The sequence below is a fragment of the Gadus chalcogrammus genome, chromosome 14 (assembly GCF_026213295.1).
Source record: "Gadus chalcogrammus isolate NIFS_2021 chromosome 14, NIFS_Gcha_1.0, whole genome shotgun sequence".
NCBI classification, from domain to species: domain Eukaryota; kingdom Metazoa; phylum Chordata; class Actinopteri; order Gadiformes; family Gadidae; genus Gadus; species Gadus chalcogrammus.
Window position 1 is genome coordinate 10,450,088 of NC_079425.1, and position 103,072 is coordinate 10,553,159.

The 103,072-nt window shown below is 41.8% G+C and overlaps 6 protein-coding genes and 1 long non-coding RNA gene across 8 annotated transcripts in view; 2 read left to right on the plus strand and 5 right to left on the minus strand.

Moving 5' to 3' along the window:
* lmo1 (LIM domain only 1) overlaps positions 1-4,664 on the plus strand; it is a 21,386-nt gene extending 16,722 nt beyond the window's left edge. The window contains exons 3-4 of the mRNA XM_056607836.1: positions 2,193-2,318; positions 3,837-4,664. Of these exons, the coding sequence (XP_056463811.1) occupies positions 2,193-2,318; positions 3,837-3,942 (232 nt within the window). The 3' untranslated portion in view covers positions 3,943-4,664. The remainder of the gene's footprint in view (positions 1-2,192; positions 2,319-3,836) is intronic.
* Positions 4,665-17,764: 13,100 nt separating this feature from the next.
* Positions 17,765-25,356, minus strand: LOC130403471 (uncharacterized). Its single transcript, XR_008904102.1, has 4 exons — positions 25,225-25,356; positions 24,180-24,319; positions 22,512-22,610; positions 17,765-17,847 (listed from the first exon to the last, which is right to left on the minus strand). It is a non-coding gene; the product is annotated as an uncharacterized LOC130403471 (long non-coding RNA).
* Positions 25,357-25,598: 242 nt separating this feature from the next.
* ric3a (RIC3 acetylcholine receptor chaperone a) lies at positions 25,599-31,682 on the plus strand. Its single transcript, XM_056608074.1, has 6 exons — positions 25,599-25,719; positions 26,511-26,722; positions 26,868-26,952; positions 27,850-27,946; positions 28,506-28,660; positions 30,820-31,682. Exons 1-6 carry the CDS (start codon positions 25,599-25,601, stop codon positions 31,680-31,682), a joined length of 1,533 nt encoding a protein of 510 aa, XP_056464049.1.
* Positions 31,683-32,926: 1,244 nt separating this feature from the next.
* tub (TUB bipartite transcription factor) lies at positions 32,927-65,051 on the minus strand. 2 transcript variants are annotated; one of them, XM_056607514.1, is made up of 13 exons: positions 51,454-51,491; positions 48,178-48,229; positions 47,720-47,882; positions 46,491-46,634; positions 44,898-45,035; positions 44,157-44,278; positions 42,507-42,698; positions 41,928-42,040; positions 38,844-38,958; positions 36,515-36,613; positions 36,016-36,187; positions 35,210-35,335; positions 32,927-33,551 (listed from the first exon to the last, which is right to left on the minus strand). In XM_056607514.1, the coding sequence occupies exons 1-13, from the start codon at positions 51,489-51,491 to the stop codon at positions 33,478-33,480; spliced, it is 1,548 nt and encodes a 515-aa protein (XP_056463489.1). In that variant the 3' UTR covers positions 32,927-33,477. The 2 variants fall into 2 exon arrangements, with proteins under 2 accessions (XP_056463489.1, XP_056463490.1); XM_056607515.1 differs by lacking the exons at positions 32,927-33,551; positions 51,454-51,491 and adding an exon at positions 64,968-65,051 and having other exon boundaries at positions 34,380-35,335.
* Positions 65,052-67,450: 2,399 nt separating this feature from the next.
* rras2 (RAS related 2) lies at positions 67,451-84,622 on the minus strand. Its single transcript, XM_056607516.1, has 6 exons — positions 84,233-84,622; positions 70,669-70,756; positions 70,275-70,377; positions 68,736-68,844; positions 68,035-68,153; positions 67,451-67,874 (listed from the first exon to the last, which is right to left on the minus strand). The coding sequence occupies exons 1-6, from the start codon at positions 84,332-84,334 to the stop codon at positions 67,787-67,789; spliced, it is 609 nt and encodes a 202-aa protein (XP_056463491.1). The 5' UTR covers positions 84,335-84,622; the 3' UTR covers positions 67,451-67,786.
* A 760-nt stretch (positions 84,623-85,382) lies between these two features.
* On the minus strand, positions 85,383-95,352 carry copb1 (COPI coat complex subunit beta 1). The gene is made up of 22 exons (XM_056607927.1): positions 95,195-95,352; positions 94,358-94,508; positions 93,992-94,221; positions 93,464-93,633; positions 93,072-93,186; positions 92,880-92,972; positions 92,643-92,780; positions 92,385-92,504; positions 92,003-92,110; positions 91,257-91,403; positions 90,824-90,969; positions 90,222-90,318; positions 89,954-90,114; positions 89,719-89,839; positions 89,034-89,261; positions 88,634-88,813; positions 87,959-88,103; positions 87,699-87,818; positions 87,403-87,548; positions 87,157-87,246; positions 86,587-86,742; positions 85,383-86,465 (listed from the first exon to the last, which is right to left on the minus strand). The coding sequence occupies exons 2-22, from the start codon at positions 94,446-94,448 to the stop codon at positions 86,406-86,408; spliced, it is 2,862 nt and encodes a 953-aa protein (XP_056463902.1). The 5' UTR covers positions 94,449-94,508; positions 95,195-95,352; the 3' UTR covers positions 85,383-86,405.
* Positions 95,353-96,902: 1,550 nt separating this feature from the next.
* Positions 96,903-98,972, minus strand: polr2l (RNA polymerase II, I and III subunit L). Its single transcript, XM_056607859.1, has 3 exons — positions 98,824-98,972; positions 97,302-97,405; positions 96,903-97,212 (listed from the first exon to the last, which is right to left on the minus strand). Exons 2-3 carry the CDS (start codon positions 97,394-97,396, stop codon positions 97,104-97,106), a joined length of 204 nt encoding a protein of 67 aa, XP_056463834.1. The 5' UTR covers positions 97,397-97,405; positions 98,824-98,972; the 3' UTR covers positions 96,903-97,103.
* Positions 98,973-103,072: the final 4,100 nt, after the last annotated feature.

The window sequence follows — 103,072 nt, forward strand, 5'->3', positions numbered from 1 at the left end:
TGGCATAATGTCTGCATAATATGTAGGCTAGTTATGTTTGATAAAAACAATAAATTAAGTAATTAATGAGAATACTTTCTTTTTTGATGTATAAAAGGTAATGGCAGGTCTTTCGACTCTCTGCACCAATGTAAATCGCCACACAGAGCCTGTAAAAGAAAAGGTCAGGCTCTTACCAAACAGCATTTGTCATATTTAATTGCAGAGGATAGACTTGGCTTACATACCTCTAAGGACCAAACTGCTGGAGGTGGTTGCAAGCCCCTTAAACTTAGGGTGGGGATCCTTCAACTGTGCTCCCTTGGGGAACCTCATGAGGTGTTTATCTCAGCATCCAAACATGCCTCTAATAGAATGTCCACTAACTGAACACATGCAAGTTACACAAAGAGCAGTGTCCACTGTGAAGAGGGTAATTGCCAAGAAAGGTTACAATAAGTAAGAGCTGTTAACGATGTCTGCGGTCAGGATCCCTGCACGTCAGCCTCAGTAATTGGGCATGGCTGTCAAGGTTCTTTCATAGCCCTGGTTCTCCCTGAGAGACCTCAGTGCATGACCCCTCGCGAAGGTCGAGCCCAGGTCGAGAGCAACAGCAGTTCAACCCATTAAGCTTTGTTAATTTTATAGCTTTTTTAGGTTGATATGCTTAGTGGTAGAAAGCAATGTATCATGTGGACATATTTTTCTTTCAAGTACCTAATGAGACATAATGAGTTGTTGTACATGGTTGTTAGTGGTGCATGTAAACACTACGGTTGGAATCTCAATATGCGTTTACCATAGACGGTTCGGAATGAGGTATGAAAAAACATTATAATACAATAGTCAAAGAAAATACAACATCTGGCATTTAGTAATGATCTCACAAAAATATAAAATATGTATAAGCATGACAATAGTTTTTTATTTTTACGACTTTAGATGTTCAAGGAATAGGCATCTTTAAATTAGAGACAAGATTATAATTTAAAATAAATCCATTGTTCCATGGCTTCACATTTAGAGAAAGAACAGAAAGTTCTCTTTTACAAAGTTGGGCTCTGTGGGTGGCAGATGTCCTATTACTCACTTAACTCACCAGTGAGGCTGATCTTTCTCTTACACACCTTCTGAATTGGACTATTTCTCGTAGCAACAAACAGCTGTGCTCTCCAGGCCTATATATTGCAGTCTCCGATTTCCCCATTCCTCAGGGGCAGCAGGCCCTAATTAGATGCAGGGTCTGCTGTAGAGACTCTCTCTCTAACAAGGTGAAAGCAACTGGAGGGGACTTGCAATAATGAAGCACAATATCAACTTGGTGGCCCCTCTCTCAGAGTTGTACAACTTTAGCGCAACGTGTTTAACATACTGTTGGAATGCCAGTCTACCGTGGCCTTATCCCCTCTCGCGCAACTGAAAAGGACCTCCCCCTTCCCTTCCCAGAATACATCAACTATCTGCGATTCAGAATCTCCAAATTAAACCCAGAAGCAGGTGCTTGGAAAATGAAAATGTAAATGCGACGGGCCAAGTGTTTGGGCTGTCGCTGGCTGGCGAGAATGCGGTGGGCACGTGTCTCCTCGCTCTGCTTTTGACCTCCAACCCTTCTCTCCTATCTAATAAGCTTAAACAAGCAGCGGCAAAAGCTTGGTTTTCAAAGCCTCTTCCGTGCTCTGCCAAACATTTAGATACCGCTCCAAGGTAACATCTCCCTCCACTATCTCAGCACCAAGCCCCCCCACCAACGATTCAGAGAATCATGAATGAGCACATGAGAGAGAAGGGAGCTTTTTATAACATTTGACTACGGTGTAGCATTGAGCATGGCGTAAATAACCTGGTGTGCTTTGCCTGTATGCAGTCTTACTAGGTACTTCAGATTGAACGAAGAGAAACTTGCAAGTTTTCAATCATTTTGCCTCAGACCTGTTTTTTTGGCCTTTTTGCATCCACTGTCAGAAAATCTTTGAGAACGAGATTAAAACCTGGTGATCAATTTAATTAGATCATTAGCCAAGAATTAGCATTTATATTTTCAATCCTAATTAAGAAAAGACATTACACAATAGAAAGTGTGTGCCAAGAAATATTAGTGTATACCATTAAACATCTAAAGACTGCCCCAATTTGTTATTTGTTATTTTGTGCAGCTTTGTATTTTGCATCAGCATATTAAGGTTAATCTTTGTGTCTGTGTTTCTGTATCTCAGGCTCTTTGGAACGACAGGGAACTGTGCCGCCTGCAGTAAACTGATCCCAGCCTTTGAAATGGTGATGAGAGCAAGAGATAATGTTTACCATTTGGACTGTTTTGCCTGTCAGCTTTGTAACCAGAGGTAAGGACCGAGATCAAATTGGTTCTTGACAATTAGCTTTTTTCATGTCTTGGTTGAGTTTTAAGAGTTTGGGAGTAACTTTAATACAGATTGACTAGTCAGTGAATATAAAGGCTGTAAAAAATAGAACATTTTATCAAGCTGAACACATACTATAGCTCAAAACAAAGACTTTCACCTTCAATAAACTGGATTATTAATATTGTCATACCTTTTTATTTGTACTTTTTGTTTGGTATTAACATGTACACTTTGATAACAAATGCATCAGCGGTCAACATTTATTTATACAAATTCAATTTGACTGGTTGGCTGATACAGCACACCTTACGCTACATTTATAACAATGCTCTTGTATTTATTTCATTATATTCTATCAAGACCTCTCACTGGCCCTTTTGTCTGGGTTTTTGTTTCGGGGCCATGAATTGTGCAACAGCTAGACTAGTCCAAGGCAAGGTCAAAGTGGATATTTTAATGGCCGTCTGGTGTTACCAGACACCACAGAAATAAGCTACCTCACAGACTTGGACTTACATGGATTTGTAAATGTATTTCCTTAGAGATTGTAATTATTAATGAATTATGAAGGCCATAACACATGATATGCCATACTTTAATCTACTGTTAATAATAGAACGAGCCTGCCAGCAGAAGTTTCTTTTCACGGTTGAAAGATGCGGTTGACCCTATTCCTGCACTCAGCACAAGCTCATTAACCTTAAAGAGACCAAATTCACTTAACACGACAGGCACCTGCTCTGAAGGAACACTGGCCCGAGTCTCTGGAAGACAAGCAGCCAGCTCTAACAAGGCACCGCCTTGCCACGACTGTGACTCTACTGCCAGCCCAGACACATTACAAGAGCCAAGCCATGCTCAACTTTGCTCTAATCTCGTCTACCCTTGAGTCTCATCATTGAGACGCCGTAACGGCAGCAAACAAAGAGGAAGATCGCAGTGGGGAAGAACATGGCTACAGTCATTTTACCCTACTGTGCACGTTCCCTCTTCTCCAATTCTATTTTGGACTTAAGAGTGAAAGAATTCTCGACAATAGGCACCAAAAACTGGTGTCTAAACTCAAGCCTGTGGCGGGGTATCCTTGGAAACCGCTGTGGTAATGGTGCTTTTCTTGCCAGGCCTGAGAAGGTTGTCCCTTCTCTTACTGGGCACCAAACCCTCTGTCTGTTAAGTTTGAAAATGAAAACGTTTGAATCTACCTTAATTTGAAGCACAGCCTTCAAAGCCTGGTGGCCACCAGACAAGTCTTTGAATCCCAAACAAGAAACAATGCTGTTGTTCATTGGGTATAACGGAAAAGTTGCAAGCCAAATGTTTTCAATCAAGGCAAGGAGCGCAGTAATGGAAATCAACGGCTGCTTATTCTACAACTGCCAGAGCAGAACCGAGTCATTATCAGTTTATCAGCACACGCTCTCTCTCTAATGACACCCAACGGTGGTGAAATTTGTCCTCTAACGTTTGTCTTTCTCTTTCCACCTCTTCTGCCAACAGGTTTTGTGTGGGGGACAAGTTTTTCCTAAAAAACAACATGATTTTGTGTCAAATGGACTATGAGGAGGGGCAGCTGAACGGGAGCTTCGAGACACCGGTCCAATAGTCGCACCCGACGGCGGCAGCAGTTGGCCCCCACACGTACACACGAGATGTTCTGCTGCACTTGGACAGAGACAAGCGTCTGCTTGCCTGCAATACTTTTTAAAACACCTTTATCAGCCCCTAAAGACTCTATTGTAAATGTTCTTCTCCCCCTACCCCAACACTGAGCAGTTACAAGTTTTGATGTACAGTTGTGCCTGCTTAGCTGAGCACTGTATTGCTTGTATGTTTTTTTTGTGAAATTTGTTTAGGAATTATTTTATTTTTATTATCCTTTTGGAAATGGTTATTTGGAGGGTATGTACAGTCTGTTTTCTCTGTATATATAAACTGGAACAATTATTTTATGAAATGTAATGCAATTTTATTACTAGTGTCAATTAAAAATTCTTAAATGTTCATAGTGAGTTTTTCTCTTATACTAAAAAACCAAAGTTGTTGGAGATGGTTGGCCCATGTGTTGAAGTGTAATCATAGCTCTAAAAGCCACAAAGTTGTAAAAAGCCTTGCAATGGGAACAACAAATATATTTGAAGTCCTTTTTTGAAAAAAGAAACATCATGAAACAAACAACATTTTATTACATTTTGCAGGGTTCTGATGGAACTATAAATGCTGTTGAAAATGACCTAAATAAGATTTTATTTGGAATAAAAGAATGCTTCTCCAAACCGTGTGGTGTTGCGCGTGCAGGTGTCCTGAAAGCCAGTGGGTCGAGTGGAGCCGCTCTGTGATTAATGCTTCACTAATTGGCACCTGATCACAACGGTGGATTGGCCTGGAAATGTGTAATGTACTGTTCTTTATGCATGGTCATTAAGCCTGGGCTCATTTAATCTCATCGGCCTTCATGTGTGAAGCTGCAGCTTACAATAGTGGCCAGATGACATTGTCGGGTCACAGTTCACACTAGTGTTTTTAATTCAGTATGCATGAGAGCAAATCAATTAGTAAATGACCCTCCCCACCCCCCCCAACCTCCGCCCCCACCAGAGTTTGAAACCCTGTTACATCAGGTTTCATCAAACCTTGTTTTTCAAGTATATAATGATATCCCTCTGTGTATATCTATAGAGCTCTCTCGTTTCCTGGAAACCTTCATTAGTTGTGCTTGAATAAAGACATAATCAGGAGAAGCAGGCTTTTTTTTTTCTACCACATTCTTCAAACTTCTATAAAACTTAATTATGGAGTTACGTTTGGGGCAAGAGCCCCAAATAAGGGCGGCGCGCACATCCATAAAGCGAGGCGAGGAAGGGAGAGCTATAGTCACAGTTTACACAGGTGCATGGAGCAGGCTGATTACGCCGGGCCTCGTGCGGTCGTAAACGTGTCAAGGGTAAAGGAGGGCCTCGAGTAATTGCAGAATCACCCTTAACCAATATGCTTCTCACCTCGGCCTTCATGGCTGTTGCACAGACAGCTGCTGTGGCGCTGCCTCGGAAAGGTCACGCGACTCCTATGCACCGCGTCCTCCTTTCGTTTTCTGCTTCTTTCCGGAAAAGGAGGCCAACAGCGTTTGTTTTTGTCCAAAATGTGACACTCTGCGGGCCGCTTTCCACCGGCAGGAAACAGAACCGCAACATAATCTCCTCACAAATAAATCAAGTGTGCAAAGATCATTAATTAGAAATTCATTAAAAATTCAGACTCACCGGCAGGTGCGCAAATAAAGGATTAGGTAGACATCAATTATAGCACATAAGAGCACCATTTAATTGCAGTTCCTAGATTGATTTACAGAGGGAGACAATCAGGCCCCATGCAATATGGCTGATTGCTCATTTTCTGGAAAAATAATGAGGAAAAGACCTCGCCAGGCAAGGCTGTGTCCCCAGCTGCAGACTCATACACACCCACACACACATACACATACACACATAAACACACAGATGTGTGTGGGTTTCAGGACGCGCACTCACACATGGCTATTTAGTGCTACTAATCTTAATATTAATATTAGCACTGTTAGTAGAATTACTGACGGCGCAAAGATGTACAAGATCCACAAAGTAAACACATATACGTACATGTGCACACACTCACACACACACACACACACACACACACACACACACACACACACACACACACACACACACACACACACACACACACACACACACACACACACACACACACACACACACACACACACCATAAACACAAACATAAACACGCATAAGGCATCAAAATACACATTGCACACTTCGCATTTCCATCTGCCAGTGTTTTCTAGGAAAAGTTCTTAAGTACCAAATGTGGCGTTATGACTCAAGTTTGTGAATCCTCCTGCCTCCACTGTGTTCCTGATTATTGCATTATGGCATCTGCTTAATTAGCTTGGCTTGTGTCGTATGTTGCTCACGAGGGGGTGGTAAAAAGTGTCCTTCCCTCGTGCTCATTATCTGCCTGGATTCATGTGATGTACAATCTCTCATGACAGACATTCATATTGTCACCGAGACAGCTGTCAGAGGAGCACTAGGGAAACCTAGGAGGAAGTCAATTGAATGGAAGTAATGGTAACATTTTGAAAACAGAGGCGTCAGAGCTTTTGTTTCCTCTTTTTGTATTGTTTCTCAATATTTAGAATTTCATCCGGGTTTTGAGTGTTGAATTGTACACTGGCTTGTGAAAGGTAAAAACAACACATGTATGAACCTCGAACAGAGTAGCTACAGCTGCTGTGACTGTGGCGTTTGGGCTGCATGCAAGATCTGGCGTTTCCGTTTTAGACTGGGTACGTGACGAGTGAAGGTGTTTCAGAAATGTCAAAGAAACCAGACGGGGAAGCCTGGGATGGATGTGATGAGCTTTGAAAACGGAATGGCTATTGGCCACGTTTTTTTGCTGCTTTTTTGTTGATAATGCTCTCGTTCTCACCACATATCAAAGTAATAATATATCTTTTTATTGCTTAAACGACTTATATTTAGGTCACACGCCACATATGTTTATGCTGACTTAATGCAATAGCGTGGAATACTTTTCCCTATTCATTTAGTAATAAGGTATATGTGAAGACTAGCATTGCACAGAGATGCCCATGGCTAAGGTTATGCATGTTATACCTCCAAACAGCCATCGCCAAGAAACGCATATAAAACTGAAATAAATGGCTACAGATGCATGAGCTCGCCCTGAAAGAGGTTTGCCTACTCTGTGATCTCATTCTTAAATGAAACCAATTTGCCTAGAAATTGGTTCTAAGGCCTAATGCCGAGCTCTGTACATCAGCCCTGCCACACACACACATTCACAAGCACCCACACACACACACATGCAGACGCAACACACACAAACTGCACACACACACACACACACACACACACACACACACACACACACACACACACACAACTGCACACACACACACACACACACACACACACACACACACACACACACACACACACACACACACACACACACACACACACACACACACACACACACAGCCCTGCTTGTCAACACACAAAAATGCTTGTGCACACATAAACACAATCAGACACACACACGCGCACATGCACATGGGTGAGCTCTGACAAACACTTTCACAGTCCTACAGCTTCCATCCCCTTCGCTCACTGCAAATCATGTTTGACTTTGAAGTGCTAATTTTGGAAGTTTAGCCAATTTTTATTTGCTGCTTTGAAATGTATCCCCTAAGCTTCTGCAGCAACCATGCAGTATACAGACCTTTACAATGACGGATAAGTGACCAAAATGAGAAGCGCCTGGTGTTCTCCTCCACATTATATAACTGTGAATAATCCCACATAGCAGTTTTGCTTTTGCCATCATGGACTCAATTTAAATTCAAAAAATGTTGTGCAGACTGCAGACTTTCTACTCATTCCTTAATCGCCCCCTGCATTCGGAGCTTGTTTCGAGACAGCTAAAATATTAAGCCCAGTCAAATAGGGAATCATACACATAGCTCTGCATCGTTTTCTTATGAGTTTACATAACTGGTCACTCTGTATTGAGGGAGAACTGGAAAGGTACAGATCGCATTTACAAACCTCAAGAAATCATGGGAGAAGGGATCAATTGGATCAATCATCGATCATTCATTCCTTCAGAGCACCTGTGCTGTATAGGTAATGCATTACAAAAAACACTGCAAGTAATTGAGACGTAGGCCTCTCTTTCATCTTTCTCAGGCTTTTTAGAAACATCCATTAATTACATTTTGTTTACAAAAAAAACACAAATTAAAACACACACACACACAGACACACACACACAAACACACACACACACACACACACACACATACATATACAGCTCAGTCCTAGCACTATTCCCTGAATTCAATGATGAATGTATCTGTGATTTATTTCTCAAAATGTTTACTGTGCTTGCATTGTGTTCATTGTAGCTGTCTGAATGGAAGATCAACATTGGCTTTGATAACATCTACGGTTTTCTGCTATGATGAAGAAGTGTCGAGGCAGACATAACACATCACATGGGTTGGCATGAAGTGCTTCCGGCCCGGTGTGCATATCATGATTGTGTAACTTCCCTGTCTTGCAATGCTCCCAACGATGCACATATGTGATATGAGAGTTGCTCCATAATGGGCCTAGAATGGATTAAATACATTACTATACGTCATCTCTCTCTCTCTCTCTCTCTCTCTCTCTCTCTCTCTCTCTCTCTCTCTCTCTCTCTCTCTCTCTCTCTCTCTCTCTCTCTCTCTCTCTCTCTCTCTCTCTCTCTCTCTCTCTCTCTCTCTCTCTCTCTCTCTCTCTCTCTCTCTCTCTCTCTCTCTCTCTCTCTCTCTATAGAGAGAGTATACAGTTTCCTAATATCATTATCAAGTCATTCAAGCTGAGATTCTCTCCTTAACTTTGCATGGCAATGCAATGTTTATTGAAGTGCATTTGTAAGCACTGCTAGAAAGTGACAGCAAATTAGGGCCAGTTGTCATTTGGTCAATACGCAGATGACTACAGTTTTTTGGTCCACAGTGATGGACAACAGGATCTAAAACCGTCTAATAACGATAAAATATCAGCGAGGGATGTATGTTCTACACATCTAGCAAATAATATCCAATGTAAAAAGTAGATTAATATGCATCTTAAAGTCAGCTAATAAACTAATTATTGGAAAGACTTGTAGGGTCGTGGTCTGAATCCCCCACCCCCCTCCCCCCCTCCTCATTCAGTTTTCTTGTAATAGCTAATTAAATGGCAATTCGTTAATAGAGTCAAGGGCCAACATTAAAAGCAAATGCTCAGAGTTCCTTTTGTCAAGGTTTCGAAACCTAGACTGCAACTAAGACCCCAAATCAGGGGTAGGTATTCTTCTAGCTATTCTTCATTACAAGATACCTAAGAAATGAAAAATACATTAATCTTATCTTTCAAGGACTACAAAGTCAGGCTGACACTGACAGTCAGGCTATACATCATTACATCAGTGCTTTATGGTTCAAAGTTTAGGACATTATGTCCACAAGGCGTTGTACAAAGCTAGTCATATTCGTATTCTGCAATTATACTGGTGGCACCTAGTAACAATGAAATCCAAATGAGATCTGCGTAGCCCTGACACACTTTGTGCTAGCAGGTACAGGAGGCCCCATATATGATTAATTAATTGCGGCAGCCTGCCATCTGTGTTTTAACTGATTAAATAGCTCACGAGTGGGATGCACCTTTTGATGTGAACCTTTTGGGAACTGGCTCCGTCTTTGTGTTTCTACCTTGATTAAGCACAATAACCCCCCCCCACACACACACACACACACACACACACACACACACACACACACACACACACACACACACACACACACACACACACACACACACACACACACACACACACACACACACACACACACCGCCCACCCTCCTCGCACCAGCCTCCTATTTCAAAGTCTCTTTAATTTGGGTGGAAAGGACACAAAGGCATGCGGGTTACTCTAAAATTCAGCCCGTCTCCAATGTAGTCTGTCTCTATGCTCCTCTTTACTATTGTTTTCCTCTTTTAGAAACTGGATGTTTCACACCGGGTTGCACCCGGTGAGCAAGCATCGGGGCTTTCAGATAAAAATTGATTCCAGTAAATTCTCACCTGAGATCCATCACGGTGAAGGGCTTTAAAAGGTCACACATGTAATAAGTTCCTATGGTCTCACTCGCTCCAATAATAGGCCTTTAGTCTGCCATGGAAGACTGGTATATAGAAATAATTGAGTAATCTGTGGACCATTCAATTCAATAGTGGGACTGGGTGACAGTGCATGGGGGTTGTTGGGGGAGAGGGTCTTTGTGCTGGTGGGAAAACGCTTTGTCCCCTCTAGCCATGCACCTCCATCTCTGCGACCAACCACTGGATCACTGACATTTAAGGAGCTCTTCCCGGCATAACTTCTACCCGGGGAGGATGTTTTGCATTTCAACTTGCACAGAGCAGAATTTGGAATGAATTTCCATTCCAATCAGGTTGTTACTCAAGGAGCCACCACTAACGGGCCTAATGTGAACTCGAAGTGAGCGGCCCACTTGAAAATACCGTCCAAGCACCATTAAAACTTGTTTTAATGATATAGAAAGCATGAGAGGAGAACACGAGAGTAAATGTAATATAATTTGACCGGTAAGGGAATTGAGGTTTGTTTATTTTACGTGCACAATAGATACTGTATTCAACCATTACTATTGCAATTAAGATACAGTACACACTTGCTAGACTAAATTATCCAATAATTCTCTGCAGACCTAATTAAATCCCCCCAAAAGACGACTCTCAATCACAGAGGACAATAAGCCATTGATAACAATACCCATATGTTTCCTATGCTCTAATATTGACTGGAATTCAACAAACAAAAACCCAACTTCTCCAAAGGGGGACAAACAAGCCCCTTACAGAAAGGCGTATGTATAAACAATGCGTCATCCCCCGTTCTCTCCTGTGTCTAAACAGCATGATGTCCAAACACCGGAATTTCGAGAATATGGATAAAGTCTACTAATTTTAATTTGACCCACTATAAACATTTCATGATTATTACAATGTGACTCAGAGCCATGTTATGGTTTAAAGTAAATCAAATGTAATGAGTGTTCTACAAATAACCGTAATACAGGAGGGTTATTCTGCAGTCATATTTTGGCATATGTTCGGTGGTATGAAGCTCTGTGTTGAAAGACCTTGCCTATTGTACACACTGGCAGCGCGTTCCTGTACAGCTTACATGTCCAAACGCCCTCTGCACATCATTTTGTTCTCGGCAAAACCAACCTCCGCTCAAAGAAGGCTCCTTCTACAGACAAAACATGATGGACTTAGACATACGACTTAAACCAGAACAGATGGCCTTAAAAGTAAAACACAGTAATTCAATCTGGATAATGGGAAGCAAACCACAAACTGCTCCATTCTCCAACTTAGAAACTCAGATGAATTGCTTTTCTTGGCTTTGATGCTCAACTCCTCTATCATAGTGTGTTTCTGTGTTCCCCATGCATATTATAAGACATTTAAAAGGGAAATAGTGTATATTTACCAGTCAGCGCTCACCATGCAGAGAGAGGCCATTAAGGCCCCGACAGAAGGGAAATGTGTTGTAATTGATTGTTACAAAAGATTACCCTTCTCAAGAAGCATCAAGCTATTGCAAAATTGCATTAGACGTCTAAAAGCACTGCGCTAAATAAGAACATTTCAGCATCACATATTCGCAGTGACATGCCATTCACAAACCAATTACCGCACTTTGTTGCTTTGTCCCACAGCCCAAGATACTCTCCATTGTTCAGTCTATGTGACTGCCATTGACTCAATCAAAAACATTGCTGTTGAACATGTCAATACGTCAAATACTAAAGGGGTCATCGTTTTGAGACAATATTCTTTACAGATAAATTACCCCTCCAAAAGACAATTCAAAGAATGGGTTTAAATGTTATTCCTGTTGGTCCTGGATATGATACAGGGGGATAGAGTGCACACAGTACAGTAGGGGTGTTCCAGGGATACCGTTTTGGATCAAATAGCAAAACAAAATCAACATTATTTCAAAAGAATTCTGGGTAGAAAGTATTTTTTCTGCAGTTTCAGCCCAGCAAAGGCCAAACACTGTGTACGGCCAAACAATGTGTATATTGTGTGTGTGTGTGTGTGTGTGTGTGTGTGTGTGTGTGTGTGTGTGTGTGTGTGTGTGTGTGTGTGTGTGTGTGTGTGTGTGTGTGTGTGTGTGTGTGTGTGTGTGTGTGTGTGTGTGTGTGTGTGTGTCTGGAACTGATTTCATTTCATTTTCTTTGTGTATGTTTAGGAAAGGATCTCCTGTTACAGAAAGACTGTATTTCCTCATGAGGTTTCTCTAATTGCCCACTAGATGATCTGAATATAGAATCCAACTTCACAAATAGAAATGCTCTCTATTCCACAACCAAATCACCGCTAGCTGGAAGGGCTCGGACACAGAAGTTGATTAAGGGAAAGTAATGTATGTGGATGGAGGTGGATGGAGTTGGAGGGGCCCTAAACCGAGAATTCTCAAATGGCAGAAAATTGGCTTCCAAATAGAAGCAATATAGTCTGGACATTTCTATTCAGCCTTTGGAAGAAATATATTAACCTTCTGGGCAACATGTTGAAACTTCCCACCCTTACCGTTGACAGGTTTTATGAGCTTAACGCACTTTGTGATGTATAGCATAATAATCCTATCTATGACTGCAGGGCCTTGCTCTTAATATCAACTGCCTATTGGATCAGGCAAAATTATTATAATGAGTCCAAATTTCCATACAACAGCAATATGTTTATTACAATGCACAAGTTATTATTGGCGAACTAACCATAAGTACCTGCTTCTTTTGTTTGGCTAAAATTGCATTTCAGTCCCAAACAGAATTAGTCAAACACAGAGACAGCTAAATGCAATAATAATGACATCAGAGTTATTGAAAAGGTTATCACAATGCACCCGCTGCTTTCTAATCACTACCTTTGCACGCACGCACGCACGCACACACACACACACACACACACATGCTCACATACACACAGACACACACACACACACACACACACACACACACACACACAAACGCACACACACACACATGCATGCATGCATGCACGCACTTCCTCAGATCACTCTCATTTCCTGCTCTTAGTTGGCTGAATGTTATACCGTGACAACAAGCTTACATGCTAGAATGTGAAAAAGATTGGAACAAAATAAATGACGATATTACACCTTAAAATTCATTAGAAACACAATTATGTCATGATAATCCTGACACAAACGTAGCTTCTCTTTGTCATCTTACACAGGTGGATAATACCGATCTGGCCCAAAATGGCGTCATAAACAACCAAACCAAAGCCAAGACAATTACACAGGTCCTCAGGGGATGTATCATAACCGACCGTTCCTCCAACAACATGCTAAAAGATTTTGTCAACTTTCAACCCCCGCATCCTGAAGATGAAAAAACCCTATTCAACGCTTTCTTTTAAAGCCCGTGATATATCCAGTGATCCCTCTGAAGGTGACCACCTCCCTCTCAGATCCCTGCTCCCCAGTTCTCCACTGAAGACGGCTTCAGTGTGTCCTCCTCATCAGCTGATTATGCTATCTAGCGAGCCCAGCTGTCACCGTCCATTCAAACCATTGTTCAGACTCCGGCGTCACACGGCTCTTCTTTTCATCCACCAACAACCTCCGTAATTGCCGTTTAGTAATCAACACCTGAACGTTTTTTTGCTGTTTTTACGCCCAGATGTAGTGAGATAACGCTCATTTTAAGAGTAGTCACCGTGGTCTGTCTGCATGAGTCGTGTTTGATGCAAGCCTGAGATGAGTCCGGATGACAAACGTCTATACGCACGGCACCCTTTCAGTGTTGCCGTTTACAGGGAGGGAAGAAAACAGATGCCAAAATGTTTTTTGGTTGCCAAGACACGAACAGGAGGCTGGCAGCTACAAAGATTCAATTATAAAAAAGTGCAGAAAATAATTAGAAAAATAATAGCACTTGAAAAAAACGGCCCCTCCAGAAATTGCGTATAACAATAAATCTGTTAATTAGCTCATTAATATTCAATTGGGGTCAGTGGACTTAATGGAACCTTTTTCATGGGCCAAGGAAATGTTTAACACTCAGTTTTCCCCCTGCCTGTTCTTATTATCGACCATGCGCAGGCGAGCCTTATCAGCCCTCCAGATGGCGAGGAACAATGCAGCAGCATTATCGTGCCACAGCAGCGTGTGAGCCTTGTAGCCGGTGTGTGTGCCTGGGACAGTGAAGTATAGATACCGAGCATTTAGTGTAATTGATATGTGGTGTATATCGTATTGTTTAGGCCTGTTTGTTTGCTCCACTGGTATTCAAGGCGAAAGGAGAGGCGAAGATTGATTTTCACCGCAGCCTTTCCTGCTCTCGCCACAGGTCACAGATAACTTGTCAAGGCAGGGCTGTTGTTGTTGGGGTTTTTTTTGCGGAAGGTGGGGGGGTTGGGGGGAGGGGGGGGGGTGCAAAATGCATCAAGGCTAAACTCTCTCAGGCATTCTGGAGGATAGGGCAGTTTCATCTCTGCAAACATGAGCCCTATGTCTGTCATTACCTTGCGCTGTGAGAGGGATGTTTTATTCAACAAGTGCACAGGGATGGTGGGATGTCCGAGGAGCAAAGCCTTCTGCATGTCTCCCCCCGTAAGCCCCCCCCCCCTACGCCCCCCACCACCCGCTCAAAGTGATCCCAGATAATGCATTTTATTGTCGATGTTAGGAAGGTTTTTTTTTGGGGTTGAAAAATGGAACCCATCAAAAACGGCGATTCTACGATCTGATGTCTACTGCCGAGTTTATCTTGTACAACAACTTGTGCAGCTTATGCTTATGATAAATTTCAAATGTTTACTTGACTTCTTTTATATTTAAAGCACAAGTGACAGATTCTAAAAGGAAATAAATGTTGACATGCAGTCATGCACCTTATTTTCACTTGCTTCTGTTGCACCCCTAAATAGAGGGATATGTTACCAATATGTGCTGAGGAGGGCCGGTAACACCTCAGACAGTATCACATGATTTGAATCCATTTCACCATGTGACATGAACCTGTTATCAGGGAGCAATTTAATACAGAATCACTTGGACTAGGGTCTGGGTCAAAGACTTTGGTGAAGACAAATTTAATTAGCGGTCGGAGTGAGATAAATGCCAAATTGTCACTATGGTGACATTTGAAACCTAACCCTGATGTATACATAGCCTTTGATGGGATCTATTTATCTATGTAATCACGAGAACAACAAGACACATGCCGGCAAGGATTTAACAGTTGAGCGACTTGCAGAGCAAGGTAAATACAGCAATCAAAACAATCTTCATTCGCTTACAATCACATATTAAATTAATGTCACTCAGGAATATTCTCTGTAATAATATTTTTCATTTTCCCCAGACAATATTATTAACAATTAACATGCTTCAATTCAGGAGATGAACCATGACATCGTCATTTTCCATTTACATGTAGCTAAAGGTTGCCCTCGGAAGGCTAGCATTTCTGTCTTGGCTATGGCAAAAAGTTCTGTCGATCTTTCTGCATCTTTTGTCATTCGGTGTAGGGAATGTATCTTGAATGGCTTATTTTAAAGGGGTAGGAGCTAAAATTGACTGGCACTTGGTGGAACGGACTGTGCAGAAAGAGAATACAATTTTCATAATGTCAATTGTATATATGTTTAAAAAACGTGTATAATCCCATGAAAATTACAATCATTGTGTTTTTGTTACCTTAGAAGGAGCCCGTTATATCTACGTAGGCCCGGGTCCTCCTCAACAGAGCCCGTCATTTTGCACTGCCATGTTTCTACAGTAGCTCGGAACGGACAAAACGGCTCTAGATAGTTTTTGTCTCTTCTTGTCATGAATTGTGTATGTCTTCTGAGATTTTATCTGCTATTATTGTTTGCATTTTAGTTTATAGACTGCATTCTCAAGGTAATGGGGGGATCTTTTCAAATAGTTAGAGATTGGGTGGACAATCTACTCATGTAATGTCCATGCCACACCTTGACGATTTGGAAAACCTAAGCCGTCGAAGAATTCTGTGCATGCTCAAAGTTTTTTGACTAATGCAACGTCTGGGAGCTTGTGGTTGATAAGCTCTGTATACGCGGGCCATAAGTTATGGGTGAATTAGGCTATCATGCTCGCAGGTTACTTGTAGGTTACTTATAAGTTGCATACGTCAAGATACGTAAAGTCCAAGAGGATGTTGTTGTTGTGGATGAGATCGCACATGAGCTGCTCGTCAGCGACATCCAGGCAAAACGGCGTCTTCTGGGCCCTCTTCTTCTTGGCAAGGGTTACTAGAGAGGAGATACTCCTCGGCTACTGAGGCCACTGACAATGCAAGGGATGCATGGGAGTCGTCGGAGCAACCACGGGAAAGAGAAGGCGAGAGCGAGGGCACTTGGTCAGGGGCAGGGGCAACGGCTGCATCTTCTCCAGGGGGTAAATGGTGAATGTGAGGGTATGGGCGTAGGTGAGCTTCCACGTCCACGCCTATGGCCACGGTTAACAGGGTCGTTCGGAGTTTACTTGACCATGTTGACAGCGCAAGGTCTACTGCGGTAATGATTTGAACCAGCTTTTATACACCATTAGTGAAACGGGGCCAGACTCTATGCATACTATCGTTAGACTATCGTTGGGCTTAAGTCGCGCACGCTGGCAACATGCTCAGCGATTTTCATTACTTTATTAAATGGTGTATCATATCACGATATTTAAATAATCACAATTCATATCACATCGGAACTCTGAATACTCTATCTCTGTCCCTACAGTACAGTCTGGATTTATGAATTGCAAAAAAAAAAAAAAAAAAAAAAAAGCGCACCTGGAAAGCACTGCTGCCCTGCAAGCAGTCCAGGATGTACTCATGTACCACTGGTGAACAGCAAGGTTTACTACATTTCGCAACTAATTATCAAAGAAGCAAAGGAGGCCTGACTGGTGGTTGCACAGTGTGACTTATTGAACACCTTTGTTTGAACTGCACACTTTTTGGTCTACTAAAACAGTTGCAAAATGGAGGTGAACTTTACATTTGTTTATCTTTCAAAATCGCAATAGTTTCAATTAATAAATGCAGAAAAAGATACAGCGAGGGATTGAGGTACTACATAATATAACTTCACGTCGTCTACTGAATAAAAAAGAAAGGAGTGGTATGTGCTGAGTGAGCTCTGACTGGCCACATGCCGAGAGGTGATCCCAAACCATGCGCTTTCAAACTGGCAGCTTGAGAAGCCAGGTGTCATGGATAATTCCTGGTCAGGTGTCTCAATCCCTCTCTACCTCTCTACCCCCCCCCTTTCTCTTCCCTCCGGGCTAAGCTTCCCCTCGGCCTGACAGCAGAGCCTCCATCGTCATAGTGATGACCGCACCCAAACCCCTGCTCAGGCACGAGGACTGAAGGGAAGCCACTACACCTAGGCTCCAAACAGAATGGGTGAGGGAAGAGAAAGAGAGAGAGAGAGAGAGAGAGAGAGAGAGAGAGAGAGAGAGAGAGAGAGAGAGAGAGAGAGAGAGAGAGAGAGAGAGAGAGAGAGAGAGAGAGAGAGAGAGAGAGAGAGAGGGGAGGTGGGGGGGACACTCCCTGCTGAGTGCAATTGGGATTTGGGAAAGTTAAACACTTCTCAAGCGCAAAGAAAATTCCAGCCTGGGCAGCAGAGAGGGGATTCTCTCCACAGGCCTCCGCGCTCACCTGATCAGCAGGTCAGCCTCATCACCGTCCTCCACCTCCACCTCCACCTCCACCTCGGCTGGCCTCATCCCGAGGAATGGCTCATCTCACTCGTTCACTTGAAATGCTGCTGCTGTCAACTGTTTTGGCGGCCGTCCTTGACACTGAAATGGTGCAGAAGAGTTCATATTTTGAGAAAGGAAATGCCACACATGGAGGGAAAGATAGGTAAAACGAGAGTGTATCTACAATATATATGTGCTTTATATTCATTTTAATATATTCACACCACTTCATTGTTAGATACTTGCGCCTGATTGGTCGATAGCGTTTGCATGGTGTGCATCAATAACGGGATAGCTTTGCCTTTCAACAGTTCCGAATCGATTCGGTAAGAAGCCAACATTAAATACAACTCAAATACAACTATCGACCACATGTTTCCTTGACAACGAATACAAAAACAACATACTCAAAGCGCCGCAGAAGACTATTTTTATTCAGGCTGATTAAGTCGATAGTAAACCACTGTGACATTATAGATAAAGTAAAATAATTTCTTATCATTGTTTTGAGGTTTTCCAAAATATACTGTATGCACCGTTACAGCAACTATGTACTATAGACTATTAACATGCTTCATCCATCGGTATAACAATATTTAGTACATCAATAGTACATGCTGTACTATATTCACTTATTCAAACTTCCATTTTGTTTTATTTACGTTGCATTGCATTGTGTGTCATGACCTGCATCGTTCATCATGTCACCCTTTGTGATGAGATGTTTTACTGCCAGACCTGCAGACCTTCTACAGTATCATATCTATTTACACCACAAGGGCCCGGTGTCGCCTGAATAATCATCCATTCATTGGTTTGTAGCCCAATACAATAACAACAGTTCTGCTAGCGTAGGCCTATGTCCAGTGTTGACCACCAACGGTCAACAGAAGCACAGTGAGAGAGAAACTATTTTTATGCCAAATCCATTGGGCACCAACGGATGGTCACAGAACTAACATAGTGATTTTGGAGATCTACATGAAAGGTTAGACGGGCCAACTCCAAGTTCACCAGGTGGAAGAGCTTTCCATTCCATTTTCCCCACATCAGCCAGGTCGATGTTGAGGGAGGTTGACTCTTTAAATACAGCTCAGACACTTCTTCCTCTCCTCTTGTTGTCCTAGTTGAATAAAACGTTGCTTTCCTGCCACCAATATCTCCCAGCTCTAGCTGTAGCGATGGACCAGAAGATGGGTTAGAACCCAACTGTGGCTGATCTTATCAGCCACAGTTTGCATAAGACCTGTGGGTCTTATGCAAACCCAATTGCCACAACAAAATGAGCTGTGTTTGCAAGAACAAGACAAGCACATTTAGTTCAAACAATGCAGCATGGCTTCCAAGCGCCTGCTAGCCACTCCCCAACCCCCCTGCAACCCCCGAGCCCCTTGGGGTCAACAGACCTTCCTTCATGTTCAAAGATAATCAGTTAATCCAAAAATGTGCAAGAGCATGAGGCGACAGGAGAGGGACGAGCGAGGCCAAACATACGAGGGAACAGCGAGGGATGGCTGGCTGTATTTGTTCATTGGCTTTCATATTAATCCGTTTGGAACGCTGTATTTTTCTGCTATTTTTCCGGGGACGTGTAAATGTTTTAGAGACGTTAAACAGGAGATGACATTTTCAATGGATAGCATGTAGAAGTATTAATTGTAAGGGCCATTATTTGGTGTCCATGAGGCTGAATCAGCTTAGCCACTCCATTCCGCCATTTGCATACAAAATGCTTTATTTTGGCAATCAATGAAAGTGCTCCACTGTATGTGTGGCTTATCACATGCTTGCAGGAAATGGATTCCTTAGCCATCTCGTTAAATTCTGTTGATGCAGAACAATTTGAAACATGGCACAGGCTGCAATGACATTTAAGGAGGCCTTGGCTTAATTATATTTTGCAAACATTTGGGGCTGTTTGTCTTCAGGGATAGAGTGGCTCCACTATAAAGTTAACTTGTTAATAATTCAGAGAGCATGTCTTTTTGCTGAGCACCAATCATTATCTCCTATTAGTGTTAGTTAAGGGCATTAAAGGTGGCTGAAACACACAGGGGGGACATGCAGGTGTGTGTGTGTGTGTGTGTGCGTGTGCGTGCGTGCGTGCGTGCGTGTGTGTGTGCGTGTGTGTGTGTGTGTGCTGAAATGGTAAAGATTTGCTTGGCCGAGTATAATAAACTCTCTTCTGAACAGAGTTGGTCAAACCATCTTTCAAATGAACGTAAATAATCGATAGGAGAGCAGGCGCACAAACATATGAAGGGATTACAATGGCAGCCTACTATGTGTGGAACCAACCCAGTCTCCCCCAATCCATCCAAACACAAAGACATGACACTTTCAAACAGTGTGCCATATGCAAGGAACTTTATTTCTCTAGACTGCAACGGTTTGAGTCCATGAACATTATTTTTGTTTGCACACAAAACATGGACACAATTTTAACACATGGTGGCATGGTAGTGGTCCAATCTACATATTTAGTTTTATTTTGATTGAATTTGGACTTTCTTCTTCTAATTCTATTTCTAAAATGTGACACTTTATGTGTTAATGGACGAAAACATTATATTAATGTAACCATTGAATTCTATCGTGTTAACGTTTATAACCAAATATGTTGAACTTGTGTACAACAAACACAACAGAATTATTCATAGTGTGGGTTTTTTGGTTGCATAGCTCTAAAGATAGCAGGAAATTCAAATGTGATCCCATGGTGATTTGTTAGCAGTGTATTATTCAGAGCCTTGTGAGGACTGTTCCAGCCATGCTAATAAATAAATGTGTGGTCTGACAACCAGAGCAGTAAAAGACACTCAAGGTCTGGCCTATATTGTAAAGCATGCTTAGACTCCATTAATCCACCTCATTCACTTTTCACAACTGTCTTTGTTCTATGAATATAAAAACCCGGGAAATTGTAACCGTGTGTGTCCTTCACGACACTCATGCATCACCCATCAATATCGAATAAAATAAAAAATTATCCATCTCAAAAATATATGAGTGCTTTGATTTAATATACTGTCATCACAATAAGCCCTTACCCTAACACTCGACATGCAATTTGGAAGTAAATTGAATGATTTAGACAGCGGCAGACAGAGGTGGTTGGGAAAAGAACCCAGGTCTTATTGTGAAATGGGTTTGCTGCTGTTGTGTAAGGTGACATTCTGCAACAAATCACTTGCATGAACAGAGAGAGAGAGGGGGAAAAAAAACAATCTATTTTGCTAAAAAGTAATTTTCTTCAGAGAATGTGCGTTGATTTCCATGTGCGTGAATCTATTCCTCAGTCAACATTGGAATGCATGAACATTTCAGCAAAGTAAATGTTTTATTTCTCTCTGCGTATAATAAGAAATCTTACATTGATATTTATATTGCACCCCAAGAAAAACACAGGCACGCTATTATGAGCACCGAGGCTTTGCCTCCCAGGGCGCTAGGCGCTACCTTCGCAGCCGCGCGGCACAGAGAACTTCTGCAGGGGCAGACTGTTGTATTTTAATTGTGTCTAATGAAGAATAATTAACTAATTAAAGGCTTGATAAGCGAGAGGCACAGTAAACAAATAGAGGACATGGGCTGCTAACAATTTGCTTGTCTGTGCACAGGATGGGCGGTGGGGCTCTCACACATATAGCTCTGCAGTAGGCAGGAGAAGTGCACCGGGGCAACGGCCCGAAAAGAAGTAGGCCAACTGTTCTCTCTGTTTTTGTTCACTTCAACCGCTTTTCCATATGCTTGTGAATATGCATGTGGTCAGATTCAAAATGAAATACTTCCCAGCTGGATTTTGGGAAAAGAGAGTGCACTGTGATATGTTCACCACAGACATTAGCAGGTCCTATTTTTTGAGTAATTGCACAGCTTGAAATGTACTGAGGGGTTTTCATGAAAGCGATTAAAGTCTTATTTTAACAATGTTACAATTATGGGGGGAATATGGAAATACATTTGAGTCGGGTCACAGTTGAATTGACTGGAATAATAGAAAGTGGAGAGAACAGAGGAAAAAGGAGAAGGAAGACATTGTTGGGTCTAAATTATTTCCCGAACAGCAATGTGTTTGGGGAAGGAATCTCTATAAATGAAATCTCCCCCACTCACAATGTCTAATATACTGCAGCATGTCAAATGGCGTGTCACTTTGAAGTCCTGCATTGTGCCAAAATTTCCCTAACAGCCAGTTGTTAGGGAACAGTGCTATCAGCTTTACACATACAGCAAGTATAATCTCTTTTGGCATCATATGCTGGTTGGCACTGATAATCTATAATCCATTCTTCCAGAGATGGTACACAAACACATATTTGTTTCCTAGGATTAAAAGCTTATGAAGGGTGTATGGCATCGGCAATAAGTTATCATTGTGCCAGCTATTACAAACTACTGTGGATATAGAGATTTATAGCCCAACCCAAAAGGCTAATGCCAACCACAGGTGTTTATAACGTCCTGGGCACTACAATTTTAAATCGGATCACAGTTTAAAATATTATCAAATTCTAGTTTTTTTTTATCACATTTTTATCATTTAGCTAACTGTGACGGCTATCCCATTTACAGCACATCAGTAATTATAAAACACAGTTGACACCAGCCACACTCCATTAAGAATACACACATATTTGTATCATTCATCAACTTGGTTGATTTATAAAACAACATATTCAGGGACCTTCTCTCAGTTTAATATAGCATTGATTTTCATGTGTTAATGATACGCTTGTTAGTTATTTTTCTTAAATGTTCACCTCTGCTTACAGCACCGGATTCCTGGTTCACCTGCCAAAGGGGAAGGGCATCTATAGGCACCACTCCAACACCTGAAGAGGGATTGGGGTACACCAAATCTGAGGAAAGGGAGGGAGTTTTAACCAGGTGTAGCCTTCGCAGCTAGGTATTCTGTCGTTTGCAGTCCTCCCGTTTATGTTTGTGTTGGTATAAAGATCCTGTTTCTAGGTTTCAGTCTCAACACTTTTTCATAGTAAGGCCTATTTTGTTCATCTTAAATTCCAGCTGGATGGGCCAAAGTATTGTTTCACTTTTGTAGCCAAGACTTTGTAGGTTTACCATCCGTTTTGGGAAATAAATCCTTATTTACCTGGGTTCTTGTACCTAACTAGCCTGGGGACCAGAAAAACCTGCGAGCTCATGTATTATTTGCTCTGGCATATGCTTCTGCCCCCCCCTTTCGTTCACACAGTAATCCAGCAGATCTGGTCTGGTTCGGACCAATCACAACTGGTTATCTAATATGGGGCATGTATGATAGGATGACCTTACAGGAGAGTGCACTATGGAGCTCTGTTGAGGTCTTTCATAAAAAAGAAAGAGATGGCTGCCGCTTATGTGTCACACTTTTAGCCGCCCTGATTCGTTGTCGCTGTAACCAATGTGTCCAGGGGCTTTTTGGTCTGTGTCCATTGAAAACACCCCTTGGAAATCGAAAATGAACTGAGGCTCCAGACTAATATGCATTCGTGAAATGGTCTGGCTATGTTAGGCTAGGAACTAACAGCTTGGTTCCCTCACTAACATAAATCAATCTAATCAAGGGGATCAAGTTTAAAAAGTAATTTGCATGCTATTAAATAATGTATGACATGCAATATAAAGCATGGCATGAAACAACATGTATCAAAGGTGTATTTGCTAAATACTACACCTCATTAAAGGGAAATGTCACTTAAAATAGGGAGCTAAAGCATTGCAACAGATCACTATATCTGATCAATCTGTTTTCATGGTTGGCCAACAGAACCTTGCAAATATCTTAGTAGGGACAGGTCGATAAAAAAAAGTATAGATGTTATATCGATGTTTTGGTAAAATGACTATGTATAAGCTACTGATAAATGATGTACCATGATGTATGAACATTCCCATTTTCTGTGTGTACATTTTATTGAAGACATCTTTAATCTACATCTGAACCTTGAATTAAGTGTTCACCCGCACACACTTCCTCGACAAGGTTCATGGCGAAAATAATACATTTTTCAAATGGTGTTCAAAACATTTCCGACCAAGGATTGTGTTCAGCATAATACACAACCAGGGTCAAAGCCCTTTGTAAAGAGGTCTTCAGGAAAAGTGAACATGGATTGAAGTTGGGAAACTAACATTTAACATTCTTTGTGGACATGGTGTCTATCTTGGCCAGGTCTCTCTAGTAAAAGAGACTTTAATCTCAATGAGACTAACCTGGTTAAATAAAGGATACATATATATATATATGGTTGCCTTGCTATCAATCATATAATTGCTCATTCAAATGTAGCAATGAAAAAACGATTTTGTTTAAACTTTAAAATAATAACGTTGACAGTGGTTTCTGTATTGGTTTTGAAAAACGACTTCACCAATGAAATAGTGATATGTGGAGCATAAATGTTCATCAGGTTGCCTCCCCAACTCACCAGTTTTCTTGGAGTAGGCCAATCAGCAGGCAGGGGGGCAGAAGCCTCCTTTAGGACTTCCTGTTATGAGCTTTGATTTGTGCCTACAGATAGTCACAACACAGCATCCATCTCTGAAAGCCACCGACCTCTCATATACCCTGTGTAGAAAGGAAAATGTTGCAATGCCATTTTTTAAAAGAAAAACAACATAATTGACTATGCAGTATGCAGATTGAGGTATGAAGGTATTTGCCACAGAACCATATCCGAGTTATCTTTGCAACTCATACTGTTATAATTGAAAATTATAAATTATAATATATCATTTAATAATAGTCCTACTTCATTTTGTACAATAGTAACAAAGAAGTAGAAAATGTGTTCTTTCATAATAATTGTTAATTGGTTTTGAAATAGGAAACACAAGATTCTGGAATAGAATGGATTGTAAACATCATTCTGCTTTCGAACTAGAGGATCGTTTTGGTATTGAAACTATGAAAACATTCACTGTTTGAAAAAACCTTTAGTTTCAAGAGTTCATTCATCAACAAGCCAATTTCATTAGCTAATGTACAAAATGTATACAAATGTCAAATTATCGTTGCCTACTTATTTCACAAACTGAAAAGGAAGCAACTACTACATTAAGGCGAACATGGCAACATTTATTTATTAATATAGGTATTAGTCTGTGGGATTTTAAAAATGTCATTTCATCAGTTAGTCTTAATCCAAAAGCAGGATAAACAAAGAGTTATCATACAATAATCTTGCCCCAACCTGTTATTTTCCAACTATAAACTACTGCATCATATTGTACATGCTCCAAATTACACATTATTAGGTTTCATACCAACTGTGCCACAAGGAGGCACTACAACGTTGTTTCACAGATATGTTTCCCGGAGTTGCTCAGTTTTGGCCAAATTGAAATCATGGACCTATTAAAGAAGATTGAAATATAGAAGGGTCCAAGCATTTTGCTTTATGGAATTGAATCTGCCTCTTAAAGATACATTGATACAAAAAGAAGAGCTATTTCTTTGCCTCAAATTCTTACCTTGACTTCATCTCAACTGACCAAATAGATAAACGGAATGTCGCTATAGTTTGTGGAAAGTTATCTTAATCTTTATTTGTTCCATTCATTCTAAAAGTAAGCCTATAGGCCTACGAACGTTCTGTATGCCGCATGTGGCCATGTTTTTTGTTTCCTTTCTAACAAATCGCAGAGCAGTGGCGAAAACAGGTGTAACCGAGCTGTAGGTCTAGTCTGCACTGCCCCCTGTCGGCCGTCCACAGTAAACGCATCTAGAGTGCGCTCACTTCGGTTCGTCAGACCGTCAATTCGTCGAATCAGAGCGGCTGGTAACTTCGCCCATCTCCGGATGTTCGTTTTATATTTCATGAAAAAAACACTAGGATAAAAGAAATATGTCGATCACAACTTGCCAGAAGGTGACGCTGATATCGTGTTCCGTGCTGTGCGTTTCTCTTTTCCTCCCTAAAATATTTTTATCCAGAGGGAAAAGTGAAATAGGGCAGCCGATCGAGGGTAAGACAGGGCTTATCAGATCATCTTCCATCCATCATCATTATAATGCGCCATCACTCTTGCTTTCGCTGCTGTTGCTGCTGTTGTTGTTGATGTCGCCAGATGTTACACAGTAAGCCAGCCAACCTTTTCATGAAACGACCATGGTATGAAATGTATTTGTCGGTTTACAATGACAAATACATTTAAATAAAATGGTAGTTTCATTTAGAAAACCAGGTTACAACTTGCCGATCAATTGTATGACTTTTTATTGACTGCAGACACACAACTGTAAAGCACACCTGATTAATAATTCAATTCAATGATCATGCAATATTAAAATCATATGTTAGTTGAATACTATTTACTAATCAGGATAAAAGTAGACAGGGTCTGTTTTTGTAATACAGACAAAAATAATTCCTGATACTACTATGCCTAACTGCTACAACTGGGCCTAATGCTAATAGGCTAACAGAGATCTGAGTACACTTGATATAGGCTATGAGTCAACTTGATATGTATCCTGAGTAAACTTGATGGTCTATTGAACCTTGTTTTTAAAGCTGTAATGAATGCCTCAGTCATTCAAAAGGATCCAAAGCGTAGACTACAGTTTATTCATTCATGTATTTGCCAGAGTAAGGCTAGTCCCAACTTATACAATGGAGCTTTGACGTATGGGCGGATGAGAATTATTCTTGCTCATTAATTTAATACAAAACAAACGAATCAATCCATATCATCAGCTGGGTGTAGGAGAAAAAAAAAGTGATGTTGTCATGACAACATCCTCTCCTGCCCCCTAGTGGGGCCTGGGTTCTATCCTCCTACGATCCGCCGTCTCTCAGCACCAGAGGATCCTGAGCAGTGGGGGGAGAGGCCCATTAAGATCCAGAGCGCTGAAGCCCTGGCCAAAGTGACGGGCAAGGGCAGAGCCAAGAAACAAAACCTGTTTGGTCAAGTCATCCCCATATATGGATTCGGAATTCTACTTTACATACTTTACATCATATATAAGGTGATTTAGTGTTATTTTTCTTTTCTTTTGTATTAAGGATAATAATAATATTTATATATATATATATATATATATATATATTCTTTCCTAATTGACATTTGAAAAAAAAAAATTCTGATGTTTCTTTCTTTCTTTCTGTTTGCAGTTGACATGTAAACCTAAAGGGAAGAAAGTGAAATTGGAATACACTTGTTCCACATTTAAGCGTGATAATTTGGGGAGCAAGCTGGGTAAGTACATAAATTTGAAGAAGATGTGGAACACACAACAAACACACTTGTGTTTTAGGGCTTTTTGATAACAGTTTTACGTAACTTTTTTTTCAGATTGAAGGTGTTCGAGGTAAGATTGTAGAGTATTAAAAAAAGGGCAAGATTTAGTAACTACCAGCGAAGTTTTCCCTCCCTCCCTACGTTTATCCTTCATCGAGAAGGCGTTTCATTCATAGAAAGGAGGGCGCGGTCAACGCAGAACAGATATCCTCACAAGGCATTTCCCTCACTAATCGCTGACGGATGACTTTGCCATTTCTAACAAATTACACTCGTACAAAACATCTTATCCAAACCCGTTTGGATAAGATGACACCCGTGACACGTTTTGATTCAATCACTGTTGAGCCAAGATGTCACATTAAATGAATGTGGCGACGAGCTCTGATGTCGCAGTCGTTATAATGAGGCATAATTGTATTCTTCAGAGATTGTGATTTCAGTCAACCTTTTTTTTCCCACTTGTTTCGGATAACACTTGGTGTCTCTGGGATATTGAATGAGACGCCTATCAGATCTGGAGGACTTTCTTAACACTTTCATAATAATTGGTTTGATGAGTAAAGCTTGCATATTAGGGTGTGTGATTATAGTCACTGGAGACTTGAGGCGGGGGAAAATAATTTTTCATTCCTCCTTATATACATAAGAGCCTGCAAGAGGGGGTGAAAGAGAGAGAGAGAGAGAGAGAGAGAGAGAGAGAGAGAGAGAGAGAGAGAGAGAGAGAGAGAGAGAGAGAGAGAGAGAGAGAGAGAGCGAGAGCGAGAGCGAGAGCGAGAGAGAGAGAGAGATATGTGCTTGAGTAAGTGAGTAAGTGAGTAATATCACAGTTATTTTCCTCCTTATGTCTCTTAGCAAATGAATATGAGCTGATCAGGCTGCAGGAACAACTGTTGGAGACTGAGAGGGAGATGGAGGAGATTGTCTCTGGGAAGCGATCTGCTTCTGGCAAGTAAGTCATTTTATTTAATCGTCTTATTTTAGGCCACACTGACCAATGCTGCCATTGCATACTGCCATTAAGAATGCAATATGTCAGTTTTCATGAGGATTTGGATTTAGTAAGCAAATATATATATAAAATATATATAAATATATAATATATTTTTTTATTTTACTCTGATCACTGATGCAATGATGAGCAACTAATTTAATGATTATTTTCATTTATTTGGGCTGCTTGATTTAATTAGTTTGGGTTGTAGAAATTTCTTCAGTTTAGAGTTCTGCATTCCCATATATATTGTGATGTATGTGACGAGATTGAAGAGTGATCGGTGTTCACTCCGGTCACTTCTGCTGAAGGCCTGCAGGGACGAGCAGTTCTTTGGGTTCCAGTTCGGCTATTGAAAGATTGATTGAGAAATATATTTCTCATTGAACTCAATAAACATATTTGAGTATATTTCCTTGACTGGTTTCATACTTATTTGAAATCACCCATAAAGACAACATGCGAGAAGACATTTACAGCACAATGTGCATGGCTGTTTCCTGCTTAGAAGCAAGAGCTGGAGAAAGAAGAGCAAGAGGTCAGTGTCCAAGAAGGAGGAGAAGCTTCTGAAGCAGCTGAAACACATCACCCAGGTGATCCAGGAGGGCCGGCTGGAGATCGGCTCCCCGGAGATGGAGGCGGAGGAGGTGCCCTACACGGCCGACTGGGAAGGTCAACACACTGACTACCTCACTCACAGTAGTCCCTGTTCCTAAGAAAAGTCTTTAGCAGATACCACCTTGCTCCCCCTCCATCCCACAGTCAGAGACGAATTGCACTGATCGAAACGCCATCGATCGTAATCTGTCGATGTACGCTCCAAATCGACCGGCGATCTAGCCATGAACCTGTCGATGATCACAACAGTAAATGACGTGACTAAAAGCAAAAAGCCGATAGACCTTTTGTCACAGAGGTGCAGTCGTAGGACAGACACAGGTGTGGCTCGTCTCAGTAATTATGGGTCTGTTACTTTTATGTACCAGGGCAAGAGTAGTAGACTTCTATCTTCACTTGCTGAGTCTATTAGCCGTGCCCTGGTACAAAGAAGCACAGAAATATAGAAATCGATTGGTGTATTGACTGCTTTGACCCGTTTCTGCAATACGTCAATGCCTCCGCCATATTGGAGAGGCCAACGCATAAACTAATACAAGTAAACAGGGGAGCCATTTTTATTGAAGGGTGCATGATCTACGTGGAGCAAAATGAATCAATCAATAGTCTATCAAAGATATGGATTAATATTGAATTAAAACGACTCAATGAAATCGGTTGAAAAATACGAACGTTATTGTGCTCAATCCACAACAGCAGCTGCTCCCCGGTTAACTTGTATTAGTTTCTGTGTTGGACTCCAATATGCCGGAGACTTTGACGAAATAACGGATCAAATCAGTCAATACAGCGCCTATATTTCTATGCTTTTACGTACCACGGCACGGTTAATTGAATCGGCGAGGATAGGTCTACTACTCGTGCCCTTAACGGTATAGTGCTTTCTACGTATACAGAAAGAACAAGTCTTTGAATGCAAAAAATGTCATTAAGCAATTAAAAGTATAGAGCATAGGTAGTTTAAAGAGCTTCCCTAAGAGAATCCACTGAAAGGCAGACAACCGTCTGTTAGGGTTCGATAGCTGCTGGACCCAAGAGCAGAACACAGAGACAGGATCAGAGTTGGAGTAATGACAAGGTTTATTTGGAGCAGACCAGGGGTGAGGCAGGGGTCAGGTTGGAGAGTGGGGAGCTTCAGGCTGGAGGGAGTGAAGCAGGCAGGCTGGAGGCGTTGATCCACCAAACTATAGGCAAAAGCAAACCGCTTAGATACGAGATTTCAATAGGAGAATAACGACTAGTAACTGTTAGAAAATACTGGCGCCATGTACAAATAACTACCACTGAAGTAGGATCTGGCGATGACTGCAGGGAAACCAGGTGTATTTGAAGGGGAGTTGATGTGGGCAGGCACAGCCCAGAGACAGACATACTGGTCTCTGGGCTGGTCTCTGGAAACATATCTGATGGTGTCATAGCTGTGGCTATGACACCATCAACATTCGCTACAGCGGGGACTACAGGGATAATGGCATAATTTGAAAGAGTGCAAGAGTTTTCCCGAGAAAAGCAGACACATTGCTGTTATAACCAGACACAACACACATTTGTACACAAATGTGATCTAAATCATGATCGGATTAATGATCGGCAGATCACACCACAAACAAATCAGTGATGGTATTGGCTCCATTTAATACTGATCAGTATTCTTGCACAGCCAGACGATAAGAACTTTGCTCATTGAGTCTGGAAGTTCTGCCAAACTTACTTTGCAGCCGGATCCTGGATCCTGTATTTCACAAGTCAACACTATGAACCAATGGCTCCCATTTTCATTCATCATTGAATGTACAGCGTTTAAATAAAACAAATTCTGAAGCAGCGTAAATATTAATGATATAAATTAAGCCACTGTAGAAATGTCCAAAACGGCACTGGCCGGTTTCGTCATCATCTAGATCTCTCGGCTGGGTTTGCTGAGGGCTGAGGAAGGTTGTTCGGAGCCTAGCCCCCACGTGAGCCCTGTATGAACCATGTGTGAACACAAGTCGTTATGGGGTCCCTAACCAGGCTTCATACGGAGCACAGGGATCCATAAGGAGCAACGCTGCCCTCCTCAGACGTGTTTCAAGTCAAAATCTATAGCCAGCTTGTGAGATTCAGGCCGGTTTCGGGAGGCTACCTGATCGGTGCCTCCAGATATCTCGGCCAGCGTCGTCGGGTTCACCTGTTGTAATTGTGCGGTTGTGTGGTTTTGTGCTCCATGCTAGGCTACGACGCGGAGACCTACCCAGATCACCCCGAGGGGGCCCGCAAGGACAGCGGCTGCGCCACGGTCATCCTGAAGGTGCCTGAGTTCCCCTTGCCGACCGCCGAGGCTCTGGCCGAGAGGATGGAGCCGGAAGAGGAGGAGATTTTGGACAGGAAGCTTCACATCGTCCGCGAGGAGGAGGAGGACGAGGAGGAGGAGGAAGAGGATGAGGAGGAGAATGACGAGGAGGAGGAGGAAGAGGAGGAAGAGGAGGAGGTAGACTTAGAAATAGAGGAGGAGGAAGATAAGGAAGACGAACAGGAGGAGGATGAGGTGGAGGAAGCAGAGAAAAGGCTTCTGCTCAGCTCTCCTATCCTCCTGCACACTGGAGAAGAAGAGGAGGAGAGGCTTGGCATGGAAGTGAGCGAGGAGATACGAAGGCGAGAGCCGGGTGCAAAGCACATCAGCTTCAGTGACCAACGAGACGTCTTCCGCTACCCCAGAGAGGACCCCAACGGCAAGGAGAAGGAGAAGGAGACCGTAGCAGCGGAGGAGATGGAAGACAACGAGGAGGAGGAGTCGGAGGAAGAGGACGAGGAAGAGGACGAGGAGGCGGACGAGGAGGAGGAGGGTGAAGGACATGACCCTGCAGAAGAAGAGACCGACGAGGAGGACCCTGTGATGGAGGCGGAGAGCTTGTTGTTCAGCCTGGAGGAGTCCGTAGACCCGGAGGCGGAGGCGGAGGAGCAGAGCGGGGACTACCTGTTGATGCTGGAGGATCCTCTGGGGGGCGCCGAGCGGCTGTTCCCGCCAGACCCGGCCCAGGGGCCTGGGATCGCAGGACTCACTGGCTTGAGGAGCAGGACCAGGAGACCCACATGAACCAGCTTTATTTACACCTCTATCATATGGCCCCCTCCCTGCCCTAGCTTGGTTTAACTTTATTTCATAGTGTCATATGTTTTTCTTCACCTCTTCACCTTATCTAAATAAAGGACTCCTTTGGAATCTTTCTTAATGTGATTTGTTTACATTTTTGTAGGAATACGATTGGCCCTAAACAGTAAAAGGCATGGAAAGGCAAGGTCAACAGAATACAGTGTGTATGTTTTCTGAAAGATTAACATATAAGTTGGCATGAGCTGAATACCTAATAAACACTCAATAAATATATCAACAGAGAACTCGATGACCGTTCCAGACTAAATAATAATAACTTTATTTATATTTTATAACTTAATAACTTGTATTTATCTAGCACCATTCATACAGACTTTGCACCTCAAAGTGCTTTCACAGTTCAGCACAACCGTATCACATTAACGTAGGACAACTTGAAAGAAAAAAATGATCAAGAATAAGTTCAAAGAGTAGGAAGGAAATTGAATAGTAATTGAATGCCAGATTAAAAATATATTTTCAGAAATGTCTACTGAGTCCAACTTTCCAATACCTTTTGAAAGGACATACCACAATTTTGTGATTTTTGTGAATTTTGTGAAAACTTGACTTGCTATCTTATCTTTGGCTCCATCTATTGGATGGATGGAATACAATAGTTCCCATAAGATGTTGAGTCAAACGGATATTGGCCACACCATGACAATAGGACAGAACCTCAATTGTAACTTAATGGCAGTGACCATTTTAAAGATGATGAATCTTAAACGTTTAAAATGTACCTATGGCTCTGTCTATAGTAGAAAGAATGAGATGTATTGCTTAGACTAAAGGTGTTACTTGCAACAAACAAAACCGCTGAAAGTATCTGTTTGTACGGGAGGACGAAGGTAAATTATATATGATATTATTAATTTAACACAAAGAATGATTATTTCACAGTCCCTCCACAAAGCAAAGATACTTCTTACACCAACTTAAGCTTCTGTATGTTTTACCTCTTGTAAAATGAAATGAAGATGTTAAAAACTTAAAGCTAAGCATAAGCTTGTGTAAAGTTGCTGTTTAGATACATTTCAGTGGAACATGAGGGGATAGCTCAAATGTAAAGAGAGAGTAGATCCTGCTTTGTATTTGTCTACAAATCATGTGCTCTGCTCCTAAATGACGTAATGAGCACATTATATCAATAAATGCAAAGAATAGTCAAATCAATGTATGTTTATTTTGTGATAACTGGATGTATACAAACACTGTATCTTTTACACATTTTACACATTTTACAACAAAATCACTAGAAACACTTATGTAGTGAAGGAACATCTGGTTCCTGGAAATATGTATGAAAAGCAGTCTTTTGCAGGAGTATCAATAATTTGCTTGGAACATTTTAAAATATGACACATTAATTACAAGAATAACACATCTGATTCAGAGCTCTTTAAAACCCACGGTAACACTTGAGAACATCCGGTGATTGTTTCTCTGCTCTTTTACCTTCATTCAGCAAATGATTATATTTAATGATAATAAAATACAAAATACTGTCTTATATCTGTGAAATTATTTGATCCAACCCATAAAAAGTAAAAGGAGGTTTGTTCAATTAGCTCATATGAAAATCAGTAATCCTTTGCCACATAATCTAGACATGCTCACAATCAGCTCTATGCTTTGCTCATGATGGGCCGAGTATAAAATCAATGTGAGACGGAACATGTGGTTAGTATACTAGTCTATATTGACGTTGCAAACATGTATTGGTATAACTGTACTGCTACAACATGGAACTACTTTGTGGGGCAGTAGTCAAACCTTCATCCAAGAGCCTTTTGTGGGCCAGGCTTGAATCTTATCAGAAAAAGAACGCAAAGGTCATTAAAATAAAACTGCAGAGTATAAAGAGTGTTGAGGCTTTTATAATGCAATCTGTAATTCCTAGCTGGCAGGATATTTATCAAAATGAATTCCAATGATCAGAGGTGTTTTTTTTGTTCCTATCTTCCTTTTGTTTGCTATCCAAGCCCATACTCAACCTGTTAGTATTGTGCATTAGAAGATTTAATTCACTGATTTAACACCTAACAAGAGTGCTTTATTTATTTTTTTTAAGTCCGGCTACACGGCCATTTGCTCACTTAAAGCTCAGCTCATTAGTCGTCGAAGGCACAATAATGTTTGCACAGCTATATCTCATCTGCCATAGACTTTAAGGTAAAGTGCACCTTTCATTCAACACAGTACATTCTAAGACAGCAATCGGGGGACACAGTATTTTACACAAGTTCTGTGGAACAGTGCAAGGGGTGAGTGATGGAGAGGGAAGTGACGGAGAGGGAAGTGAGAGAGATGGGAGTGAGGGAGAGGGGCTGGGTTCATCATCCTTCAGGGAACCAACATGTATTGAAGCAAAAAGGAGACAAACTTCCTAGTTCAAATGGTACACAACATTAACATGGTGGAATGAATTTGACTTGCTTATCTTTGTGAAAGACAACATTTGCTTACTTTTCAACCGGGAAACTTGGAAGCCAAATGTTTTGATGCAAGGATTTTAGTTAATATCTGTCCTCATTCAACTTGCTGTTGCTAATCATCCACTAATCATTTAATCCATACATCCCATTCATTTATAAATCAAGAGTTCTTCAATAAAATCTTTGTATGATATAAGAATATGACAACCCTGATCACTTATACAAAATATATTGTATGTCTTTTCTAAAACAAATCTGTGTTTTTAATTGTTAATCTAATTAATAGTATTCTTATTTCTTATGACCAAGTAAGTAAGACTTCATAAGTGAATCTTACCTATAGAAGTGTTTGTCATGGATTTTGATCAATTTCAGCAAAGGCATTTTTCCTTTTACTGAAAATGATTTTGCTCTATTCATGTACCAAAAGTACTTTAGTGCGGAGTCGTATTCGTTTTTACAGATCCACCAAACTATCTATTGAGGTGAAAAGAAGACGGACATAAATAAAACTTGTACTGAACATAAATACTAAATATCTGACGTGCATGTTATTTTTTTACAAGTTATTTGTAACTCAAGGACTGTATGAGCAATATTCATGCTTGAGGAACTGTTTGAACCTTTCTCCTTTTTTCGACAGCAGCAGCCTACCTAACGATTAGATACATCCCTTTAATTCCATGAAACTGAAGAGAAGGGGAGCGGTTAGTGCTATAATTCACATTGTATGTTACACATAGAGCGAAAGGAAACAAGAAAAAAAATCACAAAGATGTGGTTAGAAAAGACATTGATAGTGGATTACTCGTTGTGCTTGTTCCGTTTTACCTACCAAAATCCTTTCAGACGCTGAGCCACAAACGGCACTCTTATATATATGCCATAATTCGTTGTTTTTTTTCAGCGCACATCTCAGACCAACCACTAGGGGGCAGAAACTGCAGAACGAGCGAGAGCATGATGGGCTCGCTCTTGATAATCTTCAAGTCCTTCAGGAGTAGGAAGCTGGATGTGGATGCTGCTACTCACAGGCCAACTTGCTGTCGAAGCTGGAGAGAGCAATGGCAAAGGCTTGCAGGGCACACATCGGGTAGTTATAGTCCATGGTGAAGATATCCTCTGCTACACGGCCAAACTGCATCACGATGTAGTCAGCTGTGAGAGAAAATAACATCATTACAAATAACTGGACATCCTTTTATAGCAACAAAGTACAAACGGAGATGTGTTCTGCGTTAACTTCAGGAAAACTACAAATTATTCATGAGAACAAGTGACATAACAGCAAAGATAAAGTGGTATACACTGCAGACTGTATATTGTACCAATAAACCCAATTACTTTTCTGTGTTATAGGCTACAGTATAAATAATTTATGCATAATAACAACTATAATAATAAGGGTTATTTTAAATCACAATAATTAGTTGCAGATATGTAGCGTTTTTACAGACACCCAAGCTGCCCATGTGTGTGTGTGTGTGTGTGTGTGTGTGTGTGTGTGTGTGTGTGTGTGTGTGCGTGTGTGTGTGTGTGTGTGTGTGTGTGTGTGTGTGTGTGTATGTGTGTGTGTGTGTGTGTGTGTGTGTGTGTGTGTGTGTGTGTGTATGTGTGAGAGAGGGGGGGGGGGGGGGGGGTTGACACCCACTCCAGTGTGAGAGATGAACGGCAGCCAGTATTTTCCAGACACTAACACATACTGGCTAACAAAATGTCCAATTAAGCCCATTCCTCCTGTCTGTGTGGGATGAGTCCCAGATATCATCATTTGGTTACTTCTGGCATATGGAGAATAAATAAAACGTTATCGTGCATATAAATAATCTGTAACTCACGGTCGTTGTCGTGGATGATCTGGAAATTCTTGACGGACGCCTGCGTGACTCTCCCGTGGAAGTTGAGCACGTAGGACTGGGTGTCGTCGTTCCACACAGGAGTCTTGTTGTGCAGCTCGATCACGCTCTCCGTGCTTTTGTTCTGCCAGCGGGCCAGCAAGGACTCATGGTCCTATGGAACCAGAACCCAGAGGCTTTAACAGGGGGAACCCAACCCCCTGCCCCTCCCCGTCCGGCCCCACCCGGCCACCACCGGGCCACCGCCTGGCCCCCCCTGAACCCACCTGACCCCACTTTTAAAATAATAATAAAAATACATTATTATCAAAACTAATTGTATTTATTCTTTTTTACAGTCATTAAAAACAAATAACTCCATGCTTCAATGTATTTACACACACACGCACTCGCTGTCATATACACCAAAAAAAACATAGTGTATATATTTATATTGTGTACAGTATATAGTATACATGAGGGATACATTGATACAACGTACGTTTCGTGGACGAATTGAGACCCTCTCATGATCCATGTTCATTCCAGGAATGATGACACTCATCTTGCGTGGTCCTTTGAATCCTAGGACATTGGTTTCCTATTTTTGGAAGAAATATGAATGAAATATTCAATGACTGAATGAGGTATGACTTATAAGATATAAATGCTGTTGAAATATATCAAAGACCACTGCAATAGGAAATTCAGAAGTTGATGTCACACCTTGTTGTAAAATTATGGCAAACGCACCATGTTTAGAGGTTGCGGCCTCGGTTGGTCTGTTGGTCAATAGTATGTTTCTGCAATAGAGGGGGCTGTAGTTTCAGGATCATATTTCTAGGACTGCACATTTAGGACCACACCTCTAGTACACTCATTTTTTTTAAGGATTGAAATACTTTCTGTCCAAGTAAAGTTTTTAAATGGCTTATTTTTTAAAGGTTTATTTTACCCATATACTACAGAAACTGCAGGGTCGTCCTCCCTAACAGGAACAAACTTCTCCTATAGGTTCTGTCACACAAGAGGGCTTGTACATTGCAAAGTTACATTGCAATGACCGCTGCCATTTTGGGAGAAGAGGAGCATCCGGTATTAGCATTTATGTTTTTTTGGTCATGGTTTAGTAATTAATTGTGAAATGATTTGTCATTATGAGGAGACATTGTTGTGTATGAAACTGCCACTGCATTTTCATGCGACACGTGGCAAAACAAAGACTTCATTAACCTAGGTACCAGTATAATTACTTTGATGTATGGTACTACAGCTCTCATGGGTGCTCTAATATTGCCACCAAAAGATTATGCATTCTGATGTACAATCCCTAGGAGCAACCTTCTTTTTATACCTGTTGTCATTTGTTATTAGCCATTTCAATGTTTCTGACGGTAGCACAATATATCACTGGTACCACCCCAGAGCCTGAGAATGGAGACTCTGACCTTAAGTTCACTCCTGCATGCGCTAATAATGAATCTTATTGAGAGGTTCGGATTAAGAATCGTCAAGGTGGCAAGGGGATTGATATCACCAATAGCCCACTAATGGGAATAGATGGGGAGAGTTTGCAGAGTTCCAAACCACAAATCCTCTCAAGATTGGGTATTTTGGTTGATATTAATATATTTTTGACCTTTTCCGGACAAGATATTTGGCTGGCGTGAAGTGGATACATCTCTCAGTTATATGTTGAGCTTTTATTAAAAATTAAGAAATTCTGTTCTGTCCATTATTTCTATACATTTATTATATTAACTATATTTACGATACATACTTATACTATATTTACTATATTTATTATATTTAATACAAAAATATATCTCTTCCTGCTTGGCAGACCATAATATAATGTTGACATAGTCAACCCATATTTGGCCGATGAGTTGACACCCTATTGGCAGTCTACAAATCTCAAGTCTGATAGGAGACAAACTGAAATCTGGGTGAACGGGACGTTTCATTCTCTTTCACTGTGAGCGTGTAATTGGAGAACACAATAGAACACAATTATGGCCAGGAGTGGTCAAATGTAAAAAGAAAAGGTGCCTGTAAAGATTTAAAATCAACACAAGGCAGGTTGGCCACTATAGAAGTACACTAATTATAATCACTCAATTTAATTTTCTTTTTGAGAATATCTCCATAACAGAATAGCAAACAAGGCGTGACCCTTGTAGTTGTTGGCTTCCGGCCAAGGCTCTGTGCCGTCTTCCTCCGGTAGTTCTGCTGTAACATGGTGGGAGTGCTGAATCCCAGATAACGCTAGTGCTGATGTGGGATGTTTGAGTGTCACAGGAGAGACACTAACTATGATGTCTTGGTAAGGACAAATGACCCAATGATCGACTGTCCCTTATGTGAGGACAGAAGTTTGCCAGAAAGTCATCTAGTTTCAGGCCCATCATCATGGAAGATGTTTAAAAACAAGACACTATGGGAGTGCGTCTCTCTGACACAATTTAAGTCCATGGTGAAAGATGGCACTGAACGCTTCAGTGTGTAAAATAATGTTTTCTCATGTGATGTTGATTGTTGTTTACTGTATGCTTTATCTATTTTATTGTATTCTGCTGCTGTCTTGGCCAGGTCACCCTTGTAAAATAAGTGCTAAACCTGCATGTGCATGCGTAGGTTTTTCCATTAGCAGCCTCAATTGGCCTGAATTGAAGCTAAAGTATGGGTACATTATATTCAGGTGAAGCTTCACGTAAATTATTCCGATTAGTTCTTTAATGGAGTGAAGAAAAGTTGCGCAGTGCAGGTTTAAATAACAATAACACGAACAAGGTTGAATAAAAAAATACTAATGTTTGAACCCGACTCACATAGCAGATGGCAGCCAGCTCCTGCCGCAGGTTGGTGGCTTCCAAGCTTGTTGTGCTCTTGCCAGGGTTCAGACCGCTGTCGTAAACAGTGAACTTGGTCCCCATGAGGTTGGACCTGGCCAGGAGGAAACAAGAACGACGACAAAGAGAAAATCACACAGAGTAACAGCAACAGCAGCAGCACTTATGTGTTTGAGAGCAACAGAGGCAGATAGAACGAGAGGGAGAATATAAAGAGACAGAGGGGAAGAGAGGGAGGGAAAGAAAGAGTGAGAGGGAGGGAGAAAAAGAGAGAGTGAGTGGGAGAGATGGGTAGAGGGAGAGTGACAGAGAGAGGGAGAGTAAAATATGTGGGGAAATACATTGGGAAGATGAGGAAGAGAGGGGGGGGATACAGAGAGGGAATGTATGACTATTAGATAGAGGCTCCTAGTTCCAACAGACAGTGTGAAGTGACATTCTAAGTCGCCAGAACATTAGGCTCACGGCTCATTTAGCTAATTTATCCCAATAATATGTTTATTATTGCAGCATGATTTTTCTTAGCGTTTAACTAGATTGCAGTCTACCCTTACCATTTATTCTGAGGACCTTTAAACCAGTATTGCCAAAATATTACTGTTGAATATCAGTTGTGATTTTACCTTGTCAAACTAGCCCACTAGTTGCAAGCTATTCATGAAAAAGTCCCCCTCCAATGTGCAATCAAGGAGAACCAATGTGGAGTGTTTCTATGACATCAGCAAGCGTTATTTATGCACCGCCATAAGACTCCCCAGGCACAGTCCTGTTGTGCTCTGTTTGTGTTTGTCTGTGTTCATCCCCCAGTTTGATGCCCTTCCCCCTCCTTCCTGCAACTCTAGCAATCAGGCAATTGAGTGCACCTGTGCCCGGCAGAGTGAGATGTATAGAAGCTGGAAGCAGACAGTATTACAGGGCCAGGGGGCCATCCTGCAGTCAGCGTGCTGCGTGGGTGGAACCTAGTGAATGAAGTGCTGTGTTTTGTGATATTTCTTTGGACTGGTAGAATGAGCTACTTTGGTTAGATGGTGTTTGGTTGTAGTTTTGTCTACAACCAAACCAGGTGTCGTTTCGTTGTGTTCTTTCCCCATTTGGGAAAGTGATTCTTTGTTATCTTAATTCATTGAATTATCCTTTTGCCTCTAACCTCTTTGTCCCACAGAACTATATTCTTTGTTTCTCCTCTTATCCCCCTGGATACTAATTGGGTTCGTAATACTCAATAAAGTCGCATTCGACATAATCACTCATTTTATCTCACAACTTTTCTCAGTTCTTCAGTTATAAACGAGTTTCAAATCAATGAGACTTTGTTTGCGTACCATCTCAACCAGACTTTAAACTGTTGGCTTTATGTGCAGTGTAATGGTAGAGGCTGTATGTTAATAGCCTGAGATTCTACTTCGTTTCACTTCGTAATCTAGTCTGACGTTTCTTCTGTCTGAGCTGCTGGCGGGCGGGGGTTGCTTCCACTTAAACCAATCACTAAGCGTATACCGATTCCAAAGTAACGTGAGCTGATATTTCTTTTAAAAATAGCTCTTGAAGTCCCGCCTACAAGATGCTGATTGGCTTGATAATAATTACAGCTGAATATCACTCAAGAGACTGACACCAGACTGTGGATTACAGAGTATTTGTTCAAAGTGGGCAGGGTTTGAGGGGATGAAACCAGGCCAGTATGTTAATGAGGCAGTTCAGCACGTCGCTTGCGTTGTGGATGGCAGGGAGCCATGTTCGGTTCATGCCTCCAAGGGCTTGGAACAAGATACTAAAGCAGACATGATAACATTGTATGATTAATTTAATATCTACAAGCGTGAAGCCCTCCTGATGTAGACTAGAAAGGACACAAAGCCATGTACATACGAAACTCTATTTTCCAGTATTCAGATTATAATTATTAGATTGCCATTCATTAAATGACCCATCATATTTATTTTACCTTTAATTAACCAGAGAAGAAGGAAAAAAAGTAATTGAGACTAGAAATAATTTTTTCGTGAGTGCTCTGGCCAAGGCAGGCAGGAGCAAGACATAGAGTATTCATCAACCTTCGATTTAAATTAAAAGTAAATAATTATCACTCATCCATTTATTTTTGAAACCACGTTTTTAACTAGACATGCATATGGTCTAAAACACAGAGACTAAAACATACATACACATGCACGCACGCGCACACTGATGTGTAGGTACACACAAACATGTTTACAGTTTATATACATGCATACATGGTGTGTGTGTGCCTTGATGCGTAGACAGACTAACTGTGTCCCAGCATGGTGTGTTCATGACCTTATTGAACTCCTCATTCCCCCCATGGCTGCAAATGAAATCTAGCTGAAAACATGTTCTCCCTCAGGCTCCTGGACATTCAGGCATAAGCATTAAACCAATTACTGTCTCCAGGGGCGGCCCCAGCACATTTGGCGCTCTAGGCGAGGGGTAGGGTGTATGAAGCGATTGTTGACGGGGGGGGGGGTGAAGCGAATTGTTGACGGGGGGGGGGGGGGGGGGTAGCGATTGTTGACGGGGGGGGGGGGGGTGGGGGGGGGGGGGGGGGGGGGGGGAGCGCGTGTTCTTACGTGGCTAATAAATGATTTTTTTTTTTTTCGCGCATTTATGATTTTGCGCCCCCCCTCTAAATGGCGCTCTAGGCGGCCGCCTGACCCGCCTGTAGGGAGGGCCGCGCCTGACTGTCTCTCCAGAGAGACACAACAGTCAACAAAACCAAATTGATACTCAGTATTTTTCTGGGGTCGCATGAAATTGATACTTATGTAACAGCGTTTTGTTCCCAGTGTATGAGTAAAGGATCTGCTTCTGACTAAGATAACAAGATGTGGGAACCTGATGTTCCCATATCTGAAGGTTTTAACGTTATACATTTGGCTCATTTGTTTTCCGTTTGTACCGTATATACATGATACATGGGGTAACTTAACCCGATGTCTGAAGCAACCTTCAAGCAGCACAGATCCTATAGATTGCCATCAGAAAATGAACCCAGTTCTGTGGATTACTGTCGATGGGAAATAAAAACAAGGGCAGAGGCCTCACCTCAGCTTGCCGATGAAGCTTTCTCCCCCTCGAGACAGATCCGTGGGGTCGATGGAAATTAGGTAATTAGATGTTTTACTCTTTTTTCTCTTCCTGCCGGCTAACAGGAACACCTAGAGCAAGCCCATCCAAGAGACAGATTAGTGTGCAATTATAGAATTCTCTCCAACAGCAGTACCCCAAAAAATACTATGTAACTGTATTAACACGTGATAGATGAATGAACTGAACAATGGTTGAATGATCAACTGATTAATTGATTAATTGATCATTCATCGATCCATTGATTCATCGATCAATCCATCCATTGATCAATTGATTCATCGATTCATTGATCAATCCATCATTGATCAATTGATTAATCGATTCATTGATCAATCCATCATTGATCAATTGATTCATCGATTCATTGATCAATCCATCATTGATCAATTGATTAATCGATTCATTGATCAATTGATTCATCGATTCATTGATCAATTGATTCATCGATTCATTGATGAACCCATCCATTGATTAATTAATTAATCTAATCATTGATTGGCTGGAGAGTGGATTCATGGATTGCCGGTCTCTCACCCTCTTGCCGTCCTCCCTCTCTAGGTGGAGGTAGTAGGTGGGGTACATGCCTCTGTCCATCCCCTTCTTATCCCTGGTGATGCGGCACTTCACTCTCACACCCTGGGGGGCCGGGCGCAGGGAGAACTCCTCGAGGTCATCCACGTCCACGCAGGGTTCACCGGCCGGGGGGGTGGAAACGGACGCTGCCTCCTGCAGGACAAGTCAAACCAATTTCCTGAGTACAGCCCTTCAATTCCAGCCAGGCCTCCGTCTTAACCCTGAAGCCCAAGCACACAGGCGGGACAGACGCAAAATATGAAGCCGGCCAAGAAATACAACCCTGCTACATTCACGCTATGTGTACTTGGCTCCGTTATGACGATATATAACAATATACCGTATCCTTTTTAGGTCAAGTTACAAATTTGAAGTGTAATTTGCGCTCTATGTGATTTAGGCTGAAAGAGACAAGGTGTAAGATTTGTGCATCCATAAATCACTTTTAATTCCGAATCCATGAAAAGGTTTTAATTTAATTAGAAAAATTACAACTTTCCAGGCTCTCTCAGTTGTGCCGAAAAGCCTGTGGGCAGATTAGTAATCTGGGAGGTTTTGTCAGGAAAAAAGAAGGAAGTGCGGAAAATGTCTGTTCTTTCTTAACTTTTTAATCAATTAAATAATTTAACAAACGTTTATTCATGACTTGTCTAGGGTTAGGATTAGGGGTTAGGCTCACACTCCAGTACTCTGTATGCACAAGCTTGAGAAGCCTGATACTTCACCTACCAGTCAGAGGGGTCAGTATTGAAAAGGAATTTCAGATTCTTACAAATAGTACCTCTTAGCCCTCTAAAGGGTTACAGGTCCCCTAATTATCAGGGAAGCCACTTTGAGAGGGAACACCAAGACGGATCCCTACTTCCAGGTCGGTTAGAACCCCATCAGGTTCCCTAATGAGCCAATACAAGCCTAAATAGCCCAAAAATGTTCAGGTAAGATTAAGTTGTTTCGAAACTAAATAAAGAATAAGTTCAAAGTCCATCATGAATGGGAGCTAAGTTGTCTAGAACAGGAGAAAGCCTACATGTCACAGGCAGGACAGACAGACGGAGCCTGGCGTTACATATCAACTGAGAGCTCTGACACCACAAAGAGACTATCTTTATAAAGACAGCAAGGTAAAGAGTCTGATCCACTGGGGTGTGAAGAATAACAAGATTTATTTTAGGACATTTTCCCACAATAAGGGCAAGGTGTAGTTATGAACTTGAGGTTTAAGGGAAAAAAGGAGTAGAAAAAAAGTAAAATGGAATACAATATTTGCCTGTTCTTTATATATTTCCCCTAAAAAGACATGGTGACTGTAGCTAGGACTGGGTAAAGAACATTGCTTGTTCAAAAGCAAGAACAAACTGTCAATTTGCCTCCATTATGAAACACAAAGACAAAAACAAGATGGACGTCATTATAATCCAAAGACATAACTGGTCTACTGAGTGCATACTACAACTATAGCAACAGGACGGAAATTTCGTTAAATTGTGCTTGAGGCTACAGAGGAAATACAAACAATTACTTGTCAAAATACACAATGGAAATAGTCAAGGCTCCTGCAAAGCCATTATGTTGCTGCCATATTGCTAAATGCATTGATTGTGTTTTGTATACCTTGCAGGATTTCTTGCTGGTGGCAGAGCCAGGCCGTGTGTTGCTGTTGAGCTGGGACGAACTGGAGCTCACTTCGTCATCATCATCGTCTTCCTCGTCGAAATTCATGCTACTCGAAATACCTTAAAAGAAATACGTCAATAATTAACTCCAGCTCTTTTAGAATTTGTATTTTTGGGTAATTTGACACCAATGTCAAAAATAAACATAGAAATGTCCTATTCTCAAAGGTTCTTTAGATTCAAAAGACTGCAATATTTAAGACAATTATGAATGGAAATAATTTTTTTATTTCCAGATTTTTGTTATTGCGTCCATGCTGGAGAACATAAGATTCAGGGTGCAAATGTATATTGACTTCTGATATTACATATCTAGTATGCTTTTCATATCTAGTATGTTGTTTCACAGTCTTAAAAAGCTCCATATCTAGAAAACTGCATAATCTATTCACACCTTTATTTTCACCTTGAATACAATACTCCTGATAGTCTTCCGAATCCAATCTATTGCCTTTGCTGTTACAGATTCAGAGTGAGAAATATGTTACAATAATGCAATTTGTGTGTGTGTGTGTGTGTGTGTGTGTGTGTGTGTGTGTGTGTGTGTGTGTGTGTGTGTGTGTGTGTGTGTGTGTGTGTGTGTGTGTGTGTGTGTGTGTGTGTGTGTGTGTGTGTGTGTGTGTGTGAGTGTGTTAGTGTGTGTGTGTGTGTGTGTGTTTCTCTTCATACAGGTCAATACCTTTCTTCAGCATAGTGACCCGCAGGTCCTGCTTGCTTTGGGAGTGTGTGCAGCTCATGGCACACTCCCCTTCTCCCTCCTCATTGGACGAGTGGCCCACAGTAAGGATCTGCACCTGACCATCGTCATCACTTCCTGCTGATCCCACAAACAGACACACACATGTACTCAATCAGACTCGAGGAAAAGTTGTATAGGGTTAGGTTACCAAAAAAACACACACAAAAAGGAAGGTTCACTTGCATAACTTAGATGGTTGATGCCACCAGGTGTGAGTGTGAGTGTCATTTGTTACTGGTTGCATAATATCCCCCCTTTATGGAACAACAGCAACAAAATGCAGTGAAGGGAAACATGAAATGGTCCAAGTTGTTCTCAACAATTGGTAAGATGAAGGGAAAATGTAGATGTTGTTTCCAGCATTTTGCAAAGAAAGTGTGCTTGGGTAAGTGTTCGTTTTTCTGTCTCCCTTGTCTTATGGAGGTACACAGAAAAAATCCCAAGAAGAACATAGATTGGGACAACCAAGAGAAAAACATTGAAAGAATATGTTAGTATCAACCGTTGGTGTTTATCTATAATTTGGTTATCTATAGTTACACTCGATACGATAGAACCAAACAAGCATACGATAGAACAGTGAAGCTGCGTGTGAGCACCATGCCCGCGTGAGAGCGACGATCAGTAAGTGAGGTGCCACTGGCCTAATTAGTTTTCATCCTCAACGGAAATCTTCCCATCAAATCCTTCTTTTTAATCTGGAACAAAGTCACATTTCTACAGATGAGAGCAGACAGAAAGAGTTGGGGCGAAAAAGCATGCTCGGTTTTGCAACTTGACAAGTGCAATCAAAGCAATTAGGATAGAACATTAATTCCATTAATACGAGGAGAGTCTATAGCTGGGGCTCAGTTTTTTCCTCTTCTGGTCTTCTGATTGCACTCCTGACTTCGAATGTCTATTTTGGGAGAAGAGAGTGGGTCTCACTTGGCGTCAAACTTGGCAGGGTGAGAAATCTCTGTCATCTTCACACATCACCATAAGTAGCGGTGTCAGTCTGACAAGGAAAGTGTCAGAATGTATAGAGTATAGAAGGCGGTATCTTCATATGCTATATCAATATATAAGAATAGGACTTATCGCTTGTATTCAATGCAAGGAGGCTTGGAAAGGCAAACACTTGTGGCTGAAGGGAGATGTCTGTTCTCTGATACACGGGCGATTGCAGTGATTCAAAGCTGGGTGATTTCTATGTTCATAGAACAGGGCCAATGAGGCAGGTTTGCAAAACACACAATTTGTCCTCGAAAATAAATAGAAAAGCTTCTGCTCAGTATTTATCATTCTTGGAAAAAAATATATAATTTTATATATATATATAACATATATATATATATGTATAAAATCTAATCCTGACCCCTTCTCCCCTCTGTGCCTCTGCATAGATTTCTCTCTGTGCCTCTTTTAGATTTCTTTGCTCCTCGTCCCTCTGGATTGTGCTGCTGTCCCCTCACATCTGTGATTCCATTATGTTAACAGACATTATGTTCGCCCGGCGCCGCTGGGCTAGGCCTGTCCTCACTGGAGGCTGACCTTTGTGTTTGCCCTTCCTCTCCTTCTTGGTGCTGCCGGTCTGTGGTGTGGAGCCCGCCGACCCCCGTCCCTTCTTAGCCGAGCGGGGCGGTGGTGGGAGCTGGGGGTCCGCGATCGCCTTCTCCTCCTGATCGGCTTCTTGTACTACACACGCACACACACACACACACACACAATGGAGAGCGGTAATCATTGGGTTATAAGGTCCATTATCAGAATGGATGAATACAATCAGTCCTTTCGAAAAGAGAGGTTGATTAGGTTTTATAAGAGGCTTTGAACTTCTGCCTTTAAGGTCAATGGTTACATTGAGACTTTTCTCTCTCTGCGCATATCCTGTGATACTGACATTCATGCTGCTTACATGCTATTCAGAAGGCACATTAAGGCCTGCGGTTACTCTTCATTTGGGACTTTTACTGCAGAGCACACATGCATTTGTTTAGATGGGTGATAGAAAATGCAAACTAGGTGGAGTTCAACTACACGTTGAAGATTTGCCCCCGTACTATACAGATACAGAATCCTGACCAGTTTGACGGCACATCCAAATTGTTGAGTATTTTTGATACATTAACCTTAGGAAAATTAGGAGATATGCATATAAAGGTTCAGCAATTATTAGATCAGACATGTGCATGGAGAGAACTACATTCAGTAAGACCTCCTGGCTATCTATAAGGTTCTCAGAGAGGAATAGTGATTGATTCAGTGTTTTTGTTATGGACTTTATCAGAGTAAAGGAAGATATTATTCCGTGGTGCTTTGAGGATAATGTATTTGTATCATCAAGGGAAACATTTGATTGATAGTTCTACCTCACTGTTGTTTTTTATCTTGGATCGTGGCGCATTCATTAGGAAACAAAGGCTGAGGCATCGCATAATTTAAAAATAATGCACACCCTTGGAACGTAATTGACCAATCAGGATCAAGTATTCAACAATGCTGTGCTATAAATAGACCAAACATGGTGGGTCATAACATAAGAACTTTGTTATGGGATTTGTTGGTTGGAATGAAAAAAGATTGTGATAGCACACAAGAGTCCGTTGAGATCTTTCTTTTCACCGAGGTTAGGGGCTCAATGTTGAGATAATAAAGATGTAACCATGATGGTTTTCTTATGTGTATGTGGTTACTACAGTCACATTGGTGGTTATTTGTTTACTCAAAGATACAAGTAGCTGAAGGCGAGGTAAAGGTTGGGATGTGTATGGTGGGCCTACCATGGTAGACGGTGCTGTTGTTGCTGGTGAGGAAGGACTCCACCAGCGGGGCCTGCTCTTCGCTCTGCTTGGTCCTGCGTGCGCGGGATCGGGCGTCCACATTGGATTGCACCATCAGAGGTTCCTGCCTTTTCTTCTTCTGCTTCTGCTCCAGAAGAGCTCGCTGCACGGCCACATAAAACACATTTTTCTAAACATGATTCTTGAATGATGAAACAAACACCCACAACAAATATAAGCAAACGCTACCACAGCAAATATTTTATCTGAACTATTTTGATCATTCGATCAATATAACAATATTTCCAGAGCACTGTTTAAGTGTTCTGGTGAAAGATTATTTATGTTTATAGATAAATAGATGGACATGGAGTTGGGTCATTAACTGTCACATATTAATATTGATAATATTATTATAATATTATTATTTGAATGAAAATAAACCCTCTAGGACCCACCTGTCTGTCCAGTTTTTGCTGTCGGAGGTTACTCCCTTCATCATCTAGAGTGCTGGAAACAAAAAGGAGACATTAAATATGGCTTTCCTACACTATGACTTATAGCTTATTGGTTTGAAATGCATGTTGTCATTTTGGGCTTGTCTTTCATATTATTTGAAAGAAATGGAAGGATTTTACAGTTGCACTTGTGTTTTTTTATGCAACTACTTTATGCAACAAGGCCCGATGACTTTCTGACTATTAAAATAATCAAATCCAAACAAAGGAAATGTTAAAGGTGTAGTGTGTAGGAGTTAGTAGCATCTAGTGGTGAGGTTGTAGATAGCACCAAACTGTATAGCCCCCTTGTCCCTAGCAACCATGTAGGAGAAGCTAAGCTGACGCAGGTACCATTAATTACTTCCAAAATGAGGTCATCCTGTAGGATAGCATTGGGTAGTCAAGGTTCCATATATTAGGTTCCTTGAGGGATTTTCATCTGGTCTGGTTATTATGTCTGTAAAACGATTGGTCATACCTTACAAGTAAGATGGCGATAATTAAGCTTCATTGTTCTGCATTGTGGTACAGCTTTTTGCTAACATTAGCGATTTGTTCCCTTCTGGAAAATAGTAGAAACATGGCGGTGCATCATGCCGTGCTGCTGGGAAGAGGACCCGCTCCCTATGTAGATATAAAGGGCTCATTCTAAGGTAACGAAAACACGATTATTATTTTTATGGGAATATATTCTTATCAAAAGATACTTATGAATATTATGTTCTATTTCTGCCACGTCTGTTCCGCTAGATGCCACACAATTCTACACAAGCCACCTTTAAGATAAGATAATGATCGTTGGTCAATAAAGCCACTTATGTTTTTTAGAGTTTTTAAACAGCGGTTGGGTAATCACTGATTGCTGCTGCAGCTAGTATGGTCTGGCACCACTGAGACCTTCCACCAACTCCTTATGAAAGGCCAATTAGAACACTTGTGGTGGAGGAAAAGCTGAAGGATGAACAAGTAATAGAAAGAAGTAGGTCTCCTTTTACTAATGAACCGACGTAATAGTAATTGTGACACAAGGTGTCTTCATTATCTCCAAAAAGCAGTGCAGTAAATAGGTAGCGCTATGTCATCAGGAAAACCTTACCTCATCAATGCATGACATTTAGCCTCGTTTAAATAGGATTTAACATTAAATTAACAATTGACCATCACAACGCGGCAATATTTCTACATTCCAAGTTTGATGCGAAATGCAGAAGGTACTTTTACAGAAATTGTCCTAATTCTTATCTCAAAACCGTCATCCGATCATCTATTTATAAAGCCTAGGTCCTTGAGAAAAAAATAACACATTTAGCATGAATATCACATTTTCGTCCAAGGGAGCATGTAATGCCTGCAACCAACTGTGTATTACCCGTCACACCTCAATAATTATTACGGACAACCCAACCCAACCAAAATTCCGGATGATGGAAATCTGTTAACCTAACTGTTAACTGTTAACTTAACTCAAGCGCCAAATCACATGCAGGAAAATGGATATAATGACATGAAATGCACACTAAAACCCCCACTCTCTGCCACATAGAGATAAACAAAGCACTCGTCTGCAATCAGTTATGAAGAGCATGGCAAGGGATGGAGCAGACACATGAGCACACCAAATATATCCCTGTGGAGGTCAACTACCTCATTACCTTGAAGAGACTCTTGTGACTGTTGCTGCACCGTCATTATGAAAAGGTTCATACGTGGTTACGTAATCCCCAACTGATAACCTCATTACATATGTTCAATAACCTTTAATGTGTTGTTGACTTTTGAACTTCAAACAACATTTCCCACCAGATTAATATAAAAAATAATGATAACAATAGAATAATAATGATAGAAAATGCTAAAATAGACTGGATGGATTAAACTCTAATTTGGAGAAAGTATCACGACACTATTGGATGAATCAAAGGTTATTGAGCTATATCGGCAAAGTGCTGGCCTTTGTAATGTCCAAGAGCACTATTCATAATTGATGAAACTAGTCCAGGAATAACATCATAAATTATTATAACAAGTGAATAGGAGCACAGTGAACAAAATAGGTAGCTATAGGGAACCACCACTGTAGACGATGTTCGTGCAGCTATAATTTCACAGGTCATTAAAATGTCTAATGACCTAACACGATATGTAGTCTCATGCAATTCGTTCAACCACTCACAGTCAGTTCTGTGTCATTAATGTATAGAATGCAGGAGCAAACGGCAACAATGGGAGCATTGAAACCATGGCAATATAATTCCATTTTCGAGATAAATAAATAAATCCTGCAAGTGTAAAACAAACATGGCAAATGAGACACACAGTCTCTGTTCCTCAACCACAAACACCATTTTGCAATCACAAGTAAGATTAGTTTTACCCCCTCAGCCCCGTATACATTTCAAAAAAGAGGTTTTCAGATATACTGACAGAACTCTAATTCATGTGCAGTTTACCAAATATTTAAGCTTTACAATTGAGAGCTGAAGGAGGATGTGTCTGCTACACCTGTGCCAATTCATCAGGGCCAAGTCAGTCACTCAAGTGATTATGACCTCTGCCACTCTACTCATTCCTTCTCTTTCCTCACAGTCTTTTCAGTGTTCATCATTTGATAGATTGAATCGCACCCTCAAAAACCTCCATTAGAACACACACACACACACGCACGCACGCACGCACGCACGCACGCACGCACGCACGCACGCACGCACGCACGCACGCACGCACGCACCGCACGCACGCACACACACACACACACACACACACACACACACACACACACACACACACACACACACACACACAGTGTGTGTGTGTGATATGCACATGCATGCACACTAACAACTACCAGAATATACTTGCATGCACACACACACAGACACACAGACACACAAACACCCACACACACACACACACACGCTTGCATGCACAGTAAGTAACAACTACCATGATACATGCATATACACACACACATACACACACAAACAGACACACACACGCTTGCATGCACAGTAAGTAACAACTACCAGAATACATGCATATACAGACACACACCCACAGACCCACAGACACACACACACACACACACACACACACACACACACACACACACACACACACACACACACACACACACACACACACACACACACACACACACACACTTACTAACACAAAGCGCATGCAAGCCCCTCGTAACTGAATGTTTCCGGGGGGCTCCCCAGGACAGAGCTGTACCTGTAGGGAATCCAGTCAGAGGAGTGTTTGGAGCTCATCCCGAGTTTCTCGCGCCTACTGCTAGCGCCTTCTCGCTGCAAGGCAAATGGCCTGCGATGGCAACAGCACGAGTGGCTGTAGGTTTGCTTGGCTGTCGGTGATCAGAGCGAGATAGCCATCATAGCCTGTTCATCCTCTGCTGCCCACAGCCCCTCTCCATGCTCCCCCAAGCCCCAGCCTCGCTGAGCCTCCCCGAGAATGTCCTCCGAAGGGCTTGGAGGTAGAACAGGCCAGCCCGGGCCACCAGCACCTTGCTCTGGAAGCTGGGGATGACGAACGACAGACGCTCTCCTCAGACCCGCACGGTGCAACAACACAAAAAAACACCACACTGCCTGCCTTTCGCTTGCTGCCTGCCTCTCTCTCTCTCTCTCTCTCTCTCTCTCTCTCTCTCTCTCTCTCTCTCTCTCTCTCTCTCTCTCTCTCTCTCTCTCTCTCTCTCTCTCTCTCTCACTCCTGCGTCCCCTGCCTCTGTTTCTCACACCAGTGGTGGCTTCTTCCGCTCCACTTCTGTGCCGTTCTCCCCGGGCGTTCGCTCCATACGCTGTGTATCCGAATCTCCCTCCCGCGTCTCTCACCGTCTTTCTCTCTCCTCCTCTCCCTCTGCCTTCCCTTCTCCTTTAAATCGTCCCCTCCCCCTTCCCCTCTCAGACTGCCTCTGCCTGCCCGCTCCCCACGTACATCTTGCACGGCGGCAGCCTCCTCGATGTGAGGGCTGGAGAAGGGCATCGGAAACAGGTAAAGGAGAAAACCTTTTTTGTCGCTCTCCTCCTTTTTCCCGGGAAACAATACGGCCGACGAAGCGCTTGTCCGCCTCAACGATGCACACATACGTGCATAATGAAAACCACAATGGCAGGCACACACACTTAGGCTTAAACAAACACAAACGCATACATTAATCTCTCTCCTCTTCACTCCCTCTCTCATTTACAGGGGCTATAATTGTATTTAATCATTGGGTGTGCAAAGGCCAATTAGCATAAAATTGTGTGCAAGGAAGTGTTCGTCTGCACACACAGTCCTTAATTTAACACTCTCCACCAGACAAAAGGAACACTGTGATGGTGCCACAGCTCCAACCCTGTCAGACTCATCTGCTCTAAGCCCCCCCCCCCACACACACACACCTCCCTCATCATCCCTCGGACAGACACCCCCCCCCCCCCCACACACACAAACACACATACACAAACACACACCAACACAAACACAGGCACACACACACACACACACTGCCCCCACATTAACAGGCAGGGCTCACTATCGTATCAGGTCTACTGGGGGACTTTTCTTGAAATAAGTAATTTTCATTCCCTATCCTACACGTATTCTCCCCATGCCCAGTCCCGAATCCATTTCATATATCAAAGTGCAGATACTTTTTTTTTTCAATTCGTCATAATATGATATTCCATATGCAAGTTGGATACATTGAAATGCAGTCTGGACATCAGGAAATGCACTCAACGACGAAAATAACTGCAGGCCTCAGTTCATACATTTATCTCAGACACTGAATTGTGCTGACAGTTGAAGGGTAAAATCACACACTCGTCAGAGACTAATGTTTCATAGCATGCCTCACTCAATATTTTCTAGCCTCTGTGCTAAGCATGTCTTACATTGGATTTTAAAATGTAGGCCAAAAGGTGGTATGGTCGAGTACATAAAGTAATATTATGTCAGCTTTCATATCCAACCCCACTTCTGCCGGTTTAGATGTAATGCAGTATTTAAATAAAGAGGAGAATCTCATTTTAGGGTTTGTAACCATTGTTTGGGTTTGGGATTGTATAGGTTCGGGAGCGTGATATGAACTTGGTTTGATACGAGAACGAGGCTGGAGAACATGCTGTTTCACCACGAGAGAAGGTGTAAGCACAGCACGGCCCTTCATATTTGATGCGTAAGCCCTTTGATGTTCACCCTTGGTAATGAGAGAGTTGGTGGGGGGGGGGGGGGGGGGGTTAAAGACTTCTATATCAGACACCTTTCTATCACAAGAGCACATGAACCTGATCATCTTGAACCGCCACCACTCCTAAGTAAATACACTCTCTTCTCATGTATGTATTTGGCCATTAAGTAGCAAATGGCACGCCCCCCTCTAAACAGAATTAGTAGCATCAGTTTCAAGGTTTGCCATTTGATGTTGGCAGTTTCACGACAACAAATAAGGTCACTAAGAAAAATGAACAGCAACAAGTCACTGTAACAAATCTAAATCAGCGTTGTTGTTGTTTTTTTACACAATAGTTACACAATAGTTACACAACCTATTGTATAGGGAAGGTAGATTATATAAGTGTTTTGGCATTCAAGTTGAGAAGGCCAGCAACAGAAGTCCAGGAAGTTGTCCTACTTCATGTGCTTTGCTTCATTCACTTCCATACAGTGTATGTTTTATTGCACATCGCTCCAACCATACTGGGACATACTGGGTATGTCCCAGTATGTATTCGTTCAAAAGTTCGGCTGATTTTTTTTTATCCTGTCTTTCCATGACACCCTACACGACCTACCACCACATCCTGGCCCCTCCAGGTGAAAATGTCTGAAAGCCATCCCCTATCATGGATGGCATTGAGGTTCAAAAGCTACACTGTTCGCAGGGATCCCACTGGCTATGGGCAGCCCATTGCCGACCTGGAGCCGTTGCATGTCTGAGGGAACCTTGTGGTGATCAGAGTTGAGGCAACCAAACAAACGTCCTCCTTTTGTCCGGAGCTGGCCACGCCATGGAGGGATCAGCCTGACCAGATCCCTGGTGGCTGGCTGGTGTCTAGGCTTGTGGTGGTCCTTCTAGGACATCACTTAGTATGTTTACATGATGCAAACCATCACATGAACAACCAGGATACCGGCGTATTTTGAGCACAATGAGCTCAACATTGCTAAAAGGCGTCAGGGCACTACTTTTGTGTGAACAAGCAGGTCACTCGCCTAATTGATATTGTACAGACCGCAAAACACATAGACACGTCTAAACAGGTGAAGTGACATGCTGGTTATGAGATATGTATCCAGGTTTGACATTGTTCCTCCCGCTTAGCATAGCTCTATACTATTTTGTCTACACTTACCAACACTAATTATTGCATGAATTCATATAGGGAGGACAAGCCTGTGGTCTGTCATTGCGTAAAGGTGGGTTTAATTATAAGGAGCTTTGCTTATTGTTTTAGAATGTACAAAGAAAAAAAGAAACCGGCTTGAGAAACACAAGAAAAATGCATATAGGGAGAGACAATTTTTGGACTTTGGCAATATTAAGTGGAAATGGTGTGTTACAGACAGCTAAATTAAAAAAGTACACATCAGCTCTGTCATTTGTAAAAATACAGTCTGAATCTCCTTTGCAAACAGCTTTTCTTACTTGAGCTCAGGACGTTAATATGAGCATTAAAGCCCTATGCAGGATTTTGAAGGTTTTCTCTGCGTATGGTTAGAAAAATCATGATGGGGTTTGGGCAATTATTATTCGGCTACGTCACTCAAACGTTGACCCGTTAATTAAAACGTCTAAGCCTGTAACTGGTGGTGAGAGGCTTAAATCCAGAAATGCTGGGTTCTTTTTTGCAGGTTGCTGTTCGGAAGCGGATCAAACACTGGCATCTTTATTGAAAGGCAGTAGTAAATCACAGCTTGCCAAGAAGTGAGAGGGAGGGGTGTGCTGGAGAGGCCATGAGTCAGAGAGAGAGCTAGAGAGAGAGCGAGAGGGAGAGAGAGAGAAAGAGAGAGAGAGAGAGTGAGAGAGAGAGAGAGAGAGAGAGAGAGAGAGAGAGAGAGAGAGAGAGAGAGAGAGAGGAGAGAGAGAGAGAGAGAGAGAGAGAGAGAGAGAGAGAGAGCTAGAGAGAGAGAGAGAGATATAGAGAGAGAGAGAGAGAGAGAGAGAGAGAGAGAGAGAGAGAGAGAGAGAGAGAGAGAGAGAGAGAGAGAGAGAGAGCGAGCTAGAGAGAGAGAGAGAGATATAGAGAGAGAGCGAGAGAGAGAGAGAGAGAGAGAGAGAGAGAGAGAGAGAGAGAGAGAGAGAGATGATGGTTGGATGGTTGGTCGGATAATTCAATGAAGGTGACAGCAAAGAATAAAATCCACTGTCGGAAAAACCATGCTTCCATGACACGTGTGTAGTGTATGTTATACCTGTGCATGTGTGCTTGTTTGTGTGTGTGTGTGTGTGTGTGTGTGTGTGTGTGTGTGTGTGTGTGTGTGTGGTGTGTGTGTGTGTGTGTGTGTGTGTGTGTGTGTGTGTGTGTGTGTGTGTGTGTGTGTGTGTGTGCTTGTGTGTGTTGACACAGTAGAGCTTGTATCAACGCAAGTCCCTGTATCTCATCTCCCAGTGCCAAACTGGGGGGGACATGCATAAAACATGATTTGGATTAGGAAATGTCAGCCAGGAAGAAACAGTGTCCCAGTGTCCCATTGGGCCGGGCAGATGGACTGCTTCAACACACTGAAGTCCCATTCGCCCTCTGCAGTCCATCTCTACAAACAGCACTCCACCGACCAAACACACACAACCCAGCCTCATCCCCAAAACCTCCTGTCCATGCACAAATTTTAGGGTAGGAATACACAATTCATTTTTTGGCACGGATACACTGTATATATACTATCCAGCATTCAATAATTATTATATTGTTCTTAATGTCCCCAATAAACCAAATGTCTACCATATGCCCACAGGGATGCTCTGATGGTATGAGCGTTAGCTGCGGCTGATGTAGGCTGGCTATGTGACCAAATAATGCAGAGGAAAAAAAGATTGTAATGCAAAGGTGAGGAGAGAGGGGTGAGGTGCGTGATCGCATCGATTCAAATGTATCATAGGGCAGCAGAGCACTGCAGCGTATATATCGATTATAGAGATGAATGATGCCAGGCTTACATACTTTGATAATGGATAGTCAAAATAATGATCATATAGATATTGTTTTGATATGGAAAACAGAATAAAACCTCACTGTGTATCCATAGTCTCAATGAAGAAATGAATATTGCAAAAAAAACATTTAGCACTTAAAGAAAACAACGATATAAACTGTTGTGACAGAATGGAAATATCCTTTAAGTATTTTGCATTTTCTGCTAGAGTAGCCTAGATTATCCCTACAAAAACAGACGTTTCAGCCATGTTTATGGACACTTCACATCAACCCTTCAAACCAATGCATGCTGTTCTGTTTCCAAATTACTTTATTCTTAAGGGATAATTGCACTGAGGATGAACAGAATATTGCTCATATAGCTCAGTCTTTTCACCCTGACAAAACAGACGAGTGCGAGGGCTTGAGTGTGCGCCTGCAGGCTCACTCAGCGTCTCCGTGAGTAGGCCCATTCCTCCTGCGTACGTCACTCTGCTATACTCTTGATGGACGCCCTGCTCTGCTTTTCCTGCTGTGACCATGGCAACAGTGGAAACCAATTAGCATTTGAAGCACACACGAGTACCGGCTCTATCCCAATCATGCACACATTCTCACAAACACAACCAACAAAACTCAATGCTTCCTAAAATATTAAGCTGTTTAAACAAATCAAATCGTCTATCGGAGTATCTGTCGTAGCACAAATATCAGTGACTGTGACTCCATGTTTAATCCAGTAGGGGGACACATACAATTTTGGGAGGAATAAAGTGAGGTTGAGGCTTGTACACTTGGGGGTGCTGTTGCACAACCTTCTGATGAGATGATTTAGTTAACATTTCAAGAGAGAATATTCAATACATTAAAGATGGATGTGTGTTGTAACTTAAATGTATCTCTGCCAAAGCTATTCATATTCCGGAGATGCTTTCATCCAAAGCAATTTGGGGGCACAGGTGGGGGCTGGGGAGTGAGGGAATATATTGGAACCCAGAACCTTTTAGCTCGACATCAGAGACCAAACAGACAATCATGGTCCTTTATTAACGCAAGCAATGCCTTAGTATAACCAAAGTATAGAGAAGGCATAATCCTCATAAAGTAGAGATAAATTGTGTTGATTGTAACCAGGACCAAAATAGAAAAAATAAAAATAAATGATTAATTCCTAATTTTACAAAAGAGAAACTGCTGTTGTATGATGTAATTTTACAATAACACATTATAGGTTAAGCTTTAGTCGGCTGAGTCACAGTACACTGTGTGCACAGCTGTATTGTTGTGACCATGTGTCTATGTGTCTGTCTCATTAAGCCTGGGTTAGATTTTATGTGTGGGACTCCTCAGTGAGGCATTACTTCCTTTTTAGGAAAAGAGGTGTAATCAAGAGAAGTTCCTGGAACATTTGCATCTAAAGATACATTATAACGTCACTTTGTCCAGTGATTTAGGCCGCTCAATTTTTATATATATATATATAATTAACAATTAACAATTAATAATAGCAGACGACCAGGATCAAGCTTAAAATTATAGTTATTTTCATGGAATGCGATACATGCAGCAAGATAGCGGAGACTGAGAGCTAAATGACAAGAGCAACAGCAACAGCAATAGTTTTGTAATGGAATAAACCAGAGACCTCAGTCTGAAATTAAAATAAAGCCCAAGCATATGAGAAATTCACAAAAAATGAAGACTAAAATCGCCATGAAATAATCCACAACAAGAAAATATCAAAACCCCTTGGCCCTCTTCTGAGAGGTTAGATGAAGACAGAACGAAGGACAGCAAAAATGACAATAACAAGACCAATTGAAACCAATTGGTCAATTGATTTCTCTTCAAAAAGATCATATCTAGAATTTAGCTCCACATTATGCTCCCAGTTTTCCAAATGTTCCAACTACCTCAACAGACATATTCTCATATCTCATATCTTCTACTCTCTTCTAACTTCTTGTTCCAGATATTTGAGCCCATCAAAAGAATGTAGTTGATCCTGTAGGTTTCAACATCACACAAATGCCAGCCAAATAGCATGGCATGCCACCTGCCTAGCATTGTGCAACCTAAGCAGCGCCGGCCTGGTCAGTCCTTAGACTGTATGGTGCTGGTATAGGTATTGGAAGGCCAGTGGGACGTGCTCGTCCCTCTGGCCTATGGAGTATCCTAAATGCCCCGGGACGGAGACAGGGAGGAGAGCGCCATCTTTTGAGAGGTTAGACCAAGGTCCACCCTCCCTGTGGTCACTTAAGATCAGACGGCACTCATCACAAGAGTAGGGGTGCTAACTTCGGTGTCCTGGCTCTAGTACCAACATGTACACGATCATCAGTCATCACCTCTCTAATTGGACGGTTTCACTCCTCACCTCTCCACGGTGACAGCCAGTGTGTGGTGAGGGATCCGGCTCAAACAGGCTGCCATGCTACAAAGTGGTAGTGGAGGTGGTGTCACAGCCCCCCACGGACCACAAAGCAATCAGATCTTTCAGTTGTACATTGTATAACTTCCTATACCTTCCTTCATTATGCGATGGGTTTATTAGCGTATGCGTGTCCGTTGATGTAGAATACACCATCCATATTCGAAAGACATGCAAGATACTTACAGGGTCAGTGATGATACTGTATTTGACTATGTCATCGTGCCAGTTTGTGATACCGTAGTAGTAGCTAGACAAACGGCAGCATGAGAGAGAGAGAGAGAGAGAGAGAGAGAGAGAGAGAGAGAGAGAGAGAGAGAGAGAGAGAGAGAGAGAGAGAGAGAGAGAGAGAGAGAGAGAGAGAGAGAGAGAGAGAGAGAGAGGGTCAACCAACACAGTGTTTGACACAAATTAATGCTAAGGTGAGTACAGAGAAAAAGGCTTTCTAAATAACAAGAAGCTGCAAAGAGGAGCGATGGGTTTTATATGAAGACACAAGGCCGTTGGTGGTCAATCTAGAGGTGTAAGCTTGTTATTCGGCAGAAGCCAATCCCATGCCAGTACTAATAGTACTAAAACTAATTAATATATCTATTAACTCATGTTGAACGCAATATTATATAATCAATGTGTCTGTATTGCTATGACTACTACTAGTACTACCATTATGATTACTATAATTACTGATGCACTGAGGATGGTTCTACACGCTAAACCGTCAGTAATTATAGTCATAGATTATGTTTGGACATAGAATAAATAATTAATTTTGTGGTTCACACTTCCACACGGTACAGACATAATAAAACATTTTTGTTTTTTTTGAGAAACGTGTTCAAAAGTGCATTTCAGTTTGCACACAGTACACGTTCTATATGTTGCATGAATCAAGGTCTCCATCCAAGTCCCTGTCCAGAGTGCTAGCGCTGCACTATTTTTACTATATATATACCGCGCTGGTGCACCTGCTGCACACCAGGACTACACATCCTTGCTTTGATGTGGACAACAAGGAACTAACAACAAACCCCCGGTAATAAGACACCCCAATGCATCAAAGGCAAAGAAACCCATAGAAAATCCACAAACCGCAAAGACTTACTGCTTTGTACTCATGCAACTAATTATCATTCTCTGAGCTGACCCACCATGTTTGCATAGCTACTGCTGTACCATGTACCTGCTCACTGTCAACTGATTACCAGTGAAAGAGGCACTGGTGAGTGAAGTGACCAGTGAAGGTTATATTAGTATTTGAAAGCAGGAGTTTCATTTCCAAGGCGATAATTGGTAGGCGCTATTTGGCAAGAAAGTCCACTTTTTGGTTTCATTTTGATTCGATTTTGCGCTATACTGGGCATCTTGCACATATTGCACACAGTCCGATAGACTGCCATATATATCCCAGTATATTGATGTTTTTTTAAACTGCAACACTATTGGAGACATCCCATCTTCTCTCATCACCGCTTTCTGATTCATAGTATAGTACATCTGTTTTCATACCTACTGCTCATAGTATTGTACATCAGGAGGACTCATAAATTCTGAGAGGAGGTTATCTGCAGGGGGGGGGGGGGGAGGGGGGGCTGGAGAAACCAAATTTAGATCACACCAAGCCAAAAGATTTCACTCGATTCAGTTTGATTGAATGAGTCTTTGAATTATGAATTGGATAACACCTGTTGTCCTGTACCTTGGCCACAATAACACCAGCCTCCCAGCTCTGTGTAAGAGAAATTATCTTAAAAAACTGCCCAAAAAACTGTTCCGATACTTAATATGGTTGTGCGTAGGCACATGGGAGAGTAAGCTAGCATTCACTTGCATAATGTAAAACCGATGGTCAAAAACACTGCAATGTTTTCTATTGAGGCCAACAGTCTGCCAACAGCCTGTCGTTTGCAGGAGACACTAAATCAGGACAGCAGAGCTGTTGGACGAGCTGTTGCAAATGTGTTTTACAGCAGCGACAACAAGTAGCAACAATAAATACTCCAGTTGGTTACTAGATATGTTTAGCAGTTTAAGATAAAGATGCAATCAAAGTCTGAACTGCACCTTTTATTTTTAAGAACAGCATATGTAAAAAATATGTAATAATTAGCCATTAAGAAGGCATACATCACGGGGGTTTGAATAATTGGTTTTCTTTTACAATCAGGGAGGATGCTTTGGGACATGTCACCCTGACATTCCCTGGACAAGAATGTCACTTCAATGATGTCCTCTGTCTATCCTCATGTGTCAGCCTGAGGGAGAAAGAGTAGGTCCTCTGGGCTGCCGAAGCCATTCTACCAGCAGACACTGTGCCATCCTCTGCTCTCCAGCTCCACCAAAGTGCTGGCCTGGCCACATCCATAGTTCAGGTTGCATCTTACGCAATCCGGCTTGCAGAGAGAATGAAACAAATTTGCTACACGTTTTGCTGCACGTGATGACAACCTATAGGGAATAAAATAGCCTGGTCAGTTTATCAGCAGATATAAATAACCTCAATACACAGATGGATCACAGTAATTTGCCATATTTTTTATTCTACGTCTATTTGTTTTGTTATGAAATGATTGGGCGTTTAATATCCTAATGACAGAGGTGAGGTTCTAATGTTAGTAAGTGATTCTGCAGGCCAGATGAACCAATTACCATGTACTATGCCCGACAAAGAGGCCTACTTATTCAGCCCTAACGCCAAGAGCTAGCATATATTGACTTCAAGCATGAATTATATATGAATTCCAAATAGGAATAAAAATACGAATGCTAGCCAGTCTCTTTTAACCTGGGAAGAGTATTCAATGCAGCTATAAGGCTCCATACGGCCCCTCTAAACACACCTGAAGACTTGGCTCATTTGGGAATACCATAACACTCACTTCCTACACATACACATAATTAGTTCCGCTGTAGCACGTTTAACCGGCATAAAAAAACAACAACTTGTTTTCGCGTCTGATTCCTTTCCTGGTTCTTTTTATACAATCCTATTTATTAGTAAGTATTTTCTCAACATAGATTGCAAGTCTTGACAGATTGTTCGACCTATACAATGATACATAGTGGTCGACTATAAAATAAAAAAGCAATCAGGGATGATGGGAATCTATTTGGCCATACCCCATAATCTTCTACTGTGTAGTGCACACACACTGGGTTCTCACACTCCTCTCCAGCTGCTGTGTCGTGTGGACAGTGATCACTCTCCCCTGAGCCTCCACAGAACTGTTTGGAGGAGTTATTAGAGGGAGGCTTCCTCCTGACTACACCAAAAGAGCAGCTGTAATGCACCTGCTGTCAGCCAATGGGAACCAGAGACCTCGGCCACATACCAAACTGCACATTAATTACTGTGACGCATTGGAAACAATACACTTCAGACCATTGATTGAGGCTCACACCACAAGACCACAGTTAAAACTTTTCTCTTATCATACTTTGCTTATTTTTCTCTATTCATCGGTGTGAACAAATCTCTGATGAAGGGGAGAGGGGATGCGAGGAGATATCAAATTGGCCCCGACTGAATGAGTCTCGTCAAATGCCAAGAATACTGAATAGAAGATCAAGTTCAGCGTGGTGGTGTCTTTGTTCCTAAATCCCTATATTCCATATCCCTTTAATTCTGCCTTTAAGACATGCTTTCCAAGCTGTGAGTAATAACTCGTCTTGACGCCACTCTCTAGAATGCTGTGTGAGTGAGTGGGTGCCAGGGTTGTTAAATTAACATGGTGTGTGTGTGTGTGTGTGTGTGTGTGCGTGTGTGTGTGTGTGTGTGTGTGTGTGTGTGTGTGTGTGTGTGTGTGTGTGTGTGTGTGTGTGTGTGTGTGTGTGTGTGTGTGTGTGGGGGGGGGGGGGGGGGGGGGGTGTGTGTGTGTGTGTGTGTGTGTGTGTGTGTGTGTGTGTGTGTGTGTGTGTGTGTGTGGTTGTGTGTGTGTGTGTGTGTGTGTGTGTGTGTGTGTGTGTGTGTGTGTGTGTGTGTTTGTGTGCATAGAGATCCAATCTCCTGTGTGTATGCGTTTTTGTGTGTGTGTGTTTGTGTGTGTGTGTGTGTGTGTTTGTCCAAGTGTATCAGTGTATTCATGCGAGTATGTGTGTGTGTGTGTGTGTGTGTGTGTGTGTGTGTGTGTGTGTGTGTGTGTGTGTGTGTGTGTGTGTGTGTGTGTGTGTGTGTGTGTGTGTGTGTGTGTGTGTGTGTGTGTGTGTGTGTGTTTGTGTGTTTGTTTGAATGTGTGTGTGGGGTACATAGAGATCCAATTGCTTTTGTCAGTGTGTGTGTGTATGTTTGTGTGTGAAGAGAAGATGAGCTAATAATGTGTGTTATGCAGGGCAGATTGTCCACCACACCAGCATTACAATATCCCTAATACAGATTTTGTCTGTTATAAGAAAGAATAGCCTTGATTGACAGCGAGGTCAGTCGGTGAAAGGTCCAAACACACTTGTATTTTTCCTGCTGTGATTTGGACATCATCTGTCTCCTTATTATTATAAGGAGATATCAAATCTTAATTTGAATAAGATTATAAATAAACACACAGATTGGCAATACTCAAGTTGTAGTCCAACTTTATAGTTGTGCATAGGATGAACGTCCCCCTAGGTCTTACTAGTAATAATTGCAACATGTTCTTGCATTGACTGACATAGTTGTCCAATACCAAATTCTAAAGGAGGTTTATCCACTATTATTACGTTTTAATTATGGTTTTCCCTGTGGTTCTTAATAAGTTTTTTGAACACTTATATAATACAATTTTACATTAGATGTGTTCTTAGTTTTTTTACGTATGAGAATAACATTCTCACATTATGTGGTAACTTTGATACTATAGATTGAAATGTTTATCTTTGTCATTTTTTAATTATGAAATAAGGGTGTTATTTCTCTACTGATGTCTGTGATCTCCACAGATAAAAAAATCATGGTGGATCTACAGGTACTGTGTGTGTGTGTGTGTGTGTGTGTGTGTGTGTGTGTGTGTGTGTGTGTGTGTGTGTGTGTGTGTGTGTGTGTGTGTGTGTGTGTGTGTGTGTGTGTGTGTGTGTGTGTGTGTGTGTGTGTGTGTGTGTGCGTGCCTGCGTCTCTGTCTGTCTGTCTGTCTGTCTGTCTGTCTGTCTGTCTGTCTGTCTGTCTGTCTGTCTGTCTGTCTGTCTGTCTGTCTGTCTGTCTGTCGGTCGGTCTGTCTGTCTGTCTGTCTCTATCTCTTGTTCATGATGGTGTTTTTTTTATACAGAAGAAAGGGAGAAAAGTAAACTCTGATTCTGACAGACCACATTATATGCATTATATGCTTAATATTTCATATTTGCTGTCACGTTTGATTTCCCAGGGACTTGTTGTGATTAAAATATAAAGGGTTTATAGTTGACAACATGTCCCATTTTTTACAATTATAAAATTGTCTATGATTTTGCTGCCTCTGATTTCATTTAGCTTAGCCTGCCCAAGCATTTCTGTTAATTGTTCTCAATGGGTGTCTCAACCTCATTTTCTAATTTGAATAAATAGATGGACAATCTGGATGAGCTATGTGGCTATGCAATATATATGTAACATTATTTAGAGGTTTGCACGAGTAACAATGTCATGTCACATTTTATTATAAAACAAACTTCCCTCATTTAAAGGACCTTGCACATTATGGTTAGTATTGAATTGCAGCTTTAAGATGGCTAGCATCTCTGCATAGTAGTAGTAGCCAACCTCTGCGCTGAGTGCCGATATTAGTATTTGGTACTGACATATATAAGACATACAGTTTTTGAATGCAAATGTGTATTCATCGGTCTTTGCAAAGTACTGAATAAACCTGCATTCATGCCAAAACACTGCTTATCTGAACACTCCTCTAGAAGGACAATATTTAAATGAACAACGGCTTCGGGATCTTACTTCATTCCAGCGTTGTGGGCAGCCAGAGCAAACCTAACACTTCGTGGTATTCATGCAGAAAAATGTGAATATCAAACACTATTATGCGTTCATAACAATACACATTTGGCCGACCTAATTAGTCAAGCTGACGATCTCCAATACATTTGACAACTATTGCGCAGTTGACTAAGAATCGTGTCTGATTTGATGATGAGAAATAAAACGTTAGGTCTAAATTGGTGACACTTTATAGACACGTTGAACTGCCTAAACAATACATCAGAAAAAAAATCGTATTTACCTGTCATAACTCCATCTACTGTAAGACATGCTCCTGTTGCTGCAGACTGCATCCATGACTCGAGTGGAATTTGATGTTTCACTGACAGCTGAGATAAATGTTTACAATGGGAACCGCAGTAGTTAAACTAAAACTGATATTTCCACGACGGTTGCAAAAGCAACAATAAGACATTTATTTATTGAATGAGTCGGAATGTTTGGAGCGAGATGCTGTATCTTGGGTGATACCACTATAGAAAATAGGGAGGGGGACCCGAGTCGACAGGGACAAACAAACAGTTTCATCGTGATTTATACCGAAGAAACTCGCATCATCGTATTATCTGTCTTGGCAGTTTGATGATTTCTATTTTTACAATTGACAATGCTAACATTGGCAAGCCATATCGTTACTGGTACACAAGTTGGCATGTCACATTTTGTAAAATAATTAATGAAGTAGCCTAACCCCCAATCGAGGGGAAATGCCAAAAACCAAAAAAAAACGAAGTTTTTGGGCTATATTCCTCATATTTTTATTGAAATATACAAGTCACCATAACACAACCTAGAGAACAGACAGATCACCCTGACCAATTTATAATAGATTTACGATGAGGTTTCCCACTTACCCCATGGATCCAATTTACTGTATGATTTCTTAGGATTTTATTTTGACTAATCACTAGTAATATTTAATATTTTAGTTGGGCAGATAATTTTCTCACAGTTGGAACAATAACTGTAGCCTACAATTCAACCAATCCTTTATCAAATCAACCATTGGCCATTGATACGCCTTATAATACTGGCTCAACCACATCAACACATTATTGGAAAAGAAAACGAAAATGTGTTTCATGTGAAAATATCTTGTTTTAGTCCAATGCGATAAGGGGTTTCAGCAAAAAACATCGGACAGCAAAGATATCAGAGACATTTGGATCTGGTAGCCAATCTTTTTACACTATTTCAATAGAAACGTAACAGGACAACGCCTAACAAGGCTATTTGAAAGGGCCCGGACGTGCACTGCACAGTATTTTGAAACAAAACACATTAGCTCTATCACAGGTTTTATTATAGCACCAAAAGCTAAACAGGTGGTAAAGGACAGAGACGAAAACACTGTTATATATAATGTACACTACATCTGCATACCCTCGGGGTTGATAATTGTTCTAAACGTCAGTGATACGACTGCGTTTATGTATAGACGTCAAGATCACCCCCCCACCCCCCGACATAAAAAACAACAACTAAAACATTACTGATCAGATGTTGGTTAAGAATAGAACTGAAGTGAATAAGGGCCCACATTCATCACCAGCTAAAAACAATCAAAATAATTAAATATTATTCTTTATACACATCTCGTAAGCATATAAACATATAAAAATACCTGTTAGCTAGTTTGATAAGAAAATAATGTATAAAAGTAGAGTAAAAACATTGAGTCAATTCCATTACTTCCATGATAATTTTCTGGTTTTGTTTTATGTTACAAGATAATAATACAAGAACAATCTTAATTGATAAGCCTTGGAGGTTAGAGAGATGTGGAAGGGAGAGGCAAAACTATATTTTTGAAGACCTTGTGTATATGACTAGCCAACTAGAGCCAGGGCTTTGGCATTTACAAAGAAATCGTGTTGGTGGTACGCATCTTATCATTGACCAGGGGTATATTTTTAAGAACCTATAACATTTACATCATGTATTCAGTATGATGTATCTGCTACTTGATGTATTCTTAAACACACACAATCCATTCCAGATAATATCTTTGAGGGTTAATATACAACAGGAATGATTTGAGACGGCTGTGAACTTTTATAGATTTTTTTATGGGCCATTGGAGAGGTTAAACAAAGAGATCAATTTGGAGGTGAAAATATAGTTCCTCATAAATAAACAATATGCTACAAACTATTTTTTTGTCCTCTCCTCTGCTTGTCTGAAGATGACGGAGGACAAGTAGATCAGTGTTACTCTGTGACGATAAGGCTCACAACAGCTTCTTTTTTGCAATAAGAAGAGGTGCATGTATTGGATGTGTATTTAACATTTTACAAGAAAAATGCCAATAAAGTAGAAATGCCATGTATCGTGATTGAGATGAAAGCAGATTCCACTTACAGTGCAAGATAGCCATTGAAAATGCCAAATAGTTACATCATTGTAACTTCAAGGTCTATTGAGACAGATTAATTATACCTACATATATATTTATATCGTTTTTTCTGTGCATTTAAAACCAATTTCATCCTCACACGCTGTACTGAGGTGATTTAATAAGTCATTAGAAATACACTTTTAAAAATCACAACTATTGTCAGATATGTACAGTAGCAGAATTAACACATGAGTAAAAATGGATATGGCACAACATACTCAAATCTTAAGATAATCTCTTTTGCCTGATAAGACACTATATATATATATACATATATATATATATATATATATATATATATATATATATATATATACACATACATATGAATATACAATCTCAGGCAGTACAATGACACAACAAGGCGAGAGCAGTCCTTTAGATTACAAAACATTAATTTGTTACGTGATTAGGAAGGCAATGTTTAGTGTTGGGACTCTCTTATTGTGACGTGAGGGGGTTGCTCAGGAAGGTAGCGTGGTGTTTCAATTTGGCATTGTCAGTTTGTGTACGGTCAGGCAGGGGAAGCAGTTTTCTGCTAAAAGCGCGGCTGGCGAAGTCGTCTGAAGTCATGCTGAAGTCCTCCTGGGAGGATGTGTTGTCAGGCAGAGGGCGTGGCCATTTCAAACAGGCTGCAGGGGTAATATAATGATAAGGCCTACTCAGACAATCACACAATGGCAGCCACTCTTGTCTTTTTCTTTCCTCGTGGGTTCCGGCGAAGGTGGACATTCCTGCTCCTGGAATTTCCTGGGAGGTGTGATGGAATAAAAAAGAAAAATCACTCCACAGAAATCAGGACTCAGTCTTTTGAGCCATTGTAATTGAGTTGAATTGTAAAATCGAAAAACAAATGGGATGCTCATAAGAGGCACCACGTGACATTAAGATAGGACTCTTGGAAACCCACCTGATGACTCTAACCAGCTCGTGAAAAGCCTGGTCTACATTCATTCGTACTTTAGCTGAGGCCTCCATGTATGTGACCTTTAGTTGTCTGGCTAACTGTTGTCCCTCCTCCTGGGTAACCTGGGAACGGGCATTGCAATACTAAAGCATTAGTATCTCTGCATGCTGGCAACACTGAGAAATACATTCATTAAGAAAGATCTAGATTAGACATTTTCTGTAGGGTTTGAATTAAGCATGCCTCCGTTTAAGCCACAAATCATATAAGCTGCGTAACTATAAAATATTCATTAGCATTATAAAATCTAAGACAAATACAACAATATTCACAATAAAAGCAATTTGCTTCAATTATCCTTACACACCTGCAATACATTTCTCGCCACCGGATGGCACTATGGACCCACCCAAGACCGCAAGCTACAGCTGCAAAGCTATAAAGGCTGCCCATGAGCTTTCTTTATCATCTACTTTCTTGATCATCTTCATTCTTCTTTTCATCACAGCCTTCAATCTCAACACCATTCTGGGGCATTATGTTTTCACAAAACTCTTTTCACTTAAAGGCTTTCCCTATGTTTCAATTTGTACTTCTTAGATATAAGTACTTCTTAGATATAATTACTTGTCTACAACATCTGTCCATTTCCCTCGAAATAAGTGGTTTTATGATCAAACCACTGAGGGGGGATTGTGACTTACTTGTCTCTGTGGATCAAGATCTGCTTTGTTTCCTACAAGGATCATGGGGAACTCATCCCGGTCTTTCACTCGAAGAATTTGTCTTTGGAATTTGTAGATTTCTTCAAAGCTGTAAAAATAATAATAATAGTGTTCACATTTAATGCCAAGTCACACAGTTGGGGCCAACCTTATTGTGTGACGACATTTGAACAAGCGTCTGACACTCTTTGAGGGTTTAAAATGTGTGTGTGTGTGTGTGTGTGTGTGTGTGTGTGTGTGTGTGTGTGTGTGTGTGTGTGTGTGTGTGTGTGTGTGTGTGTGTGTGTGTGTGTGTGTGTGTGTGTGTGTGGTTGAATGCGTATGTAAGTGTGCGCGTGTATGTATGTGTGTGGTAGAATGTGTATGTAAGTGTGTGTGTGTGTGTGTTTGGTGAACATCAAGACCTCCAAGGAATGCAGTCTCCTCCCAACCTGAATCCCTTTTGTCATTCAGCCCTGCGTCCCCCCCCCCCAGCCTCCATCACCCCCCCCTTCCAGCCTCTGTTACTAAGCAGATGAGGTCAGCACTGCACTGAATGAACTGAGCTGAACTGCAGAGAGAGGACCTAAACGGGAGGAACTCCTGTTCTCACAAAGAGAAACACACACTGCTAGAACAGTGCAGTCGCAGTGTGTTCAGAAGCTATGTCGATTCTTTGGTGTACGCAGAGTGCGCTCAGTATTTGGCTCAAGCTACGACGTCGAAGTACAACTTGTATCTGTTTGAGCTTAAACAGCATGCATTATAGCTGATCCGTCCCGCCCACCACAAACGAGAGAGTGCGAATAGTAAATCCTGAAAGACGCAAGTAATATAAATGGAGGAAGGGAACACTGTTTACAACATAAACACAAGAGGGGGCACTAGAGTGGGGGCAGGGCTCTGCAGCTTGCTGCATGCTTGGCAGAGCCACAATGAACAGAGAAAATAGGTGGAATGGAAATGCCTGACTATGCCATGCAGGCAAAATACCACACACGTTACATCAAACCAGTATCCACTGTGTGAGATGTGATGTGATGCATTGAAATACGGGAACAATGGTGCGACATTCGTCATCCTATTTAAACGGATCATCCAATTAGTTTTGATGGATGCCCAATATCATCTTTTTGTGAATCAATTTGAAAAAAGAAAACGGATCAAGGAGTAACGAGAAAGGGAGCTATTCTTAAACTTTCAAGACAAGGGACTGGAGAGAGGAAGTGTTGAGAACAAAAGAGAACGACAGCAGAACCGCAGCGTATGGCTGCCGGAAGTATCACAGAAACGAGTTGAGTTTTATTATGACGACCAGGGAGTTCAACTAGCAACACAGTGTTTGGTAGGGAGAAACCTGCGTCCTTACGCAGAAACAGCATGTGTTGTGTTATTGACAGTGCATGAGTGCATGTGTGCGCGTGTGCGTGCGTGTGTGTGTGTGTGTGTGTGTGTGTGTGTGTGTGTGTGTGTGTGTGTGTGTGTGTGTGTGTGTGTGTGTGTGTGTGTGTGGTGTTTATGTGAGTTGGTGTCACTCACCTTCCTCTGTCGGTGACGGAGAAGACCAGCAGGAAGCCCTCCCCTGTCCTCATGTATTGTTCTCGCATGGCTCCAAACTCTTCTTGGCCTGCAGTGTCCAGGACTACACACGCGCACACACACACACACACACACACACACACACACACACACACACACACACACACACACACACACACACACACACACACACACACACACACACACACACACACACACACACACACACACACACACACACACACACAAAAAAACGTTGCTGCTTGAAGATAGTTTCAGGGGGCTTGTTCTAGCAAGCCCACAGTTATTCAAGTAAAGCACTGTCAAAATAGAGCCGAGCAGCATCCAAGACGGTTCAGTGTTCACTTTGTTTGCTCAGAACAAGTGCACTTACTGTCAAGCCTGGCTGCCCTCTCGTCGATCACACACTGCTTGGTGTAGGAGTCTTCAATCGTGGGGTCATAGTCTGTGACAAAGTAGGACTAGAGGACACAGCAGGGGAAGAAACAAAGAGGGAAGCGGAAAAAGGAGAACAAGGGAGTAGAGAGAGAGAACTGTGAATATGTCTGAAGCAGTCAAAACTAATGTATGTCGCGGCTCTGGTTCATTGTGATGGACACACAGTCACAAACGCATGACTCGTTTGAAAGCCACATGATTAACAATTGAATAGGACTATGTTAACAGATATGTGTGCGTGTGTGTGTGTGTGTGTGTGTGTGTGTGTGTGTGTGTGTGTGTGTGTGTGTGTGTGTGTGTGTGTGTGTGTGTGTGTGTGTGTGTGTGTGTGTGTGTGTGTGTGTGTGTGTGTGTGTGTGTGTGAGTGATTTACTTCTATAAAAGGCTAACACAACCAGGTAACCAGGCGCTTTATGCTTTTACCATGGGCCATTTTGCACATTTGCATCTAGAACCCATGTCCAAAAACAGATTGTACCTGGGTTTCAACAGGCCCTGTCATTCTCCCAGAGCTTTTCATTGTGGGCCAACATTGCGTCCTGATAGAGACAAGTTGCTAGGGTGGGGCCGAGGGGGGGGGGGGGGGGGGGGGGGAGAGGGGGAGCAGGAGGAGGAGTCCCACATTTTTCACATTTTTCTCATGTTTTGTAGCTCCCTCCCTCTGCTGGGTCTAGTTAAGTGGTGACAGCTGAGCAGGGGGCTCACCAACACCCTTAAAAGCCAGGCCCACGCTGTTAACAGAGTAACTGGATGACGATCTCTCTCTCTCTCTCTCTCTCTCTCTCTCTCTCTCTCTCTCTCTCTCTGTGTTGTTTCAAAATGCCTCATACCAGTATGAACATTTGTTACACCTTGACATTCCAATCAAAATAATCGATAGCAGAATGTTACGTTGCTTTATTTATATTCTTCTTAACCGTCCTGTGTTCCCTCACTGCAAGGCATAACGCTGTCTCGGGACATATCTCATCTCTATGTAACTGCTACTCATCCACCCTACTGTGCACTGCGCTGCTGTTACTGTGCACTTGTCCTGCCTCTGTGTCTGCACTGCACAGGCTGAAAAACTGTGCCTGGTTTGGAAAGCCGGAGATGTGCTTTGCACCCCGTCATCAACACAGAGAGTGAAAGAAATCCTGCTTGTTAGTGATCACAAACCCTCCTAAGTCCCATACAGCCAGAACCCTGATGCCCGCGGCTCCACCAGTGTTCTCCCTTCTTCCCCATCTGCTCCTTCTCCAAGGCGAGCAAGCACACCGCGAGCCTCCCGCTAGCCTGCAGCGCTGCCCTGTCCCTGCAAGCCCTCCGTGGACCGGAGAGATGCAGGCTAGCCCCATTCTCTCTGCTTTCACTGCTCCAGCCAGCGGGAGGAATGAGGCTGTATCTTCTGCACCGTACGCATCATCAATGTGAAGCAGCACTGGCGCTATGAGGGGAGCTCTAGCTCTGGTCGGCTAGCCTGTGGCTAGCAGCTAGCAGCAGAATCTAGTCTGACTGAGTGACTGCATGAAGAATGACTCATGAAGGCTGTGCGGGAAACTGTGATACATAAGTACTTGTTCGTAAATAGATCTGAACTGTATCATCATCATCATCATCATCATCATCATCATCATCATCATCGCCACCGTGTGCAGTTAACTGGCATTATAGCCAGAGGTGATTCAACTGGGAAAAGCTTTATATTTATATACCTAGTTTGTGTAGTGACTTTATTGTATACAAATCTTTCTCTATCATCTCTAAGACAAGAGAACGCATTTCCTCTTGCACAATATTTTAAGCTAGGCCTACACCCTGAAATTGTAATATCAGAGCAGAATTAACTTATGGATTTCCCATAAATGTTCATGACCCCTGACCCTGACTTAGCGATCAAGCCTTGGATAATGGACTGCATGCGTCTAGCACACCAAGGCCAGGGGGGGTCTGGGGAGCTTACAGAAACACACTGTGCATGAGACCCCCCACAAATAGTGTGCTTGAGCCTCAAAGGTTATCTCGTCGGTCCCTTATCACACATCCTTCAAATTATTTCCTTCTCGAGTGACTGAAGCCCTTCACACAGCTTCTAATAAACATCACTTCTTCGGCAGTGTCTTCAGAAACTTGACCATTGTCGTGTAGAGCACATTCCTGTGTTCAGGAGGATTAGGCGGGAGCTAAATCCTTAAGCCTGAGCACAATTGAAAACAACATTGTGTGCAACTGTGTTGTTGCCAAGATGCCTAATACAAGTGAGTCTGTGACCGTTCCATGTTCGGGTTTCAAGTACGCTACGTACCCGCTATGCTAGTAGGTAGTAAAACAATGGTGGGGGTCGGGATAAGTTAAAAAAAAAAAAAAAAAAAAAAGTTAACGGTTACAGGTTAGAGGTCGGATAATGGTGGTAAGCAGGAAAAAGGAAGGGAGAAAAATGGTAAGCTGCACCATCACTCTTTCTCAGGCTTGCGAAGCAGCCCACTCTCATTTCCCAATTGTATCTGGAGGAGAAAAAAAAAAATGGAACTGGGGAGGAAACTCCACCTCTGTACGGCTGGACATCTGCCAGCAGCCTCAGGGTGGCTATGATGTCATCGAAGACATGTTCCTCAACCCCACTTACCCGCTTCCCACTCCAAAGCCTGTCACTTCATTTCCTACGGGCATTCCAGCTATACATCTCCACCCCTCCACCCACCCACATACAGAAAGCTATGTTGCAGCAGGAAAACATTACAGGCCTGTTCACAATGAGAAGAAGGTCAGCAAATGACTGTCAGCTGTAACACAGCTTTCTCTGATTGAACTGCTTCAAATGTGTGAAATATGCAATAGTTCTCTCAATGGTTGGCAAACAAATTGCTGAATTGCGAAAAACTGAAAAGGGAGTTATTGTTCATTTGTCATCCTTGGGTGGTGCAGAGTTCATTCAATCCAGCCATACGCAAGCGCCTCCACACTCACACCAGGCCTCTGGAGTATGTAGGCTATCATCTGTAAAAAACTGAGCAAAATAGAACTTCTAATTTAGAGGTATTTAAAGGAAAAACATTTACGATTTTACATGCATAATTGTCTTTGAATTGCCAATATATGAACAGGTTGTAATTTATCTTAACAATTTGACCTACCTGCCTCTCTGTGATGTAGAACTGCCTGTGGGCAGATTTCTATTACATTGAACCCCAACGGTTTTGCTGGGAATAAAGAAGGAAGTGACGTCTACGCGTGCTTCAGAGTGCCATAGTATATAAAGAAGAGCTAGCCTTTAAACAGTGCGTACTATTATGTATTTAGTTTGTATTCATTTGTTCATATTGGATAGTCTGTTAGCATTATGAGTTCACTCGCACTCCAGTGCTCTCATTGTGCAAGCTCCAGCCTGCTGCAGTTCCCATACAGCCAAAGGGGGCAGTCAAGAGAGAAGTCTTCTGTTTCTTAAAAAGAATACCTTAAATAGCGCCTTCCTTTAATGGTTGTATTCATATGGCCCAAAACATATGAAGAAAATTGGGGATGAGTTAAACCTTAGTATTAAGTATCACGTTTATGCTTTATTCTTTAAGAACCGTTAAGCTCTCTGATTCCTTTGTCTGCCTCGAGATTGGTACTCATGGTCATCGTCATGGTGTTCCACAAATTTGCTTGCCGTCCCAGGATTCCAAGCATCCTTCCAACGAGGTGAATGAACCGAATGAAAACCATTGCACTTGTTGCTTTGTCTGTCTGTTTACAATTGCAGCATGGCAGTCTGCTCTTCATCAAAAAGAAAGCATAGCGAGGTGTTATGTGGGGAAGGGGAGCAGTTACCAGCAATGCACAAAATGCACCCACTTCCTCTCCAAAAATGACTACAACTATATGTGTGTATATATAGAGTGTGAGATCCTGCCTTATCACTGGCATGATCTCATTGTTAGCTTTCCTTTTACAGTATGAACCCTTTGTCCAACTTAGTTGGTTTCATCCAAAAATATATTGGTTAGCCCTACAGAAAGTACACAATTAAAGCACAACCCCAGTATACAGGCTAGGCTACCGTAAGACTAATATATTATTCTAGAAATCAATGTTGTTTATGACCAGCTTCATTAAAGTAGTCTCTGAGGTATGCATGCCTTGGCTTAGCCAGCAATGTGTGCAGGATTGCAGAGTAAGCTAATATCGACATGGTGGTTCATTACCTCCCATAACGCTGTGCTCCATTGACCTTCTTTTGAGACCTTGATTTTAAGACCTCGACTTGAAATTCTTCAGTGCTGTTGAGTGTTACTTCTTCTTCTTTAGAATAACGGTGAACAGCCTCTCAAATTTGCATCCATAAGCTGATATTTCACACTGCTCTCTCCCTTCCATCTCCTTACTGCAGCTCCGCTTCCAAGTCCAGCCATAGGATGACAACCCATCTCTTTATTCTCTCCTAATAGAGACCAATCATCCTCTCTGGTCCCAGTTCTGCTGACAGACCAATATAGATTCTGGCTGGGACCCAAAGTCAACCATCGCAAGCTCGAGCGAAACACAACGTTCGTCCCTCATTGAGGGCACTTGAGGCTCCAAGCCGACAGATGTATATCAAATTGTCTCACTTTGGTCTGCCAATATCAAAAGCAATTTCAACTGGAGACACCTCATATATAGACAAAAGCACTTGAGGTAAGGCCTTAATAAAGCAAGTGATGTGGTAATGATGACGCACACAACGGCCCGAGCGAAACTATTCCCTTAGGAATCTGGATATTACAGCAACAGCATAATCGCGAGTGATAGCAGAAAGACACAAATGCCTTTTTCTCGGATGGAAGGAAACAATAGGCCACAGTCTGAAAAGTATTAAGCTGCATACCATGAGGCATTGCAGAACTTAGATATGGCCTTAATAACCACAACGGAGCATAAAGGGTTGTGAACTTCAGAGAATCCTGTTTTAGAGCGGTGCTCTGTGAATGACACATGCTCCCGAGCCCCCGACTTTAAGCTGTCTCAGATGCCTCACTAACACTCGTTCAGATTCAGTAGTTGGGAGTAATGTACGCGGCCTGGGGGAATCATAGGGGGTGTTGTTTGCAGAGCTAAAACTCACTGCAAACCAGGATTTGTGCAGCCAGTCTAGATGTGTTAGATGTGTTTTGTCTTAGATGGAGTTCATGTAATGAACATGGATGGGCGGAAAATTTAATCGCAAAAACTTTCATAAAAATATAAGAAGCATTGGCAGACACTGAAGGACCTGCCGAATCGAAACCCAGACTTTTATTATATGTTAAACCACCACACAATGTAAGTCGATTGCACATACTGAATGGGAAACTGCGATTGTCAACTGGGGAAAAAAATGATCTGAAATCCTATTTGTTATCCAAGTGTCATACATGAATTACTTCCTGTTCCTCAACCCCATTGGCCTGACCTCTGCTAAACCTCTGGGGTTGTCCGGACTCTCTGCAGCTGTCCATAATCACCCGTCACCCCACAAAATCATCTACTATCACAAAGTAATGTTAAACAGATGGACAGCTCCAATGGCTACTTAAGTTGCAAATTACCCTTTTATTAAACTCAAATTTTGATTTAAACAATGGGTTTAAGAGTGATGGCAAATATAACGGCTCTTTCCAGGAGAGGCGAGAGAGAGAAAGAGAAAGAGAAAGAGAGAGAGAGAGAGAGAGAGAGAGAGAGGGAAGGAACGGGTTCCACTTCCTGTGGAAACGCCCACTTTTCCCATGAGCTCATGCAAACCAGTAAAGGTCAATTATTCAATACCTAGACAAAGGGAACACACAATGTGTCCACTGCCTTAAAGGACCCTGTAGGGACATTTTCTTCACCTCAATCAGGCTCCTTACACAATAAATGCAATAAAAATATTACATACATCAATAATTCATTACTGCATCCGACCAATATTTGAAAACAGACAAAAGGAATAAACACAACCTAATTACATGAAAAACAAAATAGTGTCAAGAATAGCTGTGATAGATGGTCAGGGGAAAGAGATGGCAAGGAACTGATACTGGTTGATGCTGATGAACTATCTACTCATGACAAGTGAGGATTGCATTTCCTTAAGGTGTGATTTATACATCATTGTTTAGTAAATCATGTTATAGAGGAGAACATGTCTATGCTTACTGGTGAAGTGTGAACTGATCAAAGAGTATCCTATAGGGGTTAAGTGAATAATGACAAATGAACCAATACATCATTAATTATCCATCTAACCCTTGTTTTTTTTATATATATTCTTTTTTTATACCTATTTCAAAAATATTAAAACAGGTTTATGAACAAACTTTTTCATGCTCATGGCAAATCCTTCAACTCAATTTGGAGTATGTTTGGTTTAACATTGAGTAGTTGACTGCTATATATTTGATGGAAGCATATTCCAAAGCCCCCATGGTTGGGGACTGTGAGGAGTACAAAGACTAGGATGCCCCGCCACCACCTAGCTCCACACTTTGTCTCGCTCGGCCCCCCGCTCTCCTCTGGCCCCTGTGGCATTAAGACTTCAATCGTCCTGCTAAATATCAATGTGTGCCGGACTTTGGCCTCTTTCAAAGCAACTCAAAGGCCTGAAGTCAAAGAGCTGCCATTTAACCGCCTTCATCACCCACTGGATCACAGCGTAAAGCCGCTCTCCTCCCCACTGGATCACAGCGTAAAGCGGTTGGTCCATGCGACTTGGATGCTCTTCTATTGGCCACAGCAAAATCAGCGCTGTCTGTTTTCGCCATTCTAGAGTCCCGGTAACTGTAAAGTACAGGTCAGTCCGTAAATGACCCAATAAATCCACAAACATGGAGCTGTGACAGGCCCATATTGTTCTGTCCAGACATGTGACATCACTATAATGTGTCCCTTCCTGCAGAAAGCCAAGCCTAAGCCTTATTGATGCAGTCACCCCGGTTGTTTTGCTGTGTGGGGCAGAACTTTTAGACGCATTATTATGATAAGACTATTTCTCTTTGGCCACACTAAGCCCCCTGACATCGCCTTCTGCTCTACCGCATCATCCTCAATGGCTTCTTTTGTAACCATGGATCAAATGTGGCCCTTGTGACACTATTTAAAATCATACACACCCGCGTGAGAATCAAGCCTGTGCATGAGAGTGTGTGTGTGTGTGTGTGTGTTGTGTGTTGTGTGTTGTTTTTTAATAAGGGCAAACAATTATCTAACTATGGTATATAACCAGTTGACACTCAATATAAATTCACTGTAATGGTTATTCTGTGGTGGTACCTCGCATCAAAAACAAAGATTACTGGGAGAGGTATGTTTTATGCAATTAAAGAGTGTATATACGTGCATGGTACTATCAACCATAAGTCTGCAATACACCTAAAACAACCACCTAGATTAGAGTGAGCATAGGGAGTATCCTGCACACAAATTAAAACCAGTTACTGAAGTGACATTCTCTCTGATGAGAAGGCCAAAGCACGATACTTAGTCAAGACATGCCCGAACCCACTCAGCTGCAGGCAGCTGTTTGCCTGGCGAGCACTGCCTCGTGCCGATACAATATTCGATGATCAGTACGTTTGTTGACAACTGCTGAGATGATAGACGGAGCAGTGTGTGCCCAGTGTCTGTGTGTATCTTTGAGACCTCCATGGGCAGTAGTGGGACAGCTGTGTCAAAGGCTTGGTAAAAAAAAAGAAAAGAAAAGCGGACTGTGTTGTTTGGTTGTCTAACCTGGACAACTGATCCCTGTGCAGCCGTTCTGGATATGACCTGCGGGTGATCCTGTCCATAAGGTCTGGCTTTGCGAAAGAGGGCCAAAAGGGGAGGCCGTGTTTGCCTCAGACATAAGGATGATGCACTCGGGACACACAATCGCCATTCGATGGCAGCAGTAGCACGTATGGACGCAGTCGCTCATACTGCAGTGTCACCTGTCGAGGAGTGGTCCCGGTGGGGGCCGTGGCTGACCCAGAAGAGGGAGCAGGTGCCAGCCAGGCGAGCTCTGGACACCATGTCTGCATCAACAGAACCAACTGTCCACCAGCTGCACCACAGTCAGCAGGGACCTTAGAAACAGACCCATCAACAGGGGAAGAGGGCGTTCTATCAAATACTTCTAAAGTAGAGGTTTCTATGTTGTATGGTTCTAGACGGGCGCTTACTTATGGTTGGAATGGCCGCCATTTCCCATCGTAAGTTTTGTTATTTGAGCTTTAGATGGGAGACATGATACAGAGGCTGGTGATTTTACGTCAGGCAGATGAGCAAACAAAAAGAGAATCTCCAAATACAACAGCGGGAAACCAGTGGTCTGTCTGTGACTAGTAGATAGCTAAATAGGAGCTAAATAAAGGTTTCTATGTTTAACTTTGGCTTACTACCTTCTACCTTAATGTATGCACACACTTGTTGATTTGAACAATTGCCGCTTGACACTGGTTGGTCAATGGCTTCTTTGAAAGCAAGATTAGCCTATGTACCACTATCTCATTTAAATAGGTTAGAAACACTGCTTTGCTTTAATGGATTTAAGGCAACATTAAGTTTGAGGGATATTTCCTGTAACTTATAGTGATAGTGTTGGAGGTAGCAACCTCATGTGTTCATTTTATAAGAATTGGGAAGCTACTGTTATGTGATTACGTCACAGTTTTCTGAATTGACAGTCCCTCAAAACATAACATGGCAACTATTTTAACCACATTCATACGCAAGCACACAAATGTACAATACTTCCCCAAAACCATATATTGTGCATATAGCTTGCGTGCTTCTCTGTGTGTGAGAACGGAGAAGAGTTTTCCACACTCTACTGTAGTCAACCTAAATATCTCCCATTAATAGTGTCCAAGGTGTCCAGGGCAAGCTATGTTCCATGAAACTTGATACGCAAGTTCCGTTTTATTTTTCATTAATAACTGTGGTTGGGTCCTGGTTAACCTAACTAGAATGCTGCATGACACTTTGATACACACACAAATTTGAATTTCCAAGACAATCCATAGCATCATAAAGGACCTCTTTTGAACAAATGACTTACAAATAAATATATTATATACAGTTTAGACACTTGATTACCAGTGGTCTTCCGAGCTCTTCATTCAGCAACTGGAGGCAAATGGGATTGCTTTCTTGTCTCAAGACCATAGCAATTAAAAGAGTGGGAGGATATTCGCAGTCTGTGGCCTTCACACATAATGCTATGGTTGGCCCCATGGCACTGTTCCAGATCCTGCTGTTACCTGGGAAACCGGGGAAGTAGTCCTCTATAAACTTAAAAAAAGAAAGGGAGAGGAAAGGCAAATGACAAGAACTCTGACAAATCCTTATTTTCTCCATGTCCAGTCAGCTCCCACTGAGTGATGCTACATAATAAAAAGGATAAACACTACAAGTTACTGACCGACTGTTTTACTGCCCAAGTTAAGTTCTGTCATTTTAACTTTAACCTTATTTCCATATGCCTGTTGTTGTTGTTGTTGTTGTCGTCCAAGGGCACATTAATCAGGCGGCATAGCTGTCATGTTAGTTGGTCTCCATACAACTTTACGTCCTCCAGATTAATTTGGTCAGCATATTTTTCTTTTAAATAAAACATATTCTGTGCAATGTGACGGCTTTAGAAGCAACGTATGTTTATGACACCAATCTGTCTACTCACTGCTTATAGCAGATGTTTAGGAGAAATTTGACGGGCTTATCATGAGAATCGATTCTACAAAGCAACAAAAAGCAACATGATGGCTCTATCATTCTAAAATGGCCTCAACAACAGCTATGGGAAGGGTCAATCTGTCGTTTGTTCGTTGGACCACACAATCTCTTTTATATAACCTATAAATAATCAACATGATTTTAACAATCAACCAATAAAGATTCAGGTTTGTTTTGTACGCTGTGTACAGGCTGTTGCCTTCAATGATCCAGTTGATGGAAAGGTTAGAACAATTTGAAATGCAGTCAGGGATGGTTCAGTAACCTCATGAACATGTGTCTGTTTAGCGGTATTTTTCCAAAGGTGTGACTTCATCCAACAAGCCTTTGTGATAGCGACGACTTATCATCTGCCCTCATAAAGGTGTACTTTGAAGGAGACCGCTCTTTGTGAGAAATCAACAGGTGACCCTCATGGGGAGCTAAACAAACATTGAGCTTTCATAACACCCATACACGCACACAGCCAAACACATGAACTACAATGCACAGTACACAAACACTCACACACACACCTGCATACTATAATAAGTAATAAAAGTCCTTATGACACCAAAGCCGCATTGAATAGATGAACAAAGCTCCGAAGCAAAGCCATGCGTCAGGCGGACCATCCTCGTGTTGCTTACGTTACCTCAAGTGTTGGTCCTTCTCAGAGGACAGACCCACACACAAACCACAATGGAATTTATTTGGAATCAGCTGAATGGCATGTGATGTGACACATTGCAAATGGAGATAACGTTTTACAAAAACGCACACACACACACACACAAACACACACACACTTTTCAACGTTTATTCAGTTCAATGACTTATCATGGCAGCATTCCTCCTGAATGATATAAGAACAGTGAGTCAACCTGACAGAAGTGAGAGGAGAGAGGGGTGAAAGAGAGGGGAGAGAGCGGGGAGAGAGGGAGAGCGGGGGGGGGGGGGGGGGAGAGCAGTGGAGAGGGAGAGCGGGGGGGGGGGGGGGGGGGGATGGAGTGGTGGAGAGGGAGAGCGGGGGGGAGAGCGAGAGAGAAAGAGAGACTTTTTTTATTTGATGCAGTGGCCTTTAGCTAATCTGTATGAGAATTTGATGAGGCTGGAAATGTTGCCGTTACACATTAATCATGCTAAAAGAGGGACCATCAGCTCACCACATATTTTCCATCATTAGTAACTCACCCAATAGCTCATAAACGTTCTCAGTAAACACCTACCTCGTTACTATTCTCCATGTTGAGTCAAATAGTCTCTCTCTCTCTCTCTCTCTTTCTCTCTGATGAGATGACGTATGAAACGACACATACTGTTTCACAACTTGTGTCAGATGACTGTGTTATGTCGCCCGCATGCTATTTCAGCTGGAGTAAACCGCCTGGCATTTGTGTGGCCAACAAGTTCAGAGGAGCTGCCATTCTGTTATTGCTACTGATAACATTCTATAGTCCCCCACCCCCCTGGGTGTCCAGAGACTAGCCGCTACGTCAGCACTCGGTGACCGTGTTGTACCATAACTACTCTGGACCTTGCTACACTCTGTTGTGTACGGGGGAATGGGTTAACCTAAAAAATGTTGGTGGCTTGGCACTTGGTTTTATGAGCATCCTTACTGTACCGACGTACTTCTCCTTCTTCTGACAAATGTACTTATGTAAGTCGCTTTGGTTAAAAGCGTCTGCTAAATGCCCTTAATGTAAATGTAAATGAGTGGTCGGCTCTCTCAAAATACCGGCCTACCCGCCTGCTCTTGCTTTTTCTCCCTTAGCTCCCTTCCTACTTCTCAGTAGGAGAGTCACCAGGCTCTAAGTTTTTGGTTGGGCCTTTGGTGTATTTACACATACCCACAAATGTATTTGTTCCCATCTTCTCTGAGACTAGGTCAGAAAAACACCAAAGGATTAGTTGCAGTCCTAGTGTATCTAGAAAGCCCAATATCCAACCACAATAGTGCTAGAGAAGAGACCATAGACTAGCTGGTAGAAGTAGTAGTGATACGTTTTGCACTGCAGGCTGTGAGGATGTTGGGGTTATGAAGATTTATGAAGAGGAGGTGCGTATCACTTGCATTGGGAACACAGTTTCTGTATGCAAAATAAGGTGACAGCAAATATTACAAAGATTGACAGTATTCCACATGCTACCGTTTTTTGGTCGATGAATTATTTTGACGATGACAATATTTTGTTTATAGGCCTACGCCTTAAGTGGAGAAGGTTGCCATGTGAAAAATAGGTGAGCAGTTGGTCCAAAGACCTCTATTTTAAAAGTGGAACAATATTAAGCTTGTTAAGGCTAAGCTTGTAACTTTAAAAGCAAAACGCGGGCAATCCTTCGGACAGAAGCTGAATGACCTCTTTTGGGCTAGAGGCTAAAATACCAGATAGTGTACGAGCAACATGCCACCCAGCATGACTCAGACAGCTCCCCAACACACCCAACCCTGAACAGTTGTGTTGAAGCATCGCTTTGACTCTATAACCAGCTGTTAGCCTATTCCTTTGGCAGCTCACTTCTATAGAAACCCCAGAGACATGGTTGTAGCAATTTCTCTCTTCATGCCAACAATAGGAACAGCAGGACAATATTTTGCACTCTCCATTGACCACTTGATCTCTGATTCAATGGTAGATGCAATGATTTTTAGCGAAATTGTGATTGTTGAGTTATAACGGTGGATGGATCATTATAGAATGCACTCCAATTAGCCCCACTCCTGAAGGAGGCAAAGTATTTAAACAGCCTAGTACTAAGCTTAATAAACTTGTTACGAGAATGTTAAGGATTAGCCTAACTATCTACTACTGTTCAGGCGCCTAATTGCGGAGATATAACACTGATAACAGGGTTATGATTTTGTCATGATGCAAATGGAATCTACAGGAAAAAAATTAAGTACAAAGCGACCTATAGGAAGAAAAAAAAAAGAAACTGAAATGAATTTGCTTTCCAGAAAATTATATAGGCTCATTATCGGAAGAAGCGGCATTGGTGCAGGCGCGCCGACACTGGTCTTGATGCCGCTTATTCCGATAATTGACCTAACTGATGTAATTTGAACTGATATCCCTGATTAACAGATATCGCGTGCACACGTATACACACATACGCGCACTTGGTCTTATATCATTCTCCACTTTGTCCCTGCATGCATACTTTGTCTGAACACTGAGAAGAAGTGCAAACTGCAGTCACATCTTAAATAATATGTAACACCAACAAACCTCGGAAGTCCAGCAAGCCTAACGATTTGAGTCGTAAGGTGAGTGTGTGTGTGTGTGTGTGTGTGTGTGTGTGTGTGTGTGTGTGTGTGTGTGTGTGTGTGTGTGTGTGTGTGTGTATATCATTTTGCTCAACAAGACATCTGTTGATCATATAAATGCTAATTGGTTTGCTGTTACGGATGTATTCACTATGTACTATGATCTTTTAATTACTGATGGACTTAGGAGGACGATGGTGCATGCAGAGCAAATAACGTTGGTCACACAAGACCATGAATCAAATTGTTCCAATTTGGTCATAAATTACTTGAGAAATTATAGGCTACAAATGGATGCTGCGCCTAATTTCACTTCATTTTTCTACAATTTGCAATACTGACATTATGTTGGCTGAGCTCATTCTAAAAAATCTCATTCATGAGCGAGTTTTCAGCATGACGGAGGATCCGGCTGAAACACAACACTAAATAATTGTATTGCAGGCCTCATAAACTAGTCCCGCTTGTGAGAACAGACCCCCGTATCCGCTTACTGTGGCTGCCAGTGTCTGGCCATTGCCATGTTTTCAGCTCAAACAGGAAAAGAACAAATCAGGACAATACTAGGTAGGGTACTGACCTGAATGAACTGGATAGTTAGGGCTGATTTCCCGACACCGCCACCTCCAACCACCACCAGCCGATACTTTTCCTGCACCGAGCCGTCTTTCCAGCCAGCCATCGAGAACACTTATGTGTTCGCCGCTGCTTCAACACCGCTGAGCAGACACCCACTTTTCAGTAAACTGGAGAGGCCCGCAGTTGGTAGAACAGTGCGCTAAAAACCCACGTATACGAATAGCAACCAGATTCTAGGCAGTAATCCGTTCCGGGGACTGTTTGGAGATTCCAGTACGTTCGCTCGGTTACCACCGCATATGCCCTGCTATTTCACTCGTGTCTGGTCTACACAGCGAATGCTATGCACACAGGCAGTGATGAATCCGAAAGCACTAGCAGTTATCAGCAAGTGCAATACACCCGTCTGTCGCTAGGGGCACTTGGATAAACCAAGTAACTATCGCTCCCCAGCTTCGTCCCAAGACGTAACGTTACGCTTATGCAGTTCAATTCCTGCTGACACTATCCTACCTCAGATAGATGTGAGGTTTCGGCTACTAATCATACAACACACACACACACACACACACACACACACACACACACACACACACACACACACACACACACACACACACACACACACACACACACACACACACACACACACACACACACACACACACACGTATTTGATTTGGAATTTATTTTTTAAAATAAATGGAATGGATAGATTGGCAATTGATCTCCGGCCTCCAAATTAACTTAACATTTTTTTAAACTCCAGCCATGAAACTCATGTCACTGCGCTTCAACAAACTTGGTGCATGTTGACGCCCTCTGGTGTCCAAAATACAGAAATCAAACATTGTCTAGAATGACTACAGTCTATTTTTACAGCTGTAATTTGGCCACATGCCACAGTAGGACATTATGGTCTGTAATAAGAACTTAAACACATAGGCCACTGATTAGAAGCCTACATGGTGGTACAATTGCCATTTTTATTTTGTTAGATTAAGACATTTTAAGAGTTTGCCTTAACGGGAAGGAAAGCTTATTTTTTAGTATGAAGTCATTATTTGTAATACAAACCGAAATATCCTCTAATATCAATGATATCCGATCTTTATTTTTGGTAATTACCAAAAATGTATTCATTTGGTAATCCAATTCATAGAGATCTCGGAAAAAAAGTGTTTTGAGACATAGAAACACAAGTTTTGAAAAAGTATTGGCTGCATTTGTAAGTTACGTCAATCTAAATATTAAAACATTTATTTTATTATTAAAAATGTATACAATACTCATCATCCGTCAAGAGCCCCAAAGCTTCCTATTGGAGCGCAGAAATCATTATGCATGAGGACTTATGGCTAAACACTCATAATTAAGGATTCATAATAATTCACCAATGGAATTTAAGGCAGCACTGCTTTACAGAAGTTATGAAAAAGGACCCTGATTTATTACTTTACACTAGAAAATATATTTAAATCATTCACTGCTACATTTGAACTAATTATGATTGACAGATGCGTTTGTCCTACGATGACAACTCTTTGAAAATCTATTAGCGGTACCCTTCTCACAAGCATATCTAGATAATAGCACGCTACATTACTGGTGTCAGATATGCATTAAGCCGGCATCATTAGCATTATGGGCTGCATTGCTGTTTGCAAGGTTGGAAATGTTGTTGGTACATCTGTAAGAGGTTTTAAATGTTTTTAAATATGTTTAATGAGTGTTAAAGTATACATGTCAACTTGCTTTCTTGGCAGGTAGCACAGCCATATTAACCAATATTTTATCAATTCAGTGACCAATCTGTCCTTAATCCTCCCTTAATTGTCTTTGATACAAATTAAGACACCAATGTTAACAGTGAGACAGTGTGTAATAGAACACAACAAAAACTCAGTGTTGAATTATTAGTAGGAGGCCTTAAAGCACTAGTAATACTTTTTTAAATATATATGTTTATTGAAAATTACAGGCAGGACAGGGCAAGGGACATAACTTGGTGTAAGATAATAAAGAGTTAACATACGGCAGAGAGGGGAGAAATAAAGTGGAAACGGCAAAGATCAATGAGCACGTCTTTAACTCTTACTTCACTATGATCAAGGGGTGGTAAATGAGGAGCACTGAATCCAGAAGGAATGGAGGATTCAGCAGGCCTGGCTTTTTCAGACAGACGTCTTCTTCTGGGAGAGATTGATCTTGTCGCCCAGACTCAAAGCCATCCCCTAGAGAAGGAGAGAGGAAGAAAGATGAAGGACATTAGCATTACGCCACACAAACAAACCCTCGCCTGGAAGGCATCGATTGAAGGGGTTTGATAATAAGGGAGGACTCTGCAACCCTCACCTGGCTTTTGGCTCTGATGCGGATGTGTCCGGTGACGGGCGCGTCTGGTCCCAGGTGGATGGGCTTCTCTATGCTGACGTTGGCCAAGGCGTCCTCTCCAAAGATGGAGCGAGCATACAGGTTAGCCGCCATGAAGCCACAGAAGCCAGAAAGTGCCTACAGGTACGAGAGGGGAAACAAAGTAAGGCATGAGAACATACAGCAAGATGGATCATGCGCGTCTGCTCTCGGGGGGGCTCCGGGGGAATAGGCTGCTCTGTGTCGCCATCAGTGTGGTGTCAAACTGAATTTATGTGTGCTCCCAACTCCCTTCTTTTCACATTGAATGCACATTGCACAGTCAATGTGCCAAGAAGGATGTCATCCTGTATTAGTGGAGGCCATGTGTTGACGCGACAATTTAAGCACCGCCGTTAACATTGGTTAGGCTGGAGCCAGGCTGTCGAGCACCTCCCGTTGATTGCTAGACAGCATTTCCTTCCCAAAGGTTGACGGGACGCTCATTAAGACGGCATAAGTGACCTTTGCCTTCACGTAATCTTAGTCCATCTACGCTCGCCGTGCAATGACCTTTTCGGGGGTGAGGCACTTCATGTTGGTGGAGCCCAGGATGTGCTGGAGGTACTCGTTGAGGTCCGTGATGTTGGTGTTCACCGTCACCTAAAACAAAATGGCGGGAAGGTTGGAAAGGCGTGGCCTATGTTTCTGCAACATGCGATAAGAGATATACCGACCGCATCTGCGAGGGTGGGATTCTGAACAATTAGATCTCGACCAGTCTGCATGGAAAAAGGCGGTATCCCTTGGACCGTATACCTTGTTCTCCCACTCGAACTCGGCCCACATCTGTCTGAACTCTGCGTCGGTGCAGGATGCTGGCTGGATGTAGTCCATGATGTCGATGTGGATATCGCTGAGGACCACGCAGTTCCTGTCACTCGCTGCACCGGACACGTCGTACACTAGAGACAAAGAAAGTTTGAGAGTACCCACAAACCAATGAGAACATATCTTCTCTTTGTCAAGTGTGTGTGTGTGTTGTTGTTTCTTTCATGATACTTTAACAGTATGACCTGCATGATACTTTGGTGTTCCAAGTCATGTTCTCTTACCAATGTTGCCGAATATAATGCCATTTTCAGTAGAAGCCACCTTGACATTAGCCTTGATGTTGGCAAAGTCGTGGGGGGCAAGCGTCAGAGGGGACGGCTTCTCCACCAACTTGAGGTCCCCTGTGGGTTGGAAAAGAAGCAACATGAAGCTTTGTGCGTTGTCACGGATATCCATGGCAACGAAGTCACACTGTTTAAACGTCATGAGTCATCCCAGGCTTGAGGAGGTAAAAAAATATGTAAAGCAAGTGGTTTCTCACCTAAAGTAGCCAGCTCAAGGGTGCAGTTTTGTAAAGTATCACTGGTTTGGTTGACCACCAGTACGTCCAGCACAATGTCATACTGGTTAACATGAACGTAGGCCTCGGCGTAGACAGGATCTGAAAAGCCTGTGAGCTGGGTCACCTGGAATAGAGACAATTTTGTTTTAATCTGTTTGTTTGTTAACTGAAGCATGCATGCACAATTTCCAAAAATACAAACAGATTTTTTTTTTGAGGGGTCTACAATTTTGGTTGATAATGAGAAAATATTCACTTTAGCACCATCTGCTGGTATATGTATGTCACATTGAATGAGCCAAATGTTCAATGGTTGCAAACACTGATATTAAGCAGACACCTCATGGGTTTTTAGTTTCACTAAAATAGATTTCTTCACACCAATAGACAACAGCCTTACCACAGACGCGAGTTAGGAAGAGAACAGCAGTTTTGGTTGGCTGCTTTGAATACCAATAAAAGCATGCATCTAATGCAGACCAGCAGATTTATTTTCTAATAAATACCTGACGGCCTTCACTGTGTACCTGTGTGCCGTGTTAGAATTGTTTAAGAATCTTAGAACAATAAATATAAGCAAATCTAAAAATCGATCTTATAATGATCCTGCATAATATGAGTGCGTGGGAGAATTAGCTTGCTCTCAAGCTGTACCTTGTTGAGCTTGGAGGCCAGGGGATCGGCAGCCTCTTTCCTCTGAGTGTTGCCCATGGCAGCCAGCAGGCTGAGCTGGAACTGGTCATCCTTGGAGGTCATCTCGTTCTTGGCCGTCAGCTGCATGAAGGAGATGGGGTCGTCTGCCTGCACCGCAACGTTGCGCTTCTCAGACTCTTTCTGTGGATGGCAAGAAGGGAAAAACATTTGGATTACAGACTCATGGTCGTTGTTCCTAAAACAAAATAAACTATGGGTCTAGTTAAGTGTTACAAATCCTTGACCATCAGATTTGACAAGATTGGATCAATCTTTGTAATGTCTGTAGTCTGTCTTAAAAGGAGATTCAATGAGTGATCAGAACTTGCTTTTGCCAATAATCAACTTATGTGGGTAGTACCTTCTGGGACAGTTTCTCCTCCTCCAGCCGGACTGTGAGCATGTGAGACAGCGATTTACGGCACTCCTTGTTGAAGATGTCATTCATGAGCGGCGAGCACTCTGACAACACCTTGAGGCAGAGCGAGATGCGCTCCACGTCGTCATCTGTGATTGGCTTCTTGGGCAGCGAGGACTTGCCCAAGTGCAACACCGTGACCATGATGAGCATGGATTCGGCAATGAACGACTGCAGATAGACAATACAAACAGCATTGAGTCTTCAAGAAATAAACCAAAATGCTTGCCGTGAAGCAGCAGCAATGCAACAGAGAGGACAGAATGTTGGATGATATGTAACTTTCCTTGTGCTCAATGTTGGTATTTAAAGCTGCAGTAGGTAAGATTTGAAGAAGCGCATCCCCCTCTCTACTCTTCTCTGCCATTAACATACCAATTACCAAGTACCAATCAGGGAAGAGATGCCAATTGGTCATAAAAAAGCAAGAAGAATTCTCGTATCCTAATTGTTTCAGACAGAGGCAGGTAGTCAACAAAAATAAATATTCTCACAAAGTATTTCACTCACAAATAGATGGATGACTGGTATTTTACAGATTACACTCAAATTATTGCTCTTAAAATCATACCTACAGCACCTTTAAGTCACTGTTGAAAAGGTAAATAAAGACAATAATTGAACATACGTTTTGTTTCTTTTTGTCTTGAACAATGATGACGTAGCGCAAGGCCAATTTGGTCAGGGTGGTGGCCAGAGAGGCTGCCACATAGAAGTCCCCATCCATCAAGAAGCCTCTGAGAGGGGGCCTGAAACAATACAAGTGCCGTCACACAACAAACCCACCAAAACATCATATCCAATCAACGGGTCGGGTATCCAATAAAACAAAAGGTGTGTACTGTGGTAGTAATGGCACCGACCTGTCCTCCTCTTTTTTAGAGGGCCGTGATGAACTGAGGGCACTCTGGGTCACGTAGGTGCCCATCTCCGTCACCAGCTTCTGGGCAGGAGCTGCGCTCACCTCCTCCTCAGCCTTCACCTCTCCAGACTCTCTCTTGATCTCGTTCTCCACGATGGGGATCTGAACAACACAGGCACAGCTCAGGCCACAGAAGCTGGCACCGACAGTGTGGGAATTGCACCTTGTGTTCTTTTTGTTTGGGTGGGGGGGCAGGAAATGAAACACACCTCGCCCAACGACCTGCGGACCTCCGTCATCACACTCTGGATATCGTCCTTGGTGCTGCAGTACTCGCCCAGGATCCACAGAGCACCTCGGTAGATTCTGCACACACAACGTGTAATAAAAACATGTTTTAAAATCGAAATCCTCTAAGCACAAAGCATTGGCAGCTTCAGCCTGTCATTGGCAGGTGGTGCCAGATATTGTTGTAAAGAGATGGAGGTCATTAGGGGAAAGTTTGTTACATTTGTATTAAACAATGTACATTTAAAAAAAAAGTCAACCAAGAAGTCTTTGGGTTATTTTCTAACAGAGTATTACAACTTTGAGTGAGAGCCAGCAAAAATTGTCTTTGGGCCGGAAAGTTTTAGGAGGCTAATTGCAAAACAATTTAACATTGAAGCCTTTCTTTAAAGTGACATTTATGTTCATTTATTATGTGCAACAGTTTTTTATATAAATAGCTTGCATTATGAGGGGCAGTCTTGAATGGCCAATATAGTATACATAGTATAAAATGACTATTATATGGACCAGTACAAACAAAACGGGGAATGCTGGGCTGTTATGTGATGGTAATCCAAGCCAGGTTCTTGTGCGGCCTTACTTGACAGTTTTGATTGCGTGGAAGACTTCCAGCATCTTCTCAATGATGAGGGGCCTCAGGCTCTCGAACCTCTGAATGGCCTCTCGTACAAACTCCAGCACGTCGGCCGCCGCGGCCTCATTGGTGTCACTCAGGAACTCCATCAGCTGTGGGGTGCAAGATTGGTTGCAAGGAGATATTCAGGCACATGCCTTTTTTTTCATGTACCGGGCAAGTGGAGTAACAATTTGTTTTGAATGAGTAGGCCGTATACACGGTAAATTTATAATAATTAAATTAATCCAAACGTGTTCATTTTTAACCCTATAAAAAATAGGTTCTCATGAGTTCAACATGGTTAAGTTACAGAGCCATGAAAATTGAACAATTTACAGCAGAACACCATAGTATTTGGCTGTGTTACATTGAGACAAAAAGAATGACGCAAACTCACCACTGGAATGACATTGGCGGCCATGTCTGGGAAGCGCACACTACAAGAATGGAGAGTGCGGACCAACAACTGTCTGTATTTATCCGTGTCCTCGTGCTCGGTTACGTTGTTGGTCTTTATCACCTCCTTCTTCAACACTATCACCAACTGAAAAAGAAGCAGGAATAAGATGCCTTTATTTATTGCAGTGTTTACGTTGGAACAGAAAATGATGGGAGCTTACATAGGTGGCCCGTGTTAACTAAATCTGGATTTACAGTTCAATGTAAAACACAGCTAACTCCTCAACATTTGACGCAGACATACAATGCGGACGTTTGCTTACGTGCTGCGGAGCAGGAGTAGAATTTAAGCCTTACTAAACTCACCTCTTCCAACGATTTCTTAAATAACGTTGTCTCACAAATCAGACTTCTGATAATTAACCTAAGCGTGAAATCTGGGGCAACGGGGCATATATTTTTCATTCACTTCAATTGTTTGGACCATTCATGTCGCTGTAGGCGGTGCTGCGCTGGAAGCGCTTAATGGTGATTAACAGCAAGCACAAACTCAGCGAGCAGAAGTAAAAAGTAAAAAAAGTGTCTGACAATTTCAAATCCGAATTTTGTAGATTGCCACTGCAGAAATAAACTGACCAAACTCACCTCTTCAACATTGCGTTAACAAACTAAACTCACCTCTTCAACATTGCGTTAACAAACTAAACTCACCTCTTCAACATTGTGTTAACAAACTAAGCTCACCTCTTCAACATTGCGGGAAGAGACCAAGTCCAATGCCAGCTGTAAGGTCTTTTTTTTCACCTCCAGGTCTGGGGTGGCAAGGACGCGCAAGATGTCCATTACAAGGTCCTGTGGATTAAAGCATTCATATTTGACATAGCTTCACTACATTTAGCTTTATAATGATCTAATGATTCATCATTAAGATTATTAGCATTTGTTTAACACTCTATGTACCATCTCCAATGTCAATATACCATACAAATTGAAGTTATTTTTTAAGTCTAATTAAAACCCTACAAGATTTATTCACCACTTTAAGAAGTATATTTGCATTAATTGCCTTTTAATAGTTGACTATGAAATAAAATAAAATCAACGACCAAATCACCGCCTCATTCACCTGGAGCACGCGCTCGTGAGTGGGATGCTCCTTCAGCTCGATGAGACGGTCGAGCACAATCAGCTTCACGTTGTTGTCACTTTCCTTGATGATCAAGTCAATGTAGCACTGGGCGGCAGCCTGGAGCCGGGGAAACCAGAGTCAAGTCCACAGAGCTGCTAGCTTCAAAGCAATCCTGTTTCTTAAGTAAACAGGATACATTGGGCTTATTTGTACATGGCTTACTTCTCATTCACTGAGTACCAGACAGTAGTATACCTTAACGGCTGTTGGGGCACTGGACAGGGTGACGAGTGTGCCTGCAGCCTCATACTTGACGGCCGGACTGGAAGACTGCAGCAGGTTGTAGATGCAACGGATGAAGCGGGCGCGCTCTGAGGGGTTAGCGTGACACACCTGGCGAAGGGGAGACAGAAACGGGAAAAAACACAAAAATGGTGTCAACCCTACACAGCCTTGTTGAGTCTGTAAATAAGATGATGGGGTTGGACTCACTTTGTATATCAGCTCCACAATAACCAGCTGGAGAATATCACCAAAAGTGTGAACTTGGTCGATACAGGTGCTGAGGTAATCCAGAGCTCTGTCCTGCAGAACCAATTATACACAGGGTTCAACATCAGCAAAAGCCAACTACCATGTCTTTATACGAACCACAGCGGGGAAAAAGGGGCCGTGATTACATACCTGGTCAGCATGAATTAGCATCATGAAGGCATTTCTTTTACAGCTGGCATCCTTCTCATTTACAAGGAAATCATGGATTAACTCGGGAGCATCAGGTATGAGATTCTCAAAATTCCTGAGCAAAAATAAAGCATAATAATGTCATTAGAATTATATTAAAAAAAAATATATATATATATATATATATATATATATTAGGTAAACACCCTATATATGTATATAGGGTGTTCAAAATATGAACTTAAATACTGCATGGGGTAAATGTATGTAATTCATGCAGCTAGGAATACAGTTGATGCCATTAATACACAACTACAAACAAATATAAAATAGTTTCTTTAAAAAATAACTCTTAGCAATGAGAGATTATAAAACGGTGTGATCTGTGGCACCTGTAGATAGTGTAGATGGCCAGGACAGCATTGCGTCGCACATAGCTGTGTCTGTGCTCCAAGCAGGCACGGATGGCTGGCATTAGTGGCTCCAGCAACTCAGACTCCTTCAGTTTGCAGAGGAAGCGCAGGGTGGAGCCCCGGATGAACTCATTGGGGTGCTGCAGGTCCTGCAGGGGTAATTAGGAGGCCGTTTAAGAACGTACACAAGTTTGGCACAGGGTACGTTTTGACTTTCACTTGGAGAAAAAGTGTAATTTTCAAATGTTTAGGTTAATTTGAGAGTCCACCACCAAAAGGAAATAGCAAGTAACATCAAGTGACTGAGGGTATGTGCATGGGCATAAAACAAGCCCAGTAGCCATTACATCATTGAGTGAAGAGTGAAAATGGTTCCGGAGGATTTCTATTCATGGAAAGTAATGTGACATAGTGCAAAAAGTTCATACTTTTTGGGGTGGCTGTCCATTCAGATACGTATCATTCAGTAGCGTCAAGAGGATATATTAATCCCACTGTCAAACCTACCTTTCTGTAGGCGTCACAGACCAGAATCATTTCCTGCAGCAGCTTTCCATCTGTTGTTGTCTTTGGGACAATTTCCCAAAAAACCAGCAGAAGCTTCTTGATTGTGTGATCTTGAAGCGGCAGGACAAAGCGGATGATGGTCATCAGCAGTCCTGGCAACTTCTCGCCATTCAATATCATGATGATCACCTTTTTAAGAGCTTCTGTCTTAGACTTGATTTCCCCCTTTTCTGTTGACAACAATGAAATTATAATCAGTGATATAATAAGGTATGTCTATGATGTAAACTACATGAAATGTATATCTCGATATCTTTTTTTAAGTTTTTCTATGAACAGGGAATCAACCCTTCTGCACTTAGTTACCTAGATCAGTTTTTAGGCTGATTTCAGATGGGGGCTCCGAATCATTTGGAACGTTGATCAGAGTATAACAAACGTTCTCTGCAGCCGTCATTGCGCCGGTAGTTTTTCGTCACTCTTTGAAGAATCCTAGTGAATGTCACCTTCTTAAAATCTGTAAGAGACATAACATCATACAATCGTTGAGCAGTAGAAACGGATAAGACAGTTCATGTGATAAAAAACAACAGACACTATATGATACATTTATATAATACACACACACAACACACGTCAACTGGTCATAGTATAACCAGTGCAAAGGCCTAATAATATCGGACGAAATGTATCTAGCAATTATTTTATCTTGAAAACGAAATGTACACGTAACGAAATGTCCACATAGAGACGGGTTGTGGGTGTACATGCAAAGAGAGTCTCGAGTGTTGTTTAGGGTCGAGGCATCTTTACGAATTGGAGTTGGCTATGTCCAACATTGTGTCCAATTACGACTCACAGCAGACAGGTACGTTGTGCCCCAAAATTACTTGACAACTTCTACCAAAAAGGCAAAGCACTAGCGCTATACAGCTATCACGTCTTACATACATAGAGTCAACTACTGGCTTCCAATATATGCATACAATCCCACAAAAGTTAGATTAAATCATAAACATTAAATCTGATTTGTTGGCGACACGTCGCAACCTGAGGAATAGCGTTTGATGACATTACGCTAAACTAGCTAGCAAGGGTTAGCTTAAACGTTGACGTGCGTTAATAATGCAATGCAGGGCAATATTATTCATGATAAAACCAGACATTGGCCACAAGTAAATACATCAAAATAGAGTGATTTACCTGTGTTAGTTTCGTATCCCGGCAAATACGATTGGATGTTTCACTATTCCACCTACATCTGTGAAAATACGATGGATATGGGATTCACTGTCGAGTGCTCGAGTACTTCCTTGTGACGTGGAAGATTATTCTCTGAGCCACATCACTGCTACAGTGTGCATAAACGGCCAAAACTAGGAAAGCCAAAGCAAATATAAAATACGTATCATTACATTTTAAACGTAAAAAATTGTACATGGGGAGGGTGCAAATGCAGTCTAGTTTAATGACAGATACAATTGAATAGCAATTCCTCCTTATATTTCGTGATTTGTTGAATCATACTCAGTTATTTAATGAGCCCACCCTAGTAAAGTCACCCTATCCAGACAATAATGCATAAATATCACTAGAAGGTATTATCACTGATAGTTTTGAAAGGCAAGTTGCAGGACATGCCTTCCTCATTTAGAATTCTATCAGAATACAGATGAGTTCTTCACAGACAAATTAAGCAGGCGCCTGCTTAATTTGAAGAAAAAAGAAAAATGTTTGCTTAAATGTTTTGATATTCGTGTTTAATATAAATGCACCAGTCTTTTCACTTGTCAGTATTTTATATAGCAATACCATTAGCAACTGATTAGAAAGTTAAATTACTTTAATTCTACCCACCCTTCACAGGATGACCAGAGCGAATCACAGACTGCTATTGGCAGCCCCCAACTGACCAGAAAGGGGTTTCTCTTCTCCACGGCCCCTCCTGGAAGGCAGTATCTGGCACCCAACCTCAGTCGATCACTGCTCTTGGCAAGACCTAGATCAATGATGCTGGCTACCATTTCCATGGTCACATCAAGGTTTTGACTGAGACTAATGAGAACATTGGCTCACAAGGCTTTGTAAGCCGCTTCCAGAAGGGAGTTCAGCAAATGTGGCCTTCACAGATTTGAATCATACCATCCTGGGAAACTGATGCTGGGGATTCTATCGAAGCCACCATTTGCTGTCTTTAAAAGTCTTCCTTCTAGCACATAGGGAGCACCCTGGCCTATTCCAGCATTCCAACCCCATGGTTATTCTAACCAGCCTTTTAGCTTGGCAGCATTTGAGCCTTCCTCACAAATAAGCAATTAAGAGCCCCATAATTATGAGGGGATTGCTGTTTTTGCAGTCTGATGCATTGTTTTCTTGCTACACAGGGGGTGAGTATAGCTTCTTGTGAACTGTGATACGTCATCCAGGTGCATATGAACCACCTCTGGCAGTAAGAAAGAATGAAATAGAACTTGAATTAGGAATGTAACTAGAGTTCTACGTGAAGAACGCCAGAGTTGACTTGTCACTTTTTGTCTAATTGTGAATGTTGTTTTCTTTGAAAGAGTATTTTTTAAGTATTTTGTATTTTTTCCTGGGTAAGAGTGATACACAAAATAAAGTAAAGCAGATCCAGACCAATGTGCCTGACATCGCCAAACCATTTTTCAAATACATACAAGTCTGGAACATCAGAGTTCATTTTTGAATTCATATCCAAGGGCCGTTATCAACTGCGAATTGGACCGACCTAAAACCAGTCAGAGCAACAAAACTTTACACATCAGCGGCAGCCAACTTGGTTGTTTATGAAAAGGCCTCAATGACGCTCTGTTCAGTTATCGAACCCGCTCCATATTAAATAAACGGGGGGGGGGGGGGGGACTCTTGAAACCATTTGATAAAAACAATATGAAATTGAGAAACGTTGTTCATTTTATTAAGAAAAGTCTAGTTTGATATTTTACATTTGCTATATCAAGGCTTCCCACTTTGAACACAGGTGTTTGCCCCATCATCACTGTTATATAGCCACAGTCTACATGCTGGTAGTGGTGTCACAACTTGGAGTCAGTCCGTTGATAGTTTTCCTTTTACGATGGAAGGGGTAACATCACTTTTCTAGTGGAGCGTAATTCAGCAACTTCTCAATAAGATCCACGTGAGCAAGGAGCATCCTCCGACAACAGTACCTCTTCAAGCCCAGAGCATCAAGAGCATCACTTCAAAGAAAGGGAGAATAAAAGAAGTTAGACATTTTAAATGAAAATGTGTTATCAATTAATGGACATGATCTCATAAAGTAACTCACCCTTCGGTATACTCGGCTTGAAGAAGGCCAAGGTACGCTTCCCACTTGTTACCCACAATCTTTCCACAAGTGAAGCATCGAACTGGAATAATCATCGTTAATGCCTGGGAAGCAACAAATGTATGCATTAACATGTGACTACCAGTGGTGGGAGAACACCTTTTACAAATTAGATGTTGTTGTAGATACAGATGGTGCTATGATTATTCTCACAAGGTGGGGAAAGGTAACCGTGCGCAATTACTTTCCTGCGACAATCCATCCTGCTAAGCTTCAAGTTAACTTTGAGTCCGAACCGGACCAATCGGCGAGAGATTCCTCGGGTAGCTTGCACGGTTCATTCTGCTCTACAGTTCAGACATTTTAATATCCATGGTAGAAACATCCTACATCTGGTGGTTTAAGAATTACGTTAACGCTTTTTGCATTAAATAATTATTTGGTTGTATATAAAATGAAACTAGAAAATGCACTTCCTGCAGAAAATGCCATGCAACTACAGTGCTGTAGTACAAAGTGAGGTTGAAAATATTTTTTAATAAAGCCACATAGATTAAGACAAAGAAACGTTAAATGGCATGAATCAAGTGAAGGGATTTGAACAAAAGTTCAAAAGTCTGAAAGGAGTAAACAGTGTAAACATGCACACCATTTAAGAAAAAGTAAATGGTTGGAAACCAATAAAGTGACCGCTGAATGAAAAGCGCAAAGCATTGCTAAAATTGTAAAATTAATTGAATCTGAAATGACAAATGTATTGCCTTGCACTGTGTGTGTGTGTGTGTGTGTGTGTGTGTGTGTGTGTGTGTGTGTGTGTGTGTGTGTGTGTGTGTGTGTGTGTGTGTGTGTGTGTGTGTGTGTGTGTGTGTGTGTGTGTGTGTGTGTGTTTACAATTTTTGTTTCCCCCCCATAATTCTTTTTTAATTTAATTAATTTGATTTCCTGTATTCTTTTACCTATTAAGTATAACATTGCTTGGGGAGTCCAGTTCCTCCACTGAAAAGGCTGGAAAGTGCTTACTTACAACTCTGCTGTTTAGCGATCTCTCTTCTCTACGTGTAGTTGTGTTGCGCGAATGCTGCTGAGGGAGGTAGCCTATTTGATTGATTCGCTGAATTGTCCAATCATGTGGCGATAACAAAAAAGAAAAACGAATGGCCTCGAATGACCAATAACTAGCCTAGCCCAAATCATTGACGTGCAGACGCATTTAAATGGTTGCTGGAAGTGACAAGTATATCAGACAATTTAACGAGGATAAACGCTGTGTATTTTTGTTGATTTATTTCGTATTGATTAATAGTTGGCAGATATATTCAAGTGAATATTTCACGGAGGGCCGGCGCCCTCTATTGACACACTGCCACTGTTTATAAGTAGACAAGTTATAAAGCTAACGTTAACTAGTTATGTTGGCCACAGTATCTTACTTGATACCTGGCCGTTTAAAGGAGTGATTAAATATAACATAGTCGATTGAATATATATATCTGTGTGTGTGTGTGTGTGTTTCGATGCTTACCTATCGTTTGGATTTGATTGAATGTTATTATAGTGAACCTCCACGCTTGTTACAATGATGCTTTGCTATACGTCTGCATGCGTCGCCCGCGCAATACGGAAGGCATTTCCTTCCTTTCTTCTTCTTCTTCTTCTTCTGCTTCTTGTCAGTTTCCGGTATTTTGGACGCTGTCCAGCATATTACTGCCCTCCACAGGTCCGATGTAGAACTAGATTTCCAGATCAGATTATGGTTATCACAGTGTCCAAACAAGGAAAAAACAGAAAAAGCCTGAACTCCATGCCCCAACAGTCTACCAAGTAGTACATGTCTTTCTGTCTTATATTCTCTACACTCCAGAAAAACTTTCTTTCCTTTCTTCTTCTTTTTTGCTTATTTAATAGCTAAGAATATCAACTATTAGGCGCATACCGCCACCTAACGTTCCGGAGTATGTAGAACAGGATCTAGTTTACATTACGCTATAATATGAGTAGCACTTTATTCTATTATATAATCCGGTGTTTATTAATGCCTCCACCACCCTTCTCTGTGATTCCAACACCTTATCTCTTCTTGCTCCTATTTACCCTGAAAAATCCCATTGTAGTCCGATGTCCCTTTCTTCATTATAGTTACACAGTGCATAACTTCATGCTCTTGATTTTCAGTTAAATTGCAATGTGCGCATACATGTGAATTTGCCTTTCCTAATATAAATAAAGTCTTATTTAAACCAGTAGCCTTACTGTTGCAAAGTCTATTCACAAAGCACCACCCTCTCTGACTTCACTTCTTCCCCACACTGAAAACCACCATTTCTTGATGCAGCCGATTAAATGATAACTGTATTTCTATTCCCTATATTAATTGGACATTTTTTAAAATATTCTTGCTTTGTATTTATTTGCAGTTAAAAAACAACAATAATTAGGTGACGACAGCTGTCACGTTAAAATTGTACCGGGGGCGAAAATTGTACCGGCCTACGTCATCGTTTGTTTACATCCTGACAACCTGCCCGGCAACAGACGACGCGATGCAGAAAACATGTTTCCAAACGACGAAATAACATAATACAGATAGCGGATCGCTATCTGTATTATGATAGATAGCGATAACACTTGTTTTTACTTTATATTTGTATTGTATTTAATTGTTTAATCGAAACAATAAAAAAATTTGCCCGCAAAACGGGCGATCGCGTCAAATGACAAATGTTTTGCCCGCGAAACGGGCGATCGCGTCAAATGACGTAGGAGGGTTCTTGAAACATAATACAAATAAGGGATCGCTAGATAACACTTGTTTTTACTTTATATTTGTATTGTATTGAATTGTTTAATCGAATTTAGCTAGTAAACTGAGTGTTTTAAGCAGGTTTCATAGTCTAGAATGTTCAAGAACCTTCCTACGTGATTTGACGCGTCATTTGACGCGTCATTTGACGCGATCGCCCGTTTTGCAGCCACATTTTTTTATTGTTTCGATTAAACAATTAAATACAATACAAATATAAAGTAAAAACAAGTGTTATCGCTATCTATCATAATACAGATAGCGATCCGCTATCTGTATTATGTTATTTCGTCGTTTGGAAACATGTTTTCTGCATCGCGTCGTCTGTTGCCGGGCAGGTTGTCAGGATGTAAACAAACGATGACGTAGGCCGGTACAATTTTCGCCCCCGGTACAATTTTAACGTGACACCGCCACCAGCTGATCTGAGTTTGGAGTTAGGAAAAGGTTTTTTGTTACGTGTATTTTAATGGATTCTTTAATATTGGCATCATGTTCGGTACTGTCACTTTTAGAGAACTTAATATGTGTATATTTTGAATAAATATTTTTTTACTTAAAGGTATATTTTGAATAAATATTTTTTTACTTAAATAGCAACTTGCCACTAATATGTTGGATGCCTTGTAGTCTGTAATAGTTTTTGTCTCTCCGTTCTGCATCGAAGGGCGAGGAACAGATTAATTAATATTTATTTCCATTTGACTTATGATAACAGTTAGACGAATGAGGTTCCACAACGTACTCCATTTGGTAAATTCAGGTTTGTCTTTGGATCTAATTCCTAACTTTCTATTTTATTTTATGTCATACTGAATCTTCAAATTGGATAGTGCTTACTATTTTCTCCTGACATTAGTGTAGACACGCTTCCTCTACCACAATTCACATTAATGCCAAAACAATCCTACCAACCTCAGAGTTAACCCAGGTGATTCATCACTTTTCTATCATATGCTAAAATTGGGATTTTCCCAAATCAATGGGCAGCTAGGTCTTCTTCACATCTTAAATAAAATATTTTTACCAATTACTTTCAATTAGTAAGAACGGTGTATGAGATTCTTCCGCAATGGATGAATAAAGCTTAATATTATATATAACTGTTAATATTCTAAATGCATCATCCCTCATATTGTCCCTTATATTGTGATGCGTAATTTGTAATTGTGGACAAAGTTATATTGATAGAAACAGCTGTTTGGTGTAGTCGATTGCCTTTAATATATTAGTCATTACAAGGTGACTTCTGTACATGAAATAGCTTTGAAGGCAGATGAAAGATAATGTATGAAGAAAAAGGTAGCAGGGATTTATAAAGAATAAGGAAATCACCGTTAATGTCATCATGACCACCACCACTGCCGTCAATGCTATTTGAACTGCTGCAGCAATATTGTGCTAAAATGAGATTCCTATCTGAATTATTGCATTTATACGCTCTTGAAATAATGAAAATAAAGAGACTTTTTAAAATTCTGTATACTATATTATACAATATAAGGTGACGGTCTCCTTACACGTCTGTATGCTATGCTAGGGCTGTCAAATACTGTTATTGTTTCATAAGATAAACTTTCCCTAAAAACTATTTTAAGGACCACTTAGTGTGTGTGTTATAACACCTTGCTGCATGGTTCCAAGACTAGTACGTGGGTGTGCGTGCAGGTGTGTGTGTGTGTGTGCGTATGTGTGTTTGCGTGTGTGTATGTTTGTGTGTGTGTGTGTGAATATAATTCACACACATACAGACATATAATTGCAATTGATCTGTACCTCATCTTCATCAACATTATACACGTGAGGTTTTAAGGACAACTACTTGGCTTAGTCCGGGTGAAGTAGCCACTATGCCTGTATGGATACGATTCTAGACAAAAAATTAAATAATTGACTAAAGGTTCAGTTTTTAACCTTCCAAACTATTTTCCCAGAGATCAGAGCAATACATCTAATCTAAGAGGCTACTGACTTGTCAAGCCACTATAAATAAAAATAATGTATGTACACCGTTTTTACCAGGTATGACTATTTGACCATTAATTTCCCTCCACTTCTTTTCCCCAAACAGGTGTTTTGCTTTTAACTTGAAATGTGATAATCCCTTTGAAATGACCCTCTTTGACCCATAACTAACTGTGAAGAGCAACGTAAAAAAAAATCAAGAGTGACATATATTATTTCTAATGCAAGAATGTACAAATATTGCATGCCTCGGTCAGTGCCCGAATGTGCACACTAGATGGAAAGGAAAAAGATTAGAGCTTTTCCACAAGGTGAGAGCATTTAGGTATGTTGGCTCAGGACTACAGTGTGAGTGCTTCCATGAGAGGGTTATTACGAATCAAAAGCAATCGAAGAGATAAAGAACATTCATGCATTGTTTGGTATATTTTGGTCCCATAAAGGGCATCCTTTTTATAATCCAATTTTCACGGCAAGCTTGTTTAGTGAGCGAGCAACACAAAATTCACAGTAGCTTCCTACCTATATCTTTACAAGGACAGTGTGCGACCGACTCAATCCATTTACCCAATAAATAGCTATAGAGAATGTAGGGTTTAGTTTCGCCTTGCTAGTAGCAGGACGCCCAGTAAGATGGCACCCACTGCAACCACGGCGCCGCCAATCAGGAATGGTTTCATGTTTTCAAGACAGTCTGTGCTGGGAGTCGCAGCCTCTTCTGCCTCAGTCGTAGCTTCCGTCTCCGCCTTGTCATCTTTCAAAGGAAGGTTTTCGGTCTCGGGCACCACTGGGACAGGGTCAGGTTTGCGCAGGGCAGCTGGCTCCTTTTTCTCCACCTTGACCGCTGCCCCCTTGGGCGTGGCGGCCCCGCTCTTGGCCTTGGCCTCCATGCAGGAACAGAGGGGTGGTCTGGACAGGAGAGATCTGGCGAAGGTGGGCTTTATACTGGTGCTGCTGCTGCTGCTGCTGCTGCGGCGGCTGCTGCTGCTGCTTTACTGCAGAGAAA

Coding starts and splice junctions, on each gene's coding strand:
- ric3a (XM_056608074.1), top strand. CDS start 25,599: ATGTCGATCACAACTTGCCAGAAGGTGACGCTGATATCGTGTTCCGTG. Junction 26,723..26,867: donor TACTTTACATCATATATAAG/GTGATTTAGTGT, acceptor TTCTGTTTGCAG/TTGACATGTAAACCTAAAGG. Junction 26,953..27,849: donor TAATTTGGGGAGCAAGCTGG/GTAAGTACATAA, acceptor TATGTCTCTTAG/CAAATGAATATGAGCTGATC.
- tub (XM_056607514.1), bottom strand. CDS start 51,491: ATGAGCTCCAAACACTCCTCTGACTGGATTCCCTACAG. Junction 42,699..44,156: donor CCAGCAAGAAATCCTGCAAG/GTATACAAAACA, acceptor CTTGTCCTGCAG/GAGGCAGCGTCCGTTTCCAC. Junction 42,041..42,506: donor AGAGGGAGGACGGCAAGAGG/GTGAGAGACCGG, acceptor GGCTTGCTCTAG/GTGTTCCTGTTAGCCGGCAG.
- rras2 (XM_056607516.1), bottom strand. CDS start 84,334: ATGGCTGGCTGGAAAGACGGCTCGGTGCAGGAAAAGTATCGGCTGGTG. Junction 70,757..84,232: donor TAACTATCCAGTTCATTCAG/GTCAGTACCCTA, acceptor TGTGTCCTCTAG/TCCTACTTTGTCACAGACTA. Junction 67,875..68,034: donor GAGCTGGTTAGAGTCATCAG/GTGGGTTTCCAA, acceptor CACACCTCCCAG/GAAATTCCAGGAGCAGGAAT.
- copb1 (XM_056607927.1), bottom strand. CDS start 94,448: ATGACGGCTGCAGAGAACGTTTGTTATACTCTGATCAACGTTCCAAAT. Junction 87,549..87,698: donor CATTATATTCGGCAACATTG/GTAAGAGAACAT, acceptor CTTTGTCTCTAG/TGTACGACGTGTCCGGTGCA. Junction 86,743..87,156: donor AGTGCCTCACCCCCGAAAAG/GTCATTGCACGG, acceptor TCGTACCTGTAG/GCACTTTCTGGCTTCTGTGG.
- polr2l (XM_056607859.1), bottom strand. CDS start 97,396: ATGATTATTCCAGTTCGATGCTTCACTTGTGGAAAGATTGTGGGTAAC. Junction 97,213..97,301: donor CAAGCCGAGTATACCGAAGG/GTGAGTTACTTT, acceptor CTTTCTTTGAAG/TGATGCTCTTGATGCTCTGG.